Source organism: Hippopotamus amphibius, chromosome 12 (assembly GCF_030028045.1).
Source record: "Hippopotamus amphibius kiboko isolate mHipAmp2 chromosome 12, mHipAmp2.hap2, whole genome shotgun sequence".
Lineage (NCBI taxonomy): Eukaryota > Metazoa > Chordata > Mammalia > Artiodactyla > Hippopotamidae > Hippopotamus > Hippopotamus amphibius.
The window spans coordinates 81,785,164-81,906,004 of NC_080197.1; the positions used below are offsets into that span (position 1 = coordinate 81,785,164).

The window sequence follows — 120,841 nt, forward strand, 5'->3', positions numbered from 1 at the left end:
AAGATACGATGTGAACGAGACATGGCCCCTTCTGAACATGGACTGAGGGGGTGACCAGACCAAGGACTCTGAGTTATGAACATGGACTCTGCAAAGGTCTGGTGGTGAGAAAGAGGAGGTTTCTTTCAACTTTCAAAGTGGAGTTGAGGCTGTTCATGTCAGAAGTGGACAGCTGCTCAGGAGTGGAACTGGTCAAGGGTATGAAGATGTTCTTGGGTGATGTGGCCAGTGAGAGTCACAGAGAACCCCAGGACGCCTTAGGACATGGGCTGAGCCATTTGAGCACCAAAAAATATCTACAAAACATTCTGAGCTGGAGAGTCAACTAGATAAGAATTCAGCATTTTTATAACATGACTATATATGGTGCCTTATTTATTCAAGGTTCCATTTCGTCTCTGTAACTTAGTGAGGTCAGTACAGTGGGCATTTACTCATCCTAATTCCCCCACCCCACCCCACCCCCTTTCCTTGATAAAGGAATTGAGGATCAGAGGGTAACTTGTCTTGCGTTAACCAGAAAAAGAACCTCAACACTCTGACCCAGACTAGGGCTCTGTCCACCACCTCAGGACACCTCTTCAGGTCCAGACTTTCCTCTTACAGAACCTTTTTTAAAAAAATTAATTAATTAATTTATTTATTGGCTGTGTTGGGTCTTCATTGCTGCACAGGGGCTTTCTCCAGTTGCTGTGAGCGGGGGCTACTCAGTTGTGGTCCGCAGGCTCCTCATTGCTGTGGCTTCTCTTGCTGCAGAGCTCAGGCTCTAGGCATGTGGGCTCAATAGTTGTGGCTCATGGGCTCTAAAGTGCATGCTCAATAGTTGTGGCACACGGGCTTAGTTGTCTTGGGGCATGTGGGATCCTCTTAGAGCAGGGATCGAACCCGTTTCCCCTGCATTGGCAGGCAGATTCTTAACCACTGCACCACCTAGGAAGCCCTTACAGAATCTTTGAGTGCTGGCCCTGCTGGGATGACCTGTGGGATTAGAAGAAAGGACACCGCTGGATGCCACACAGCATGACCGTTGGGCGCCGAGAGCTTAGTCCTCGATCCATCCCCCTTGCCCTGGGACTCACTGATTCTATCCCTCTGGGAGGGTCCCCCAGACACGGAGTGGTGTGGTAGTTTTGCTGTCAAGTTTATGGGTTAGAATTTTGGCTCTGGTATTTGCTACCTGGTAACCTCGGGCAAGTTTCTTGACCTTTTTGAGCCTCAGTCAAATGGCATACTTAATAAGCACACAGCCTGGCTCCTGGGCTGACGTCAGGAATGGGAGAAGGAGCTCAAAATCCTCCACCGTTTCATCAGAGGCTCCTCCCTGCCCCCTCTCTGCTGAAGGCCCAGCAGAGATTACCCCCTGAACCCAGGGCATCTCGAACACTGGAGACCCTTGTTCTGGGATACCAGAGGCTCACGGCGTGGCCTCAGGGCATCCTGTCCCAGTGAATTGCCTCCTTTAGTGGTGGTGCTTTCCCAGCCTCCACGGACTGACTAATTTAATGCAGACCAAAAATAGCTCCAACGAATGGAACTCAGGTCCCAGGAAGTCCACAGCCAGCCCCGAGCATGGAATTCCAGGGCAGGAAGGGCTTCCCGGGGTCTCGCACTCACCTCTGACTGTGACCCCAAGCAGACACCCCGGGGTGGAAATCTATCAAAACCTTGAGCACATCAAGTTGGTGCTTGCTGTGGACACCTAACTCCCTTGACCTTCCAGCCCAGCTCCCCAAACTGCCTGCAAGAGCTCTCTGGGACAGGACCAGTCGAGTCCCACCAAGTCTCCGCTCGCCTTAAATGCTGATCATCTCAAGCTCTGTGCTTTGCTTGCACAAATCTTATTATTTTTTTTTAAGAACTTTTATTGAGATACAGTTAACATACAATAAACTGCATATATTTAGAGTGTACAATTTGGTATCCCAATCTCCCAAATCCCCAATTCATTCCCCTCCAACAAATCTTATTTTTTAAACTGAGTTCACTTCTCACCTCTAGACCATCTCTGAGGTCTCACAGCCCCTCCTTGGTTCAGGGGAGAGTTGGGGTGGACAGGGCCAGGGGTCCATCTGACACGGTTTGGGGCAGGTACCAGCAGCCAACACGCTCCTAATCTAGGAGGGGAAAGGAAGGCTGATGTCCATGGACACAGGTGCCCTCTTTTTGGTAACCCAGAAAGACACCAGTATTTTCTTAGCCAAACAAGTCCCGGAGGGGAGCCTCAGTGTAGAGGGTGGCAAGATGTGGGGGTGATGACTTGGTGGGGGTGGGGCGGGGAAGGCAGAGGGAGCCCTGAGAGTGCAGGTGAAGTCAAGTTTCCAGGAGGTGAAGTGTTGGTTGGCCTAGGAAACTGAGATCCTACCTCACTTCCTTATTTGACCTCACTGGAGGAGACCTGGGTATTCATTAGGCCAAGGGATCCTGGCCACTCATTCATTCTACAAACATTCAAGACCACCTCACTGGGTTCAGAGTTGGAAACACAGAAATAAAATACGCAGCTCTCTACACTGAAGGAGTTAATCATTCAGCGGGGGAGTCACTGAAGTGAACACGTGGCTCATCTGCTACAATACAGGCAAGTACAGATGCTACAAGAACACAGGCAGGAAGGCACTGAATCTACCCGAGAGGCGGGGAAGGATCCAGGAAAATATTCCCAGAGGAGGTGATAACTGCACTGAACTCTGGGGGTGAGAAGGGGCCCCCAAGAAGAGGGAATAAGCTGCTCAAAGGCCTAAGTTTGGAGAGAGCAAGGTGGGTCAGGAAACAGCCCTGGAGCTGTGGGTGTGAGAGCCAAGGTTGGGAAGGTAGGTGGGGCGGGATCCCGGAGGTGATGGAGGTGAAGGCAGGCCACTTCCGGCAGAGGGGGTGGGCCCCCCAGTGTGGTCAGAGGCCACAGCTTCCATCAAAGCTGCACCTTGTCCCAGAGCCCGGGTTCAGGAGCAGCTAGGCTGTTGTGTGGCAGAGGGCAGAGCTTCTCAGCTTGGACAGTTTAGAGGATCGAGGCTTCTTCCCACACACCGAGCCCACCATGCTGAAGTCAGGATTTTTTTCACTGTTCTTGACAGTGGGTGCCTGCGGGCTAGGGTGGGGCATGCTGATGTGTTGGCGGCTGGACATGGTCACATTCAGTGCAGGAAGGAAGGGGCAGACCTGTTCCACATGAGGTGACCGTGTGGGCTGGGAGGCAGGTGAGGGGCTTGGGAGGAGACGCTGCTGGAGTCCGGGCTTGGGGCTCACCGTGGGTTCTGCCGGGCCTCCTGCGTCTGTGTGGAACCTCCGTGTGACGGCCCCAGGGAATGTCTTACTGCTGCTTCCTATTGCTGAGAATTTAAAATGACTCCCGCACTGCCCCCTGCCCTTGCCTAGGGAAGCCGCCCCATGCACAATATCCTGCTGCCCCCTGTTCGGGCTAGTTCCCTTCTGTTTGTCTGCTGAGGCTGGGGAAGAAGAGGGCACGACCGGGAGTGTCTTTTGCTTTGGATTTATTCTGCTTTGACCTGTTGGGACAGCACCATAGTTCCCCCAAATTCAGGTAGAAAGGGGACAGTTAGGATGAGATTCCTGGTACAGCTTGTCCTGCTGTCGGGGAACTGGTGGTCAGGCTGACTGTCTGTCTCAGGGGCAGGGTCCTCATGAGAACCCCGGAGTGGAGCATGGCTTGGCAGGGCAGCCAGCTGCCATCCTGAGGCCCACAGACAGGCGGCACCACTACAGGCACGTCTGGAGGAGAGGGAGCCCAGGCCCGGGGCAGCGCTCCTGAGGCCACAGCAACCATCCCCCATCTCCTCTACTCCCCTCTCGGTGCTCCTCCTCATCCTCCTCTTTGAATCCCTCTCTTTTCTATCCTCCCCTCGGCCTCTCTCACCACTCCCCACACCCCATTCCCCTTCCTACTCTGCTGCCAGCTCACGGGGCTGGTCTTAGGGATGAAGGAACCTGATAAGCACTAAGTATCACCTGGTGGCTACTCGGTACTCGGTCCCCCAGAACGAGGACCAGCACCTCCGCTGCGCATGGCCCCGAGCGCACCTTCCGCCTGTGGTTTGTGTCATTTGATGAAGGTGCCTTTCACGATGGAAACGGTGCTCTCACGAGTCACCTCAACTTCAATGTGGGACTCGAAAGCCTTTAAAGGGACAAATCTTTTAGGGGAAGACATCGGCCCCTGGAGGAGACCAGGTCCTTGACTGGACACTGAAGCCTGTGGATAGTGGTGGCATTACTGAGCTCCAGAACCTTCTGATGTGGAGACCCTAAGTCTCCTTCCCTCCATCCTCGCCACCCCGCCACCCCTATAGGACCACACTTGCGGCAGGTTGCTGACCTGAACACGCCAGGTGTCATCCTTGCTCCTGGAGTTCCTCCTGTTTGCCCTGACGCTCAGCTCCCCACTCTGCCCCCTTTCCCCATCCCCCCAGCTCAGGGACACCTCTCCTCTCTGCTCCAAACTCCTTCAGAAGTCTGTGCCCTCGTCTGGCACTTTACATCAGATGACGTCGAACCACTGCTCAAAAGTAATGGCTTCTGTTACAACTGGAATGAAATGTAGGCATCTCATCCTTACACAGTTCTGCAGTTGAGACTGGACCTGTCCTCATTCCCTGACTGGTTTCTTTCCACCCTTGCCCTCTCCTGGGCCCTTTCAGCCCCGCTGTTGCTCTCAAACTCAGCAAGTTCATGTCCACCTCGAGGCCCCGCACCTGCTGTTCCCTCTGCTTGGAGGACTCGTCCCCCAGACATCCAGGGCTACCAGAATGTAAATTTATGAGAGCAAAAGCTTTGCTTTTTCTGTCTTCCCCACTGGATTCCAAGTGCCTGGTGCATGGTGGGTGGTGGGTAACAACACCAGATGAAAAGGGAAATAACACGCCGCCCAGCAGGCATCGTCTCCTTGAGTGCCTGCCCTCTTCTGTCGTAGTGTCCTGAGGAGAGAGATCTGGTCTCACAATGTGTATCCTGCCCAGCGTCCAGCCCCTGTCCTCAAGTGGAGGTGCTTTTAGAATGTTTGCTAGCAGAATGGGGAAGAGTCCTTTCCCACCAGGCGGGCTCAGCAGCCTTCCCAGCAGGAAGAGTAACCCTCATCCTCCTGGCTCACCCTGGGCTCGGCCGCCAGCCCAGCCCCTGGAATGCTGCTCCCACAGCAGCAGAGCTCTCCTCCACTTGGATTCCTTTCCTACCACTGCCAGCAATGCTTTCTGAGCAGCTCAGACTCAGAGAAAGGGTGTCTGCCCTTCTAGGACAGCACACACCTAATCTTGGGAGAAAACGGGGCTCTGCTGAGCTAACTGCCTGATTTCAAGGTGAGATGTTCTAGAAAGATTTACTGAGGCCATGACTGTGGCTGCTGTGTTTCAAAGCCCGTGCGGACGTTTAGGTGACAGAGTTAAATATTCCAAACTTACCTCATCCTCCCCCTCTCTCGCTCTCTCCAGGGGGAACATTTGGTTCCTTTTCCCCAGCCCAGTCCCTCTCCATATTTGGGAATCTGGACCAGGCACCAGTGGCACAGCTGTCTCCTCTCAGTGTCTGCTGGGAGCTGTAGTTCCTGATGAGCACGGGCCCACAAGTGGGCTGTCCTTTCTCAGGAGGACGTCTGGACGCAGTGGAAGTTGCCATTAGGGGGCCGGCCTTCAAGGTTCAGGTCTCGGGAGCTGGTTTTCGCTGTGGCTTCGTCTCCCCATCTGTAAACGGGAGTAATTATCTCTCTTTTCCTACCTGCCAGTCTGTTTGTTGGGGTAATTGGCCAGTGCTCAGTGAATGCTTTGAGCTCGTGCCAGCAAGGAGTGCTTCATAAATAAAAACTGTTATCTTTAAGGAGGAAAATATTAGTCTTATTGCCGAAGTGCCTCCACAAACCAACCCTCTGCCTACACGTCAAAAAGATGCTCTTTAATTTCTCGTAGGTGCTTTCCGCCCACCCTGCATTTAAATGGCTTCCCTGCATCTCATTCCATTTTGTTCCATCATCTCTACTTTCATATCCTCAAGAATAAACGCTCTCTCTCTCCTTCCTCTCTGAATGGAGCAGATGAGACAGCTCTGGCCTATGCTGAAAGCACAAGGAAGTCAAGAAGTGATGGGCGGGGCCTGCTCTGCACTCCAGGGCTCATGCCTGGGTGTGGCAAGGAGCTCTGTTTCTGTGCAAGAGGCTGACCTTTGCTCCCTCTGAAGAAGGGACTGAGGTTTCAATGCAGCATGAAGGATTTTTGAAAGATCTTTCTTTTTTTTTGGCTGCACCACAGGCCTTGCAGGATCTTAGTTTCCTGACTACTGCAGAGTCCTAACCACTGGACCTCCAGGGAATTCCCTGAGAAAACTTAGTAAGAACTCCCTCCTCCGGAGATTTGAGGGAAGAGTTCTGCCACCCAGCACCTTCAGTTAGAAGAAGGGGACTGTTCCCGTGCAGTGGAAGCAGCAGCTTAGAAGCAAGTGGTTCTGGGACCTGAGGCGAGTTGCGCACCTCTGGCCTTGGCTTCCTCCTCTGTGAAGTGGAGGCGACACACAGGTCTGAGTTTTGTCAAGGGCTGCCTGAGGGGATGCTCAGGTCAGCCACGTCTGGAGAGAACGCTGCCAGGGTCCACTGTGGACATGGGATCCATCTACCCCACTTCCCTGACCCTCAAGCACACTCTCTCTAGGGTGGGGATCCCGAGACCACGTGAGGCCCTCGCACACAGCCTGGCGCTGCCGCTTCTCAATAACTCCTCAACTTGCGTACATGGGGTCATGACTCAACGCACTGTCATCGCACTGTGATTACCTGTCTCACTTTTGATCATCTCATCTTGTGCTAATCAATGAACATCATGCAGAGGTGCTCTCTAAGCTGTAAAGTACTACACTTTACAACCTAATGACGAGGAGTGATTAGAACTGAGCACACAGAGAAGGGTGATGGACCCCCCCCGGAGGTCTCCTCCCAGGCCCAGGGTTTCCCGGGATCAAGGAGGTACAATTGCTTTTCACTACCAAGAACTGCAAGCATGTAAACGGTCATCAGTAACAGCAGGATTATTCATTTCTTGGTTTAGATGTGAGCAGTACCAGTGTCCACCTGAGGAGTGAAAAGGACTCCTGTGCACACTGGGCCCAGGACACAGGGCAGCATGATCACGTCTACCCACACGTGCACATTGTGTGAGTTTATGGGTGGCCATCGAAGGGTTAAAGTCGGTGGGATTTCAGGTGATTCCTGTACTTTTGGGTCTTGTTTGGATTATTTTTACTTCAGGTATGTATCCTTTCAACAAAAACAGTTGGAAGAGCAGATACTGAACAATCAGATCAGAGGTTGTAAAATGTGAGGAGGATACTTTCACCCCAGAGAACGTTTTCTTAGGTGTGGAAAATGGAGTCATCTGTGGAAATCATGCCAAAGGCCTGTGAAGAGAAGTCAGAGGGGGAGGGAGTCCCTCCAGGACGGCCCCAGAAAGACAGGCAGGGACGCTTCCTTGTCTGTTTCCTTGCCAGGTGGTACCCATACAGTGGCTTCACCACCGCGGGGTATGCTGAGGCTCCTGTTTTCCACCTCTGCTCTCTGTGGCCCCCAGGACATGGGAACGCCCCCCTCCTTCCTGCGACCCAGGGAACCGCCTTTTGTCACGAGAGGTCAGGGGAAGGGTGGGGTGAGCCTACCTGTAGTCCACCCCCAATGTCCCACCACATTTCAGAACCAGACACACAAGAAACAAACTCACGTCCTAGCGGGACACAAAACAGGAGGCATGGTGACGGCACACCTCCCCAGTCACCACCCTCTTCCCAGAGGACGCCGAAGGTCCGTCCACGCAGGCCCGGGGCAGCCCATCGCCGGGGAGAGCAGGAGGCCGGGGCGGGTGGGGGGCAGGCTCCCCCCATGGCCACAGACACTGAGACCGTCCCCAGAAAGACCTCGCACGCAAGCCCATGTTAACGTGGAGCCAGAGAGAGGGCTGCCACGTTGGGCCCTGTGGTGGTGCAACCTCACAACCCAGACTTGTGGACGGACACCTCCTGGGGCTTCGCCAGGTGACCCCCCCCCGCCCGGAAGGGTGATCTTTCCTGTGTAGACTGACGTGCAGGGAAAGACACGTTTACAAAACCAACAAACTGGAGCTTGGCCAAGTAGTCCTGAACAATTTTTGAAATGAACTGAACTGTCATGGGTTAAAAAATATGCTCAGACACCAGTTTTCCTCACTTTACCAGCTCGTAAGCGTTCCACCTGGTGACGTTCTGAACCTGCCCCAGAACCAGATGCTGGGTGGGGTCAGGTTATCTGTGGAGCAGGGTGCTAGGCTCAGGGTGAGGATATGGAGATGCCCGCGAGGTCACAGTCTGAGAAACGTAATTAAAACAAATGCAAAGGCAAACTGGAATTCCTTTTGTTTATCTTATAGTTTTTATTTCTTTTAGGCCCTGGACCCATGTGACAGTATACGGCACACGTTTGTTTTATCTGCTGAGTAAGAAATCCAATTTTCAGACTGACTGGAGCTGCCAGGGTTGGGAGGCCACCCTTCTGCTTCTTGGAGGTTCTCACCACCCCTCTCCTTTCCACTGCTCTCACCTGGGTCAGGTGTGAAATGAAGATTTCTGAAAATCCTCCCAACATTTCTCCTCCTCCCCCACTGCCCAAATACCTTTGTCAGGGCTTGCTGACCCAAAATTCCATTTAGGGAGATAACCAGGAAATCACTTGGGACATGAAGATTCTGAAAGTGGTTCCTAGGCTTTTAAATACAAACGACCACTTTTAATTGCTCCTACATCGACCCTGTTTTGGAATATTTCTCTAGTAAATAAAATCTGTCGATCAGTAACAATTGTAGCATCACCTCTGGTAAACATACAATTTCATGAAATATTAAAACTATGTTGAGGGCCCCTCCCGAGGGCCCACGGGGGGAAACGACAGGTTTTGGGAACCAGAGCTGCTCTGGGAGGGGGCAGGGAGGGAGCCCTGGGGTTGGGGAGTGCTCTTCTCAGACAGGACCTGGGCAAGAACAGCAGCCCCAGATGCTGCGACCCACCCCAGAGCATGGGGATCTCTGGGCTGGTAAGGACACATTTTAAGCCAAGCTGAGGTCCTCTCTGGGGCCGCATGGGGTGGGGCAGGGATGCTGCATCCTTCAGCGGGCCCCTCCCGGGCCTCAGTTTGGCTGCAGAATAAGGCTCCTTCCAACCCTGAAATTCTATCACTCAGGGTGACAGAGTTTATTCAATTATTTCCTAGGAAACAAGGAAGAGGGCACTAGAAGGAACATTGCAAATCACTCACAGGCAAGAAGGCAGGCTGGGATACCAGTATCTGGAAACACTGCCACATGTCTCTATTTTTTGGGGGGCTGCATTAGGGCATGTATCTCCTCAGCTTCCAACCTTTCACACAGTTCACCAGTGAAGGTACCTGGAAGTCAAGATCAAATGATGCAGAGCAGCTCAGGGGAGGCAGGGTTCTTGGAGTAGTACAAGCCTACCACGTTGCACCACAGTAGTAGATGCACAGGGATCCTGAGGTGAGAGGTCCCTGTTCCCGTCCTCAGGAAGGGCACCGTCAAGGAGGGGAATGACACAAATAACTATAAGAAAATGTGGACATTGGGAAGGACCCACAAGAGAGGCATGAGAACAAGCAAAGCACAGTGGGGAATCTGAAGGGAGGAGTGATTAGCTTGACTTGAGTGGGACCATGAAAGACTCAGGAGGACCCAGCATCTTTCCACCTTCCATGACAGAACAGGGCTGACTAGTTCCCAGCGAGCATCTGTTACTTGCTTCACGTCAGGCCTGGTCTGACATCGTGAAGATTTGTTCAGGTGAACCCCCTGGCTCCTGGGGTGGGTGAGAACACGTGGAAATTGGATGGCAGGTCTGGGTGGGGGCTCCCGGTCACCTTGAGGGCAGATGAGGAGGAACTCTTGCCAGGCCTCTGAAGATTGCCCGTGGCATGGACTTTGGTGAGGATTCTCCAGCAATCGTTGCATCTTTGCCGCTGAAACCATGAGTTCTGAACACAGACAGGTTCTGAGGTTTAGTCTCCAATACAGCAATAGTAATAATATACCTGTGTTGCCTTGCTCACAGTTTTGCTGTCCAGCTCAAACAGGATAAGTGACAGCACCTTGTACAGCTAGGATTATGAATAAGCTGAGAAGAAAGACTCGAGCCAAACTGCCTTACTGAAGTCCCAGCCCTGCTCTGCACTCCTGTGTGACAGCCCTGCTGCCTCGGCTTCTGCACCAACGGCATGGGGGCGACAGCAGGACTCCTGTCCCAGGGTTGCTGGTGATTAAGAGTTGGATGTAGGGACTTCCCTGATGGCACAGTGGTTAAGAATCTGCCTGCCAGTGCAGGGGACATAGGTTCGAGCCCTGGTTTGGGACCCACATGCAGTGGAGCAACTAAGCCCGTGTGCCACAACTAGTGAGACTGCATGCCACAACTACTGAAGCCCAAGCGCCTAAAGCCCATGCTCCGCAACAAGAGAAGCTACAGCAATGAGAAGCCTGTGCACCGCAACGAAGAGTAGCCCCTGCTCACAACTAGAGAAAGCCTGGGTGCAGCAATGAAGACCCAACGCAGCCAATAAATTAAAAAAAAAAAAAAAAAAAAAAGAGTTGGATGTAAAGCACTCAGAGCAGCACCCAGTGCACAGCTGATGCAGAAGCATGTAAACCAAGCCATCGTTACCATGCTGTAAAGTTCTGCACAGGATGGTGATGATGACATGCCTCAGACACCAAAGCAGAGTGAGAGCTCTGCTGTGTCTATATGGAGAGGAGGAGACAGGAAGCAGAGTTCTGCCCTGAACTCCAAGTCCAAGCTTTAAAAAAAAGAGCCATAAAAATGCCATCTAACTGACGAAGGTCTGGAGCCCTTGACCACCCTGGAAAAACATCATCCACCCTGCCAATATTTATCTCTTCAGCTTGCTTCTGGCCAAAGTCCACACCAGGCATGATCCTACTGCTTGCAGGGCTTTACCACTAATGTGCCTGTACTGAGGGGCTCTGGCTAGATGAGACGTGCCCAGGGGGGCAGCTACGGATGCTGCCTATCAACACAAAATGCAGAGCCAGCTTGGAAAGGGCAGACTCTAGGTGTGGGTGTCTGACCTTTGTAAGGTCAAGCATCAGATTCCGGGTCAGAAAGTAAGATCACAGGACTCTGAGGCAGAAGTGGATTCTTTCTTCTCCTTACCCACCCCCGCAGTGTATCACTTTTCCTTATATCAGCCTGAACTATTCCAGTGATTTAAAGCATTCTAGGGACCTCTGTGGTGGTTCAGCAGCTAAGACTCTATGCTCCCAATGCAGGGGGCCTGGATTTGATCCCTGGTCAGGAAACTAGATTTCACATGCCACAATTAAGAGTTCACATGCTGCAACTAAAGATCCCACATGCCGCAAAGAAGATCCTGCATGCTGTAAGACCCGATGCAGCCAAATAAGTAAATATTAAAAAGAAAAAAGAAAAAGAAAAAGCATTCTAGGCGCTGTCACATGACCTCTTCTGATCCTCACAACTATCCCACATGGCAGGTGTTGGTGTCAATGTCCTCAGATGAGAAAACTGAGGCTCAGAGGACTCTCCTGACTTTGCAGAGGCCCCCGGGATTCTAAAGGGCGTAGCCCATCTCTCAGACCAGAGATCTTTCTGCTATGGAAACACGGACTCATCACCTGCTCAAAGCAGGTGAGCAAATTCACATCCTCAGGACCCTGCTCAGGCAAGATAGACTGAGCACTCGACAAACAGAAGGGAGGGTGGCAGGTCCCAGAGCTTGGGTGGGCTGGGGGATGGCTATTGCCTGGGTTTTGTGTCTCATTTACTCTACTAGTTTTCCCAAAATGAAAGGATTCCAACAAAACATATACTGACATGGGTCAGGTGTTACAGATCTGAGAGAACTGCCTTGTTTCCACTCATTTTATCCCAGCGGGAGGCTAGGTGGTTTCAAAGCTCAAGTCATGAGCCTGAGTCGTTAATACACCTGTTCACTCTCCCTCAGGTGGAATAAATTATGATTCCCATTTCTTAGCTTGAGAAGTTCAGGGTATATTCAGACAGGGGACAGCGGAGTGTCACAGCGCTGGCATTCAGGAATCAGTTGGGGGGCATAGCAGTGCTAAGATTATGTGGTGACAGACAGACCACTATGTAGCCCTGCATACTCAAAGATTGGATGAAACACAGAAATAGAACACAATCCTATTTTTACATGACTTTGCAACTTCCCACTTCTTTAAATATCCTGACCTCATTCTGGCAGCCACAACACTACACCTGCAGGTGGGTCAGCTTCTTTTAAGGCTGTGCTGCCATCTCCTGGAAAGGCCCTGGCATTGCAAGAACCTTCTCCGTAAGGCTGAAGGAAGGGGCCTTCTTCAGGCAGGCAGGAGCTTGGAGGTGGCACTCCCTGAGGCCAAGGCAGGGTTGTGCCAGTCTCAACTTGCCCAGGCCTGGCACACCCGTTTTCTGATGCTACTACTGCTTCCCTGATTTTTCAGGGGAGATTTCTAAAACCAGCTCTGAGAAACAGGTTTTTTTGTTGGTTTGCAGTCCAATAACTTTATTATTACTAAGGATCTTCATTATTTGCTGTCATTCTTGAGGCAGAACGGATAAAACAGGTTGGTAACTTCCGCCTTGAACTGATCCACAGTTTCCAGAGGTGTGCTTGCCTCTGGAGTTTGCTGTGTGGGAATGAATACTGCCTGGAGGTGAAGAGGGATTTAGAGCGGGCACTGAATGTATGTTGGTCCCAAGGGCAGTGACCCCACCAACAGAGGCCAGTCCTGAGCACGAGGGCAACATTTTCTCTCTGCTCTGCTCCAACCCTGGATTTACGGTTAGAAAACAAAGTTAGGTGTCCTCACTGTCGTCACTCCCAAGCTCTGTTCATCTTATTTCTCCTTAGCATTTATCACCATCTGACATACTACTGCATGTATTGTACTTGCTTATTTTTAAGCAAGTTATCTTTAAGTTTCCTTTCACTGTATGGAAGCTCCACAGAGGCAGGTATCTTTGTCTCCTTTGTTCAGGTGGGATCCTCAGTGTTCAGAACGAGGCCCGGCACTTAGGAGGTGTCAGGTATTTGCGGAATAAGTAAGATCCTGCCTTTATCACCTTCTGTGGTTCTGGCTCCACGCTTTTCATTCGCAGAGTCTGATGGACTGAAGGCTTCTGCTTCGGCTTTCTGGGAGGACTTTCTGCAGAGAGCTGAGGGCCGAGGCTGGTGACCAGGGAAGGGGACGCTGAGGCGGGCGGGTGCTGACCCTGCGCCTGGCCTGTCTCACCTGATCACAAGGGGAGCCGCTTGGAGAGACTTCAAAGGTAGGAACCGGGAGGAACCGAGCTGAGGGCTGAGTACAAACGTGGGAGGCCCCGAAGAGCTCGAGTGAAGCGCGGAATGTAACAATAAGGGTAACCTATGGGTCTGTGTAAAACCACTGAATAATTACTACCACAGCCCTAACGCATACAATACTTACTCTGTATTAACTGCAGGCGGCATTACACACCGTACGGCTGTCTTTCACGCGCTCTCTGTTTGGCATGAGGCACGGAGACTCAGTGAGGACTGACCGGGAGCTGGGAGAGGGCCCGGCGGCAGGCGGCACAGAGGCGCCTTTTCCTGCCCTCCGTCCGTGCTGCATCCCCCCCCCCCACCCCCACCCCCACCCCCGAAGCTTGGGGCCACAGGTGCTAGAGCCCCGCGACTCCTCCCGCACCCGGTTGGGCCTCGCCTCCGACAACCCGCAGCTTCTGTCGGCAGGCTTCCTCCGGCTGCGACGGCTCCAGGGGCGCGGCATGCCGGGGCTTGTAGTTAGAAGTTCCTAGCTCCGCCGGGAGGGCGGCCGCGCCAGGAGCGGGACTACAACTCCCAGAGTGCCCCGCGCCGCCGAGCGTCGGCCAGGGCTGCGCGCGCAGCAAAGATGTCAGCGCCCTCGTCCCCGCGCCCCTGCAGCTAGAGAGGCCCACGGGCAGCCCTCCCCGGGCCAGGTGTCCAGGGACGCAGTGCTCCGCAAATCCGAGGGCTCCAGGCTGTCCCCCGCCGGAACTGTAGGAGAGCCCAGGCGCGTCCTCCTTTCCTTCTCGGGGTGCGACCTCGGGGAGGGTCGTGGGCCAGGCTGTGGGGACCCTCCTTCCTCCCCAGGCCGCACGGGATACCCCGCAGCCCCCAGAGGGCGGCGGCCTGGCGCCCGCCTATGAGGAGTGACCCCGCGACTTCCGCAGCCCCCCTGAGGGGGCTCGGGGGGCCCCTGCGGAGCAGCGAGCCCGTGTGCGCCACCCCGGCCCCGTCGGCGGCCGTGCTTCTGCTGGAGGAGGCGGCCGACCTGTTGGTGGTGCACCTGGACTTCCGCGCCGCGCTGCGCACCTGCGAACGCGCCTGGCAGGGCTTGGCCGCGGAGCCGGTGGGCGCGTACGTGCTGGGCTCGGTTCGCCTCGGGGGATGGCGGGAGGGGCTCCAGACCCCAGCACTCCTGCAGTCCCGTTGCTCACGCGAGCTTTATTCGTTGCTTTCCTCGCGGTGCCTCTGCGGGAGGCAGGGACTCACCTTGTGCCTGTTCTCCGAGGAGGAAACGGAGCCCTCTTTCCACCCACACATCTGTGCTGCAAGTTTACCTTTTCTCCTTGGGGGTAAATGCACCCTTCCTGTTTGCTAACCCTGAGGTTATCTGAATACAGAGATCTGTGTTGGGCAGCAGCTGATTTGCCTCTAGGTTTACAGGAACTTTTAGCTCCTGGGAAAAGGGCAGTTTTCTCTTGTGATGGGGCCCATGAGAGCAATCATAATTGCGAGGCTTACTGGAATATCAGTGGGGAGGACAGAGGTGATGGCTGATGAGGTGGGAGCTGGCGAAGAACAGTCCCAGGGTGGAGGTGGGAATGGCAGTGCAGGGGAACCACTTCTGGACTTGAATTGGCTTCTCTGCTGACAGCTCCTCGGAGGTGAAATGCTCGCTGTGTGTTGTGGGGATCCAGGCCCTGGCAGAAATGGACCGGTGGCGGGAAGTCCTGTCGTGGGTCCTTCAGTATTACCAGGTTCCTGAGAAGCTGCCCCCCAAAGTCCTGGAACTGTGGTAGGTCCTTAGGTTCTTACTGCTTCCCCATTGGGTCAGTGCAGGAGCAAGAGGGTTTTCCTGTCCTCTACTGATTCAGTCCTGATAGCTCCTCTTTTCCCTTCTATACCATTTCCCTTTGAATCTAATTCTGTCCCTGTCCTCCCCCCACCCCCCACTCCTCCCCTCTTGCTTTGAAACATAGCAATAAAAAATGAGGAAGGAGGAATTTGGGAATGGGGTAAGGAAAAGAGGAATAGGAGATGTGAAGTGGGGTATGTCAGAGCTGAGACAGCTTCTTGCTTCTCCTAAGAACTCCTGATTCTTGTCAGCATCCCATGGGGAAGGGCTGGAGTGCACGGGGGAGGGGCTGGGTAGGAGGAGTGTAGATGGTCTGAGAAATTAAACTGTGAAGAACTGACTGCTCTTTTTTCGGGGTTGGATTGTTTGGGGCTACAGTGTTCTTTTATACAGCAAGATGCGGGAGCCTGGAGCTGTGCTGGACACGGTCAGTGCTTGGCTCCAAGACCCTGACAACCAGGGCCTTCCAGAGTACAGAGCCTTAGCAGAACTTCACTTGCAGCGAGTGCTGCTTCCTCTGGGCTGCTTGTCGGAGGCTGAAGAGCTAGTGGTGGGCTCTGCAGCCTTCAGTGAGGAGCAGCGGCTGGACGCACTTCAGGCCATTAGCACGGCACGGCAACAGCAGAAACATGGACAGTTCGGCCCTGAGGAGAACCAGACGCTAAACCAGGAAGGTGGGACGTTATCCTCCTGTGGCCTCTGTACAGTGGAGTTGTGGGCTTTCTCCTGGACCTTGGAGCAGTTCTTTGTATGAATAACTTCCAGATCACAGAATAAAAAAACCTACTGAGGTGCTTAGAAAACCCAGCCCAGACCCTCTGAAGTTGGCCGTGGAAGGTGGTAGTACAGGTCTTAGACAGAACTTTGGCTTTTGTCTCCTGAAAGTCACCTTCTCCTTGGGGTCCTGTCATTGAATCTGCCTCCACGGTGCTGGCCTGGGTGGCATGTTACTCCTTTAAATGCTGGCCCAAATGCAGACACAGCTGAGGTATGGTTGGGATAGCCAAAGGAGACTGAACAGCTGACCTGGTAACTTGTTAGCTCAACGTACGGAATTCAGTTTGGGCCCCCCTGCCCAGCCTCCTGTTTGCCTTCACTTACCCAACCTCTCACTCAGGGTCTTCTTCAGGGATTGATGGCTACCCTCTTTCAGGGCCAGCCCACCTCTGTCCAGCAGGGTACAGTTTTATAAATGGTAGAAACTGCTTCAAGACCCAACACTGCACCTAGCTAGCAACTACAGGGGCACCTACGTGGGGAGGGGTGCAGGGGGTGGGGGTTGTTTTTTTACAGAGGGACTTTAAAGATCCTCTACTCTGGACTCTTCTCTTGGTCCCTGCAAGGGACCTTGAGCAATCGTCTCGCCTGTACATGAACACTTTCAGAGACAGAAAAGTCACTGTCTCCTGAGGCAGCACATTTCAGCTGTGGACAGTTCTGTAAGGAAGCTCTTCCTGATGCCGTGTTTAAGTTTTCCTTCTGGTAGTTTTTAACCCACTGATTCTTGCTTTTTCTGTTGGTAGCATGTAGAATAGGCCTAATCCTTTTTACATGAAAAGACTTCAGCCATTATGAGACTGGAATCCCTTTTCCAAAGTATTTTTCTTTTTTTTTTTAAAGTTCATAATTGCTTCCCTTTTTTTTTAAATTGATTGATTGAGTTGGGTCTTCATTGTGTGCAGGCTTTCTCTAATTGTGGTGGGTGGGGCTACTCTTGATTGCAATGCATGGGCTTCTCGTTGTGGTAGCTTCTCTTGTGGAGCACAGGCTCTAGGCTCACGGGCTTCAGTAGTTGTGGCACATGGGCTCAATAGTTGTGGCTTGCATGCTCTAGAGTGCAGGCTCAGTAGTTGTGGCACAGGGGCTTAGTTGCTCTGAGGCATGTGCGATCTTCCTGGACCAGGGCTCTAACCCGTGTCTCCTGCATTGGCAGGCAGATTCTTAACCACTGTACCATCAGGGAAACCCCAAAGTATTTTTCTTTGTGTGCTTTCTTTGTGAGCTGAGTTAGGATAACTTCTTTGCAAACAGGTTGTTGGCTTCAGGGACCACATGTGACTCCCCAGACCCTCTGCCTGTCCACTGCCTGGGGAGGAGGGGCTTTGATGGCGAGTCCAGGGTGTTCTGGCAGGGCTGGGAGGGGAGTGTTCTTGTTTGTACTTGGTCCAAGACTGGAATTCTTCACTGTACTTATTAGGTGCCCTTTATTTTCTGCATTCACTGATCATCAGGAACTATTGCTCTGCTTAACTCTGTGCATACGGCTTAGGCCAAAATATAGAGAATGCTGTAAGGTAGTGAGGCTAGTAAAGAAGCACCAGGTGTGCAAGGTTTTCCCAGCTGAGCAGACGTTTCTGTCAAAGTCCTCTCGTAAGGAGGTGGTATTCTGGTGATGTAGTCTGTCCTTAAAGTATCCTTGGAGCTTTTGGAACTTCCTTTAGAACCACTTTATGAACTGCATGAGAAAACCAGTCTTGTTACCCTTTTGCTTGACTTTTATAATCAAGCTCAAAGCTCAGGGTCAGGGCAGCTGGTTCTTACCCTGAAGTTATGCTCCGTCTCCCCTGCCAGGCTCCTCCTCACACAAGTTCCTGTCACTGCTGATGTTGCTTCGCCAGCTTTGGGATTCTGCAGTCAGCCACTTCTTTTCCCTGCCCTTCAGAAAGAGCCTGCTGGCTGCCCTGCTCCTCTGCCTCTTGGTGGTGAGGTTTGATCTGGGTGAGTGAAGATGCCTGCCTCCCCTCCCACCCTCCTAGGTATGGGGCAGTTGACAGGGGCTCATTGGGAGCCCTCCTGGGGGTGGAGGTTTTCCCTGGTCTCTTCTGCAAGGAGGAGTTGGTGGACCTGAGCCTCGCCCACTAGAAGAAGAGACCAGTCTTGGAGAAAGTCCACTCTGCCCTGTTGACCCTGAATGTTCAGGCATGAACTCTGAGGAGAGCCTCAGCGTAAAAAAAGAAAAACTTCATCATAATGTGTAAGAAAGTTATGTTAATTTAAAACATTTTAAGTTGTAGAAGTACAATTACAATAGAAGAAATACATATTTTAGAGAATATGGAAAATAGAGAAAAGTATAAAGGAGAAAACAGAAATCACCCATAAGTCTGCTACTGTAATCGTTTTACTTAGTCTTTCTCTAGATGCAAATTTGCATGTTGTTAAGTATTCTTTTGTTTTCTTTCTAGTTTGTTATAACTGACATAGAGCACTGTATAAGTTTAAGCTGTACAGCATAATGATTTGACTTACATACATCATGAAATGATCGCCACAATATGTGTAGTAAACATTTGTCATTTCATATAGATAAAAAATTTTAAAAACAGAAAAAAATTTTTTCCTTGTGATGAGAACTCTTAGGACTTACTCTCTTAACTTTTGTGTATGACATATGGCAGTGTTAATGTTTATCATGTTGTACATTACATTCCTAATACTTATTTATCTTATAACTAGAAATACCGTTTGACTGCCTTCTTCCAATTCCCCATTCCCCATAAGTATTCTTTAAAACCTGGCTTTAGGGACTTCCCTGGTGGTCCAGTGGTTAGGACTCTGCACTTTCACTGCTGAGGGCCTGGATTCCACCCCTAGTCAGGGAACTAAGTTGCCACAGTGTGGCCAAAAAAAAAAAAGGTCTTAAAAGCTTTATGTGGCTAAATAATATTCCAACCTGTAGGAACTTCCATAATTGATTTTACAATACCCTATTGTCGAACATTTTGATGATTTCTTACTATGTTTTCTACTGTGCTCTTTCCTAAGGGCTAATTCCTCAGACCTGTGGGCACTGGGCCAAAGGTTAGGTGCTCACTGTGGACTTTTCTGCATGTTACTCTGTGTGAGTTTTGAGCTAATCTCTACTTACGAATTTAGACTTAGGATCGTATAACTTTCAAAACTGAAAGGAAAACTGGAAACCCTTGTTTCAGTCCCTTCATTTTCTTTTTCTTTTGTTTTTGGTTGAAAAACCTATGAACCAGAGAGAAGAGCGACTGCCCCAGGATCACACAGACGGCTTGTCTGTTGCTTTCGATTTAGCCTGAGATATTGCCTGGGTCCCACTGCCCTTTTTCTGCTTCTAGAGCCGTTTCCGCACAGCTGAACCCCAAGTAGGAGTTTCCTCTGAACAGTTCTGTTAGCCTCAGGAAAGCTGAGGGGAGTTTGTGCACATTCCTGTCCACCCTCTGACCTTTTACTTTGTTTAATTTTGACTCAGTAAAAATTGTAAAATTTTTTGTGGTTCTTGTGAGTCTTTCAGTCTCGTATTAAACCCTGGTCTTCTGAGTGGTGATGGCAAGGGGCCGCTTGAGCTTCTTCCATCAGGGAGCCCTGGCTGTGGTCCCACCCTTGGGACAGCCTTGACTCAGTGCAGAGGTGGTGAGAACCCAGCAGTGGGCTGCAGTTAGAACTTGGCAGAGAGGATATAAAGAGGGTGGATTGTAAAAGCTCTCTCAAGAGTAACATATTTCTTCTTTTTTTTGGCCATGGCTTGCGGCATGTGGGATCTTAGTTCCCCAACCAGGAATCACCAGGGATTGAACTGTGCCCCCTGCATTGGAAGGCAGAGTCTTAACCACTGGACTGTCAGGGAAGTCCCAGTAACATATTTCTTCTTAAGAAAGAAAAAAAAATCAATTAAAAATCAGTAATTCAAATAAGGAAAAACAAACAAACCAAAACAAACAGCCAACTCAGCTCTCATGGATTTTACTTTAATTTTCAATGTAATTAACTTATGATAAAAATAGGTAATACTGTTGCTTGACTCCAAGTTTAAAAGGTACAAAACGGAACGTGGTGAAAAGTCTCTTCCCAAATTCATCTCCCGAGAGGCAGCCACCATTACCAGTTTTTTGTGTATTAAAAAGTTAGATTAAAACATAATAAATTTGAATCTTTTTCTCAGCAAACTTAAGGTCACTGTAATCCAAGTGAAGAAAATACATCCCAGAGTCTATATCCTGGAAGAAGGGAAATTCTTTACTGTTGGGAGAGGAGGAAGGGAAGCAGCATGGGTTGCTCCCCAGGTGGGGTCTGGGGAGGAGGGGTGGGGCTGAGCAGGCTGGGGGGTGGGGGGGGGGGCGGCGCACTGACTTGCCTCTTCCTGCAGCATCCCCCACTTCCCTGCCCTTCCTCTACAAGCTGGCTCAGATCTTCCATCGGATCCGTGAGGCCGTGGCTTCTCCTCTCTGCCGGCTTCCTGTCCACGACTGAGGGGACTTCCCACTCACCTCGACCCCCTGCTTCCCAAGGCTGCCGGACGTGCAGTGTCACTCGTCCACAGCAGCCGTTTCCTGCAGCTGGATGGGCCCTGCCAGTGCGGCCAGCCTAGTTCCAGGAGGAGCTGACCCAGCCGGGCACTATGTCTTGCTGCCTGAGTGCCCTCCCCTTTGTGTCCCACTTTAGCTGGCCGGGCAGGTGGTGTGGAAATAAGATGCACAGCCCTGCAGAAGCCCCTCGTACAGGAGAGGTTTGGGAAAGGAGAGTGCTTCATCCTTGAAATGTTCCATCTTCCTGCAGAGGCAGGGGGTTGATGTTTCAGGCCGGGGTGTTCGTGAGTCTGAAGGTTCAGAACAAGGTCCTTGGCCTCTCATTTGCTTGGAACACTTACCTCTGCAGGTTGCCCCCAGCCCAGGGCTTCCCCGGGCAGGGTGAGGGCGCCACAGTCTGGTCTGGTTTATCACTGCCTGTCCCCGAGGTGTGCAGTGGGCTCCCTCTCTGCTCAGACCAGACATGGCTTCCTGAGCCCCTGGTGCTCTTCTCACTGGGTAAGGGGAGCTGGCCTGGTGCCTCCTGGGCTTCAGCTCAATTTTCCAGGTTGTCGGTGGCCAAGCTGGGCTCTGTTACACCCGTGTCTCTGCCCTCTCTCCCTCCTCTCAGCCCCTCCCTCTGCCCTGCGGTAGTTGCACTTTGTCCAAGGGCAGTTTCACCAGGTTCTGCCTGCATCCTTGCTTTTGTGGTACACACAGTCGCTGCTTCCCCCCGCCTGTGCCCTGTTATTCTAGTTATGTTTTACCATTTGTATAAGGCAGAAGTGTTTCTGTTCCTGTGACCTTGAAAAGTAGGCCAGCCCCAAAGGCTGACGAGCTGAAAATGGAGTGGGATAATTAGGTGAGCTGGAGGGATGCATGGAGGGGATTGGGTGGAGGGGAGGCTTTGAAGGCAGTGAACGATTTTATTTCTTGTCAGGGGGAGGAGACATTGGGCCCTAGTGGTTGAGCTGCTGAAATGTTTCAGTGCTTTTTGTCAGTGGCCACAAGAATCCTAGGTGTTTCTGTGCAAGGACACGTAGGCCACGTCTGTGCTGGCGGGTGCTGGAAGGCTCCTAGAAGGCCAGGAACATGGAAGGGCTTATCAGCTTTGCACTGAGACTCTCAGGAGCTGCTGGTCAACAGCTTCTCTTTCATAAAATGGGTGGAGTAAGTAAACTTCAGGCCTGGGAAGTTAAGTGCTAGGGTGTGGTCCACCAAAGCTAAGAGTTAGGAGCCCTGCAGAGAGGAAGAGAGGCGGCTGCACTTTGAGATCTCTCTTTCAGAATAATTTTTAAAATCTGGTCCTGTACACACCCTGAATAAAACTCTTTAATGGCTTCCCCTGGCCCAAGGGTAGCCAGGTTCTTGTGGAACTGCGCCACTCACACCTCTTTGCCCTTTGCACCTGCTGATCCCTCTGGAGGCCCAGCTCTCCCTTTGCCTGGTAAACCCTGTCAAACTTCCAGACTTACTCAAGGGTTACCTCTGGGAATCCTTTCCTGGTATCCCCTGCTCCAGGCCTCTATTTCATGTCCTTTCTGTGGTGGTGGCCACACAGCCTTGTGATTGTGGAATTTTGTGGCCTCTCTGAAGCTGGGGAGTATGGCTTGTTGCAGTGTCAAGTCAAGGGTAGATCCATGGCCTCCCACTCGCTGGGTTTGTGACTGTTGGAAAGTGATTTAACTTCCTCTGTAAGTTTGTTCTTCTCTCACAGGGACTTTCAGAGGAGTAAATGAGCCTCTAGTGCAGTGTTAGCACATTCCTGCTCCGGTAAGAGCTCCCAGGAGAGGTAGCTGTGTCCACATCGCCTTGCAGAGGGCTGGAGGTTAGAATGTGTCCAGAGGCATTTAAAAGAATGAGCGGATGTAACCGACATGACAGGAGGCCTCTGCTTTGGTGTGTGTGTGGGTTTGTCTTGTGGAAGCCTTGACTTTCCAGCCTTTTCTCTTGCCCCTGAAGCCCCTGTGTGGCCCTGCGCTAGGCCTCGAGGGTCTCTGCTTCCTGTCCGTCTTGAGCTCTGCAGTCTTGTCTGGCATCCAGCCCCAGCTGCCCTCTTAGTCAGACAAGGAGTGCGGACCCGCTGTTTGGGTGGCTCGGGCCTTTGCTGAGGATGCAGCTGCTTCTCGGGCCAGTCCTCAGCTCTGGGCTTGACAAGGTCTGAAGCGAAGGGAGAGCCACCTTGTCACAGTACACCTGTGCTGACCAGTGAGGTCACCACTGGCCATAGGTGGCCTTTGAGCCCTTGAAGTGTGGCTGGTCCATATGCAGATGTTCTGTAAATGTAAAATACACACTGATTTCAAACACAAAACTAAGAAGGTGGAAACTTGTTAATTTTTATATTGATTGCATGTTAACATAATCTTTTGGATATATTGGATTAAATAAAATCTATTACTAAAGTTAATTTCACCTGTTTCACTTTTTTGTGGGACTTCCAGAATGTTTAAACTTGCATAGGGGCTCGTGTTCCGTTTCTGTGGTCAGGTGCTCGCCCCCACCCAGGGCACATCTAGTCCAGAGAAGCAGTGTATGGTGGGGCCTGCAGATGTGAAATCTGGAAAGACCACCCATTATAGCCCCTTCTTTATGAGCTAAGGAAATTGAGACCCCAGGGTGAACTGATCCCCCGCCCCCAGGCGATGGCCTGCGTGAGACCAAGGTCTCCTATGCACCCAGTGTCTTGTCACTGCACGTGATGCCCTCATGTGCCCAAAAATCAGCAGCTGAAACTCTCTGTCAGTGTGCAGGTGTATCTGGGAGGTAACCTTAGCCCGAGCCAGTGGTCTGGTTCTGCTGGTTCTGCTGGTTCTGAGGGAACACAACGTGGGTTCTGTGGGCCGAGGGGCAGCTGGGGAGATGGGGTGAGGTGGGGAGGGATTGAGCTGCAGTGGGTGGTCACAGGTGGGGGTGGGTGGGCTCCGGAGGGGAGGACGCAGGGTTCTGTTTCTAGAAAGGGGGTCTGAGGGGCTGAGGGTGTATTTCGTGCCTTTGTGCAAGTGACGCCGCAGGTGTGTTTGCACATGTGTGTGTCTAGATTGTTAAAAAACTATATTACAGAATTCAGAACCCACAAAAGGGTGTTTGTGAAAAAGAGTGTCTTTCCCTCCCCTCCGCATCCCCCGGCCTCCTGCCCCAGCCCGCCACTGCTGCCATCTGTCTCCGTCCTCGGCTAACCTCTAATCCGAAGCTTTCTCCTCTACACAGAGGATGGCGTGCGACACACACGTGCCACACTTTTTTAAAACTTAATCTTGGCTGTTTGTTCCGTGTGAGCGCATGTCGCCTCATCCTCACCAGCCGCTCTGTGTTCCATTGTGTGTCGGGCTGCCGGTGGAAACCCCGTACCCTTTCCGCTTAACACAGGGAAGCCTTTCCACCCTCTCCTAAGCCCAAGTCTGAGATTAACGGGGGTGGGGGTGGGCTGGGGTGTCACACCTCTGCCGTCACTCCCGGGCAAACACAGCAGTCTGTCCAGCCTGCCTGGTAACTGCCACAGCCACGGGGAGCTAAGAGCAGGCCTCACACTCCGGACACTCCACTTCTAAATCCGGACTGGCACTGCCTCCGCCATCCACTAAGTCAGCCAGAGGAAACGGCAGAGAGAGGCCTGACATGAACTGCTAAGAAGGTGTCTGTCTACGCCTCCCCTCTGCTCCCCTGGCACAGAGAAGTCCTGGGGGCAGATGGACCTCTGGCTCTACACCCCTGGGGGCCTGTTGTAATTCTCTCACTTTGCTCTGCTTAACCCTTGCCCCCTGCGGTAGCACCTCTTTGGAACTTAATACAGGGAGTGTTTACGAGAAAAATGCTTCTCCCTCTGGAAACCTTAGTCTTTGGACTGGCAAGGAGCTGAGTTTAAAGCAATGGATACGCTGCTTGCTTTGGCAGCACGTATACTAAAACTGGAAGGATGCAGAGGAGATTGGCATGGCCCCTGTGCAAGGATGACACGCGAATTTGTGAAGCGTTCCTTTTTTTTTTATAATAGATAACTAATAAGCACCTGCTGTGTAGCACAGGGAACCCTACTCAGTACTCTGTAAAGGCCTATAAGGGAAAAGAATCTAAAAAAGAGTGGTTATGTGTGTATGTATAACTGATTGACTTTGCTGTACACTTGAAACTAACACAATATTGTAAATCAACTGTACTCCAATAAAAATTATACAAACAGAAGAAGCAGTGCACACGGGGCCTTTATCAGCCTACGAAACCCTCCAGGGATGAGGTAGTCTCCAGGTATTTTTTTGCCAGCCTCTAGGCTTCTTGGTAAAACAGCAGATCTTTTTCTTATCTTAAAGCCGTGCATATGTATTTTAGAAATTTTAAAAAGTATACACATTATTAAAATGTGTATACAGGACTTCCCTGGTGCCCAGTGGTTAAGAATCCACCTGCCAATGCAGGAGACATGGGTTCAAGCCCTGGTCTGGGAAGATCCCACGTGCCACACAGCAACTAAGCCTGTGCCCCACAACTGCTAGGCCTGTGCTCTAGAGCTCTCCAGCCACAACGACTGAGCCTGTGCGCCTAGAGTCAGTGCTCGGCAGCAAGAGAAGCCACCACACGGAGAAGCCTGCACACCACAACAAAGACCCAACACAGCCAAAATAAAATAAAATAAAAAGTAAAATAAACTCTAAAAAAAAATCACATTAAAAACATAAAATGTGTAGAAAAGCAAGTGTGGGACTCATGATCCTGTGGCTTCTAGGTAACCACTGTGATATGGGTTGATTTTCGGTTTTATATTTCAAACATCCAAGCCTCCTGGTAGCCCCCGTACTTGAAACCCTGTGAAAAAGTGGCCGTTTGCAGACAGGTGTGTGCAGGAAGAGGACAACCTGGCTGAGCTGGAGGTGGGGAGAAGGGCCTTGCAGCCGGCAGGTGGATGGGCAGGCAGGCAGAAGGGCTGAGGTAGAAGAGGGGTGGGGGCCACCACAGCCCACTGTCGCCTTTGGGTGACCTGAATAGGTAGGACTGGGATATGACGCCACTTCTAATTTTAATACTGACCTAAGCTCATACGTCACACTATTCCCCAGCTCCTCTTTGAAACTTTTCACATCCCCTCGTCACTTTTTCTGCCATCGAGATGGGGACTGACAAGCATCAGCTAATGTTTGGAGACTTGGTTGAAAGACAGAAGGATTTTTGCAGAACCGTGTCAGCACAGAGAAAAGTCACTTTAACAGCGTCAACATTATTTATGCAGAGAGATACCTTAGGCAGAAAACCAAATTGTATAGTCCTTAGAAGGTAACCAGCAGCCTCACCCTCAGAGCTACATTAAGTTCTAGAGAAAAGCACTGATACTTTCATGTAAGAGGCTTCTTTTCTGGGCTTCCTAGGTGGTGCAGTGGTTGAGAATCCGCCTGCCAATGCAGAGGACATGGGTTTGATCCCTGCTCCAGGAAGATCCCACATGGCACGGAGCAACTAAGCCCGTGAGCCAAAAAAAAAAAAAAAAAAAAAGATCCCATGTGTGCAGCCAAAATAAATAAATATTAAAAAAAAAAAGAGGCTTCTTTTCCAGATGTGACAGTGTCCCTTCCTTGGCTCCTTGCTGCCCCTAAGGCTCTGGCTCCTCCCTTTCTGTTTCTTTGGCTAGGTTCCCTCTGCCCTTGGCCTTTGTGCTTGGAGGGAGCACACCCTCAGGGCTCTGCCCGAAGCTCAGCTCTTTCTGGTCTCCACCTCTGCTCTTTCACCTCCATCTGTGACCTCTCAGGCTCATCTAATCACACTCCCCCTACAGACTTGCTTCTCTCCTCCTGGAGTTCCCCATCCAGACTCTTGGCCTTTGTCTTGTTGCTGGTCAGCTTCACGCCCAAGCCCCTCAGGCCCCGAGCTCTTCCTCTGCTTCATCTTTCCGTCAGATTGTGACTCACTACCCAGCCAGGTTCCTCCTGTGATGGCTGTCACTATGGTGGCGGTGGGGGCGGGGAGGGCGGGGGCAGGGGCCATGTCTTTGAATACTAAAAATAGCTGCTAAAAACTTTTTGCATCTATTAGCTGATGGTGATCTCGGCGAGGCAGCAGTAAGCAGTAGTGTGCAGCGAGATCTTAATTCCCTGCCCAGGAATTGAACCTGGCTGGCCTGGATGAAAACCAGGAGTCCTAGCCACCAGACCAGCAAGGGCTAGAGGCTAGAAGCTATTTTTCCCTGGCTCTCGCCCCCAGTGAAAAATGCATTTCTCACGGAGACTAAACTGTAAAAGCAGGTACAACGTTTATTATGAGAGACGCAGCATAACAACGAGTGGGAGAGCACACAGAGAAGCAGTTTGTTTAGTTAAGACAGAAGCAAGGCAGAGATGCACACCCAGAGAGAAACAGTGTGGGCGTGCCCCCCATAATGAGGACCTGCAGTAAAGAGGCGGTTAAGTCATTTATACAGGGCACTTCCTCCGGGTCTTTGTTTACCTTTGGCCAATTATCTGGTTTCTTTTTCCACACCTGACCTGTCCTAGGACCCTCCCCATCATGCGTGCGTAACTCTTTTCCAAGATAGATTTCAGCCCAGAGGCCTCTGGGAAAGGCTTAGCATGCCATATTATGGGGTGGTGCCCCCTCCTTTTTGACCTCCAAGGAGCCTTTCTGTGCATGTGTAATGTCTCCCTTGTCCCAAGGATGGGGAGTGTATGACCTCTTGATCCCTTAACAGGGTTTATTCCCTTTCTGTTGCTGTCATAAAAGTGTCCAACGTCTGGTTATTTACCCTATTCCTGTTGCTCTTTCTTATATTGAAGTACAGATACTGAAATATAGACAGGAGCCCAGTCATAAATATGTAGTCCTGGAGCCCATTTGTCTCTTGCCTCGGGAAATGTAAACAGGGGGCCGGTAATGAATGTCCAGCCTGGAGCTCATCTTCTTCTCCGCCTCATGAGATGTAAACAGGAAGCCAGTTGTAAATGCCTATCCTGAAGCCCATCTATCTCCTATCTCAATGCAATCTCATGACAAGCCAATGAGGTGGGTTAGCATTAGGGGTACAGAGGGTAAGAAAATTTTCCAGTTGTCCCACAGCTATTAAGTGATGGAGCTGGGATCTGAACCTGGCAGGCTGGCTCCTGCGTTGACATTCTCACATCCCCTGTGACACCAAGAATGAGGCCATGTGTACATGCACGTAAGAAGCCATGTAGTAAAGACTTGTTGGATGGACTTGGATTTGATCTTGGAAATTGGAAGGAGGAAGAAATAGCAGCAGCAAAGCTGGTGAGCACACAGGCGAGCGTCAGGGCTGAAGAGAGGTGGTGGTGGTGGTGGTGGTTGTGGGAGGACAGCGCTTTGGCACCTGTTCGGCAGTCTCACTGCCCAGCTCACTGTGCAGGGGTGTGTGGCCTGAGCAGTTACTCTCAGAGGCAGCGAGAGTGCATGACAGGGAAACAGGTGCAGGCGGGCACTTGGATTTTAAAGATGGATCTGTGAGGTGGTACAGCTGGGGTCAAGACTCCGATATCAAATTGACCAGAGTGAAAAATAGCTGGGGTCCTAGCCTGGCTCTGCTGCCACATGGGATGACCAGACTCTATTTTCAGGTCTGTGAACAGGCCACGTTACTCATTATATTTATAAGACATGAAATGTGTTCATTCAAACAACCTTACTGAAAAACCCATAAAACAACATTATCTCTATCTTCGCTTTGATACATGTGCATATTGTTTGTCATAAACATATATCTAGTACTTTCAGTTCTGCATTTTTCATTTAATATCATCATCTATTCAGTTTCCAACGTTACTGCTTCCTTTCTATATGTATCTGTTTCCTGGGGTTGCGGAAACAAATTACCACAAACAAGGGCCTTCAAACAACAGAAACTTATTCTCTCACAGCTCTGGAGGCTGGGGTCCACAGTCAAGGAGTCTCTCTCCAGAGGCCCTGGGGAGAATCCTTCCTGCATCTTCCAGCTTCTGGGGGCTCCGGGAAGTCCCTGGCTCATGGCCACATCTCTCTCATCTCTGCCTCTGTCTTTACCTGGTCGCCTTCTCTGTTTCTATGTCTTCTCCTTTCTGTCTCTTTTAATGTCGCTGAATTTGGGAAACACCCTAATCCAGGTGATCTCACCTTGAGATTTTTTTTTTTGACTGCGTTGGGTCTTCATTGCTGCACGTGGCTAGCTGTGGCGAGCAGGCATTACTCATCATTGCAGTGCGCAGGCTTCTCAGTGCAGAGGCTTCTCTTGTTTTAGAGCACTTCTCTTGTTTTAGGGCCCTAGAGTGAGTGGGCTTCAGTAGTTGTGGCATGTGGGCTTGGTTGCTCTGCTGCATGTGGGGTCTTCCCGGACCAGGGATCCAACCCATGTCCCCTGCTTTGGCAGGCAAATTCTTAACCATTGCACCACCAGGGAAGTCCTCATCTTGAGATCTTAATTACATCTGCAAATGAGGTGACGGTCGAGGTTCCAAGTGGATGAATCTTTGGGGTCTCAGTTCTCCATTTTCGCAGCCACATAACCCTTCCTACTGATGTGCTGGCCATTCTAGTTCTTTCCGACTTTTTGCTAATCTAAACACAACAGCTCTGAACAGACTGCATATACAAAGGCCATGAAACAGCACTATTATTTTCCTTGTGGGTTATTTTCTTGGGGTAGTTTTCTGCAGTGGATTCATGACATCAATGGTGAGAGCTATTTTTCAGCTTTTCACATGCTGCCAGGGTGTGGTCCAGAAAGGCTGGGTGTCTGCGATACCCACAGCATTATGTGAGAGATCTGGAGAACATATAGAGAACCCAGCAATCGTTTCAGCGTCCGACAGGAGGCAGATACCCAATACGTGAAGAATCAACTGTATACAGAGCACCACAGCCTCAGAGAAGATACTGACCTGACCGACGTATCTTTCCTGTTGTGCCGCTTTATCCCACGCAGCTCATTGGTGCTTTTTAAAGGGCTGGCAGCTGAAGAAGGTGGTCCCTGGATAGGTAACAGAGCCCTAGGTGAGGGCGAGGGCGGGGGCTTCTGCTGACCTCTGACCAGCTTGCCCCTGTTTGTGAAGGAGACGAGTTTTTCTCAGTTCCCTAAGCTCAGTGTTTTCTGCACTTGGCTGGTCCATGCTTGAACCCTAACCCTAAATGCCCACTGCCTCCTTGCCTTGTATGGCTGCCTTGTCCATCTGCTGAGTTCTCTGTGCCTGATGGGTGATGGCCTAAAGGGCTGCCCCTGCACCCCCCCCCGCCCCCACCCTGGGGAGGTGAGCTTGGCAGGGATTAAAGGCAATGCCATGGAGTTAATGCTCTGAAAGCTCCCACTTCTGACATCAGCTGGTTGGCAGGAGGCGAGCAGGGGACGAATCAGAGCTGTTAGGAAAACGCTGCCGTCCCCAGCTTAAAACAAGGCCACCCAGACCCCCCATGGTTGGTTTTGGAAGGGCACTCACCTGGAAGAAGGGCTGGCTAGACTGTGTGGCTGCACATTTATGCCTCTTGATTTTGGTGCCGCAACCGTCAGGCCTCAGAGGGGAACCACAGTACCCTTGATTCTGTGGCCATCAATGCCCCCTGCCCTTCCAGTGCCCTGCAGTGCCTGAGGCACAAGCGGGGAGTCCAGTGGTCTGAAGGTAGGCAATCACCGGAGTTAAATCTGTGGCAAATACCTAAATCTAGATAATCTGATTATAAACTATAATTTCCTCCTGGAATTCAAGCCTTCCCTCAGCAGGTGCCTGGGATGTCCCAGGTCTTCCTCCTCCAGGCTCCGGTCTCCCTCTGCAAGATAAACCCCATCTTTAACACCCACACCCTGAAGCACCTAGACATTTGGTCTCAAAGTTTCGCTGAGTATGAGGACACCGAGGTTCAGTTTGGAGGTGATGAGTGAACCTGGAGTCTGACTCCCTGAGTGCAAAGCCCAGCTCTCTCTCTTACCAGCGTGTGATCAGGAATGAGAGTTAACACTTCTAAGTTTCAGATTCTTCATCTGTAAAATGGGGATAATAAAAATGTTAATTTCAGAGGCTTGTTGAGAGGAGTAAAAGAGATAAGCACTTAGCACAGTGTTTGACACACAGAGTGCCCAAAGTCAGGAAATGTGTAAGCAAGAAATGTATACATATCATGAGGACCGACTCTTGGGACTTCCCTGGTGGCCCAGTGGTTAAGCTCCCAATGCAGGGGGCCCGGGTTCGATCCCCGGTCAGGGAACTAGATCCCACATGCATGCCACAACTAAGGAGCCCGCCTGCTGCAACTAAGACCCAGCGCAACCAAATAAATAAATAAATAAAAGATTTTTTTTTTAAAAAGACTGTTCTTCTGGGGGATTGCTAGGAATGATCTTAACTCCTACTCAGATGGGTGTGGCTCAACTCTTTAGGCATCACTGTAATTACTGTATCGGAGAATATGATCCCTAATGACCCCATAGCACAAAATCTACACAAGAAGAAATAATACACACATGGTATTGAGAGTCTGATGGATGTGGAGTAATGTCTTTACAAGGCCCAAATCATACTGGGAGGTTGCTTTCTCATAGGTAGCCCAGATTTTTTTTTTTTAATCATTGCAAAAGCTAATTTATTTCACTCTTTTTATAAGAACTGAAGAAACTTTGGATCCCAGTTGGGTCCAAATCACCTATTTTCGAGGTTGAGTTTTAAAAATCTCTACAGGGAGCAGGGAAATTTAAAGCTAACAGAGCAATGCTGCTCTTCTCTGTGAATAGCCTGGATTTGACTTCAGTTTTTCCACCTGCAAAAAAGGGGACTGTGTTAGGGTTCTCCAGAGAGAGAGCACCCATAGGATATATGGAGATACACACACACACACACACACACACACACACACACACACAAAGAGAGAGAAAATAAGGAATTGGCTCACATGATCATGGAGCCCAAGATCTGGAGTCTGCAAGCTGACCCAGGGGAGCTGCTGGTGTGAGTTCCAGTCCAAGGGCAGGAGAAGACCAGTGTTCTCAGCTCAATGGTCGGGCAGGCAGCTGGTCCCTCTTACTCAGCCCTTTTGTTTAATTCAAGTCTTCAACTGATTGGATGAGGCCCACCCACACTGGGGAGGACAATCTGCTTTCCTCAGTCTACTGATTCAAATGTTCATCTCATTCAGAAACACCTTCCCAGACATACCCAGAATAACGTGTGACCGAATGTCTGGGTGTTCCGTGGCCCCGTCAAGTTGACACATAAAATTAACCACCATGAGGGCTGAAGACACATGTCCTCCTTCTTTCCAAACCTCTACTTAGGGAGAAAGGCACTGGATGGAGGTGGGATCCAGGTTGCCACAGATCAAATAATTGTGAGACAGAGGACTTAACAACCAAAAAGAAGTAGATGCTTTTTACTCTTAGGACTCTCAGGCCACTATCACAGTCTGTTTGGGCTGCCATAACAAAATACCACACACCAGGTGGCTTAAACAACAGAAACATCATCTCACGGTTCTGGAGACTGGGAGTCCAAAATCAAGGTCCAGCAGGCTCAGTTTCTGGTGAGGCCTTTCTTCCTGGCTATAGATGGCCAGCTTCTTGCTGTGTCCTCACCTGGCCTCCCCCTGTGCATACATTCCTGGTGTGTCTTCCTCTTATAAGGATGTGAGTCCTATTGGATCAGGGCACCACTCTTATGACCTCATTTAATCTTTTTTTTTTCTTTAAGAGCTTTTATTGAGGTACAATTGATATACAATAAACTGCATATATTTAAAGTGTACAATTTGATGTTTTTTTTCTTATTAGTGACCTCATTTAATCTTGATTACCTCTCTAAAGGCTCCATCTCCAAATACAGTCCCATTGAGGGTTAATGCTTCAACATATAAATTGGTGGGGGGGTGGGAACACAATTCAGTCTATGTCAGCTACCCTTCTTTTTATCTCCCTGGAACCAGAAGAGGCCACATTCAGCATTTATGGTGTAGACATGGCTCCTTCCAACCCTTAACCCTGTAAAGGGGACAGATGATGAGGTTCAGTGAAGCATCATAGTGAAGGCTGCTGAATGCCATCACAATCACCAGTGTTGTCGTCATCGTTTTTATCCCAAGACGTTAAGAACCTGTGCATAACACATCTGGTGATTGACAAAGAGAGCTGGAAAAGTCAATTTATTCAGCAATGTTTATTGAGCATCTTTGATACACTTGACTAGCTACTTTATTTATTTGTTTGTTTATTTATTTAGTTGGCTGCACCGTGTCTTAGTTGCAGCATGTGGGATCTAGTTCCCTGACCAGGGATGGAACCCTGGCCCCCTGCATTGGGAGTGCGGAGTCTTAACCGCTGCACCAGCAGGGAAGTCCCTTGACTAGCTACTTTCGAGGGGGAGGGAGGGCACCAAGATGAATAACAACCCCTGCCTTCAAGGTGTTCCAGTTTTGCAGGAATATTTAAGCACATGTGCACGTACACATACCAAGAATCCAAAGTGGAAAGTGATCAATGTAATGGAAGTGATAAAACAACAAACGTATGCTATGGGAGTCTGGAATAGAAATAAATAGATCATTAATAATAGTCATCCTCCTTTAGTGAGCATTCATCATGCACTTGGCAGTTAGCTTAATCATGATTCTCAATTTTTAGGATCTTACATCATAAGACAGGCAAAATTCAACTCATAATTTACTAAGCACTGTATATATCGATGGGTAAAGCATTGTGTCTGACAGTCTCTCAAATGCAAAGATGATTAAGACATGTGTCCCATCCTCTAGAAACTCATCGTATAAATAGGAAAACATAGGAATAGGTGCTCAGCAGAACAAATTCCTACAAAGTAAAATAAAGTGTTCTCACTCCCTACTGGACAGAGACAGGCACCTGTCAGGAAGAGAAGTGAAGGTGAATCTGTGTTTGTGCGTGGACACTTGGCGAGTTGCCATGCCTGGCCAGCGTAGCTCTGTGTGGTAGTACCTTGCAGAAAAGCCACGGATTTGCCTGGAGTGACGTGGGGCTTGGTGGTCGGGGCCTGAGGAGAGCAGGAGAGGAGACTCTGCACAGATTGGACTCTGGTGGGAAAGTTTGCAGTGAGACCAAGGATCAATAAGGGCCCTGCCCTCCACTATACTGGGGAGGGGAGGGGAGAGTGAGGGAAGTTTAACAACGTGGACAAAATCTGAAGTGTGAAGAGAGGGCCAGACCCATTGTCCCCACCCCCTCCAACCACGGGAAGTAGGGCAAGCCCCTGGCCCTTCAACATCACTTGTGGCCACCAAGAGGATGTCCTATTAGTGAGCAAAGAGGCAGCCGGAATCCGGATATCATTATGCACGTTCTGGGCTTGAAAGTAGGAAGAGGGAGTGATGTGATAAATGGATCAAGAAAAACTTGAAAATAATGGTGGAGGGGTGATGTCCACGGACGGAGGAGTAGAAGCAGGAACAGAGGAGGCACTGACCACCTGCTCGTTCTAATTGTTTCCTTTAATCCCCCAATACCCAGGCCGGCCTTGGTGGCGGTGCAGCGAGCTTCAGAGCAGAGGCTCCACCACCCGCTCAGCACTGGCCGAGGGGCAGCGGCAGAGCTGAGCTTGGAGCCTGTCCCTCTCGCTGGGAGCCCTGCCCCCACCACTCCCGCACTCTCCCTGGTTGGGGGTGACTGCGCGAACTGAACCCCGACCAGGTGCCTTTCCTGCCTGGGCCGGTCCTTCCTGGCGCAGCTAGTGTTTGTAGCAGGAAGAGGATGAAAGGTTGGGGTGGGGGGGAGGGGGGGAGCATTTATTCTAACAGCACTTTACATTTCTTTCTTAAGCGGCTGGAATTACAAAGGCTGAGCCTACACTACGTAGTGTGGGAACCGGGAGCCCAGCCGCGCAACCGCTAGCGTGCGGCTCCCGGGCCCAGACCCGAGCCGCGGGTGGGCGGGGAGGAGCGATTGTGACCTGCCGGGTCCCTCCCTCCTCGGCACTGTGATGCTGCGGGGCAGCTGCCGGCCCAGCATGTCTGTCCCCGGCCCCCTCCCGCCTGGTGTCACAACAGCGGAGGCGGCAGTATCTGGAGCAGTTGGGGTGGGCAGGCCCAGCCGGGAGCGAGCAGGCTACGAGAGCGGCCGCGATGGTGAGCCTGCGGGGTCCGGGGGCGCGGGGCACGCGGGGTTGAGGGCACGCGGCGCCCAGCCCAGGGCCGCGTCTACGCGGGGGCTGACAGCCATCACCTTGGATCTGCGGAGCTCGAAGTCTCCTGGGGGCATCAGTTCGGGGTCGAGGAGTTCGTACCCTTGGGCGGAGGACACCCGGTTCCAGTGCCCTTTCTCGTAGAGGGAAAGTAGCGACGGGGGCGAGTCGCCCCTCAAAGGGACCCAAGGGAGGTTTGAGCCCGCAGGTGAGGGGAAGGGGGACATGGGGGGGCCTGCGCAGAAGAGGTGAGGCTCCGAGGCATCAGCGTGGGGCAACTCAGGGACCCGAGTGGGGAAGGGGGGTCCGGCACTCCAGGGATTCCCGGCGTGGGTGGGCTGGGCCGGGAGGCTGGGGGCGTGGGCACAGTCAGGTCCCCAAGCCCAGCCAAATGTGACAGAGCCCCGAATGTGTCAGGGGACTTAGGGGCCTCGTTCTCCTTTCCCACCCCCGGCCATCTGGCTTGGGTTTGGGGCACTTCCAGCTCGAGCGCTCAGCTTCCCAGGCCCCTGGCACCCGCTCCAACTCCCCAGTTTTTCTAGCAGTCAAAGCCAGAGGACTTTGGCACACAGAGATCTCCCTTTGGAAGGCCGGGTTTGGGGGGTGGGCTTCAAACCTCTCGCTTCGTTTCCTACCCTGGCCTAGGGACGTGCCTCCCCCCCCCCCCCTGCCCCCCAATCTCCTTTGGGGACTCAGTCTATCTCCTTCTTCGAGGACTTTGATCTTACTTGTGGGGAAAGGACCTCTTCCACCTCTCCCTTCACCCCCTGCCCCCTGGAGTGGGTAAAACCTGCCTCCAATCCACTCCCCGCGCCCCCCCAACCCCCGGAAACCCAGAAATCTCCTCCTTCAGAGCCCGGAGGTCTGGGCCACAGGGAGGGGGTGGAAAGGTTGGGTGGGGAAGGGGGCGGAGTGAGCAGCTTCACAGGCCAAGGTCAGGCTCTCCCGGGCACTATTGCTCTGGTGTCAGTGACCAGCAGGACAGGTGAGAACCTCCCTTCTCCCGGCCTCTGCTCATTCTGGAAGGTGCCCAGGGCCCCTGGCTCTGGCCCCAGCGCTGCTGATTCTAGCTCTAGGTCTGTCCCGCAGCCTCCTTCCCCAGAGCAGGCTCCTAGGGGGTGTTGAGATAGCAGCCAGCGGAATCCACTCCTGCCTGAGGCCCTTGGTGTGGGGCCATAGAAGAAGCCCAGAGCTGGGAGTTCAGAATTTTGGCTACTGGCTAGCTGTGTGACTTCAAGAAAGTCACTTAACCTCTCTGAAGTGGTTTTTCTCATCTACAAAATGAAGAGGGGGTTATGGTTCAAATTATCAAGGCTCCACCTAGCTTTACTATTTTAACCTTTTTATTATAGAGAATTCCAAACATACAGAAAAGGAGAGAGTTATAATGAACTCCTGTATATGCCTCATGCAGTTTCAACAATTATCTACCTATGACGAGTCTTGCTTCACTTACTCCCTTTCCCTTCTCTCCCTGTTATTTTGAAGCAAATCCTAGGCAGCATACTCAAGATTTGCTATTTAATTATATTATCTAGCATGTAGCTAGTGCTTTGTAATTTTCAAAGTGATGTCTCTTGCCTGGTTTAATTCTGATCTGAGAGTCGTAGTGAGCCTTAGAGGGGAGCCCAGGATCCTAGTCCAGCCCTCTGAGCAAATTCAACGTGCATTCAATAGGCCAGTTTCTGAAAATCAAAAAATGCAAAGTAAAACTTTATTTTAAATGTGCTAAAGAATTTGAAAGATGTTTAACTGAAAACTTATGGCTGAATATTTTGGAAAGAATATCTTTATTTTGAAACACTGCATTTTGTATAGCAGGTTTTCTTTGGAACATTTATGTACATGGGCAGCACTGTCTTGATGGGAAAACATTTTTTATTGACCATTTCACACTTACAGACCTCTTTTTTAAAACCCTTTGACTCCTTCCTAAAAGGCTAGGGTGACACATCTGCACCTGTGGACCGAGTCCCATCTGTGCAGAAAGGACTTGCCTTCCGCCAATGGCTGGGCTTCCCTCCTGAGGGTTGGGAAAGGCTGCCTGTGTGGAGGATGGATTCAGCATTTCTGTAGGTTCTAGATGAGAATTTTAGAACTAACCCTGTAACTGAGCATTCCCATCTGCTCCCAGGGCTCCTCTGGTAAGCAGTTCTCCTGGGAACTGAGACCGTGACAGCTTTTTTGGTGTCAGTGATTCCAGGCGTCAGAGAACGTGTCTGTGGTTCACGGGGAGGCGAGAGCACAGCCTCCTCACTGCACTCCTCCTGGGGCTGGGGGGATGGGGTGGGTGGGGGTGGTGCCTATGAGTTCGGGTGGGCACTGGCATCAGATGGCAACAAAGAGCCTGTCTTCCTGCAGAAATGAGCAGCTAGAGGGGAGAGTGTTCTGAGGGCGAAGTGGATGCTGTTTCCATGTCCGCAGGCCTACGGACGCCCTGTGCGAGTGGCGTGGCTGAGCCCTGCAGGGCCCAGGCTTATCTACTGACTCAGAGCCCCGCCGGGGGCTTCCGTCACTAAGGTCCCTGGGCACGTGCTAACTCAGCAGCGGTAGAGCCCCCTCCCAGGTGGTGTGTCCACAGCGAGTGTCCGGCTCTGGTCGGGCCCCTGCAGAGCCCGGGGATGTTGCTGGGGCTGTGTCCTTTCTGAGAGGCCTCAGTGACCTTGAGAGGAAGAGGGAAAGTTAAAATAACTTTTGAGGAGGAAGGAGCTGGTGCGTACAGGGCTCAGGGTGGGGTGGGTGGGAGGATGTGGCGCTTTTGGGGGTGGAGTTCACCCGCTACTCCTTCCCTTTGGGCATCAAGGGACTGACAGGACTATCTGTGGCCTTTGAGGCTGACGTCCCCCGTCAGCGTCTTCCCGTTAGAATTTCTCCCAGATGATGAGCTGCTTGCAGAAGGGACCGGGAAGACACCACGTGCGGCCGATTAAAACGCGCTCACATTCTCCCGCGCCTGACCCCAGTGTCAGCGGAAGCTCAAGGGCCTTTTGGCCTCGAAGGGTCTCGAGAGTCTGGGAGTCTACCACCAGCCCCGGCCACTCCTGCGGGCCATCTGTGCCACTGCTGTTGCTGCCCTGCTGCAATGCCTGCAGCCTGATGTTAACTTAGGTCGACCCTGTTCCCACCGTTTCTGGCTTGCTACCTATTCTTTGAGTCCAGATACGCTCTAATTGAAGGATTTTGAGCAGACAAAGTGCAATCTTTCATGAATCACATTGTTCTTACTTTATCATCCCTCTGGAGCACCGGCTCTACTTTTTACCTGATATCTCTGACCTAGATCCTGGGTGACATTATCCCAGCCTGACAGCTGGAAGTCATTGGGTCTAATAATATGCTTCCTGAAGGCAACTGGCAACTGTGTGGTGTTTGACACACCGGTGGTCGCGGTATGTGGCCTGGTCCCAGGTTTTCGTTGGCCTACACTGCTGGCCTGTGCCCGTTCCCTCCCAAGATGATATACCAGTTTTACTGTTTTGTGATACTTCAAAACCATTTTTAAAGCTGCAAAGCCTCCATTTGCAGAGGATTGCAATTAGCTTACCGGAGTCCTCTGAGAGCAAAAGAAAAGGAAACGGTTAATATCAAAATAAGCATAATATAAGGTTGACATAAAGAAAGATTTCTTGCCGTGGGATTATAAGAGGACTGTCAAGTTCTGGAGCATCTTTTTCCCACTGTTCTGTAGAACTGGGCGCCCTCCCTGTGGAGGATGGTCGTGGGTGGCACAGATGCCTTGTCTGTTCTGCCTTTTTGAGCCTATGCTTCGGACAAACTAAGCAGTTTGTGAGACCTGCCCTAAATTCTCCTGCCTCTCATTCACACTGCTCCAAAATCCAGCGGAAACGGCCCCAGATCTTGCTAGCACGTCTGCAAATATTCCTGCTCCAGGAAACCAAGCGGGAAGCGATTTTTTCTCCTTTGCGCTCCCATTGCCTCTCAGGCCCTGGCCACTCCCCTCCTTGTCAGATAGACTGTAAGCCCCCAGCAGGATTTTCATTCCAATCAGCCCTGTGTGTGTTGAGCACCTGCTGCATTCAAGCCTTGTACTCAATGCTGGGAATCCGGTGAGAAAACAGGGGCTCCTTGCCCTGCACCGTGAAAATCAGGAAAGTGAACGAGCAGCTGGGAGCCATGGGGTAGAGTGGTGATAGGGAGGCAGGGGCTGAGGGAGCTTGTTGTGGGGCCCCAGGCTGGTGTGGGGGTTTCCAGACCTTCTGCAGGAGGGGACGATTAATGTGCGACCTGAAGGGTGAGTAGGAGTCGGCCCAGCCCCTCTCCATGCCTTCCTGCACACAAGACAGTAGCTCCATGCTGTAGGAACAACAGAGCAGGTCACTTTTGCAGTTACTGGCACTAGTTCTGGGGGGGGGGGGTGCTGTTGTGCTTTCCTTGAGGAAGGGTGCTCCTGCTCCCTCACCTTCAGCTCCTGGATTGCTGGACCCCCTCATCTCACAGGGTCCCAGGAGCAGAAAGCTGGTCTGAGCCCCACAAGCCCAGAGTCAAAATAGAACTGAGAGAGGAACAGTGTGAGAGAGAACGCATGAGCTCTGCCCGGCCAGAGAGGGAATCTGAAACATGAGTTGGGAGCAAACACATGAGGTAAATACCCTCTGCTGGGTCAGCTCACCCCCTGCCCCCACCTAGGCACGCAGCACCCCGAGAAGCAGTCCTGGTTCTTCCAGGGACGGTGGCCCATTTTCAGAGGCTCCCACACTGAGCCGTTCTGTTTCTCTCTGTGATGGAGCTTTTGCTGGCTTGGAGTTTCGCTGTACAGTCTTTCCTTGCTCTCCGTCATCAGGCTTGCGCTGATGTCGATGCGGCCCCCCCAGGGCCTGGGGGTTCGGATTGCAAACAAGGCAGGGGGAGTGGCTGGTGTCAAGGAGAGGACGTGGGCTGAGGTCAGAAAACCCGGATTTTAGACCAGGCTCTTTCCCTACAGAGCTGTGAAATTTCAAATCTTTCCTTTACCTTTCTTAGCCTCAGCTTTTTTACCTGTGAAATAATGGGGTGGGAATTGTATTTGGTGATCTGTGAGGCCAGCCCAGCTCTAGAATCCTGAAGGTTCTGAGCTCACATAACATCCCTGGTTATGGCAGGTGGGTGACCTGGCTTGGGCACGAGGGCTGGGCCCCAGGCCATCAGCACTGGGTATGCTTTTCTGTGTAGAAACTCTGGGCAGGAAGGAGGGATGGTGACGAGACAGAGTGGCTGGAGGAGCAGTGGGGTCCTTGTCCCCTTGAAGCAGGTGCAAATGGTACACAGGCCTTAGCACCACTGGTTAAATGAGGGGCTCACCTAACTTCTCACTTCTCACTTCACCAGTGATTTCCTCGTGTAACTATTTTATTTATTTATTTAATTAATTAATTTACTTATTTATGCCACACTGTGCGGTTTCTGGGATCTTCATTCCCTGACCAGGGATTGAACCCATGACCCTGGCAGTGAAAGCGCCTAGTCCTAACTACTGGACTACCAGGGAACTTCCCTCTTCGTGTAACTTTAAACTTCTCATGTGCCCTGACAAATTGGGCTTTTGGTCATTGTTAGTTGAATCAATGACTAAGTGAAAAGGGACAGGAAGAGCCTGGCCCTTCGCGATGGGTCATTACTGTGAGCGGAGTCCTGACTTGGCTCTTACTCTGTTTCCTTTTCTTGATTTTTGTCATTTTAGTGTGAAAGCCATCAAACCTTCAGAAAAGTATGACAGTGTATCACCACCCATATATCCATCACCTAGATTTAATAATTATTATTTTTCTTCCATGTCTACTTTACCTACTGTGTTTGTTGAAGTTTTATATTTTAGAGTAAAATACAGACATCATGACATTTTGTCCTACATGCTTCAGAAGTGACTAAAAAAAAAGGACGTTTTAATACTTAGCTACACTTTCATTATCATGCTAAACAAAATTAATCAGTTTCTCTATTTGTCCCCCCCAATATTTTGATTTGTTCAAACCAGAAATCAGTTAAAATTCATGTACTCCATGTGGTCCTTTTGATATGGGTATGTTCCCTCCTTCACCTTGTTTTTCATGAGTTAAAAAGATTGGGTCAATTGCCCTGTAGAATGTCTCACCTTCGGATTCATGTTCATCTCTGGCAATACCCCTTATCCCTTGGACCGTTGTGTTTTCTATAAAGAGGGAGCCACATATAAAAGGTTTAATACATTAAGGGTGAGTATTTTTGACAAGAAACCTTCATGGGAGGTGTTGTGTGCGTCCCACTGCAGCATGTCGGGTTTTCTCACTGTCGTGGGTTACAATCCGCTCCCCAGTATCAGAGGCTGGCGACTGTTGCTGTTACTTTCCCCTTGTGACCCGTAAGTAGCAGTGATCCTTCGGCGCATGTGAATGTGCGGTTCCCCATCAATCGGTGTCCAAAGCAATTATGTAATTAGAAACTATAATATGCAATATTTCTTAATATATCATTCCTTCTACACTGACTAGCTGATAGTCTTCTGTTTAAAAAAAAGGAGCTTTCCCTCATCAACAGGGTTGTTTGGATGGGGACAAATGAGTATCTTTCCTGGGGGTTTTCTTTCTTAATAACACAAAGGACGTGTGGATTTTTATGTGTCCATCCTCTTTCAGCTGACTACCACTGTTCCTCTTTTTGATGCTCAGATTGTCTCACCTGTGGCCGTGGGAGCCTCTTCTGGTTGGTTTCTGAGACCTTGCAGTGTCTGTGCTCTCAGGCCCCCGGTGACGTTCCAGGTCATCTTATGCATTCCTTGCCCCAGACCTGGAACCCTGCACCCTCCAGGGAGCCCTGGTTGCTGCTGGTGCAGAATGGCGCTGAGCGGCCACTTCCAGAGGCATCTGTGGACCTATCAGTTATTTCTGAGTCCATCTTATATCTCTGGTTACTCTGTGAATTAGTGTAACAGGGAAAACAGCTCCTCCTAAGGGGTGTGTGTGTGTGTGTGTGTGTGTGTGTGTGTGTGTGTGGACACTGCCATATGGACTAGAGTGAGGTTGAAGGTGGGTGAAAACCTCCATATCACCACATTGGTGGTTCTCAGGACCCTGAGATCCTTTACTCTTCTTCCTCTGACCTCTGATCTTCCTGAAATACCCCTGCAACCTTCCAGAAAGGCCCAGAGCGCCTGGGCTGCCTGGAGGATGGTTGTGGGGAGTTGGCCACAGGACAACACGTGGCACCAGCTCCTTTCAGGTCTCTCTAGAGTCCCCTCAGCTCCCGCAGCCCCGAGGAAGCCACACCTGCATGTGACGTGTGGTCTGCTTGGCAGCTGCTGGTTATGGGGGGTTCCTGGGGGAAGGACCCTGCTTCCTTAGGCCTGAATTGAGTCCTAAGGTGAAGTCCATTCGCTGCCAAGGAAGGGCAGCCTGAGGTCTCTGGCTTTCCACATGTGCCTCTTCCAGGTGGAGAGTAAAGCTCCCATAATGAAAATGCATAACGATGAGGAGAAAGATAAGGACAACCACAGCAGAAGTGATCACGGTAACATGCTGTTCAGATGAAGGGAGGTTACGTAACTCAGCCCAGGTCACACAGCACAACATGTAACTTGAGAGGCAGGATTCGTGCCCTGGGGTGTGGGTGACTTTGTGAGCAAAGCCTTTTCCTGGTCACCAGGCTCACGGAAACACAGCCGGTTGTATTCCCAGCCAGGCTGCTGTGACACCCAGAGGCCAGGGTACAGAGATAGGCGTGGAGCAGTGCCACGTTGTACAGCAGCATGAGGGCACCGGCTCCTGACACCTCTGGCTGCCCTGTGCCCACACCCAGAGAGCCCCAGGGTCCCGGGAGTCCCATACCCCACGCCCAGCCATGGTCTCCGGAGGCTGTGCTCCTGGCTTGGGTTCCCTGGAGCTGGAAGATGCCAGGTCCGGTCACGGATAAGAATAGAAGCCCACACAGCAGGCACATGCTTCCCTGCTGGGCACAGGGCCTCCTTGCGGGGCCACTGCTTCCCCAGTGGGGCGTGGGGGGTGATGAGTACACCGTCCCAGCCAAACCATAACACACACTCACATCCACACACTCACATCCACACACTCACATATACACACACTCACATCCACACACTCACATCCACACACTCACATCCACACACTCACATATACACACACTCACATCTACAGACACTCACATATCCACGTACACTCATACTCACACACTCATATGCACACACACTCATGTCCACACATTAACACGCTCACACCCACACATACTCACACACTGGCCCTCTTGCACAGCTCACAATCACGCTCTTACAAACATACACACCCACTCATTTGTCATCTCTCACACATGCACATTCATACACACAAACATACACACACCCCTCCCCAACCTAAGCTGTTAGTACCAGGACCAATCAGGTAACTGGTTTCACACAGAGTAACATGGAGAAAGGGACACTCTAAAGGTCAACTTTATTTAGCACTTGGCCTGACATGGGCGAGGGAGCAGGTTACAGTGGCCACAGAGGAACTCTCCAGTCTCTCAGAGTTCAGCAGGAGCCGACTTTGTCCCTTCCCAACCCTCCCTTGTGGTGTACATCCTTTCTTGTTCCTGCATTTGTAACCGGAACACTGATGACACCCATGATGCAGACTCCAAAGTACATCCCTCCCGTGTTTCTCTGCTAAGTGATGTGGAGATGTGGAGCGTGTGTGCGTGCGTGTGTGTGTGTGTGTGTGTGTGACGGCGTCTGGGAGAGTCGGGCTGAGGCGGGAATGTGAGCACTGTGCCGGGCATGGTGGTGGATTTTGGGGTGGTTTCTGCTGTTCTCACTGGTTCTTCCTTTGACCGGCTTCATCCATGCAGGAGTCTCGTGGTCTGGAATTAGCCCCATTTCGTGTGCATAGCTGCCCTCTTTTGCCTTTTCTTGACACAAAGGATTAACCCTGGAAAGCAACCTTTATAGCAAACCACAAAGCTGCAGTGCTTCTTTGGAACTGAATTGTGATCCAGATGCTGTGGTGCCCAGGGCCCACCTGGCTGGGGGATGGCATGGTGGGAGGGATGCGTGTCCTGTCCATCAAGTGCCAGGGAGGGACAAGTCCTCAGAGGTGGGGGCCTGGGGGCCTGGGGATCTGGGGCAGAGGCGTGGCCAGGCTGGGGCTCTGACCGGCTGCTCTCTCCCTGCAGCGGGAATGCATATCTGTCCATGTGGGCCAAGCCGGGGTCCAGATCGGCAACGCCTGCTGGGAACTCTTCTGCCTGGAGCATGGCATCCTGGCAGATGGCACCTTCGGTGCGCAGGCCAGCAAGGTCCAGGATGATGACTCCTTCACCACTTTCTTCAGCGAGGCCGGCAATGGGAAGCACGTGCCCCGGGCCGTCATGGTCGATCTGGAGCCCACTGTGGTGGGTGAGTGTGGGCCAGGGTCCCCACACAGGGACAGCACCAGACTGCAGAGGCTGTGGTGGCTGGAGAAGCAGATCTCCACGTGGAAGGGGTGGCTCATCTGGAGGGCCCGCCCCACCACGTGACTCTTGGCCCCTGAAGTTCTCCACAGTCTCGGAATCTCAAGTAGGGATCACAGATCTCTGCTCCCTTATTAAAGCTCCAACCTAGTGCTCTCCTCTGAAAGCTGCTGAGACAGACCAACATTGCCAAGACTGTCACTAAATACTAAGGGTCAAAAATACAAATAATTTCAGAAATGATCAGAAGCCCTCAGTCAGTTTCCCAAACTGTATGTTTCTGATTCTGCGGTAATTGCCTCCTGACCCGGCGGCCTGGTACAGCCTTGCGGCTTCTTGCATACGAGATGAAGTAGCAGCAGGCACTTTCTCTTACAGCCAGAGGTTGCTGTAGGTTAGAATGAATAGGAATTCTGGATCTTAGGGAACAGGAATTCTGACTTGTGTTGGGACAGGATTCTTGCTCTCCCCCAATCCCCACCCCCAGCACCCCCAGGCTCAGTCCTCACTCTTCATCAGGATTTTCTCAGCTTCAAAGCCTGCTCACCAGCAATGGTGGACAAGTTCCCCAGGGATGTCTGGGCACTGCCTGTGGTGCCTGAACACTGTTTCTAGGGCCACAGACCCAAGGCCCTCCCATCCTGTGGACAGTAGTACAAATACAGAAAGGGCAGATGAACATCCCTGCCCACTGCACAGATGGGTCCTTTCCCTGGGGGATAAGAGGGACCCTGTAGAGGAGAGGGGATGTAGGTGGGGCCTGAGGCACCTTCACCTGCCGTGTGTGCACTTTGTGTGGACCTCGGAAGTGAGCAGAATGCCCCCTGACCCCAGCCCCTCCGGCCTCTCTTGGGCTCCGCTCTTCTTGAGGGTCCAGGGGGGAAGAGGCAGTCAACTTTGGTATTTGGCCAGCTTTGTAAAGGCAAGGCTTTTTAATTTCAGGTCCAGCCAGTAGAGCAGCTGTCTTCTCATTGCTGCTTAAGTTCCGGGCTTCTGGTTCTGTTAGTGCCTGTGTTGCCCTGGAATTCTCGTAGCCTCGCAGACGTATTATAGGGTTGTCTGGTTCCACCTCAGTGGCGTTCAGGAGGTAGGGGTGTCATGTATTCTGGAGGGGAGGGAGGCGTCTCCTCTGGGAACCGGGTAGTGAGACCGATGTTCCCCTCTCTTGGTAGATGAGGTTCGGGCAGGAACCTACCGCCAGCTCTTCCATCCAGAGCAGCTGATCACAGGAAAAGAGGATGCAGCTAACAACTACGCCCGGGGTCATTATACGGTGGGCAAGGAGAGCATAGACCTGGTGCTGGACCGCATTCGCAAGCTGGTACGTGTTTATAAGGGCAGGGAGCTGGCGAGCCAACCGAAGTGGACATGCTTGGGTTGGTTTGACTAGAAAGTTCAGGGTGGGTTGCTTGTCTACTTGAGCCCCGCTTTCCTAATTTGTACTATGGAAAGGGTTGTGCTTGATCAGGGATTCTTTACTTGGGAACTAAGGATGCCGAATTTTCTGTTTAGAGGAGGGCCCATAGGGGTGTCAGTCTCAGAGCTGTCTGTGACCCCCCCCTCCAAAGTTCAGAACCACTGGACTGAGCATAATCACAGATCACGTCCAGTGGGGAAGTTCTGTGACCTACGAATTCTCGTAGTTCTGGTGAGAGCTAACTGTCAGGTCCTAACTTAGCACACTGGGACATCTCATTTAATTATCACAATAACCTCATGAGATGAATATTTTTTTATTGTCCTCACTTACACCAAGAAGAAATATGAGTCTGGAGGGTTCAATAACTTGCTCGAAGTTTTACAACTGGGAAATGGCAAAGTTGATGTTAAATCTCAGGTTCTCTGACCCATTTATCTTTCTGAAGTTGGTACCCTGAGCCACCTTCGAAGGTTGGACTAGGATGTGTAGGTCTGCAGTTCTCACAAAATCAAATGATAAGGGCCAGGGAAGCGGGCAAGGAGCTGGTGCCCTTACGGGGCAAAGTCATTTACCACTGTGGTTCTGGAACCTCAGTCCGGGTCCAACCAGGCTGCTGGGCTGGAAGCTTCATGGGCCTGGAGGTGCATGCAGGTTTGCTGCCCTGTATTTTAGCTGTTCCTCTTAAGACCACCGTGGCTCCTTTGTGTTTCCCTACTCCTTCAAGGCTGTTTTGATTTTACTTGCTTGAAAATGTAGAGGGATGGAGTGGGGCGGACAGAGAGGGCTGCCTGCAGCTGCCTCGTGAGTGTGTTATCAGAGCCTTGTCTTGTGTCCTCTGCTCCCAGACAGATGCCTGCTCTGGCCTGCAGGGCTTCCTCATCTTCCACAGCTTTGGGGGTGGCACTGGCTCCGGCTTCACGTCTCTGCTGATGGAACGCCTCTCCCTGGACTATGGCAAGAAGTCCAAGCTGGAGTTTGCCATCTATCCGGCCCCCCAGGTGTCCACGGCCGTGGTGGAGCCCTACAACTCCATCCTGACTACGCACACGACCCTGGAGCACTCGGACTGTGCCTTCATGGTGGACAACGAGGCCATCTACGACATCTGTCGGCGCAACCTGGACATCGAGCGGCCCACGTACACCAACCTCAACCGCCTCATCAGCCAGATCGTGTCCTCCATCACGGCCTCCCTGCGCTTTGATGGCGCCCTCAATGTGGACCTCACCGAGTTCCAGACCAACCTGGTGCCCTACCCCCGCATCCACTTTCCCCTGGTCACCTATGCGCCCATCATCTCGGCCGAGAAGGCCTACCACGAGCAGCTGTCTGTGGCCGAGATCACCAGCTCCTGCTTTGAGCCCAACAGCCAGATGGTCAAGTGTGACCCCCGTCATGGCAAGTACATGGCCTGCTGCATGCTCTACCGGGGGGACGTGGTGCCCAAGGATGTGAACGTCGCCATTGCCGCCATCAAGACCAAGAGGACCATCCAGTTTGTAGACTGGTGTCCCACCGGCTTCAAGGTGAGAGTTGGTGACTCGGTGGAGACAGACAAGCTTCTCTGCTTCTAGAGAAACAGACAGAGAGCCAAGGATGGGGAGAAAGAGGTGGAAACTCAGGGTCTTGGGCTGATACACATTCCATGGGAGCTTCAGGTTGATATGAGAAGAAGGGCTTAAGCCAAATGTAACATTAATTGCATTCATTAATTTGTTCATTTGCTTATTTTAGGTCAGGAGAGGCTTTGAGAGGATTATTGGAAGGGGGGGGCACTATTGCAACATGGAGAAGGGCCCCACTGCTCCTACCCTAAGATCTGCAAGCGTCCCAAAAGTCAGGCAGAAAAGGGCTTTTCTCTTCCAGGCAGGCGTGAGCTAGGCTGGAAAGAACTTGTGTGCAAGTAGGATGAACAGGACGAGTGGGTAGAGGTAGCTCTGATCTGACAGTAGATCAGAGAATTTGGTAACCAGATTATTTAAGCTGCCAGTAGGTGTAATTCCCTCCACTAACAAAAGATGTGTTCTTCTCCCCAGCTTATTTTAAAAAATCATTCACCGTGTAAGTTTTCATCAGTTTAGAGTAAGGATAAGAAACTTTATTATTATACGGTTGTGATTCATTCACATTACGAAGCCGTGACATTTCCGCTGACGGGGAGTGAGCTGGGAGCCTGTTGCAGGTGTGCAGTGTGGGGAACGCCAGACTCTGAGTGTCGGTGGGGGTATAGGATAGCCAGGGAAGACTCCCAGCTCCCAGGACCAGAGGATGTTGAATGTTGGAAGCCACCATTCTGAGTCGTCCTGGCTGGGCAGGCAGCTGCCCCTGTAGACGTGTCTGCTTGACCACTATGTCCTGTGTCCCACGGTCTTATCAGAGTCCACCATCAAAGAGGCTGCCACCATTCATGTTTATTAGCCCCCCCAGGCAGGCCTTTAATAATTCAGAGGTTCACCGAACACCAGAGGTGGTTGTGCCAGTTGCTGGAGTCAGAGATGAACACGTCTCAGTTTCCCTGGTGGGACTTAACCAAGACAAGACACCACATGCTGGCCTCTCAGTTGAGCTGCTGACAGAAGGTGGGGGGAGCGTTCTCCCCACTGTCTGCTCCCAGCCACGTCCAGAATCCTTTCCCCCTAGACTGTGCCTATTTTTATGTGGCATTTCTGGTCACTCTTGTGAAAACATTCAAGATCTTCCCCCAAGTGGTGGTGGTTTTCTTTTTCTCTTCCAAATGGAAACAAACAACAAAACAAGCTAGTAGTAAGATGAATAGGCAAAAAAGAAAAAAGCAAAAAAACGGGCTGGTGGAGGGATGAATTGGGAAGTTGGGGTTGACATATATACACTGATATGTATAAAATAGATATCTAATTAAAAAATATAACGGGGGAAATAGGACTATAGGCTGCATGTTGGGGAATTAATAGTAACTTTCTTAGTCTTGATAACGTAGGGAAAATGTTTGTTATTCTTAGGACATATATATTGAGGTATTAGAGGTGAAGCTTCATAACTGTCTTACTCTGAAATGATTTAGTAAAATAAAGTCAAATTGCATAAACAGCTAGAGATAGATAAACGAAGCAAAATGTTAGCAGTTAATTGTTGTGTCTAGATGGTGGGTGTTCATTGCATCACTTTCCATATATTTAAAACTTTTCATAATAAAAAGTTGAAAAATAGCAAAAAAAAAAAAAAAAAAAAAAAAGAAAGAAAAAAGAATGAGATGTGAGGATGGTGGAGAAATCAACAAAAAAGGAGAGAGATGCCCCTGTCTTCTCATCCCTTTATTTTAAGCTGAAGCTCTGGGGTTGTGACCAGATAAGGCAGTGCTAGAACCTTTAGCTGCTTCTCAGAAAAGCAGTGGGGGTGTATGGTGTTGAACTTCACCCTGTAACATTCTCCCCTGGGTTAAGGGATGATGCTATTGAATGTTGCTAATTGGCTTGTCTAGTGAAATATGTCATGTGGCATTGCCCTTCTCACTTTGGTCCTTGGCCCCTGTCTCAGCATCACTTCCACCACCAAAATGCCACTTTTGTCTAAGAGGAATGACAGACCATTGTGAATTCATTTAGTGGGCTACCCACCTTGGCTGCACAGCCTGCTGCCACTCCCATCTCCACCTCTCAGAGGACATGCATTTTAAAGCTATGAATTTAAGCGATTGGCAGTTAAGACCTGGTGGCCTAGGCAGGAGAGGCATTTTGGGGCCAGCTCTGTGGTTCTCAGTGTCCCATGAGTATCATCACAGTCATCACCTGATGCCCCATCCAGGCCCCTAGAATTCCTGGGGTCGGCTCTGGTTGGAGTATGTGTGTGGGGAGAGGGAGTTTTCCGGGATAGTAGCCCCCCAAGCCACCATCAGGTTGGGCTGGATCAGCTTGGAGGACCCCCCATGCTGCCAGAACTTGGGGGGTTGCCTCGTCCAGTAAGAGTTTTCACTGACTTTCTCTGATTTCCATGCCTTTCTTCCAAGAAGCCCCACTCTCCAGAGACAGAGGACCTGGTAGATGCTGACACCATCCCCAGAATCGTTTGCATCTTTATTTATTGCTTGAGAACAGCTCTCTGATCTTTTAAACAGCCTTTCACCCTTGGCAGAGAAACTGCCCTAAATGTATTGACAGCTAAGAGGAACCTGAGATACCATTGGAAGGAGTGAATTTATAATAACTTCCACTTGCCGGCACTGCACACTGCCTGACCCTCTGTTCCCTATCCTCCTTTGTCTGCTTGAGTCTCCCACTAGCGTTTCTATCAGCACTTGCCTTCCCCTTGAATTTCCCGGCCCAATCCCACTTGCTTTTGTGTTCTCTCCCACATGCACCTCACTATCCACCCGCCTCCCCACCTCCTGATCCCCCCTCTTCACATCTAGGCCTGCTGCCCTGTTCCCCATCCACCTTGGGGGGGTGACCAAGGTGCCCCCTGCAAGGTGCCCCCTGACTGCCGCCTCTTTGTCCTCTGTTCCCCAGGTGGGCATCAACTACCAGCCCCCCACCGTGGTCCCTGGGGGAGACCTGGCCAAGGTGCAGCGGGCCGTGTGCATGCTGAGCAACACCACGGCCGTCGCCGAGGCCTGGGCCCGCCTGGACCACAAGTTTGACCTCATGTACGCCAAGCGTGCCTTTGTGCACTGGTACGTCGGAGAGGGGATGGAAGAAGGAGAATTTTCCGAGGCCCGGGAGGACCTGGCTGCCCTGGAGAAGGATTATGAGGAAGTGGGGACCGATTCGTTTGAAGAAGAAAATGAAGGGGAGGAGTTTTAAATACAAACGTTCCTCGTGGCTGCGTCTCTGTATTCCTGGTGCCCCTCCGCGCACGTGTAACTTCCGAGAGCCCCAGACCCCACCCTGGGTCCTGACGCCCGTGCCTGTGGGTGACGGGGCCAACTGGATGCCGAGCTCCTCCAGACCCTCCCGTGGGGGAGGGCAGCTCTGTGTCACCAAAGGAAACTAGAGTAACTGTTTCTGGGTTCGGGTGCAGGCCGGTCGCACCTGTGAGGAGGCCTAAGCAGGATTTAAAATTCTAGATCAGCCTGGGCTCCCCCCAAACCCAGCCTACTGGCTGGGGAGCCGAAAGGTGAGGTCTGGGCCTGGGGACGATTCCGCCAAGGGAGTGGCACTGTTCACAGAGCTAAAGTTAGACGCCAGAGGCCGTTTCCTGCCCTTGTAAATACACAGATAGGGCATGGGCTCATTCCAAACAGTGTTCAGTGCGGTGACGTGAAAAAGCAGCGACGGGAAAAGTGTGTCGGGGCGTCAGAATAGGCCCCGCGGAGACCGGGGTGCAGCTCGGAGCTGCCTGGGAGGTTCTGGAGTCAGAGGACGCCGGGCGGGTGTGTGACGAGCAGGAAGGAGGCCAGGGTACCCGGAGGATGGAGGGGAGGGATGTGACTGGGACCCCAGAGGGATCCAGGGCACTCGGGCTAATCCTACAGAGGGAGGGAGTTTAGGTTTTCCCCGAGGGAAATAGCATTTCTGTTGGAATTTGGAAGGCTTTCAGCAGAATATCTACTGTGCTTTATATACACACATACCTTATCTCTAACCCCAACAATCTCAAATGGACATTCTTCTCATTCTATGGCTGAAGAAGCTGAGGTGTAGGGAGATGCCTGAGGGCAGGGACCACAAAGTCTGTTCTCTCGGCTGCCCTGCACGCTTTCCACCCTTGTGTTTGTGTCCGGTTCCAACCGCGGCCTCACAAAGTGAAGGGTGGGGAGGAGCAAAGTCCATTTATTACCAAGGAGAGGACAAATTAATGCTTCTCTTCTCTGAAGTTGGCAGCTCCGGTAGGATTTTGGGAAAAATCAAAAGGCTGCTCTGATGAAACTACTGATAAGACACCCAGGGTTGGGCTCCTATCAGGTCCCTGTGCATTAAATGTACAGCTTGTCAACGGTGGACTTTCCCTACATGTTTCTATTCTGTATTCCTTGGAAGCCCCAAGAAAAACAGAACAAAATGTTCCAAGGAAAGGGATACCAGGCAGGAAGGGATGCTAACCGTTTGCCAAGGACTGTTTTCAGAGAGAATACACTTTCTTGCTCTTCTGTGAAGGAGATGGCGGGGCTGAGGAGGAGTCCAGGTCTTCTGCCCGTCGGGACCCCCTTTGCCCGAGGTCACCCCTCACCAAGTCCCACAGGGGCTGCAGGGACAGACTCAGCCTTGCAGAGAATTGGGGTTAGGAGCTGCGGCCCATCTCAGGAAGGGGCATTTCCCCTCTGACAGACATGAGAGACCTACCCGTGGGTTTCAGATAAGCCTTGAAGGACTTTCTGAGTGTGTAACTATGACCTGATTAGGGAGAGAGTAACAGATCCCCGAGGCCAGGGTTTAGGGGAAATTAGCTACCCTGTCTTCCTTCCCTCTAGATGTATGTGAATCCGGTTAAAATAAACACGAATAGCGAAGTCACAGAGGTGACGTCTGAGAGGTATGGGGAAGGAGGGGTGTGAGGGATGATATTTCAGGGTCTCGGATGTATTTTCCCCCAGTTTCTCCTCTTGCATTTTCCCTCGTTTGGTTGAGTCCCTGTCTGATCATGGGGTTGGGCCCCGCTCACCCTGCTGGCTTTCATCTCTGTTCACAAAGCAGGAGCAGTGAATTGTAGGACTGGAGAAGGAAGAGGGTGCGTAGGAGAGTGGTCACTTCTTGGTTGTCCCCCAAGAAAAGGCCACGTCACAATCCTCTAAGGCGGGCTTGGCTAGAGTCTTCTTAAGATGGTAAAGTAAGTGTGGCAGATGCCAGAACTGGACCACAGCCCATGGCGGGTGGCTCGTTTGGCTCACTGGACTTTAGCCTGGATGATCTGGTTTCTTGAATCCTGATGCCAACTCGGAAGGACTCCTTAGTAATTTCTACAGATAAAAAAAGTCACTTTTGCTTTTTACTATTTTACCCCAGGAGTTAGGAGAGGCCACAGTTAACATAATATCTGGTGAAATCCACACACATATTCACATGTATTCCTCACCCCAGTGTTTGCAGTCCAGGTCCTTCTCAGCAAGATGGATAGATCTCCAGCTTTTGACTGCACTCAGCTCAGGTTCCAAAAAACAACCTAGGGAGGAAGAAGATACTATGTATTTATTTTCTCCGAACTGCTGATTCTATCAGGGATTTGATCAGCATTTAACTTTAACAAAAATTGCTACTAGCTCCACTATTCTGAGTTTTTAAGGGTCACTGGGTCAACACCATGGAATTGTCTTTCCTGTTACTATGCAAATCTACTAAAGGGATCAAAAAGTTCCTTTTATTTTGTATGAGAGATCTTAGTTTCCTGACCAGGGATGGAACCCAAGCTCCCTGCAGTGGAAGTGCAGAGTCCTAACCAGTGGGCTGCTGGGGAAGTTCCCAAAACTTTCCTTTTCATGTTCTCAGTCTAAACTGTCTACATTAAAAAAACAAAAACAAAAACAAGTGCTATAGTTTTTTATTTTTTATGTATTGTGACAAATTTATGATGTCGACCATTTTAAGGATGAAGATGAGAGAGTGAGTGGGGCAAGAGGGTAAGATAAAAGTACGGATACTGATTAAATTTTGTAGAGTTTCATCCCTCCTTCCTGTAGCACAGAACCCCCAAGAGCTAAGGTGAGTCCTCACTTATCCACATTTTTTTCATGAATATGCGGAATGAAACTCCTTATGTGACCTTTAACATGTTGTATTTGGGGCTTAGACACTGGAGTCTAGAATGTAAGGCTGTTTGCTGGGCTCATAGTTAATGAGACAAGACATTGTCTCTCCAAGCAGGCTCCATTATCTTGCAGTGGGGAGAAATAAAAACACATGAAATAATCTTTTGTACTAATGCCAGGGACTTCCCTGGTGGTCTAGTGGGGACCGCCAGGGGAGTCCCTTTGCACTGCAGGGGGCACGGGTTGGATCTCTGGCTGGGGAGCTAAGATTCCACACGCCACATGGTGTGGCCAAAAAAAAAAAACACCCTAAAAAACAAAACAATAAACCCCCCAAGATTTGTACTAATCTCAATGCAAAACTCATTAGTAAAATATCAGCAGAGTCCATACCACATTAAAAAAATATAGCACAGGGCTTCCTAGGTGGCACAGTGGTTGAGAATCCGCTTTCCAATGCAGGGGACACGGGTTTGATCCCTGCTCCAGGAAGATCCCACATGCCGCGGAGCAACTAAGCCCGTGCGCCACAACTATTGAGCCCATGTGCCACAACTACTGAAGCCTATGCGCCTAGAGCCCTTGCTCCGCAACAAGAGAGGCCACAGCAGTGAGGAGCCCGCGCACCACAACAAAGAGTAGCCCCCACTCACCACAACTAAAAAGAAAGCCCGCGCATAACAATAAAGACCCAACACAGCCAATAAAATAAATAAATAAATTTATTAAAAAAAATATAGCACAACCAAAAGGGATTTATTCCAGGAATTCAACTGTGATTCAGTATTAGGAATTTCACCAGTATTAAAGCCTGTCTCTTAACAGGGAAACACCAGAGGCTTTCTGCTAAGGTCAAGAGGAGGCACAATGCCAAGTCTTTCCATGACTATTTTATTTTTATTTTTTTAATATTTACTTTATTTGGTTACATTATTTATTTATTTATTTGGTCGCTCCGAGTCTTAGTTGTGGCATGTGTGCTCCTTAGTGGAGGCTTGCTGGCTCCTTAGTTGTGGCATGCAAACTCTTAGTTGTGGCATGCATGTGGGATCTAGTTCCCTGACCAGAGATCGAACCCAGGACCCTTGCATTGGCAGCACAGAATCCTAACCACTGCGCCACCAGAGAAGTCCCTCTCCATGACTGTTTAAGTGGTACTGGAAGTGTTAGCTACTGGAATTAGATCAGGGACAATAATTAGAAGAATTGTAAAGAAGAAGTAAAACTATCTCTATTTGTAGCTAATTTGATGGTAATTTGGAATATCCTGTGCAAGAAGACTAAGATATCAGTAAGGGAGTGGGATATTGAGTTAACATCCAAGAATTAACAGCCTTCATTTTACTAATGTGACAACCAGTTAGGATATAGTGAAAGAGAAAACCTCCATTTACAACAGCAACAAAAATAGAAATTCTTAGAAATAACAACAAGAAATGTTTAGAAGTCTTCATGAGAAAAACTTTAAACTCAGACATCAGTGGACTTGAGCAAATGCAAACTCATTTCTTATTATTGGGTAGTATCTCTCAATAAAATGGACATATTACTCTCCCTAAGTTAACTGATAAATTTAAGGCAACCCAATAAAAATGTCCATGACTTCAAACCAAACCAAACCAAACCAAACCAAACCAAACCAAACCAAACCCTTTATTGTGAAATAGTTGTAGATTCTAGGGAGCTGCAAACTTAATACAGAGAGGTTGAGTGCACCCTTAACACAGTTTCCTCCAATGGCCACATTTTACATAACATTCACAACCAGGAAGGTGACATTGGCACAATGTGTGTGCATCTCTGTGCCACTTCATAATGTGTAGATTTGTGAAACTGCACACCAATCAAGACAAGAAACGGTTCCATTGCTACAACAATCTCTCTCCCCCTCCCCTAAGCACCCTTAATCACTGGCAACCAGTAATCTGCTCGTCTCCATAATTTTGTCGTGTTGAAATGTTATGTAAATGAAATCATATAGTATGTAAGTTCCCCTCTGTTCCTACTTTCTAAGAGTTTTAAATCATGTTGAATTTTGTTAAATGTTTCTTCTGCATCAGTTAATATGCTCACGTCATTTTCTTTATTTTTAAAAATTAAAAAATTTTTTTGGCTCTGTTGGATCTTAGTTGCTGCATGTGGGCTTCCTCTAGTTGTGGTGATCAGGGGCTACTCTTCGTTGCAGAGCATGGGCTCTAGGTGCTTGGGCTCCAGTAGTTGCAGCATGTGGGCTCAGTAGTTGTGGCACACAGGCTTAGTTGCTCCGTGGCAAGTGGGATCTTCCCTGACCAGGGATTGAACCTGTGTCCCTTGCATTGGCAGGCAGATTCTTAACCACTGTATGACCAGGGAAGTCCCCTGATTTTCTTCTTTAGCCTGCCAACATGGTGGCTTATATTGATTTTTGAATACTGAATCAGCTTTGCATCCCTGGAATAAAATCCTACTTGGTCAAGATTTAGATTTCTTCTTATATATTGTTGAATCCTATTTGCTAATATTTTGTGAAGAATTTTCCTCTCTGTATTCATGAGGGATATTGGTCTGCAGTTTTCTCTTTTTTTGTAATGTCTTTGATTTTGGTATCAGAGTAAAACTGATCTCATAAAATGAGTTGGGAATTTTTTCCACCTCTTCTATTTTCTGGAAGTGTACAATTGATGTTAATTATTGAAAGAATTGGTGTAATTCTACTGTGAAACCACCTGAGTCTGGATATTTCTTTTTTGGGAGTTTTAAAAATGACAAGTTCAATTTCTTTAAAATTTAAGGATTATTCAGTTATCTTTTTCATATTGGTGAATTGCAGTATTTTGTGCTGTTCAAGGAATTGGTCCAGTTCAAATAGTCAAATTTATGTGTATAGAGTTGTTCATATTCTCTTATGCTTTTATATTTGCAGTGTCTGCAGTTGCATCCCCTAATTCGTGATACTGGTAATTTGTGTCTTCTTTTTCTCGTCAGTCTTGCTAGAGGTTTGTCAATTTTATTGAATAAGCCTTCTGTTTCATTGATTTTTCTTCATTATGCACCTGTTTTCAATCTCATGGATTTATGCCCTTTACTTTTTTATTTCCTTCCTTCTGCTTGCTTTGAGGTATTTTTTTTTTTTAATTTCCTCTTTTTTTTCTTCCTGTAGTTTCTTGTAGTGAGAGCTTAGATTACTGATCTGAGACTTCTTTTCTAATGCGGGCATTTAGTACTATCAGTACTGCTGGTATGTCCAACAAGTCTGATATGTTGTGCCAGTGGCCTGATGTGGTCTGTCTTGTGCACCTGATAAAGCATTCTGCTGTTGTCCGATAAAGTGTTCTCTGAATATTGATTAGATCCTGTTTGTTGGTGTCGTTTTTGATTTCATCTGCTATCCTTGCTGATTTCCTGGTTAGCTGTTCCATCAATTACTGAGAGAAGGGTATTGAAGTTCCAAATTATAAATGTGGATTTGTCTATTTATCTTTTTAGTTCTATCAGTTTTTGCTTTACATATTTGGCATCTGTACTTTTGGGTGCATATACATTTAGTATTTCTATGTCTTCTTGGTGGAGGTGTCATCCTTTTATCATTATATAATATTCCTTTCTCTCATAATTTTCTTTGCTCTAAAATCTATTCTCTGATATTAATATAGCCTCTGCTGCTTGTTTTTTTTTTAAATTTATTTTTATTTAGTTTATTGGCTACTTTGGGTCTTCGTTGCTACTCGTGGGCTTTCTCTAGTTGCAGCGAGTGGGGGCTACTCTTCATTGCGGTGCACAGGCTTCTCATTGCAGTGGCTTCTCTTGTTGCGGAGCACGGGCTCTAGGCGCGTGGGCTTCAGTAGTTGTGGCACATGGGCTCAATAGATGCGGCTCGTGGGCTCCAGAGTGTAGGCTCAGTAGTTGTGGTGCACGGGTTTAGTTGCTCCATGGCATGTGGGATCTTCCCGGACCAGGGCTAGAACCAGTGTCCCCTGTGTTGGCAGAGTGGATTCTTAACCACTGTGCCACCAGGGAAGTCCCTGCTGCTTGTTTTTGATTATTGTTTTCATGGCACATATTTTTCCATTTTTACTATCAACCTACCTACATCATTATATTTGAAATGAGTTTCCTTTTTCTTTTTTGGCCTTGCTACATGGCTTGCAGTACTTTAGTTCCATGACCAGGGATTGAACCTGGGCCCCAGGAGTGAAAGCATTGAGTCCCAAGCACTGGATGGCCAGGGAATTCCCAGAAGTGAGTTTTTTAAAGGCAACGTGTTGTTGGTTCATTTTTCTAACTCACTCTGCCAATCTGTCTTTTAATAAGTGTATTTAGATTATTTACATTTAACGTAATTACTAGTATGTTAGGGCTTATATCTACCATTTAATTTTTTTGTTACCCCTTTTTCTTTATGGTATTTTTGTTTTCTTTTTTCTTGCCTTCCTATGGATTATTTGTACCTTTTTTAGAATTCCATTTTGATTTATCTGTAGTGATTTAGAGTGTATCTCTTTGTGTAAATTCTGTAGCAGTGGCTCTAGGTGTTATACTGGTATCACAGTCTACTGGTGTTGACATTTTACCAGTTTAAGTGAAATGTAGAAATCTTACATTCCTTTAAGTCTCTTTTAACTGCCCTCATCTATAATGTAATTATCTTAAATATTTCTTCTAGATACTTTGAGAACCACTAATTAGACAATGTCATAATTTTTGCTTCAACTATCAAAAATACTCCAGGAAACTCAAGAGGAGAAGGAAAGTCCAATATATTTATCTATATTTAACTCTTTCTGTTGTTTCGTATTCCTCCCTGATGTTCTAAGATTCCCTCTTTTATCATTTCTTCTTCATTTCAAGAATGTCCTTTTCTCATTCTTTTAGAAGTAGGTCTGATGGAGACAAATTCTCCTAGTTTTCTTTCATCTGAGAATATCTTGATACCCCTTTCATTCTTGAAGGATATTTCACTGGGTAATGTAATTCTGGGTTTAGAGTCCCCTCTTTCTTTTCCATCACTTGAAAATGTTGTGCCACTTCTTTTTGGCCTCCAGTCTCAGGAGAAATCTGCTTTTATTTTTTGAATTGCTTTTCCCTTGTAGATATTTCTGTCTTGCTGCTTCCAAGATTTTTGCTTTGCCATTAGTTTTTAGGAATTTTTTATTTATTTTTTATTTTTTTATTTTTTAGTTTTTAGGAATTTGATTATAAAGTATACTGACGTGGATTTCTTTGCCCTTATCTTGGGAGTCCACCCAGAGTCTTGAATCTGCAGTTTACGTCTTTTGCCAAATTTGGGAAATTTTCAGCTTGTTATATCTTTGAATATTTTTCAGCCTCAGACTTTCTTCTCTTTTTTATAGCCCAATGACATGAATGTTAGATCTGTCATTATAGTACTACAGGCCACTGAGGCTTTGTTAATATTTTTCAGTCTATTTTCTCTCTGCTGTTAATATTAGATTATTTCTAATGTTTAATCCTCAAATTCACCAATTCTTTCTTCTGCCCTCTCTCTTCTGCTGAGCTCACCCAGCGATTTTTTTCCTTCTGAAACTCTGACATGACCAAACAGTTTTTTCTTTTTTAAGCTTTTTTGGGCACTGATTTTAAATACAGATTTCATTTAATACGTTGCATTTTACAACACAACTTTAATAAAGTGCAATGTTATTTCCTTTCCCTGTGCACATATTCCCTAAGTAATGAGAAAGCCAGTAATTCAGTATAGGAGCTCAACCTTAAGACTATCACAGAGAGACTTCCCTGGTTGCACAATGGTTAAGGTTCCATTCTATCAATGCAGGAGGCCCAGGTTCGATCCCTGGTCAGGAAACTAGATCCCACATGCCACAACTAAAAGTTCACATGCTACAACTAAGGAGCTGGTAAGCTGTAACTAAGGAGGCCATGTGCTGAAACTAAGACCCAGTGCAACCAAATAAATAAATAAATACTTAAAAAAAAAAAAAAAGACTGTCACTGAATTTTCTGTAAATTTGGCTCCTTCAAATTTTTTTTTTTAAACTGTGGAACAATGCTAAGGTATCTATGCTCAGGTTGGCTTAACTTACATCTTCAAAAGGTGGGCCCGGAAGAGGAGCTTCATCACCAGGGAAGATCCAGACATTCCTCTTGCACTCTGGTACAGCTTGATAATGATGAGGTTGCAAATTTTCTCCAGTTCTTTTTGCCAATGTTCAAATTCTTCCTTTTCTGCAGTCAGATTCTTATTGAGCCTGTTGATGATTTCATACTTGTCAAGAGTCTTCTATTTGTCCTCATCCTTGATCTTGCCTTCAGATCTCTTATCTTCAACCTTTGCTTTCATGTTGAATGCACAGAATTCAAATGGGTTTCTGGGACACATGTTGTTCCTCTGCTTCTCATATTTAGCTTTGTACTTCTCAGCTTCTTGGACTGTATGCTCAATGTCTTCTTTGCTCAAATGGCCCTTGTCATTTTTGATGGTAATCTTGTTCTATTTTCCTGCACTCTTATCCATAGCAGAGACACCTAGGATAACATTGGCATCCTGAAACTGCATCACCAGAAACAAATACATTAAACTGCATATCAAATGGATACCATAACCACGTAGAAGAAAAAAACATAATCCACAGTATTGAACACAGTATTTTGACTATTTATCTTCTGTGTAAAGATATAAAGCATGGAAAAAATATCTTGAACTTAGTATGTTTTCTGTTGGTAGGTAGTGTAGCTATTCTGAAACTACCATGTATGTGTTCTCAGACTGAGCAAAGAAATAAATAGATTGGTACTAAAAAAAAATAGATTGGTACTAAAGGGGGGCAGAGTTCTCACTGTGGAAGTAGGAATATACAATTATGGAATGGGACAGAGCAAGGAACGACCCTGTAATAGTGGATCATATTGTAAAATTGGAGTCTTCAGTATGAACTCATGTTTGCTTCTTTTTTTTTTCTTTAAGAACTTTTATTGAGATACAATAACATACAATAAACTGCATATACTTAAAGTGTACAATTTGATATTTTTTCTTATTAGTAATGTATATATGGCAATCCTAATCCCTCAATTCATCCCACCCCAATCCCCCTCCCCCCCCACTTTCCATGTTTGCTTCTTTGTTTTTGTTTTAGCTCTGCCATTGAAAGGACCTAGAAGCAATGACAGCCCATGGCAATGAGATCATCTAGTGCTTGTATCTTGGTTTCTAAACACCATTCCCCTCTAAAAGGAATTATGACTCATTAGAGAACTGGCTGATTTCAAGGCTGAGTCAGGAAAAGTACAAGATGAACCTGGAACATCTTGTGCCAGAAGGTAAGGAAGTGCTCAAAAAATGATGGAAACGTCATAAAGACACAGGAGCCAGTTTGACAGAGATCCTACTGGCCAATTGAGCACCACAATTAACAAAGACAGTACACATGGAATATAGATGAGTTTTTGCATCCATGTGATATGGAGAAACAAGAAGCAAAGAGGAGAGGGAGAAGGGAAAACTCTTCTTTTTAGTAGCATGCCAACTAATACACAGAAGGACCATGACAGAATCACTAGGGGAAGCTAAAACTGTTAGGTGAAAGGTTCTTGGGTATCAAAGATAAACAAAGCCAGCTATTACTTTAAGTAGTGAAAACAGATTTTATTCAGGAACTACTGGCAGTGAGGGAAAGAGCTGAACTTCATTCTGATTGGCACAGAGGTGATTGGGTATTTCCAGGGGAGGATGAGGGTGTAGGGAGGGGGAGGGGGCTCACATGAAAAGTCACAGAGGGTTGGTCACTGTAAATGTGACCAGGTCAGCTGTGTCTGCTGCTGGCAGTGCTCCAAGGGAGAGCTCTGTCCCCACAGAGACTGGGGACAGAGGCCCACATCTCAAAGGAATGCCTTTCAGGTCCTTGAGAAAGACGCTTCTGACTTGAAGGAGATATAAATACATCTTGGAGGAACAGAGAAAGGATTCATAATCGTGAGCCTTTTTGAGTAAATGCTCTGAGAAATGGAGGTTGGGGCCTACCATCCGGCATCAGTTAGAACAAACAGTAAATTATTTTGACAGCCTTGAGGCTTTTCTAGATAGGAACTCAAAAGAGGGCTGGGTGTCCCAAGGATGTGGCTTTGCTGCCAGAAGCTATGTTAAAGTTTGGTGAAGTCTCTCCCTTTTTTAACCCCTTATCTCTACTTTTTTTTTTTTTAACAAGTCTCTTTGTTCAGGCATTTGGATGGAGCATTTGTGAGCAAAGCTTTTATAGTTCTCATGAGTTAAAGAATATTTACACATTCTCGAAGTATCTGTCCTCAGATTACTCATTAATTCAAGGGGGAGTTACCTTTGTAGTGGAGAAGTTTGGTGGACACCATCTTAACCACGTGATGGAAGTTATCATCACCAAAAACAAGACAAATGGCCATTGGGTGGTTCCTGACTTAAAGCACAGAGGATACATCATGTACACAGCACTGCTGTCAATTATGTGGAAGCTGAATTATATCAGCAGGAAACAAGCCAACAAATGCAAATTAAGGAACATTCTGGGAAACAAGAGGCCTGCACTTTTAAAAAAATGCCCTCATCATATAGGACAATAGAAGGTCAACCCCAGAGGAAATGAAACTAAAGGGACATTAAAACTAGATGAAAAACCACAATGAGATATAAACCTATAAACCTATAAGAATGGCTAAAATTAAAAACAGTGATAACACTAAATGCTGTTAGAGATGTAGGGAAATTGGATCACTGATGCACTGCTGATGGGGATGTAAAATGGAATAGTCACTCTGGAAAAGAATTTGACAATTTCTTAAAAAATTAAGCATGCACCATTATACCACCTAGAAATTGCTCTCCTGGGCATGTATTCCAGAAAAATAAAAATTTAAATCCACACAAAGAACTCGCATACAATTGTTAATAGCAGCTTTATTTGTAATAGACAAAAACTGGAAATAACCCAGATATTCTTCAACAGAGGAATGGATAATCAAACTGCAGTCCATTAAAATAAAAAGGAGCAAACTACTTGATACATTCAACAACCTGGATGGATTGCTTTCTTTCTTTTTCCTTTTTTTAAATTTTTGGCTGCATTGGGTCTTTGTTGCTGCGCATGGGCTTTCTCTAGTTGCAGCCAGTGGGGGCTACTCTTGGTTGTGCTGCAAGCCACTGCAGTGGCTTCTCTTGTTGTGGAGCATGGGTACTATGTGCATGGGCTTCAGTAGCTGCAGCACGCAGGCTCAGTAGTTGTGGTGCACAGGATTGGTTGCTCCCTGGCATGTGGGATCTTCTCAGACCAGGGATTGAGCCCATGTCCCCTGCATTGACAGGAGAATTCTTAACCACTGCACCACCAGGGAAATCCCCTTTCAGCATCTTCTTACTTTCTGGCAGAACAAGACATCCTAGGCTCATCTTGTACTTAACCCTGAAAAAAACCATTTCTCTAAGCAACTCTGGCTCCTGTTACTAGAGAACAGGAATTAGAAGCCAAGATCTGGATGCCGCATATGCACACAGCTATTGGGGTGTCACTGGTTCAGGCCCTCTCAGTGGACAGAGTTGGGGAACACAGGTATGCATACACACAGTTATCTCTGTATTTGTTTCTTTGCCTATCTCTCTAAACGTTCTGAAATCATGAGTCCACACTAACTCCAGTTCCAGCTCGGCACTGTAGGGTTCATTCTCCCTTTCCTTATTTGCAGCTGCCTCTCTGATGGTGACAAACTGGTTCTAATTATCTGTCTCACCCTACCTAGGGGCCAGCACCCTTGCTAAGGCCTCATAATAACTGCTATGGCTCCTTACCTTGTTAGTCCAGTCTCCGGCCCTGACACTGATCCTTGACCATTCTACACTGGGGTAGCAATGCCAATTCCTTTGCTCCACTGCATTACCAGGATTCAAATAGAATGAAGTGATTGACTACAAGTAGCCTCTGCTAAGAATCACCGAAGGCAGATACAACTGTTCCCTAGAATTCTACTGACTTAAAGTACTTAGAAACTGTACTGAATTTACAACACCCTCTCCCCACGCCCTCACCTCGGGGGCATAAGGCTCCTGTTTACTGATGTGTGATGTTGGTTATACTGATGGCTCTGCATTCACTGTGCTGGTGTAAGCTCGGGCTGCATACACTCAACCCCAGTCTGGAGAGGATGTGCCGCGTGGCTCACTCTCCTGCTTTCCATTCCGACAGCAGGGAAGGGGAGCTGTGGCTTATGTGTGGGGTATACATGCATTCACGCATACGGACGGATATATACAGCACCGATGCATGTGTCTGTGCTCAAGCTTCTAACACACACCCTCACATATTATGAAACATATATCTTCACACCAGGACAGTGTGAACACAATACTTCACTGCAGACCCACCAGAGCCTCAGTGAGGCCCTTGGCAGCTTTGGGTTTCTGGAGCCTCTCACCCTCACATTTGGCCATTGGATGGCTTTCCAAAAGGCTGAGCACTTGTGAGGAGATTCCATTCTGCTTCCCTGCACATATCTGTGGTGTGCTCTAAGGACAAAGAACAAGATAGACTCAAAGGGCCAATGTTGCCGGAAGAAAGTTACAGGACTCCTATCACTCTGTACTATGTAACAATTGCAATGTCCCAAACTTTCTCAAGCAGCATGCCATGTCCCTTGCCCATCCCATATAAGGAAAGACATTTGCCCCATTTTTCTCCAGCTCAGCACACTAAAAGTATACATTCTCTGCCCAGTGAGCAGATAGCTGCAGGTTTCCTGGCTATAAAAACAGGCAAGCAACCCATGCCCAGGGTCAGCTTTCCCTGGCTACCAGGAAGTCAGCCCGCTGTTCTAAACAGTGAACTTCTCTCTAATAAACTCTGTCTTCCCTGCATTCTGCCTTGTGTCTGGAAATTCTCTTCCAGCCCAAGCTCGGACTACAGCAATATCTACCACCGTCCAGCAGGGTATCCGAGGGCCCTGGCAGATAACCCTTCTGCCACCACCCCATGGGTCTACATCCGTGAAATGCCCCCGGCCCCTGGGTCTACACACGTGAAGTGCATTCTAAAGAGGGAACAAAAGTTTCATGGGTGCAAGTTGCCCATCTGTCCTTGAACCTTAACTTATCTGCAAGCCCCCTGGTGAGCCCCTAGTTTCACGGATCTGGCATTTCATATGAAGGGGTGAAATTAAAGTCAAAGCGATGGCAGTGGGGGTTAAGATGGACGGTTAAGACCCCTCTTGAATCCTGGCTCCACCATTTGTATTCTCGTGACCTTGGGTACATCACTTAACCTCTCTGAAATTTAATATTCCCTCCTATAAAATTGGGATAAAAATAGGGCCTACATAAGGAGACTGTTGCATAGATTGGATTCGGTTGAGAGGTTACAAGCGAGCCTAGCATTTCTCAGGCATCCAGTGTATGTTAGGTTCTAAACAGGGATAGGGAGTTCACTTTCTTTTCCGCAACTGCTGTGCGTCACCGCGGGTCCTCCCCTCTGAGCAGAACCGTAGGATAATGGCTTGGTACCCTTGTGCCGTATTTCATCGAATCTACAAGCCATTGATTTTACGATATGGAATTTACGGCTTGAAGTAAGAAAAAAAAGCTGCCCCACGTACTAAGAACTGCCAAACGATGATAAGATGCCTCCTAATTACTAGGGGATCTTAAAATATCCAGAGAAGTGCTCATGCTAGGAACCGCCGGCAAACCAGCGCGTATTGCAAGCGGCGCGCACGTTTACACGCGAAACCAGCTGCGGCTGCACAGGCTCCGCCCGCGGGGGCGGGACGCACGGCACCTGCGGTGCCTCCTCCGCTGAGTTTCGCTTTCCGTTCGCAGGAAACGAAAGCCCGGCGGCGGGGCGGGGACGGAGGCGGGGACGGGGGCGGGGACAGAGGCTTTGGCACAGAGGTGCCCGGCGCGCGGGCACAGAGGCGCGGGGACCGAGGCGCGGGAACGACGCCGGGACCGAGACTTGGGGACCGAGGTGGGGACAGACTGGTCCCCACGGGACCCTCCCGCTGCGCCCGCCTCGCCACCGCTGCCGCCGCCGCTGCCTGGAGGACCCGACGCGGTGGCTGAGTTTCCCCCGCATCTCACTTAGCAGCGCGAGTCTGACGCTTCGCTGCACTTGATGCAAGGTTGGTGCTGCTTTTGCGAGCTTTCTTTCCAGAGAAGACACAATGGGGCTCTGCTCAAATGCCAGGTGGATAACTATGGGATTTATTTGGGCTCAGCGAATTATAATGGTCTGTATTAGTTAATACGTAATTAGATCAATGAAATTTTCCCACGCTCGTATGTTTATTTGGAGTTTTTTTTTTTGCGAGACTTTTTAATTAAAGAAGAAATTGCAAAACTGTTGGAAGCTTGTAAAAAAAAATTCCCCCCAAATGCAGACAAATCTGTGAGGTAGAAACAAAGTTTCTTTTAATCCTCAACTCAGTATCATTTTTTGGGGTACCTTACCAGAACTTTTCATATGTACAAATTTAAAATTGTTCTGTAATTTGCTTTTTTCCACCGAACAGTATATTATGGACTTTTTTTCATGGCAAGACATATATGTCAACCTCATTTAACAAAATTGGTGAATAGTATGAAAGCTACATCATTTTATTAAAACGATTCGTGGACATTTAGGTTCTTTCCAGTTTTTACTGGTATGGATGATACAGCAGTATCATTTATACTCACAATCGTGTGAATATATGAGCATATTTGTGGAAAAGTCCTAGAAGTGGAATTGCTGGGTCAGTGGGCATACAAATTGAGAAGTTTGAAAGATTTTGTTAAATTGTGCAAATAAAGCTGCCTTAGTGTGAATCCCCCTCCTACTGCCTCCCTTTTTTCATGAAAGAAAGCTAAATTTAGACCTTTAAACCTAAAATTCTATGGTATGACCCCTGAAAATCTGAGTTCAAAGTGTTTTGAAAACTAAAGCAGAGCCTTTACCTTCCTGCTTAACAGCATTGAGGTAATTATACTTTGAAATTGTTCAAAAAAGGGGCAGATATTTAAAACATTTTTTTTTGGTGTTATATTGTGAGAGTGAGGTGGAGGGTTCAGACCTAGACATCTAGGTGGTCTAATGTGCTCATATGAATCGATGGGTCCTTGACTAGCACAGGTGAACAGCTCCATCTTGGTTTTTGGATCACTATCAAAGAACTAAAAAAAAAAAGCTTTTTATTTTTTCACTAATAAAAAATGTGTTGCACAGTTTGGGCACTTTTACACAATGATGGGCTTGCAAAGGGGAAAATGGGTTTCAGCTGGAGTGCTCTAATCTGTGTGCCAGCTTATTACCATTACTGGAGAAATACCCAACAAATGATTGAGGATGAGGTCTGAATCTGTTGCCATGATGGGCTGGATTTGGAAGACTGTGAGGTTTGTGTCACATTCCAGGCATGTTGATTTTGTTCCTCTTTGGGCATTTAAGGACGCAGTCAGTTTTCCTTGCAGAGAGTCTAGTGGTGTTTCCTACATCACGTCTTACGCTGTTTCTCTGAAGACTCTGGCTATAATGATGACCAGTCTAAGCCAGCTGTTTTCTGTCATTCATGTCGCCCATTTATTTTAAGGGTAAAAATTTTGGGAACGATGGGAGCTAAGTTAGTTTAGTTCCTTGGAATCAAAAATTTTGTTTAAATAATAGACTTTACTTTTCAGAGCAATTTTAGGTTCACGGCAAAATTGAGACAGTACAGAGAATTCCTATATGCCTCCAGCTCTCTGCCCACCCCCACAGCCTCCTCCACTATCAACAGTTTGTTATAATTTGTTGCAGTTGGTGAACCTACATCATTATCATCCAGAGTCTGTGCTTTATATTAGGGTTCATTGTTCTCTGCATTCTATGAGTTTTGACAAATGTTTAATGACATGTATCCACTCCTATAGTATCAGACAGAATAGTTTCACTGCCTTAAGAATCCTGTGTTGGAGCTCATTTTGGGGTCAGGGGTTGAGTTTGAAAATTCAGCTTCCTTGGAAAATATCCATTCTCTTTTCCCCATCACCATTGGCTTAGGTCGCTCTGTCTTTCCCCATCCTTCTCAGGTCTTTAAGTTTCACTTTCCTTCCTTTTTTGCCCCAGCCACGTGTCTCTCCTCTGTGATCAGCTATGAAGTTTCCTGCCTTTTTCTGTTGCCCTTTGGAATCTGGCCTGCCAGCCTGCCCAAATGATACCTCCACTGGGTTTTACTGTCGTATTTTCGAGGTCTTGGCAGAGAGCAGAATAATGTCTCTGGAAAATAGGTTGGTCCCTTTCTACGGTTTCATCAGATTTCCCTGATGTGGTCTCACAGTCCGATTTTTCCATTCACGGAATTGTCAACTGCCATCGTCTCTCTCTGTTTAACTTTCCTAGGCTGAGCCTTATAAGAGGAATGGCTGTTTATGACTATTTTATGAAAATATGAAAAGATTTATTTTTTACTTATGAAAAGAAATATTTACTAAGAAAAGAGATTATCTGAGCCATTTAACATCTGTTAATTATGCCACTTATATTTAGTTATTTCCCAACTTCAGATGTTCTCCTTTTAAGACTTCTCGTCCCTAATTCGTTACTGTTTTGGATATTGGAATAGGAACACCATTGCCAACAAAGGCTCCCTTAAAAGATATTAAATCTATGCCTTAAATGAATGATTGCTTATTTAAAATTACACATTAATTACAGGAAATTTGGAAATTGAGAGAAATAATCCAGAAAAAGGCAAAAATGATTTGTAATCCCACCAACTAGAGTTACCCTTAATGACACTTTTGATATATTTTGTCCCAGTCTTTTTTCTGTATGTGTATGTAGTTATGTGTTTCATAAAATTGTGTTCATACTATATAATTTGTAAAGCAAATAAAGAAAATAGGCTGTAAAAATGAATTTTGGTAGACAGTCTTTTACGTAGATGTTTGTATGTGTCTCTAATGATTTCTTGAAAGTAGAGGCCTAGGGTAGAATCAGTGTTAATCAGTAGTCTTTCAGCTGCAAATGACAGGAACCCATTTCAGACTCATTTTAAGAACAGCAGAGGGGACTGGGAGTGGCTGACAGTTGGAGGCTGGGTTGGATCCAGGGCTTCAGCTGGTGGCCTCAGAGTTCTGTCTCTTTCTCCATCTCTAGTTTCTGTTTCCTGTCGTTGGCTCTTTTCCTCCGCCGGTGGTTTTTCTTCCTGTGGTGGAAAGATGGTCTGATTTATGTTCTTCTGGCTTAAAACCGCTTCTAAGAGGCTGATTATGATCAGCCCTGATTGGGTTGCGTGACCATTGCTGAAACAGTGGGCCCTGCGTGGCCAGGCCTTTGAGCCAGGCAGTGGGTGCGGGCTCCACCCAGTCCTCATAGTCTGAAAGTGGAGATAGTTTTTGTAAAGAAAAGGTGAACCTGCTACCAAAAGGTGGGGCATTGGGCTGGCAGAAATGACACCATCCATTTGGGTCATTTTTGAGTTTGTGGTACATGTGGCCAAGTGGGCATCCAGGCTGGCAGTGGCAGTGTCCGCTCCCAGTGGCAGTGTGTGGATGAGAAGCTGGCAACTGCCGAGAAGCTGGCAGCTGCCTTGCAGCTGGACCAAAAGATCTCGCTCATCTACACTTGCACAAAAGACACCAAGAGATCTTCACTGGCGACTCCTTAGATAGAAATAAAGCAGCCAGAAATCATGCAGCTTTAGGGAGAGCAACACTGGAACTGAACGGAAAACAGTCTTCATGAAAAGACCTGAAGGTAGCTGGTCTGCAGTAAAACCTCTATGCCGGTGGTCAGCCCCCTGCAGCCTGAGCTTGGTCAGTGCTTGTCTAGAACAGCTTCTCAACCTTAATGTGTGTGTAGGTCACCTAGGAATCTTGTCAAAATGCAGATTCCAATCGTACCTTTTAAACAAACTTCAGGTGACGCTACTGCTGCTGGTCCAGAGACCTGCCTTTCTAGTGACAAGATGTTAGACTAGTGGTTGCCAATATTTTAGCAAAACAAACAAACAAAATTGAGGACCCAACCCCCTTCAGATAAGAATGATACTCTTAGTATCCATTAACTGAGAAAACACACTGAAAATTACTATGCATTCAGAGAAGCTTTTACACCTTTGGCAGGACACTGAAGGACTGAGTGTTAAACTCCATTATTTGGTTACAGTTGAAGCCGTCTGCCTCTCACCATTGCTTAAATGCACACCACTTACATCACTCACTGGGATTGAAGAACAGGAGGATCTTACAGCAGGTATTACATGAGACATATCTGGATTCTCAAGAAGACTTTTAGTGTGGTTACTTCCTTAGTAGTTTCCAGTGAACAAACTGCAGGTGCTAAGTTCTGCAAGCTACAGCATTAGGGCTGCTTTTCTCCTTTTTTTTTTTTTTTGGTGGCTGTTATTGTTTGAGTAGCCTTTTAAGCTCATAGTGTCTGCTATCCCATAGAGTTTGAACATCTCACATAAGTACGTGATGAGACTATTCCAAAATTTCTGATGAAGGATAATAAAACTGTCTCCCCATCTTTCTCCTCTGACCAAGATTTCTTGTTACATTCTTCTGTGCTGTAATCACCTCCTGAACACATACTGAAGGACGTGAACAAAAACACTGTATGCAGGACAGGCTACATAATTCGCAGGTCCCTTAGTAAAGTAAAAACGTGGGGCTCCTTGTTAAATAATTGTGAAGAGTTTCAAGACTGCAACAGGAAAACATGAAACCAAGCTCGGCTCTTCTGAGTGCAGGTCTGTGCAGCTATACAGGTTGTTACCCACCAAGCCAGCCCTGACTGTGTCTGTGATTCCCAGACCATTCACAGCCTTCATCTTGTTCATTCCACTGTTGATGACAACTGTATGGCATTGACATTTAAAAAAAAACCAACTGATTTTCCAATCTGTAAATATTTCTTCAATTCAGTTTGCAAGGAGAGAATCTGACCGAACTCACCATTAACCTACTGTGCTGTTTAAAAGAGGGTCTGGTTGTTTCTGCCTGTTCAGATGCCTGATGTACAAGTATTTGTCTTTTCTAAAAGTTAATTAAAATAAATTCTACAGCCGGAGTGCGGATAATTTTTGACTCACTCTCGTATCATTTAGACAACAGTTTTTAGCCTCCATAAGTAGACCAAACATCACAAAGAGCAGTGTGCTTGATCCATGTGTGTAGTCTGTGGTTTTTGAAGTTTGATTAGTGAGAACACACTGTGCTTTGGGTGTTTTGTGTCTTTTCAGATTTTTATTTTTTTATTTTATTTTATTTTTTAATTTTTTTGGGGGTACACCAAGTTCAATCATCTGTTTTTATACACATATCTCCGCATTCCCTCCCTTCCTTGACTCCCCCCTCCTCGAGTCCCCCCCACCCTCCCCGCCCCAGTCCTCTAAGGCATCTTCCATCCTCGAGTTGGACTCCCTTTGTTATACAACAACTTCCCACTGACTATCTATTTTACAGTTGGTAGTATATATATGTCTGTGCTACTCTCTCGTTTCCTCTCAGATTTTTTAAAAATATTCTTTATCACACCTGGATTGAATGATAGTTCATTATTGATTTTTTATAGATATGTGGAGTTTTTCCTCATGATACATGGTAAAGTTGACGTTTTGGTTTGAATCGATCTTCACAAGATGTGATGAATTCGCAAATAGGATTTTGTCTTGAAAGACTCATGGCTTAATTGGGATTAAGTATTAAAATTTAAATACAATTCTTAAAGATTATTTTGTTTAATATTATGAGAGGGCTGGCCTACCAAATAACTTTTCAAAGTGTGGAACTGCTACGGTCTAACTCTGTTATTCTAAATTACTTTTAAAATTTAATAAAGTTGTAAGTCAAGAAAGATATAATATTCTCTATAAACTATTAGCAAACATTCTCTCTTTACTATATGTAGTAATTTTCAATTTCTTTTTAAAAAGGTTTTAAAATAGTGCTGTGCATATAATTAATGGCCCAAACCATTCACTGTTGCAGCATCTTTCTTTTGCAGTGAAAATTATGCTTTTGTATCTCAGCATATAGTCCTTTGCACAATCTTCTCCACACGCTCCTCCCCTCATCACTGGGCTTTTTTGTGCAACACCTGCCCTGCCTCAAGGTGCCCCTTATTTTAAACCATACCCTTTCCTCTTTAATAAACTCAGATCCAGAGTCACTTTTTCCACAAAACCTGCCCTCGTGAACATCAGTGAACTTAGGTTACTTTATTTAACCACTGGGTCCTGAGAGGCCTCTCAGCCACTGGCTAGAGTACAAATGGGTGCATGATATTTAGCTACATATATTAAGAACCTTAATTAAACTTTGTACTCTGTGACCTTGTAATTATATTTCTAAGAATATCTCCTAGATATTTAAAGATTTTTTTTTTGATGTGGGCCATTTTTAAAGTCTTTATTGAATTTGTTACAGTATTGCTTCTGTTTTATATTTTGGTTTTTATGCCCCGAGGCATGTGGGATCTTAGCTCCCCTACCAGGGACTGGACCCACACCCCATGCATTGGAAGGTGAAGTCTTAACCACTGGACCACCAGGGAGGTCCCTCTCCTAAATTTTGATTTAGCATCTGGTTGTGTCTGAAGGCCACAGGTTTATTTGCCTGGGGACAGGGGAGCGAAGGGGGAAACAGCACAGGTTGTGCCCCAGCTTAGACCCAGGGTGGGTGGGGGCAGGCCTTAGCCCTGGGGAGAGACGGCTGCCAGCAAAGCTGAAGAACTCAGTGAGTGAAAAGGCACAAGGCAGGGGGAGGATGGAAGTGGATCCTGCTTCTACGTGAAGCTCCGCTTGTAGATACGAGGGAACCTTTGTGCGTGGATTGCTGTGTTGGGTAGTGCCCTGCAGACACCAGAGGGCACTCTGGGTCACTGGGTTAGGGTACGATGCTTGTGACCTTGTTCAAAGACACGAGAGACTCCTCCTGAGAGTCCAAAACATACCTGGGGATAATGTACAGGTGGCTTCAGTCTGTGTTGCCAGGAAGACATGGGTTCTGGTTAACATGACCTCATTTAACAGCTGCAGTTTTATTGTTTCCATGACCTTTGGTTTGCCTGAGGGAAAATCAAATAGGTAGAGAAAGGTTTTATACCTAAAAATGTTTACTGTAGTTTTTTTTTTTTTTTTTTTTTTTTTTTAGTAATTGTAAAAAACTGAAAACAACCAGAATTTTCCACAGTGTTTTGTTGCTATATCAGGCATCATTGTGAAATAGTTGATAATATTTCCCTTTCACATTATAACATTTTTCCATTTCACATTATAACAAGAATTTTCCCAAGTCATTCTATGCTCTTTATAAAATTTTTTGGATGCCTGATATAGCAACAAAATGTTGTGGAATATTTTATTACAGGCCTCCCTCAATTGCCTGTGCCCATGGAAGGCAAAAAGGAGAAAGCCCAGGTCAGAAAAGAACGTGTGATAAAGTCTATATAAATGAATATATATATGGACGTGGTGTTTGGGTTCCCAAGGACATTTTCCAGTCAGTCCTGGCTGAGCCTCAGCATTTCTTGGTGGAGCCCGTTGCGAAGAAGGGTGTATACTCTGTGTGTGTGTGTGTGTGTGTGTGTGTGTGTGTGTTTTGTTTGAGAAAACTCAGTAGACTCGAGGACCTGCTCTTGATCTGCTCCTCCGCTGACCGGGCAGTCCTGGCTGAGCTGTGCATGGGGAAGATTTGCTGGGGAGCACCCGTGGGAAGGACACCCCGGGGAGGGTGAACACAGCAGGGTGGGCAAAGGGAGGACTTATTTGTGGCAGAGGCCTCAGCTGATGCTAAGGGGAGCACAGGGGCTGGGTGACCCTTCAGAGCTACTGCACCTTCAGGCAGGGGGTAAGGCCCTTAGGCCCTCTCATTGTCCAGACTCTGGATAGGGACTGGGCCAGCGTCCTTCACTGGGGTGAATTCTGGAGGGGGCCTCACCTGGGGGCTGTTGGCCACCACCGCCCATCAGCCTGGGGAAGGACTTCTGTCTTGCCAGTCTGAGTGCGCACCACCTTCCGCTGCAGGCAGACACAGCTGTTCCCCACACCAGTTATTTGAACGGCCCTGTGCACAACACGCAGGGGGCATCGAGAGCAACTGCCCCCACCCCCAACCGAGGAGCCAGACAGGCTTCCTTGGGTCCAGCGTGGGGACAGCAAGGAGAGGGCTTTGAGCTGCCTTCAGGTGGTGGAGCTGACACCCCCAGGGATGGTTGGGCCTGGCAGTGAGGAGCAGGGAGGCTCAGGTGTCTGATCCGGACCCCTTGGTGAACGTCGAGCCATTTGCCAGAAAAGAGAGCCTGGGGGAGAGGCTGGGGCCATGGGTCCCCATGAGGGGATAGTGGGAACAAGGGACTGAGAGGATGGTGTCTCGCCCTAGAGCTTTGTGGGCAAGTCTCTCCAGACATCGATCTCCCCCCAAGACGGGCTCTTGGGAATCAGAACGGGTCACGTGGATGTGCCTCCCCTTCTCTCATCCTTTCCTCCTCCGCGTGTTTTCACAGAGGTCCGGCCAAGGCTGGCTTATGAGAGCTCTTCGCGGAAGTGAGGTCGTGCTGTCCTGAAGACGCCCTGCCGCTGCCGCCAGGGATCTCGGAGTGACCGCTGATGGGTACGGTGCCGGGTCCCCAGGCTGGTCTTGTCCGTCCCAGCATCTCTCAGCATTAGGGCAGTGTTTCTGCCTGTTTGCAGGAGGATGAGGGCAGCAATGGGAAGAGGCAGAGGGAACCCCGAGCCCGGGCTGCCCACGGGGCTGAGGCGCCCCAGGCTTCTCTCTTGACTGTGGCAACGCTTTGCTCGTCCGCTGGACCCTGAAGCCGTGGAGCTTTGCGGTTGACGATTCCTGCTCTCTCGTCCCTCCACTTCTGCATCTGAAACGGGGGCGACCGTGCTCCTGAGCACACAGGGTCATTGGGAAGACGAGTGAGATTGCTGTGGAAGCTGCTTTAGTCCTGCGCTTGGCATGTCCTGGCCCCCAGCCCCCCCCCCCCACCCCCGGCTGTTAGTGTGTCTGGTGACAGGGAGGGAAACCTGTGGTTCCTGCTGACCCCGGATTCTTGTGTTCTGGCTGCCCCAGCTGGAACACCAGAGCCCTTTCCCCAGGAATGCTGAGATGAGTGGACTCCCTCCGCCTTAAATTACGCACCTTGTGGGGTCTGCTGGGCCTAAGGTTGGGTGGGAAGGGTGGTTGGTTGCTGGTGGGTCAGGGAAATGCTACCTTTTGGTTTTCTCACATCCTCATAAATCCCTGGTGGCTTCCAGCCTCTCAGGGTGAGTTTAGATGAGGTGGCTCTCCCCCAGAGCTTTCTTCTGATTTCCTCCCACCACGTGGTAGGGCCTGGGCAGGAGCCTTTCCCCCCGGGGCCCAGAGTAGATTGCCTGGGAGATTACTCTTGCCCCTGACCCCGTAGATGCCCTTTGGGGACAGCTTAGGTGGGTGGGGCTCCTAGTTCTCCCTGATGTGCTGTCTGTAAGGTTTCTCTTCCTTTGCTCTCACTGTTGCTTGTGTTACCAGTATTACAGGTAATACACCCCCTGAGGTCTCTCTTTTCCTAACGGACTGTTAAAACTTCTGCTATTTCACTTTGCAGAAGCTCGTGTGTCTCTCTCCTTTCCAATTTGTTTCCAAGTTCCTCAGTGAATTCTTCGTGCCTCTGGGGGTACTTTATAGGATTTCACATCCTTAGCAGAGTCCAGAGAAACGTTTGGCGTTTGTTGAATCCCACGGCAGGCCTTCCCTCAGCATCTTCCCTCTGCATCTTGTAGGCCCAGTCGGTTTACACAACATTGGACAGACCTGCTGCCTTAACACCCTGATCCAGGTGTTTGTTATGAATGTGGAATTCACCAAGATATTGAAGAGGTAGGACTATTTTCAGGCAGATAAATGTGTGTATCATTTTATGTTTTCAATTATTCAGTTATTCACCGTGGTTTGGACTTTTAGAAGTCTTCTTCCAAAAGCTGCCAGAGAAAGGATCTTGTTTTGCACAGTCTGGACTGTACATTGTAATCATCTAAGACGTTTTTTAAAAAATGTAAATGCTGATCCCACCCCCAGATATTTGGTTTCATTTGGGGCCTAAGTGGGTGTCTAGGATGGGGCCCAAGCATTGGTACTTTTCAAAAGACTCTCCAGGTGATTCTAATGTATAGGTAGAGTGACAGCCACCAATTTGGTTAAAAGGAAGTTGGGACCATACCAGTGTCTAGTCAATGGGCAGGTCTATGAGTCTATTGATTTTTCTCAAAGGAAACCCCCCTCGCTGCCCCCTGCCCATATACACACTGTGAGAACCCTTCTTTCTTCTCAGCCGGTTCTGCAGAGAAATGCTGAGACTCGGCCAGGACTGACTGCAAATGTCCTCGGGAACCCAAACACCATGCCCATGTCTATATACTCATATACAGAAACTCTGTCACTCGTTCCTTTCTGCCCCGTGCTTGCTTCTTTTCCCTTTTCATGGGCATGGGCAGTTGAGAGATGCCTGTAAGGAAACAAATCATTCCCAGGATAGACTGACATGCCTTCATATGTCCTTCCCAGGACCTAGGTCGTATTTGCCTTTTGCCTTTGGAGAGCTTCAGGCTGGCCATTTTTCAGTGGACCCAGGATCTACTGCACCTGCCCTTCGTTTTGGTGTGACTGTCATGCAGGGTGGGGAGGGGTGGGGCGGCAGTTGTGCTGATCCCCCCTCTCGAGAGGATACTCCCCTGTAGCTGATTTGCTAACATGGTAGTTCTCTACCTTGTCTGTACATTTAAATCATCTGGGAAACTTAAAAATTCTGATAACTGGGCTGCACCCCCAGCAGTTCTGGTGTCGTCAGTCTGCGGAGTGACCTGGGTGTGGAGATCTTTGAAAGTCTCCCCCGGGTGATTCTAGAGTGCACCTGGCATCGAGAGCCGTGGGGATAGGGAGGTCCACGGTTGTTCTCACTTGGCAGGATAATGGTACCAAGAGGAGCTGAGGAGCAGAGGAGAAGCGTCCCCTTCCAGCTACTCTTGCTGCTGGAGAAGATGCAGAACAGCCGGCAGAGAGCGGTGCAACCCACGGAGCTGGCCTGCTGCCTTCAGAAGCACAACATACCCTGTAAGGTGGTCTTCCTGCTCTGGCTCCTGGCCTGGTGCTCCAAGGGAGTGGGGAAGAGGGAAGGGGCAGGAGAGGAGAGGAGAGGAGGGGGACTGATGGTCAGTGAGTGGACAGGAGGGAAGCCCTGTATCGGAGGCATGAGTGTGGATCTGAAAGAAAGAGCCCCTGTCTTTCACATGCAGCATTGGTGTTATTTATGCACGTATTACTTTCATACACACTCTATTTCTGCCTCTCAGTGGAGTAAGTAAGCCTAAGAGTCTCCTCAAAGCTGATTCAGCTGCAGGTAAAGGATCCTAGGGAAACAGAATAAAGGATTCATAAGGAGAAACCATGCTCTACAAAGGAAACTCTCAAATAGCTTAGTTTTTTTTTTAAACAGCCTTAATGAGATATACGTCACACACTGTAAAATTCAATCATTTAAAAACATGCAATTCAGAGGTTTTTAGTATTTCACAGCATTGTGCAATTATCATCACAATCTAAATTTAGCAAATTTTCATCATCTCTCCCCCCCAAAGAAACCCCAGACCCATTATCAGTCACTTACCATTCCCCTTTGTTTTTTTCTAGGTTTTATACTTTTAGCTCTTACATTAGATCCATGTTTCATTTAGAGTTAAATTTTGTGAATGGTGTGAGATAGGAGTCCAACTTCATTCTTTTGCGTGTGGGCATCCAGCTGTTCCAGCACCATTTGCTGACAATCCCACTCTTTTCCCACTGAACTTATTCCATCTCTTCCCTTGTTACAGTGAGCATCCTTTCATTTCAGCTTGATGCACTCCGCTCAGCCGTCCTTGTAAAGCAGGTCTAGTGGTGATGCACACTCAGCGTTTCTTTGTCTGGGAAAGCCTTTGTCTCTCCTTCATTTCTGAAGGACAACGTTGCTGGATAAGGTTTTCTTTTTTTTTTAAAATAAATAAATAAATGAATTAATTTATTGGCTGTGTTGGGTCTTCGTTGCTGCACACGGGCTTTCTCTAGTTGCAGCGAGCAGGGGCTACTCTTTGTTGTGGTGGCTTCTGTTGTGGAGCACAGGCTCTACGTACGCAGGCTTCAGTAGTTGTGGCACCTGGGCTCAATATTTGTGACTCTCGGGCTTAGTTGCTTCACAGCATGTGGGATCCTCCTGGACCAGGGATTGAACCCGTGTCCCCTGCGTTGGCAGGTGGATTCTTAACCATTGCCACCAGGGAAGCCCTGGATAAAGTTTTCTTTATCAGCAGTTTTTCGTCTCATCACTTTGAATATATCACCCCACTTTCCCATGGCCTGTAAAATTTGTGCTGAGAAATGTGCTGATAGCCTTATGGGGGTTCCCTTGTAGGTGATAAGCTTCCTTTCTCTTACTGCTTTTAAGATTTCTCTTTGTCTTTGACCTTTGACAGTATTATGATGTGTCTTGGAGAATATCTATTTGAGTGGAATATATTTGAGGACCAGTTTGCTTCATGAACTTCAGTGTCTAAATCCCTCCCCAGATGTGGGAAGTCCCAGCCACGATTTCTTCAGATGAGTTTTCGGCCCCCTTTCCCCTCTCTTCTTCTGGGACTCTGTTGAAGTGGAGGTTGTTTCTCTTAATGACGTCCCATAGACTTTCTTCAGTTCTTCTCAATCTTTTTGCTCATGTGACTGGATAATTTCCAGTGACCTGCCTTCTAGTTCACTGATTTCTTCTGCTTAGTCCAATCTGCTCTTTAAGCTCTCTGTTGAATTCTTTAGTTCAGTATACTTTAGATCCAAAATTACTGTTTGTCTCTTTTTTATGTTTTCTTTTTTAATATTTATTTGGCTGCATCTGGTCTTAGTTGTGGCATGCGGGATCTTTCTTTGCGGCATGTGGGCTTCTTTCTCTAGTTGTGGCATGTGGGCTTAGCTGCCCTGCAGCATGTGGGATCTTAGTTCCATGACCAGGGATGGAACCTGACTCCCCTGCATTGGAAGGTGAATTCTTAACCACTGGACCACCAAGGAGGTCCCCTGTTTTATGTTTTCTGTCTCTGTCAAATTTCTGTTTTTCTTGTATTGTTTTCCTGGTTTATTTAAGTTGTTTATCTGTGTTTTCTGGTAGCTGTCTGAGCATCTGTAGAACAATTATTTAGAATTATTTTTCAGGCATTGGGTATCTCTGTTTCTTTGGCATCAGTTACTGGAAATTTACTGTTTCCCTTTGGTGGTATCATGTTTCCCCAAATGTTCCTGATCCCTGTAGATTTGTGCAGGGAACTTTGTGCACTGACTCTGCTAAGAAGGCCCTTCACCTGCACGGGGGTGTGCTGTGTTCCAGGTCTGGTGGTGTGGGCTTGTGATGGCTCTGGGTCTGGAGGGTGTGATATCTCATTGGCTCAGACTGCTGGGGTCCACGACCCTGATAACTGTGTGATCCTTGGAGAGAGCTGCTGGGGGTCTGAAGTAGCTGCAAGGGCTGTGAGGTGGTATATTATTGTGGTTTTGATTTGTATTTTCCCTGATGATTAGTGATACTGAGCATCTTTTCATGTGCTTATTGCCATTTGTATGTCTTCTTTGGAAAAAATATCTATTCCAGTTCTTTGCTCATTTTTGAATTGGGTTATTTTTGTTGAGTGTAAAAGTTCTATATATTCTGAATGTTAATCCCTTATCAGATGTATTATTTGCAAATATATTCTCTCATTCTGTGTGCTTCTTACTTTGTGAATAGTGTCTTTTGATGCATAAATTTTTAAAATTTTCATGAAGTCTAATTTTTCTATTTTTTTCTTTTGTTATCTGTGCCTTTGCTATCACATCCAAGGAGTCATTGCCAAATCCAAGGTCATGTACTTTTCTCCTGTGTGTTCTTCTAAGCATTTTAGTGTTTAAGGTCTTACATTTAGGTCCTTGATTTGTTTTGAATTAATTTTTGTATATGGAGTTAAAAGGGTTCAACTTCATTTCTTTGCATGTGGATGTCCAGTTTTCCCAGCATCATTTGTTGAAGACACTCTCCTTTCCCCACTGTATACCCTTGGCTCCCTTGTCAAAAATTATTGGACCGTACATGTGAGAATTCATTTCTGGACTCTTTGTTCTATTGCATTAATCTGTATGTCTGTCCTTATGCCAGTACCACACTGTTTTGGTTACTGTAGCTGTGTAGTAAGTTTAGAAATGAGGAAGTGTGAGTACTCCAGTTTGCTATTTTTTTTCAGAATTGTTTTGACAGTTTTGGGTCCCTTGAGATTCTCTATGAATTTTGGAATGAGTTTTTCTGTTTCAGCAAATATCTTATTGGGATTTTGTTAGGGGTTGCATTGAATGTGTAGACTGCTTTGAATAGCATTGACTTTTAAATAATATTGTCTTCTAGTCCATGAACATGGAATGTGTTTCCATTTATTTATGTCTTATTTAATTTCTTTCAGCAGTGTTTTGTAGTTTTCATAATACAAGTCTTTTACCAATTTGGTTAATTCCTAAGTATTTTATTGTTTTTGAAGCTGTTATAGTTGGATTTGTTTATGTGATTTCATTTTCACAGTGTTTATTGTTCAAGTATGTATCCAAATACAATTGACTTTTGTGTGTTGACTTTATATCATATTTTTTATTTCATTTATTAGATCTAAAAGCTTTTTTTTTTTTTTGTGGAGTCTTTTAACATATGAGATTGTATCATCTGCAAACAGATGATTTTACTTCTCTCTTTCCAGTTTGGATGCCTTTTATTTCTTTTCTTATCTAATTGCTCTGACTAGAACGTCCAGCATATGTTGAATAGAAGTGGTGAATGCAGGCATCCTGCTTTTACAGAGACCCTGAGACATTGTCCCAGTTGTATGTCACCTTTCTTTAGCTTTCCATAGCAGTTTGTACACCTGGGGAATTTTTCTTATTCTTCTTTGAGTTGTGAGTACATGGATACTGGTCTTCCACTGGACTGTAGGTATCTTGGGGACAGGAGCTTTCTCTGGCCTGTGCGATGCCTTGCATGTAGCAGGTGTGAAGGAAATTAAGGGTTGAGCAAGTGTCCCTTTATTTCTTAGATGAATCGGGACTCTTGGTTCTGGGATGGGCAGCTGAAGCAAGATGTCTCTACTTGGCAAGCCGATTTGACCCCCTTTATGTCCTGTGTTGGCTCTGTGGCAGGCAGCCTTCTGAAAATAATTCCTTTGGAGACTGCATCAGTGCAACCTGGTAGCAGCCTGCTTGTCTAAGTTTTGGGATGATTAGCTTGGAATTTGGATTAATTAACCATTCAACTAATACGTAAAGTTCAACTATTATGTGCCAGTTATTGAGCTGGTAAGGGAATTAGACTGACATTTGTATTTGCCTCCATGGAGCTGACAGTTTAGAGGAGAGACAGGCCAAAACAAAATAAAACCCCAAAGCATTAAGTACAACTTGTGATAGGTATCACGAAGGAAATGGTGTTGAGATAGCAGATATGAATATTGTGTACGTTTTAGTACACCCTCCTTTTCTCGCAATGTCTTTGTGTCTTGGTAACGTGGATTCATTCACCCCTGTGCACCGCTTGTAGCCTGCCATTTACGTACATAACGTGTGTCGAATTCATGGCTTGTTCCTGCCTCCTCTCAGCCAGAACCCTCTAACACTGAGAAGGTTCTTTCCCTTCTTGTTCTCCTGGACACCTCTGGGGAAGACCTAGGTCAGGTATTAGTGTTGGGAAACTGCTGAATTTTTAGGGGAGTGAATAAAGAAAATACAGAGAGGCGTAGAGAAGTGAGTGGCCATAGGAGTCCAGTTGAAGGCCTGTCAGGGACGTAGGAGGGAATCCACCGCTGACTATTGGTTTTATCTGGCTGGGTACTCCAGTGGAGGCCTGTAGGGGTGGGTGGCAAATCAGAGGAGAGAAAACTTGTGTGATGCAGTGGGACTGGACTTTCAGTTTTAAGAGTTCTCACAATCAACACCAAGCTTATCTTTCATTTTTATCACCTGACATCCCATGGAAACTTAGCCTGAAAGCGGGGAAAGACAACGTGCATCTAGGTAGCCAGGGCGGGAGGGCGTGACGAGGGCAGGAGGGCTTGAGGAGTGTCCCCGGGTCCCCACCCTAGACTTTGCTTTCCTCTTTGGCCAGTGTTTGTCCAGCACGATGCTGCGCAGCTCTACCTCACAGTCTGGAACCTGATTAAGGACCAGATCACAGATGTGGACTTGGTAAGTCCCGGAACGAGAGAGTGCAGAGGGTGAGGGTGCTGTCCGTGTGATGTGTAGAGAGGAGACGCACGTAAAATGCTTGTCGCGACTCCACCGTGTGGTTGCTGTGATTTCTCTGCGCCTTTGTGAGCAGAGCGGAGAGCAGTTTCTGTGTTTGGAGCTCCTTGTGGTGGCTCCAACTTCTGGAAATTGTCCGGACCTGCTCATTCACGGCTTTCTGAGCATCCCCCCCGCACTGCCCCCCGCCCTTGCAGGTAGCGAGGCTGCAGGCCCTCTACACCATCGGCGTGAAGGAGTCCTTCGTTTGCCTTGGATGTACTGTGGAGACAGAAAGAACCAGCAGCATGCTGACCCTCCCCCTCTCTCTTTTTGACATGGACTCAAAGCCCCTGAAAACACTGGTGAGGGGTCCTCGTGGGGAGTTTGCTGTTCCCGCGCAGCCGAGCGAGGCTGGTGCCCCCTCGCTTCTTTAATCTACCCTTGGCTTTTAAAAAATCATTTCTGTTTCCTTTGCATGGCTCTGCCTAAGTTCTCCTTTGATTCGCAAAAAAAAAGTTTCCTCTCCTACTTCCCTTTCTCCTCACTGCTTCCTCCAACAAGTAGGTCCTTTCTGAGACCCTGGCACATTCTGGGTGGGATGTTAAGGGGACCTGGGAAAACTCAGAAGAAAAGCTTCATTAACCCTGTCTGCAGGGTGAGGCGTTGCACCCCAGTTGGAAATAACCCTGCCCCCCTTGTTCTCCTGGGACAGGAGGACGCCCTCCGCTGTTTCTTCCAGCCCACGGAGCTATCCAGAGAGGACAGGTGCTTCTGTGGGAACTGCGGGAGGAAGACCTGCTGGAAGCAGGTACTCACTCCCAAACTGGGTGCTCCCCCAGACCGTCTGGGGTTCCCCTTGGGGGCCTCCCGCTGCAGGGGAGAGTCCTATCAGGCGGGGATCTGGGATCCTGGGGCTTCTGACTTCCAGAGCTGTGGGGGCACTCTTCCCCGGACCCCATCCCTGATGGGGAGGCACAAGAGCGGGGGCTGTTTTCCCGTCAGGCCAGACTCACCTGGGAGTGGAGCAGACCCCGCAGGTCCCCTGGGTTCCTGGCGGAGCCCTGGGCTGCTCCAGCCTTCTGTGGGGGACCCAGCGGATTCAGCAGGAGGGGCCCTTACTGTGTGATTCCATCCCACTCCCTTCTTTTTGGGAAGAAGAGCATGCCGTTGGTCCCGGTGTGCCTCAGCATCGACCTGTTCCGAGTGCCTGGGACTCGTCTCCATGGTGCCTTTGCTTTTTCCAGGTCTTGATGCTGACCCACCTGCCCCGGACGCTGACCATCCATCTCATGCGTTTCTCCATCAAAAATCTGCGAACAGAAAAAATCTGCCACTCGCTGTATTTCCCCCAGAACTTGGATCTATATAAGCTCCTCGAGGTGGAGGGGGAGCCCTACGCTGCTGAGGCGCAGGTGAGAGCCCCTCACGCCCCTTCCACCCCCATCGGAACCACCGCCTTTTTTTTGTCTCCCTCCCCTGAGCTGATTGGCGGCAAGCTCACCAGAGATGCATTTTGGGCATCATTCTGTCCTCTAGTGGCCGAGCTCAGGACAAGAGGGAGAAGCACGTGCCAACGGCTGGTGTGATTCATAGAAACGCATTCATACATTCAAGAAACACTTTTCAAGCAAGGAGTTTAATGATGGGAACCCGAGTCTTCTAGAAGAACAGCGATGGGCTGTTCGCCTCATGTCACCACCAATGTTCGCTGTTGGCAGTTGCATTTCTTTTAAGATTTAAAAGACTTTATTTCTTTTTTAAAAATATTTACTTATTTATTATTTATTTACTTGGCTGCTCCAGGTCTTAGTTGAGGCATGTAGGATCTTCGTTGCAGCATATGGGCTCTTAGTTGTGGCATGCTGGCTCTTAGTTGCGGCATGCATGTGGGATCTAGTTCCCTGACCAGGGATTGAACCCGGGCCCCCTGCATGGGGAGTGTGGAGTCTTAGCCATTGGACCACCAGGGAAGTCCCCAAAATACTTTTATTTCTAATGATTGGAATTGTACTCATCTACCCCACAGCACTGAGGAAAGGGACGCATAAGTCAGAGCCTCCCTCTTAAATAGGATGTGCCGTGCTTACGTAGCCACAGGTAACCACTGCATCCTGGGCTCTAAATAGAGCCCCAGCCTCACTTTCTTCTTCAGACAGCTTGTGCTCACCTTGCGGATAACAAGAAGATAGCCAGCACATTGGGCCAAATTGATTCAGAGTGAAGTTGGATTCAGTTGTCTTCAGCTAATAAATTGTGGGGCGATTCTGAGAAAAAAGTGACATAAGTGCCTTCCTCCGTAGGTTTAAAATGCTACATTTATTCCCGTATATACACGGGTCCTTTTTCAGACTGTCTGTTTTGTTCCCCTGGAATGTTTACTATTCATGGTCTTGAACCATTGTTATTTTATTTTATCTTAATCTATTTTTTGTTTTTAAAATATTTATTTATTTATTTGGCCGCACTGAGTCTTAGTTGCAGCACAGGGGATCTTCAGTTGTGGCATGCAAGCTCTTAGTTGCGGCATGTGTGTGGGATCTAGTTCCCTGATCAGGGATCGAACCCGGGCCCGCTGCATTCGGAGCATGGGAGTCTTAACCACTGCGCCACCAGGCAAGCCCCAGAACCACGGTTTTTTAAAACTTGAGGGGTGACAGCCTGTCATAGTGGCTCCTATTATGGCATGGCTTCCTTCCCTGTTTGGGGCACGTCTGTTTCATAGGATTCTCAATTTCTTTCCTTCTAGTTGCCTTGTTTCCACTTGCACAGCCTACCTAACGAAATATATCTTAAATTTCTTGAAAAGACTTGTGAGGAATTATGTAACGAGTCCCCACAGCCACCAACAGCTTAAACAGTTGTTCAAACTCATGGCGAGTCTTGCTTTACCTGCACCCCACCCTCTTATTTCTCCAAGCCTCTACTGGATTATTTTGAAGCAAATCCCAGACACCATACGTGGTGTCTTTGTAAGTATTTCATTATGTCTCTCGGAAAAATAAGCACTCTTTTTCTAAACTTGACCAGTTCTGTCTCATGATTCCTTAATATCCTCTAATAACCAGTCAATATTTAGATTTCCCTGACTGTCCTATAAGTTGATTGCTTTGTTTGAATCTAGAGCCAAAGAAAGTCTACACTCGCTATATTTGCTTGTTTGTTTCTTCCTTCCCTCCCTCTGCTCCTCCCTCCTTCCCCCTTGCCTTTCTTTCTTCTTCCTTTTTTTTTTGGCTGTGTTGGTTCTTTGTTGTTGCGTGCAGTCCTTCTTTAGTTGCAGCGGGGGCTACTCTTTGTTGCAGTGCACGGGCTTCTCATTGCGGTGGCTTCTCTTATTGTGGAGCACAGGCTTTAGGCACTTGGGCTTCAATAGTTGTGGTGCATGGGCTCAGTAGCTGTGGCTCGAGGGCTCTAAGCGCAGGCTTATTAGTTGTGGCACACGGGCTTAGTTGCTCCGCAGCATGTGGGATCTTCCTGGACCAGGGATCGAACCCACGTCCCCTGCATTGGCAGGTGGATTCTTAACCACTGCACCACCAGGGAAGTCCCTCTTTCTTCTTAAGGTTAAGTGTCTTTGATGTTTCCCTTCCTTTTCTTTTCCTTGAAGTTTATTTGGTTGAAGGTTTTTTTTTGTATGTGTATCCAGAATTGGCTGGCAGGTCTTATTTGACATATTCCTCTCTCCCTTGTATTTCTTGTAAACTGACAGTTAGATCCAGAGACTGCCCTAAATTTAAAAATTCAGCGTAACATCCCCATGTGAGAATAGAGAATGATTTGAGCCCTCCGTTTTGGGGGACTGAGCTCCGTTTGTACTACTTTCATCCTCTTCCCTTCCCCATCCTGTTTCAGTGTCTCAGGTGAGGGACGTTATTTGACTGTGTTGAGAAGAAAAAAAAAAAGTATACTTTTCCTGCCTCTTGCTCACAACCAGTGGAAACACTCTCTCTTGCCACTATTCCCTTTTCACAGAGAACTCTCTCTTATCTTGAATTTCTGAGATTTGAGGGAGTACAGTGACTGACTGCCAAACCTAGTGAATACTTCCTGCTGTTTCCCTCACTTGATCTTTTTGTGATAGTCTGTTATTGAGCCTATTCTTCAAAACCTCCTGCCCTACTCTAGGCCTCTCTCCTGGCTTTCCTTCTCCATTGCTGGATCCTCTCCTGCCCATTTTTATTGGTATTTAGTTTTAATTACATTCCTTTTTCTTCCCATTTGAAAAAAGTGTTTTATTTATTTATTTGGCCGTCAGGGGTCTTTGTTGCGGCGGCGTGGGGATCTTTCGTGGCGGCACGTGGATCTATTCCCTGACCGGGGGTGGAGCCTGGGCCGCCTCCGTTGGGAGCGGAGTCTCAACCACTGTGCCACCCGGGAAGCCCCATTCCTCCCATTTTTTTGAAGGTCATCTCATTAATTCTCATGGTTTCAGTCCCCTCAAACGGAAGACTTCCAATCCCTGTCTCCTGCTCAGGTCTCACTCTTGGTCTCCAAACTGGTGTGTCCACCTCCTACCTCGTGTTGTCCCACGGTCCCCGAATTCACTGTCTTCATCCGCAGACGCCTCTGTTCTGTGTGTAACTGTATAGCAACATCTTGCTAATTTCCAAGCCCCAAACCTGGGGTTCATCCCCATGGTGCGCCCTACCTGCTCCCCCACCACATATCCATCCGCTGCAAAGTAACTTATTATTTTTTCTTAACTTTGCGCACATCTGTCCGCTCATCTCTCCGTTCGCCCTCACTTCCTCAGTACAGGGGCGGAGAGCTTGGACTCAGGACCTAGGGCAGGCCCGGGTTGAGGTCCCGCCTCTGCTCTTTATAAGCTCCCACGCTTGTGTAAATGACTCTACTCCCTGAGCTCAGATTCCTGTCTGCGGAATAGGCTTTACGCCCCATTTACAGGTTTACTGTGGACATGAAATGTAATAATGCATGTGAAGACGTAGCCACATGCTGACATTTAGCTGGTGATTGTTATGTTAACAACGCTTATTATCATGTGGTGGCTGCTCCTGGCCGTGACGGCCCAGCTCTCACCGCTTCTTCCTCCCGCCCTTGTGGTTCCCTAACGTGTCCCCTTGGCTCTGCCTCCCTTGAACTCGCAGCCCATTTTCCAAACCACATTATTTCAGTGTTTCTCAAACACAGGTCTGAAGATGTTGCTTCCCTGTGTAAAGCTCGGGATAAAGTTCTGATTCCTCACTTGGCCTTTGTGGACTCGAATCCCATGGCTCCCGGCACCCCCGACCCCGTTTCTGGGGTGCGCTGTTCTGTTCCTGCCCGACCTCCGTGGTTCCCAGGCCACACCCCATCACGCCTGTGCCAGTGATGCCCGTTCAGAAGCAGTTCAAGCACGTCTTCTCTGGGGAGCTTTCCTCAGCGGGTCGTTCCTGCTCTTTTTTGGGGCAAGAGTGGTTCTTCCCAGATTTACCTGTAAATACATCTGGTGTAAAACATGGCATTACAGCTCTGGCATGATCAGCTGTGGGAGTCTTACCGTCAAAGATGGTTTCCTAGTGCCCTGGAAGCACCAGTGCCTGGCAGAGAAAGGCACTGAATAAGCAAAGGCGTGATGAAATACTGTTTCCTTCTCGACGAGGGTCAGAAGAGGAGGGATGACGGGGGTCCCTTTGTTCTTCTGTCCTTCAGCGTGGGGGACTCTATGAACTCTTTGCTGTGATTGCCCACGTGGGGATGGCTGACTTCGGTCACTACTGTGCCTACATCCGGAATTCTGTGGATGGAAAATGGTTCTGCTGCAACGACTCCAATGTTTGTTGGGTGAGAAACATCCTCCAATGTTGCCCCTTTTCCTGGGTTCCTCACCTCTAACAAGTTCTGAGCCAGGACTAGATGGGCCCTCAAGGCCCAGACACACTGTGGTCCTGTGCTCTGTGAGTGCGGCCTTTGGTGGGGTTTGAAGCCCTTTTCTGCATGGAGATCCTGTCTGGTTTACAGCTCTGCTACGGTCCACTTAGCTCAGTGTCTGGGTTTCTGGGACTCTAGGTCCCATGCCCTGTAGCCTCATGCTCTGGGGGAAACTCCTGGAAAGCAGGAAGAGTTAGAAACCTTGGCTCGGCGTTTAAACAGAGGGCCAGTGTACTAAAGAGACTTCATACGTATGTGTGGCGCTGGCCACTAGGTGATCCACGTCATGGGAGTAACTGGGGTGGGTGTGTCTGGGTGAGTGAGGGAGGGCAGCTGGCAGCACCCTCCCTCTCTGGCCACTTCACTTTGTCTGTCTGTGTCCTTCCAGGTGTCCTGGGAAGATGTCCAGTGTACCTATGGCAATCACAGCTACCGCTGGTGAGAGACATGCTGGGGTGGTGGGGTCCCGGCAAGCTCGCCCAGGGTGCTTGACGCTCTGGGCAGCTCTCACGGACTCCGCTGCCGCTCGCCTTTGGCTGGCCGCCCCCATGAACACTGCTCAGCCTCATCTTTTAGTACCACCTGCTGCACTGCCCTGCCCGCAGCTTAGACTCCAACAGGACTGAAGTATGAGTGGCTCCCAAACGCCATACTGTCCGTGGCTTTGCGTGTGTGTTCCCGGCCTGTACTGCCTTCTCCTAATTTATCGCTGAGGCAAACCCCGTCTCGTGCTTCTGCTCGTGCCTGCCTGCTCTGTAAAGCCTTCCCGGCACCATCCAGGCAGGTTTGTAGGAGCTTCTCAGATGCTTTCCCTGCATCTGGAGCTCACCTCCTTTACAGCGAGGACCCCACTGCTCTGTAGTTGTCCGCTCACGTAACATTCTTTTGTGTTAACCGTGAACTCTTTGGAGACGAGGGTCACGCTTTTCCTCCTCCTCTGTCTGGTACAGTGGCTTGCATTTAGTAAATACCAATAAATACACTGTTCACAATCAGTAGGTACAGAGGAGAAGCTGGAGAGAAAAAAACTGGGTGAAGTTAGAGCAGAGACTTTGTCCGCTTTTCCTGCTGAGCTTCTGGGTTAGAGGTGACACAGCACACTAAGTGTGATGTGTGAGATGCCCCAGCTGCACAAGTAGGTCTTCACTGGGAAGCCCATGAATTTGGTGAAATTCGTGCTTGAAATCCTCCACCCCACCTTGTACTTTTCACCTTCTCTTCCTTTCCTTCTAAGCATCTCCCTTAGATGCCCGCTCTTTGTCACCTTTTGGTTGTCAGTGATCCCCCATTATTTAGATCAGGGTTTGGCAGACTTTCTCTGTAAAAGGCCAGAGAGTGACTGATTCAGCTTCTTTGACATAGTCTCTGTAGCGACTCCTCAGCTCTTCCTCTGCAGCACAAAAGCAGCCACAGATGATACGTGAGTGAGTAAGCGTGGCTTTGTTCCAGTTACACTTATTTGCAAAAACAGGGTTGGATCTGGCTTATGGGCTCATAGTTTGTCAACCCTATTGAGATGTTAACTAATAGCTTAATAGTAGTTATTTTCCCAGATTACGAGTTTTGTCCCCTCTGAAATGATGGATATGAAGACTTCATCCAATAACTTGGAAAGTTTTCTGACGGGTGTCCTATGATGTATTAATTAACTATGAATGTTTCATTTCTGTGATGCTGTTACAATTATTTTCTTTCTAGGAGGGAAACTGCATATCTCCTGGTCTACATGAAGATTGAATCCTAATGGATGTACCGTAAACCTTTAGATACCTACAGAGTATCATTTTCCTTTTCTGTTCCTGGATCTGCAGACTCTTTTAAGAGATTCTGTGGAACTTCCCTGGTGGTGCAGTGGTTAAGAATCTGCCTGCCAATGCAGGAGACACAGGTTCGAGCCCTGGTCCAGGAAGATTCCCGCATGCCGCGGAGCAATAAGCCCGTGCGCCATAACTACTGAGCCTGCTGCGCTCTAGGGCCTGAGAGTCACAACTAGAGAAAGCCCGTGTGCAGCAATGCAGCCAATAAATAAATAAATACAATAAATAAATTTATATATATATAAAAGATTCTACAATGAGGAGGGGCACCGTTTTCAAACTGTTTAATTAAACTTTATTTATAATCGGTGATTATCACAATATGTAACAGTGACCCTCCTCAGGTCTGGATCTGTCAGAATGGATACTTCCACTAGTGGACCCTGGCCCCGTGGCTGGGTCAGGTCCAGAGGCCTCCTGCTGTCCAAGGCAGTGACCCTTGAGTTGGGAGATTGCGGCATCCAGGTGCTCCCAGGGGAGTAGGGACAGGCCAGCACTGGTAGTGGGAGGCTGTCGAGTGGCAAGGGGCCGTGATAGGGAACTATTTCAATATTTTACATCCAATGTGACTGTACTGGTAGGTACTGGCTGTGTATCATTTCTGTTCATAATTTAAAAAAATTTTAGAACCTGTGTCAATTATAGAAAACTCAAGTACTCTGTGTTATTCACTTATTTGACAAATATGTATCGATCACCTACTGTCCGTGAGATGGTGTACCAGACAGAATGATGGATAAAGTTCTTTCTCTCGAAAGCAGTTTTTAGTTTAATAGGGGTTAATTAACATACATAAGATACTGAGGGTTCATGCTATAGGAATTCAAAGGAAAGTGGAATTGCTCCTGTTGTGGGGCCATGGGAGGAGCCTGAAGGCTGCAGAGGGCCTTAGAGTGAGGACAGTCAGTTCCCAGGCAGAAGCATACCCAGTGGTGTGGTTGAAAGGGCAAGGCTCAAGGTTCAAAGATCATCCACACACCTGGATGGGAGCGAGGTGGGGCTCAGAAGGTAGATGGTCTTATCTGGGCTCAGAAGTGTGGGTTTAACTTAATAAGCAATGAGGACCTTTTTTTTTTTTTTTGGAAAGAGTTCAAAAAGGAAAGGCACAATTAGTGGTGTTTTCATAAAATGGATTTGGTGACTTGGGTTAGAAACAGGAACGTTCCTGTTCTCGATGTCCGTGATGCAGAAGTCGCAGAAGTTTCTCGTGGAGAAGTTGTGTGCTGGGTCTGGGTCCCGTTTCTGTGGAGCTCCACCTCACAACTGGCGTGAGAATGATACCACCATCAAGAGCAACAGAAATGCCTCAGAACAAGGGGGCTCTTCTCTGCCACATTCTGGCCCTGTAGCCCCAGTCCTGTGTGGACACGCCTCCCTCCCCGGAGCAGGGGACCACCGAATGGCCATAGTCACCAGTCACTGAGCGTGAGACTGGTCCCACCTCATCCTGCTGCTTGCAGGTTATAATAACAAGACCCTATCCAGAGACATTATATCCAGTACATGGTGTTTTTGGTGATTCCTCTCACTTACATTTTATTCCTCTTCGCAAACGTTATATGACAGTTGGGGCTGGGTGCTCAGGAAGCCTTGATTTACTAGAAAAAACTGGCAGTTCTTAGAAAACAAGGACAGGAATTAAGGCATCCAGACAGACGTCTTCAATGAGCAGAGTGGAGACAGCGTTGTCTCCTGCTGCTTCATCCCAGAGCAAAGCCACCCACACATCCACAAGGGACCCACCTGATCCCCAGACCAGAGTGCCATGACACCCATTGTGCGGAAGGGCCTGGAATCTGCTGTTCTCATCACTGTCCATCAGCTTCATGAAGCAAACACCACGAGCTGCCTTTCACTTGCACAGGCACCTGAACAAGAACACTTGTGCTCACAGGAACACAGATGCCAGATGCCCACTTCTGGTCCCAACTGCTCCTGAGCTGATGTGTTTTCAAGGCTTGGAAACCCTGGGTACACTGCTTTTTGCCCTATAATCCCCCCACTACATCCCTCAGCAAGCTCCCCACCTGGACAACTCCAACTCCTCCTCCACAACAGGTTGTGATACCCTCTCCTCCAGGCAGCCTCCCTTGCCTTCCCTTCACCCTCTTTTATATTCATTTCCTGCTAAAATGATCACAATGGGTTCAGGTGCTGCTGCTGCTGTGTTTGTCTCCCCTGCCATGAGGTGGGTTTGTGGAAGCAGGGTTCATGGCGGATTCACACCCAGTACCTCTGGCCCCTCAGCATGGGCCCTGGCACATAGAGGGCTTAGAGCAGGGTGTCCAAAATACATGCGGTAACTACCTGGTCTCTGTCTTCACGAGCCTCATAGTTTAGTGAAAGAGACCTAATGACAAGGTGAATTCAAAGTATTTTGAACACGGATCAGGCAGTTCTTTCCTGAGTACCTCACATTTAAGCTGAGATCTCTGGTGAGTAAACATTAACTAGGGGGGGAAAGGTGTAAAGAACATTCCCAGGAGAGAGAATAACAGAAATGTTCTAAGGTGGGAGGGAACAATTTGTGTAACTATGAAAGGCCAGTGGGGCTTTAGCAAAGAGATGGGGCGAAAGGAAGAGCCCATGGGTCATGCGCATCAGTTAGGATAGGATGGGTTATACTGAGTAACAAATGATTCCCCAAATCTCAGTGGCCTTCTGTAAGGCTTATTTACCTCTCATGCTGCATGTTCACATGGCTCTGCTCATGTCATCTTCCCTCTGGACTCGGGCTGGTGGAGCAGTCTCTATCTGGATATCACCAATGCTGTGGAAGAAGGAAAAGAAGTGGTAAATCACCTACTGGTTCTTAAGTGTGTGCTCACATCTCTTTCCCTGTTCACCAGCCCCTTTGCCATGACTGAGAGAAACCAAGGGCAGGGCTGTATAATCCTCCAGTGATGGGGGGTGGGGCATAGCAAAGGGCACTGAATGTGCGCAAATCATAACCTGGTTCCACACCAGACTTAAGATTTTGCTGTTTATCTTAGGAGTGGTGGAAAACCACTGAATACATTTTCCATTTTTAGTAAATCACTCTGGCAGTAGTGAGGAGAACAGCAGAGTGGAGGTGAGGAGAAACATTAGAAGGCCATTTCAGTTTTCAGAGATGAAAAGATAGTACTTTAGACCAGGGCCCTGGCAGTGGAACTGGAGAGAAACCAATAGATGTCAAGACGGGAGGACCTAGTGCTGTGCAAAAAGAAGCAGAGGTGAGTGACCTTGGGCCCAGGAGGGAGGAAAAAACACAGCAGATATGGTGTCTCATGTCTTACCAGCTGCTGCTCCAGTCTTTTAAGAAGACCAGGTAATCTATTCTGTTTTTAGGTTCTCTGTGTTTTCCTAATAAATCTCCCTTCTTGCTTAAAAAAAAGCATGAGCTAAATAAAGGAGGGAACAGCAAATGGATTAGTAAGGTGATGAGCCGCTGAGTGAAGTGACAATAAATTACAGGATGACCAGGGGGATTAATTCATGTGCCCAAATGTTCAAAGAGTGAAGAGAAACTAGACTCATCCAGAAGAAAACAGTGTCTCCACTGGGTCTGCCTCCCTTCCCCACTGACACACAAGGGTCTCTATCCTTCCAGGGAGCCACAGCCAATTTCATCTGTGACTGAGAAAGGGGAGGAGGGAAGAAGAAGGAGGTGGGTGATGGACCAGCTCCACGGAATCTCCACCTCATCCTCCCTCCCCTCCATGTGGCCTCCCTCTACTTCCCTTTCAGAGCCCAAACTTGACTTTCAGTGGTGGCAGGGCTTGGGAATCACAGATGTCCCCAGAGAGATTTTCTGGAGCAGCAGTTAGTGGCATCAGTCAACCTCCTAGAGACCCAGAGCCTGGGGTCTTCACAGGCATGTCTGCCCTGGGTGCCGCCAGCAGCCATGCAGGGGAAGGGTTTAGATGCACAGCTGTGTGATTGTGGACGCCTCTCAGCCTGGCCCTGCCGCGAGAGCATTGTGGTCACTGTCTATGGTGCTCACGGGCTGACTCAGCGGAAGAGACATGTTCTAAGACCCAACCAGCATGTCAGAGCTGAGGGGCTCCAGGACCTCATTTCCCCAGTGCCTCGTTTTGCAGATGAGAAAGCAGAAGCCCAGAGAGGGGGAGGAATTCCTCAGGGCCACACAGTGGGTGGCAGAGTGGGACAGGAAGTTCACCTCCTGCTGCTTGCTCAGGCAAAACTCCTTCCCTTTGGGAAGCTCCTGGATGATGCCTACTACTTGCAACAGCTAACAGTCCTGAGAACCCACAGCAGCATGTAGTAGGTGCTCAGTGGATGTTTGCTGACTGAATAAATAATCGTGTAATGGGAGACAAAAAACAAGCCTTAAGGTTGCGAGTGAATCCCCAATCCTGTCCTCAAACAGGAGGGCTTGGTCCTTTTTGGTGTGGGTGGGTGAAACGGGGCTTGGGAAGGGAAGAGGTGTGTCCTGAATTCTTTTGTAAACAGAGGACGACGGGCTGTGGGAAGTGGATGTGAGCAGGCAAATCCCAGGAAACTGAGCACAGAGGACGCAGCCACTGGACCCTCACCCCTACTCTCTGGGCATCACACTGTCTCTCACTCACGGAAGGGGGTGAACAGCTCATTGTTCTCCTGGAGAGGATGGTCACATGACCTTGACCTGGCCAATCAGCCTGTTCCATCCTCCCTGGCCACCATCATTGGCTTAGGGCTGGGCGAGTGGCCAGTCAGGGCCAGGGTGGGGCCTCCTGCCAGACTCCTGGGGAAGAGAAGCCCTATTTTTGTTTGGGAGTGGAGGGGACATGAGGTCAGCCTGTGGCAATTGGAGGTGAGGTTTGTAATAGAGCTGGCGGTGTGCAGCCCTTAGCATGGGACTGTTACCTGCTCCTGCACCCCATTAGCAAGCATTGGTCCCCAGGAGACCACTAAGGCGGGTGGGTTAGAGTGGTGTTAGAGGTCCTGCTCAGCCATTGGTCCATGCCACAGGGGGCCCCATCCGGACATTGGTGGGCACGGCAGTGGGCCCCTCCCCCAAGTGAGCAACTGTCAATGAGCCGCTGTTGGAGGGACACTGAGCTAATAGTCAGTGGTGAGTGGAGTGGTGGTTGTCAGGCAGAGAGAGAGGTGAGAGGCAGATCCTGGCCTTCTTCCCTGGAGCCCTCCAGCTCACCCAGTGTCGGGCTGGCGGGTGAGCTGGGGGCCCAGGGAACAGGCTGGGGGTGTGTCCTTCAGGCCTCCAGAGCCTTGGCCAAGGCTGCCCACTGGCTGGGCCCAGGCCCTGAGGCGGTGGTGACCCTCTCCCCAGTCCCGGCCTCTGTGACCTAATGGCAGTGGCCGTCTGAGTGGGACACAGTCTGGAGGACCCGGCCCTCGCCGTTTGGGTGGCCTCAGGAGCTGAGGGCCAGTTGGGTCCTGGGCGCCTGGCTCCCTCAGTGATGACAGGTGGACAGAGTCTGGGGACCTGGGCCTGAGGGAGCTGCCCGCTGAGGGCTGCCTCCTCAGTTGGGCCTGGGCACTGGTGGGGAGGACCCAGACTCGGTTCTGGATGAATGCTCCAGGGCAGGATAACTGGCCCCTTCCCCACCGCAGGGACCCCCTCCTCTCAGCCAGGTCTGGACCTCGGCGGGTGAGAGTTGTGCCTTGGGATCTTGCCTTTTCTTGTCAGAACAGAGAGTAACATTTGTTTGGTGGAGATTTACAGGAATATCCTTATCTGACCATGACCTGACCTCAAGAACAAAGGATCTGATACCAAGAAGTTTGTAACAACTAACCATGCCCCTCCCTCACCACTCCTGTAAGAGGGTTTTGCTGAAAGCATCTGGGGAGTTTGGGGTTTTTAAGACACGAGCCACCCATCTCCTTGCATGGCCCTGCAGTAAACCTCTCTCTGTTCCAGACTCCACTGTTTTAGCATTGTTTGGCCTCACTGTGCATCCCACACATGGACTTGTGTTTCAGTAAGACGCTTGCGGGGGTTGGAGGGGACGTGATATTCCTTATATGCAGAATCTAAGAAGAAATGATAAAACAAACCTGTTTACAAAACAGAAACACACTCATGTAAACAGGGTGAATAAAACATCTCTCTTGAAATTGGCTTCTTGAACGTCCACTCTCTTTTGAATTCTTTTTCGATGACCAACCCCGGACATTTCTTGAGGGCAGGTGTTTCTTCCTTGCAGTCCTGCAGGCCTTGTGAATGTTAAGTGCACATCCGCACAGGTTTTAAAGTTGTTGTTATAGAAGATGGCCACAAGGTGGCAGCATTCTTCATGTCCCCCACTTTTTGCCTTTTATTTAAACTTTTTTGTTATAATGGAGTATAGCTGATTAACAATGTTGTGATAGTTTCAGATGCACAGCAACGGGACTCAGCCATACATATACAGGTATCCATTCTCCCCCAAACTCTCCTCCCATCCAGGCTGCCACATGATATTGAGCAGAGTTCCCTGTGCTGTACAATCAGTCCTTGTTGGTTATCCAATTTAAATGTAGCAGTGTGTACATGTCATTTCAAACTCCCTAACTATCCCTTCACCCCATCCTTCCCCCCGGTACCATAAGCTCTTTCTCTAAGTCTGTGAGGGGTTTCTGTTTTGTAAATAGGTTTCATTTTATCATTTTTTTTAGATTCTGCATATAAGGATATCATACAATATTTCCCTTTCTCTGTCTGACTTACTTCACTCAGTGTGACAATCTCTAGGTCCATCCATGTTGCTGCAAATGGCATTATTTCATTCATTTTAATGGCTGAGGAATATTCCACTGTATATATATACCACGTCTTCTTTATCTAACCTTCTGTCAATGGATATTTAGGTTGTTTCCATGTCTTGGCTATAGTAAATAGCACTGCAGTGAACATTAGGGTGCATGTATGCTTTTGGGCCATGTTTTTCTCTGGGTATATGCCCAGGAGTGGGATTGCCATTCAAATGGTAGCTCTATTTTTAGTTTTTAAAGGAACCTCCATACTGTTCTACATAGTGGCTGAACCAACTTACATTCCCACCAATAATGTAAGAGGGTTCTCTCTTCTCCACACCCTCTCCAGGATTTCTTATTTGTAGACTTTTTGACAATGCCCATTCTGACAGGTGTGAGGTGATACCTCCTTGTAGTTTAGATTTGTATTTCTCTAACATTTAGCAATGTTGGCGTTTTTCAGGTGGTTTTTGTAAACAGGGTGAGGAAAATGTCCCTCTTGAAATTGGCTTCTTGAATGTCTACTCTCTTTTGAATTTTTTCCCATGATCTAACCCTAGATATTTCTTTAGGACAGGTGTTTTTTTCTTTACAGCCTTGCAGGCCTTGTAACTATTAAGTGCTCATCAGCACAGGTTTTAAAGTTGTTTTGGGAAAGAGGCACAAGGCAGCAGCATTTCTTCCTGCTCCACCGTTTTTTTTCTTTTCCTTTTAATTTATATTTTATATTGGAGTAGAGTTGATTTCCAATGTTGTGTTTGTTTTAGGTGTACAGGAACTTGATTCAGTTATACATAGATGTATATCTCTTCTTGGGGTTCTTGTCCCATATAAGTTATCACATTGTGTTCAGTAGAGTTCCCTGTGCTACTCAGTAGGTCCTTTTTGATTATGTCTTTGACATATTTTAGTGTGTATCTGTTAATCCCAACCTCCTAATTTATGCCCCCCAAACTTTCCCTGTTGATAATCGTGTGTTTTCTGTGAGTCTGTTTCTGTTTTGTAAATTAGTTCATTTGTGTGGATTTATAGATTCCACCTGTAGGTGATATCTTATGATATTTATCTTTCTCTCTCTGACTTACTTCACTTAGTAGGATAATCTCTTGGTCCATTCTTGTTGCAGCAAATGGCATTAGTTTGTTCTTCTTTTATGGCTGAGTAGTATTCCATTGAATAGATATACCATGTATTCTTCATTTTCCTGTCGATGGACATTTTGGTTGATTCTATGTCTTGGCTATTGTAAATAGCATTGCCCTGAAAACAGGGGTGCACGTGCCATTTCGAATTAGGATCATCGGCAGTTCTAAGACCAGAAGTGGGGTTGCCGCATCATATGGTAACACTATGTTTAGTTTTTTAAGGAACCTCCGCACTGTTCTCCAAAGTGGCTGCACCCATTTATGTGCCCACCAACGGTGTAGGAGGATTCCCTTTTCCCCACGCCCTCTCCAGCATTTATTCTTTATAGATTTTTTTTGACAGTGGTCACCCTGAGCAGTGTAAAGTGATACTTCATTGTAGTTTTGATTTGCCTTCCTTCAAGAATTAGTGATGTTGAGTATCTTTCCATGTGCTTTTTTTTTTTACACAGTGTGAGTAAAATTTACCTCTTGAAGTTGGCTTCTTGAAAGTCAGCCCTATTCTGAATCCTTTTCCGATATTTTACCCCAGAGCATTTCTTGAGGGCAGTGTCATTTACAGCCCGGTAAGTCTTGGGAAGTTTAAGTGCCACTCAGTACCGGTTTGAAAGTTGTTGTTCCAGGAAACGGCCACAAGGCGGCAGCAGGTCTTCACGCCGAATTCTGGTTACTCTGGCAACCAGAGCCTGTGGGAAAGTCCTGTTCCTGGCTTGTCAGTTAGAGTGGAATGTATTTATTTTATTTTATATATAGTAGTGTGTATCTGTTAATCCCAAATTCCTAATTTACTCCCCCTCCACCCGGCCCCTTCCCCTTTGGTAACCATAAATTTTCCATGTCTGTGAGTCTGTTTCTGTTTTTAAAATAAGGTCATTTGTATCATATTTTAGATTTCACATATCAGTGACATCATATGGTATTTGTCCTTCTCTGTCTGACTTACTTCACTTAGTCTGATAATCTCTAGTTCCATCCATGTTGCTGCAAATGGCATTATTTCGTTCTTTTTTATGGCTGAATAATGTTCCAATATCACTTCTTAAGGGAAGACTTCTCGAATCAACCCACTTCCATCCTCTCCAGTGTCTCTCACTTCCTCCACTGGGATCTTCATAGCAATTTGCCTTGTGGTAATCTGGCCATTTATCTACGCAGCCCATCTCTCCTCCATCCCCCTCACACAGCCTTCACCCCCTGCACTGCATCTTTGACCTCAGGATCTGGCTTTCTTCTCTACCTTCTTCCAGTCCAGGTTACCTCTGATAGGAAACCCCCTCCCCTGCAAGATCAAGGCAAGCATGACTGCTAGCTGAGCACTTTGGTCCAGCCAGCCTGACCGACCAAGAAAGGGGGACTGGACATTTCCCTTTAAATTACTGGAAGGAACCCTTCCACATATTCTTGGCAACAGGGATAAGTTTGTTGTGATGTACCAATCCCTGGCCTTGGGAAGGATGGCACAGAGAAAAGAATACAAATTCCTAATATCTGGAGGCCAATCCCCAAGCAGAGAACGTAGATCTTCACAGGGAGGACACTCAGGGCTCTTCCGAAGGAAAAAGAAAGACACCCTTTATGGTACGGGGAGTGGGCCAGGGTGGAGAGCAGTGAGGACCAAGGGGCAGGGCTACCACAGTGGGGACAGTGCTGTAACAGTTTGGGGCTCAGGCTCTGTGTTGGTTTGTAAGAAGTGGCCCGGATTCTTCCCAATGTTGTTTCCATTAAAAACTAAATTCTTCTCCAGAAACTGACTTTCAATATCAACCACTGAAAAGACACTGTTCTTGCTGGAGCCTGAGATGCTGTCTCCCAGTGAGTGCACAGAGAAGGTGCGAGGTACCCGAGGGAGCTTAGGGCAGCTCACTTTGGCTGCCTTGGAAGGAGGGAGCCCCTTTCCTGGGCACCAGACATGTGGTCCGAGGAGGAGACAGCAGTATTCGGGGAGCTACAGGGTCAGCTCTGAACACTCAGAACCACAGGCACAGGTTCATGTCCAGTTCCAGGGATGCCCTGGGTTTGATGGCATGAGCCCCAGGGCTATTCCCCACAGCTGGCTAAGGGGACACCCCACCCAATGGCAGTGTGAACAAGGCTTTCTGGAGAATCATCTGAGTCTGAGGGAGTTGGGCCCTCAGCAGAGGGAACAGAGTGGGCAGAGGCGGGGACCCCAGCTTGCAGGGAGGTCATCTCAGCAGGTGCAGCTAAGGGTTATCCAGTCCTTACCTGGGTCTCTTTTCCAGAGATGTATCATCTCATTGAATCTCAACTCCAGTAAGAAGGTAGAAACACTGTCCCTGTTTGACTGATGAGGAAATGGAGCTGAAAGAAACTACCCCATTTTCTGCCTCACAGACTGGAAGAGGTAGTGTTCAGTAGATGCCTGCCGGCCCACCTGACAAGCAGGCTGCGACCAGATGCCGCAGGGGGACCGCTCAGCTCCGAGGACACAGGAACCTTTACTCTTGGTGCCCATAGAGAAACATCCTTCTGCCCAGTTATTGGCTGATCCTGGGAGTGGGAGCGCCCCCAGTGGCCAGGGTGGGCCATTCCTGGCCAAGAAATCCAGCCCCAGGCATAGATGGCGACCCTGCCCCAGAGCTCAGTGAGTTCTCAAGGCCTGGAGATCCAGTACGGAAGGAATCCAGGGAGGACCTGTGTGGAAGGAGCACAGGGTTCAAAGGCAGAGACTGCAGTCTGGTCCCCACTCAGCCTCTTAGCAGGGTGATCCCAGCAGGGCTGTGAGCCTCAGTGGCCCAGTCTCTAAAGTGGAGAAAATAACTGGCATTGCTAATTTGTCTTAATGAGAATTCCTCTGAAAAACTAAAATTCTTATGAGAAGTAAGTTATTTGCTGTCCTTGTTCCTTTTACCTGGTATGCCTTATTATCATTTTTTCATTTAACTAATTTTTCACTGAGACAACATTTTAAATTTGGATTTTAAGAATGTCAAGAAGGACACTGATGTATAGAGAGGCAAAAAATCCTCCACAAAATATTAGCAAACCAAATTCAAGAATACGTTAAAAGAATCATATATCATGATCAAGTGGAATTTATAATAGGGATACAAGGATAATTTAATATATGCAAATCAGCCAATGTGCTATACTATATTAATAAAATAAAGGATAAAAAATCATATGATCATCTCCATAGATGCAGAAAAACTTTTGACAAAATGCAATATCTATTTATGATGTCAACTCTCAACAAAGTGGTTATACGTGGAATATACTAAAAGCCATATAAGACAAGCCCACAGCTAACATTATATACAATTGTGGAAAGCTGAACATTTTTCCTGAACGATCAGGAATAAGACTAGGATGCCTACTCTTACCACTTTTATTCAACATAGAATTGGAAGCTCTAGTCAGAGGAATTAGGCAAGAAAAGGAAATAAAAGGCATCTGAATTGGTACAGAAGAAGTAAAACTGTCACTATTTGCATATGACATGATATTATATGAAACCTTAAAAACTCCAGCAAAAATAAAATGAACTGTTAGAACTAATAAATTTAGCAAGGTTGCACGATATGAACTTAGTACACAAAAATCTGTTGCATTTCCCTACATCTAATCCAATTTACAACTGCATCAAGAAGAAAAAAATACTTTGAAATAAATGTAACCGAGGAGGTGAGAGACTGTACACTGAGTCATGGAGTCTGAGACATGGAGCCTGGGGCCACACAGCCTGGGTTCAAATCCCAGCTCACTTACTGACCAGTTGGGTGACCATGGGCAAATCACATGATGGCTCTGGGCCTCATCTTTCTCAACTGTAAAATGGGCACAAAAACAGTGTCTCCTCACAGGCTTGTGAGGCTCCAAGGAAATGCTTATGTAGAACCCGGGGGGTTGGAGGGCCTCCAACAGCCTCTCCTTGTGTGAAACTGTCCTGGAATTGGGCCCTCCAGACTCTGTGGGTTGGGGTCAAGGGTGGAGCCTGGGAGCCAGACGGCGCTGGACGAGGTCTAGGGCAGAAAAACTGGGGGCTGGACCAAGTGCTCACTACAGGTTGCGGGTCAGGGAGGAGAGGCCACCTCCTTTCCAGACCTCGGAGTGAGGCCCACACCAAGGGCCGGGGGATGGGGTGCACGATCAGAAAACATACCTCCGAACCCCCCACAGCAGGGGCGGAGCCTCCCTGGTGAGAACACGTCCCTCTGGTCCAGGCTCAAGTGTGATGGGGGGTTGCTCCATCTCCCCACGAGGCAAGGAGCAGGCGGAAGTGAGGCGGGAGCCTGTGAATCTGCAGGTGCCTGGTTGTCAAAGCGACACAAGGAGGGATGAGGCAGGGAGAAGCAGCGAGCGCCTCTCAGGCCTTTAGGGGAAATGTGTCCGAGAAACGTCTTCACACCAGCTCAGCGGAGCCCACAGGAGGGAAAATGACCGGAAAAGCAGGCTGGCGGGTCTAATCTCTCCACTGCCGGCCCCAGAGCCCCAGGTCCCAATCCACCAGCCCTATTTCGCACAGCCAGACACTAAGAGGAAGAAACACAGACCTGCCTTCGGCGGTCCCAGCCAGACCCCATGTTGGCGTCACTCGGCATGGTCACATGGCCACGATGGACTCAGCCCCTCCCTCAAGCTCACATCCCCTGTCCTCACAAAAACATCCATGGGTCACTGCACAGGGCTTTCTGGGGGCACTTTGTGTACTAGAAATTGCAAGCGTAAAAAGAGGGGAGAAGACAGACAGGAGGCATGACTTTGGGGTGCTCTGCAAATTACCAAAGACCTGAAGTCCTTAATACTTAGGATTTTTAAAAAGGCTTCTTAATATGTAAATAGAGTTCCATTCAGTAAATGGTGCTGAGACAATTTGGTATCCATAGGGGAAAACAAGTTTGATCCCTACCTCACAAAACACCATTGAACTAATTACAGACACATTAAGAACCTACATTTGAAAGGGAAAACTTTACAACTTTTAGAACAATTTTCAATGAGGGAATATCTTTTATTTTTTTAATTGGGTATAGTCGATTTACAATGTTGTGTTAGTTTCAGGCGTACAACAAAGTGATTCAGTGTCTGAGGTGCTTCCTCAGGCAAAACTCATTCCTTTTGGGAGGCCCCTGGGAGAGTCCCACTGCTGGAAACAACTAACAGTCCTGAGAACCTGTAGCAGCATGTGGTAGTGGTCAGTGGATGTTTGCTGACTGAATAAACCACTGTAATCAGACACTAAAAACAAACCTCGAGGCTGGGAGGATCCCCATTCCTGTCCTCAAACAGGAGGGCTTGCTGCTTTTTCGGTGTGGGCAGGTGAAACAGGGCTTGGAAGGGAAGAGGTGTATCCTGAATTCTTTTGTAAACTGAGGACAATAGGGTGTGGGAAGAAGATGTGAACAGGTACATCTCAGGAAGCTAAGCACAGAGGATGCAGTGACTGGACTTTCACCCCTGCTCTATAGGAATCACACTATCTCTCACCACCTATTCCCCGCCCCCCCCCCCCCCCCCCCCCAGGGTGAACAACTCAGAGGTTTCGCAGAGGGGATGGTCACATGATACTGACCTGGCCAATCAGCCTGTTTCATCCTCCCTGGCCACTGTGATTGGCTCAAGGCTGAGTGAATGACCAGTTAGGGCCCAGGGTGGGGTCTTGTGCTGGAATCCTGGAGAAGAGAAGTCATATTTCTGTTGGGAGGGGAGGAGATGTGAGGTCAGCCTGCTGGCAGTTGGAGGGGATGTGAGGTCACCTGTGGCAACTGGTGGCCATCTTGCTCCCATAAAGGCAGGGCCACCTGAATGAGGATAACACCGGTAAGCTGAGCTGAGAGGTTGTGTCAAGTAAGAAAATATTCATAACCTAGAAGTTGAGAGCTGTGTTTTATTCAGCGGGAGTTTTTAAGACATCAGGCCTGGGAGGCAGTGTCTCAAGTAACCCTGAGAGAACTGCTCCGAGAAGGCGAGTAGGGAGAGCCAGGATATATAGGAGTTTTTGCAACAAACAGCAGGTAGTCTGAACATCAAAAGATTATGGTTAATTAAAGAAAAGCAGATATCCCAAGTTAAGGAATTTGGCGCCTTTCTATGTTTGGGAAGATGGAAGAGTCTGGGCTCTGAAATCATTTCTTTGATAAGTGCCTCCTCTATCTGGGGACAGTACCTAGTGTTTTCACGTCTGGAGTTTCCTCAAGGTTTTCACATCCTGAGTCTTCTCACTTGGAGGGCTGTGATCACTGATGACTGTGACATCCTGTGACATCCTTTGTTTACTGATATGGCAGGAAAAATTCCATTTCTCAGTCGGGAGAGACCATTCCTGCCAAGGTCACTGAGCTCCAGGTATAGCCCTGCTGGATGCGGTCTGCCTGTGGACTTAGTTACATAAGTCATTCTCTCCTGCCTTGTTTGTTAGCCTGTTTGAGCCACTTTGGGTTTTCTGTCCAGCTGGCTAAGTGCAGACCCTGGAACTGCAACTGTGTGGGTTTAGGCTAGCTTCAGGGAAGAACTTCCAGATAACCCTGGAGACTCCAGTCTAATCTGGAGATCTGAATGGATTCAAGCAGTATCTCTTAGGGCCAGCTATACATTTTTTGGGTTAATTATCCAAATTAATCCTCACAGGATTAATCCTGCTAAGGTAGCAATCCATGTCCCCAATTTAGAGGACAAGCCTGAGGCTCAGAGAAGGGCGGTAACTGGGCTACAGTGAGGAAGTGTGGAGCCAGACAGAACCCCCAGATCCTGCTGCTTGAACTCTGGGAAGCCACAAGGTGTGGCTCATTTGTGTGATGGGGCTAAGGCACACAGCCCCATGCCAGCTACTGTGGGGGCCTGAGTCTTGGTAACTGGCACATGGCCTCGCTCAGACTCACAAAAGCAATTCGCACTGAAGAGTGAAAGGCACCTTCCTTCACCACCGCCCCCCCCCCCCCCCCCACCGCCCCGGCTCCCTCACGCCCTGCCTCCCTTTCTCTTGCTTTGCATGGCAATTACAGAGTCACGTTCATGGGACCACACAGGCAGTCCTCTGTTCATGGGCTGCCATCTGGAGCTGCTACAGGGGTGGCCAAGAGCCTTTGCCCCAGACCTACCTGGGACATCTTCCTTTGGCTCTTGGGGGCCCTACTCCCCCCCTGCAGCTGCCACAGGAGGGACTGAGCTGACAGTGAATTGACAACTCAGCACAGGACGGCACCTGTGAGGCGAGATCTGATAGCTGGGAGGCTCTGTTTACAAGGGACCCCGCTTTTCTTGATGTAGAGGCTGTAGAAGCCCCCTGGGTCCGGAGGCAGTGCCTGGGCAAAAGTGACTCCACAGGTGTTTTGATGGCTGGAGACCTCTGGCCATGGTGGGGGTAGGATGAGGTCCCTGAGGTTCTGAAGGCGCACTGTGTGCGAGCTCAGGATGCACAGAGGAGAGAAGGCAGAGGCTTGCCCCAGAGGTGTTCACAGACGAAATATGGACGGGTCAGACAGACCGATAGGGCACCATAGAGCCTGTGCTGCTTTCACGGGTAGCAATTGTGGGGACAGAGGCAGAGACCCAAGTCTGCTGGGGAACTGGTTAAGGACAGGGAATTTTCACTGAGATTTGAAGGCTGTATCAGTTGTGTGTTTGGCTGAAGTGATAGAAATCCCTGCTGAGAGTGGCTTAAACTATATAGGCATCTAACATTTAATATTTATTGAGGATGACTTTTTTTTTTTGACTGTGCCATGTGGCTTGCAGGATCTTACTTCCCTGACCAGGGATCGAATCCAGGCTTCCTGCAATGGAAATGCAGTCTTAACCACTGGACTGCCAGGGAAGTCCCTAACATTTAATATTTAAAGACAATGTGTGAGAGATGGGAGGTCCAGAGGTGGTCTGGTGGCCCAACAATATCATCAGTGACTCAGATGCCACCCACCCCTCTACTCCACCAGCGCTAGAGTGTTGGAATCATCCCTCATGGATGTAGGGTGGCTGCCTCTGTTCCAGCCATCACCTCTGCATAGTTAACCCTCCATCCAGAAGCAAGGGGACACCTTCTTCCCTGCCCATCTCTTTCTCTTCCAGAAGGAAGATCTCTCACCAAAGCCCCTGTAGACTTCCTCTAATATTTCAATGGCCAGAAGTGGATCACACAAGTCCTTGTCCTGACCAGTCACTAGTGGGGGAAGCAGTTGCCATAACGGGCTTGGACCAACTATGATTCAACATTGAGCATCCACAGGAAGCAAGGCTAGGGGAGCTGGGCAAAGGCCCCTGTGTGAACAACGAACACCATCCTGCCATAAAGGAGAAAAGGACATGGGAGCTGAGGGGTCAAAGACAAGGGCACAGGAGAGCAGGAGGAGCAGCACAGGCAGAGGTGCAGGGGACAACCTGGGTGCTCAGATCACCGGTGGTTCATTGCTACAGGAACACAGCACAGGTGGGGAAGGTGGGCAGGGCCTCATATGATGTTTTACGCCTGGAGCAGGACAGGCCCTGGGCAACGGGGAGCTGCTGAGGGGCACTGAGCAGGAACGTGAGGGCAGGAGTAGATGGGAAATCACAGTGTGAGGAGGCCCTTGTGCTTAGGAGCTGAGCGGAGCCATCCTGTGATGGGCAGTAATGTTGCTAATAGACTCCAGAGGCCTCTGTTCAAACAGATGATTGTAACTGATAAGAGAGTGAACGTGGCCTTAATTAATGGGTTTTGCTAGTGGCAGCTGCCTGTTTTTGGATATTACACTGCACACAATCAGCCAGTTCTTAGCTTTGATGTCACACCTGCTGCACCCACACCTCCCTTCTCCCACCTGCCCGGCCTCGGGCCCGAACACCCCAGGGTGCTTGAAACAACCCAGTGCTTTGTGTTGTAATTTACACAGGGTGCCCCCATGTCTGAGGACGAGGGTGATTGGGTTCTGGTTTACAGAGGAGAAAATCAAGGCTAGATGTGGGTGAGGGTCTCGCTGGTTGGGGGCGGGGTGAGGGATCCCCACCCATCATCCCTTTTACGACTTCAGAGTGGGGCAGCCTCTCCACCCCCAGCCAGGATGCTTGCTATGCCTGAGGGACTCAGAGCTCCTGCTCACTTCAGCACTGGACCTGGGGGTGGGGGTTGGAGGAGAAGGAGGGCTCTTCTCTACACATCGCTCATCCTTGCAGAAGGCACACAGGTGACCCCACAGATGTGTCATTCCTTCTTTTTGACCTGAGCCTCCAGGGCCTGCATCAGGAGTGCCATGACCAATGGGGGACCACAGTCCCTGGGTGTACAGGTGGGCAGGTGTGCTCATGACTGAGAGGACAGCACCCCCACTTAAGGCCCCCAATGCCCAGGCAATCACATCCCAGAATCGACGGGGGCCCAGGGGTCAGGTGGCCATTTCTGACCTTCAAGGGCAACCTGTTGTCATCCAGGGCGCTGATTTGTTAAAATTAAATTACACATTTGCAATTCAATATTCAAGCTTCTTTCTCAGCAGCCTCGTAGGCCTCAGCCTCTCAGCGCATAATAAAGAAGTTTGTCAGTGGCTCTGGAATGCTTCTGCATTCTAGGCTTCTGATCCTCTCGACCCCATCTTTTGTGTGTCTGTCTTTCTTTCTTTCTAAGCTGCGTCGTGTTTGCCTAAGGACCTGATCGATTTTGCTGGCAGGCTCTGGCAGAGCCCATGCTCCGTGACAAGAGAAGCTACAGCAATGAGGAGCCTGCGCAGCACAACGAAGAGTAGTCCACACTCATCGCAACTAAAAAGAAAGCCTGCGCACAGCAAAAAAGACCCAACACAGCCAATAAAATAAATAAATAAATAAATTTATTAAAAAAAAATGAGGCTTTGAAATCAGAACACTGGGATTCAAGGCTGGCTGCACCACTTGGTTAGTCATTAAAAGCAAAATGGGCCTCTGTTTTCTTATCTGTAAAATGGGAATATTGAAGTCTCTCCCTCTCAGGGTGGGGAGGGGGTTAAATGGGGTGACAGGTAGAGCACGGGAGCTGGCTGGGCTGAGTGTGGACCCAGGCACACTGCTGTGGCTGCTATGACGACTGTCTTATGGGGCAGGGTTGGCACACTTTTCCCATAAAGGGCCAGAGGGTAAACCATTTTAGGCTTTGAGGGACTACGGTCTCTGTCACAACTACCACCCACTGCTGTTGTAGAGCAAAGGCAGCTTCGGCAGTAAGGCGTCCTATTGCCACTCTCATGACTGCTTACTGAGATGTAGATTACTAGATATAATTGTCATATAACACTGTTAGTTTTAGGTGTCCAGCATAGTGATTTGATGTATGTACATGTTGTGAAACGATCAGAACAAATTTAGTTAACACCCATCACTGCACATAGTTACAAATTATTTTTCTTGTGATAAGAACTTTGAAGATCTCCTCTCTTAGCAGCTTTCAAATACACAACACAGTGGTGTTAACTACAGTCACCTTGCTGTACATACATCCCCAGGCCTGTGTATCTTATAGCTAGAAGTTTGTACCTTTTGACCCTCTTCACCCATTTCACCCACTCTCCCCAACCCCCCACCTTTGGCAACCATCAGCCTGTTCTCCATTTCTATGAGTTTGGTTTATTTTTTAGATTCCAAATACAAGTGAGATCGTAAGTATTTGTCTTCCTCTGCCTGACTTACTTCAGTTAGCATAATGCCCCCAAGGTCCATCCATGTTGTTGCAAGTGGCAATATATTCTTTTTTATGGCTGAATAAGATTCCATTACATATCTACCTCACATTTTCTTTACCCATTCATCTGTCGACAGACATTTAGGTTGTTTCCATGTTACCAAAAGCAAGTTTGTGTGCCAGTGAGGCCAGACAAACTGAAACGTCAGAGTTTGGAGCAGGGCCAGGCAAGGAGAATGAGGGGCTCATGCCCCCCAAATCCCGAGCTCCCTGAAAAGTTTCAGCAAAGCATTTTTAAAGGCCAGGTGAGGGAGGGGGCCGCAGGATATGTGATCGGCTCGTGCACAACTCTCTGATTGGTTGGTGGTGAGCTGGCACAGGGGTTAACATTTTCAGTCCTTAGGCGCCCTTAGGTCTGGGGGCTCATAATCATCAAGTAAGCTGATTTCTTCCAATCGGTGGAGATTTTTAGCATCTGGAAAACTCAGGAAATATGCATGAGATGCTATGATCTGAGTACTTCCGAGAGGAGTTACGGCAGAGGATGTGGGGAGGGGTCTGTCCCAGGAAGGCCCCATAGGGTCCTGCTCAGTTACATCCATATCTTGGTTATTGTAAATGATGCTACAGTGAATGCGGCCATGCAGATATCTCTTTGACACAGTGATTTAATTTCCTTTGGGCACATTCCCAGGAGTGGAATTGCTGGGTTGTATGTTAGTTCTATTTTTCATTTTTTGAGGAAATATCCCGTTTTCCAGCTACTGGGCCAATTTACATTCCCACCAACAGTGCCCAAGTTTCCCTTTCCTTCACATCCTCGCCAACACTTGTTATCTCATGTCTTTTTTGATAATAGCCATCCTGAAAGGTACGAGGTGATATCTCATTGTGGTTTTAATTTCTCTGATGATGAGTGTTGTTGAGCATCTTTTTAATGTGTCTGTTGGCCACCTGTGTGTTTTCCTTGGAAAAATGTCTATTCAGTTCCTTTGCCTATTTTTAAATTGGATTGGTTGTTTTTTTTTGCTGTTGATTTTTAGGGGTTCTTTGTATGTTTTGCATGTTAACCTCTTGTGAGACATATGATCTAAAAGTACTTTCTCCCCTTCTGTTTGCTGCCCTGACCTCTGCTTTCTGGATGATGGGGGTCCAGGCGCTCAGGATCCTCTGCTTCTCAAACATGTGTTTCATTAGCGGCTGGGGCTGTGTTCTTATAAAAGTGTACGTGGCTGGGGACCACTAACCTGTCTTCTAGGAGGCTGGCTATGAGGAGTGTGGTGGTGGGTGGGCATGATTCCTCTGAAGGCATCAGTTGGACGGTCACGTGCTCTGAAATTCACATCTCCTGTCTTCCAGTGATGGGGCAATTTGTAAAGGGAGAACCTTGCAGCTAAAATACTGAGCAGGTGTTCATGTTCCTTGCTGGAACAACCTGGAAACCAAGTTGTGGGGAACATGGAGTTCCCCCAAGTCACGGAAGCTCAGTTCAGACTTCCTGGGAGGCTGTGACCTGCTCAGAGCCACTGTCCCTGAGGAGGGAAAGGCAGGGACTGGAGGAGGTGCTGGATCACACTTGTCCTGCTTGTCAAGGAGCAGCTCTGGTGACTTGTGGCACAGGTGCTTTGCTTTGGGCATGTAAGAGGTGCAGTTCTTCAGGGAAGACTGGCTTTTTCCTCTGGTTGAGGGCCTACTGTGTTCCAAGCACAGCAAGCCTGAGTCAGGGTTGGATAGTCAGGCATGGAGAGGTCAGGGAATGTTTCCAGGTCCCACAGCTGGTAGGGGCAGCACTGGGGTCTGATGCAGACCTGACACCCAGCCCACACTCTCTCTCCTTTCCCCATCATGATCCCATGTGTCAGCGTCCCTTAGAGAGGCCCGGGGAGCCTCTGTAAGAGGGATGCCGCTGTAAGAGGTAAGACAGGGTGTTCCCTGGGTCCGTGATGCCCAGAGGCTGCTCTCAGTGAGGGGCCCAGCACACACATTCTGGCCTGAGTCCTGTCTCTGTCCTTGGGGCATTACTGTGTCCTCTATGCCTCAGTTCTCCTGTCCACACGAGGCTGGAATTAGCAGGCACTTCGCAAGGTTCTGAGGAGCCTACAGAATCCTTGAAGTAGTGCCCAGCGTGCAGGGAGCGCTCTGGGGTCAGCTGTACTGGTCTTCTTATCTTTGCCTCTTCCCTTTGCTGGAAGAGTGGGAGACCCAGGGGTGGGGGGCCCAAGTTCAACCCGATTCTCATCCCCACTCAGTGTCCAGCAGGGGGCGTTGTCAGGGTGGACTCTGTCCTCTGCCTCTCCTGGGCATCCTCATCCTTTGCACCTTGGTTGCCTGGAAACTGTCTTTCAGAGGCCTCTCTCTGCCTCTCCCCCTGCCTGTTGGGCATACCTACCCCCACTCCTCCCCCACCCCTGCCCAGGGGTTATTTCAGTGCTGTCTGGCCCTTGGTCTCCACATCTTTTCCGTGTTGGGTGTGAGTGAGGTGATGGACACATTGTGGCTCCTGGACAGTTGGGGGGGCCCGAAGCCCCAGTCCAGCCCATGGCCCCGAGAGCCCAAGGTGGGGAGCAGGGCTTGTCTTCATTCATGTATTAATTTGCTCAGAGATTCTTAGCACCGAATTTGCTGGGTGGTTACATGAGACAGAGAGATGAGGTGAACGCAGGACAGCTGGACAGAGAGGGGACATCAGCACAGCATGAGGAGGGGGTGAGCCCAAGCTGGTCTCATAACTCCTCTCAGCCTTGGTTTTCTCATCTTTAAAATGGGAATGGACTGTTGCTGAGGTGAGCAGCAGGCTGACCACTGCCAGGCACTGTCCTACGTGCCTTAGAAGCAGGAACCCACTTAATCCTCATGGAAATCTGTGGGGGAGGTACCAGTATCATCATCCCTTTCTGCATATATATATATAAAATGTTGAAAAATTAAGTTAATATGTAAAGTACTTATAAAAGTGCCTGGATGATAATGAGTAATAAGTATGTTTTAACTATTTCAATGACCTTGTCCACAATGATTTTCCTTTTAGTTACCATACATTCAATCGTCACTCTATTATAATCACATTTTGTCCCCATAAGTCTAATGAAAGAATTTACGCCAAAGTTCATCAAACACCTTCTTTTTGCTGTTGAAGTTTAGCAAAATTCTAAGTAAATGTCTACTTTTAACCATACAATATTCATAGCATTCTCTTGTAACTTATTTTAATACTGCATATATTTTACCTGTCATCTTTTTGTGTTTTGCTTTCTAATTTCTAGACAGTTCTTTTTTCTTTTGCTGAACTCTGTGATGATAGTTCTTAGAATGTCTTTACTCCTTTTTTTTTTGAAATTTTTATTTAATAAATTTGACACGTAACGTGTAAATTTAAGGTGTACAGGGTGTTTTTTGATACATTTATAATTATAATAGGATTGCTGATGTAGTGATATTTTATTATCACATTACACAGTTGTAATACAATATTACTGTTTCTATGTGCATTAGATCTCTTTGACTTATTTACTACTCGTTACAAGTTTTTACCCTTCAACTTTACTTCTTAACATATATACTCTCTTTGGGTATTTTCTTGAACAACTAATCTCCAAAATGATTGATCTTTAGTCATATGCCCGAATCCACTATGAACATAAAAAAGTCCAAAATGAAACTCTTGATTTTTTACACTCTCATCCTATTTCTCCCCTATTTATTTTACAATCAAACTAGTATTTTATATTTATTGGGTCTATACTACATGCTAGATATTGATCTGGATTAGTCTTCCTTCTAGTGCTCAGTGTTTCCCCATCACATCTCTGTCCCCAGTCTTGAATTTTGCTGGAAAGCATATACTCAAGCCACTGATTTTTAGTTTTTAGTTCCCAGGTGTACTAACTTATCCTGGCATACAAATTATGTTACTTTTATTTATTTTTTAAACACTATTCAAGATTAAAGCACTCTAAAAATGATGTCTAATTAATACCCACATTAGAAATTCCATTGCTAAATTTTGTATAATCAGGAAAGATTAATTTATTGGAGGCAAATATGATGCAGATCTCAAAAAAATGTAACTGAAATGACAGAATTTATAATACATTCTGGCAGTTAATCATAGCCTCCCTCTATTAGTTGTTTAACTATAACTATTCTTATAGTTACAACCTACAAATGAATATAATGCAATGGTAGCATGAGAATTTCTGGTCACTACTAATTGAATCTGGTCACTCCTACAGTAACAGCAGCTTGGTAACGCATAATTTCCTTAAGATTTTTTATCTTCAGTCAAATACATCAACTTCCTCACAACAGATGCAGTGCTAAGGAAATAGCTTAAAAAAGAAAAAAAAAAAAAAAAAACCAAGAAGAAAAGCAGGCTCAAAGGAACTCCCAGTAGTTTTTGATGGGTTGATGTTCTGAACTATCATGCTTAAAGAGAGGGCTTTCCCATTCCAATGTTGATATTTATTTCATTTGCTAAATCTGCAAGAAAATTAATAAACAAGGGAGTCCTTGGTGACCCCGGTTCAAAAACTGCTAATGAAGCATCTGTGTAATCATCTTGTATCATCTGACCTTTGGGTAAAGGGAAGAAAACAAACCTAACATATTAACAGTGGGAAAATGACCTTTAGAGACAGGAAAAGCAACAGAATCATTTCAGAGACTGGGAGGACAACAAAACATAGTCCAGTTTCTTTAACTAAATCTTATGTACAATAGTTAATAGATCTGTCTCCCTCTGTTTTTTCTATTTGTTATAAAATGAATATATTATATATTAAGACATTTGATGACACACAACAACAAAAAATTAAAGTGAAAAAGAATAAAGAAGAAGACTTAAAACAGAGGTAATGAGAGGTAATATTTTGGAGCATATCCTTCCATACTTTTCCTCCTGCAAATATATCCGTGTATATCACATGAAATAATTACAAATGCATGAATATTAATTAAAAAATACTTCCATACTGGGGTACCCAGATGGTCACAGCTACTTATATCTCAATAATTATTTGTATGCATCATTTTAAATCTATTTAATTTCAGTTCACTGTAACAACACATTTACTGTAAGAACAGCATTTAAATCCAGATTTATCATTGTTGTAAATATATGCTGTTTCCAAAGTTTCACCATTGTAAAATATCACTCTATGGATAATTATGTTGTTTCTAATTACCTTAAATCATTTTAACTTCTTTTATATATTTTTACAATTATAAAAAAATTATAAGAAGAATCTTTTTGAAAATATGTTTGTACATTGTCAAAAAATGGATCAAGGTGAAATTTCTTTGAGATATTGATATTCATCTTTAGAACTATAATCTACTAGTACTAATATTAATAATTAACACGGTCCTTCAAATCATGTGTATAAGTGTCTTTGGGCCTACACTCAGGAATGCACATCTTCTTTTCCTTTAATTATTAACTTCATTCATTCATGGACTAATATGGGTCAAGGCTGGGTTGCAGATTGAACTAAAATTTATATAGAATAAGGGGAACTTTTTAATGTTTTAGTTAATGAATTTTTAAAATACATATCTCCCTAATCATTACCTTCACTGTAAAGACAATGAACATTCCCATATTCCCACAAAATTCTTTTGTGTCCTTTTATAGTAAAACTTTTATTTCTAGGCAACCAATGATCTTCTTTCTGTCATTTAAAATCAGATTTTTAAAAAAATAAATTTATTTATTTAATTGGCTGTGTTGGGTCGTTTTTGCTGTGCGCGGGCTTTCTTTTTAGTTATGGTGAGTGGGGGCTACTCTTCGTTGTTGTGCGAGGGCTCGTCATTGCCATGGCTTCTCTTGTTGTGGAGCACGGGCTCTAGGTGCATGGGCTTCAGTAGTTGCAGCACATGGGCTCAACAGTTGTGGCTCATGGGCTCTAAAGCGCAGGCTCAATAGTTGTGGTGCACGGGCTTAGTTGCTCTGTGGTTGCTATGTGGGATCTTCCTGGAGCAGGGATCGAACCTGTGTCCCCTGCATTGGCAGGCAGATTCTCAACCACTGCACCACCTAGGAAGCCCCTAAAATCAGATTTGACTTGTCTTTTTCTTGTGTTTCATATGAATGGAATAATCATGGCATTCTTCCCTTGTAAGTTCTTAATATTGATTTTTACTATTCCATATATAAGTAGTTCATTTACATTACTGAGAAATAGTCCATGATTTAGACATATCACAATTTGCTTGTTAATTCAATGATAGATAGGTATTTTGAATAACTCTGGGTTGTGGTTATTGTGAATAAAGTTGTCATGACCATTCGTCTGCAAGTTTTTGCATAGGCATGGGTTTTCATTTCTCTCAGGTATATACCCAGGTCTCAACTGTTGGATCAAGTGCGAATTTATGTTGGATAGGCAAACAGTTTCCAGGTGGTTGTAACGTATTACATTCTCAGAAATAATGTGATTTTCAGTTACTCTAAAGCATCACTAATATTTGGCATTCTCAGTCTATTATCTAAATTAAAAAATTTATTGAGATACAACTGATATATATATATTATTATACTAGTTTCCAGTATACAACATAATGATTTGAAATTTGAATATATTATGAAATGATCACCACAATAAGTCTAGTTAATATCCATCACCAACAGTTACAAGTTTCTTTTTCCTTGTGATGAGGATTTTTAAGATCTACTCTCTCAACAACTTTCAAATATACAATACAGTATTATTAACTATAATTAGCATGCTGTACATTATAGCCCCATAATTGATTTATTTTATAACTTGAAATTTGTACCTTTTGACTTCACTCATCACCCACCCCCAACTCCCTGCTTCTAGAAATCACCAATATGTTTTCTGTATCTATGAATTTTTTATTTTTATTTTTTTTAGAGTCCATGTATAATTGAGATCATACAGTGTTTATCTTTGTCTGCCTTATTTCACTTAGCATAATGCCCTCAAGGTCTATCCATGTTGTTGTAAATGGCAAGATTTCATCCTTTTTTATGGCTAGGTAATATTCCATTGCATATATATCATGTTTTCTTTACCCATTTACCCATCAATAGATACTTAGGTTGTTTCCATGTCTGCAGTGAACATGTGCGTGCGTATATCTTTTTGAGTTAGTGTTTCATTTCCTTTGGATAAATATGCAGAGATGGAATAGTTGGTTCATATGGTAATTCTATTTTTAATTTTTTGAGGACCCTCCCTACTGTTTTCCCCAGTGGCTGCACCAATTTACATTTCCACCCACAGTGCACAAGGGTTGCCTTTTATCCACATTCTCACCAACACTTGTTATCTCTTGTCTTTTAAAAAATAGCCCTTGTAACAGGTGAGGTGATATCTCAATGTGGTTTTGATTTGCATTTTTCTGATGATTAGTGATGTGGAGCACCTTTTCATATACCTGTTGACCAGCTGTGTGTCTTCTTTGGAAAAATGTTTATTTAGGTCCTCTGCCCCTTTCAAAATCAGATTGAGTTTTTTTTTTGTTTATTTGTTTTGATTTTGCTTTCTTTTTGTTGTTGTTCTTGCCATTGAGTTGTATGAATTCTTTACTTATTTTAGATATTAGCCCCTTATCAGATATATGATTGGCAAATATTTTCTTCCATTTGGTAGGTTACCTTTTTATCTTGTTGGTGGCTTCCTTTGCTGTGCATAAGGTTTTCAGTTTGATGTAGTCCCACTTGCTTATTTTTGCTTTTTAAAAAATTTTAAATGTAGTTTATTTATTTTTTATTTTAAAATTTATCTTTATTTTTACTTTTTATTTTATTAAAAAAAATTTTGCCTTTGATGCCTTTGCTTTTGGTGTCAAAAGTAAAAAACAAACAAACAAAAAAACCACAAAAAAACATTGCCAAGACCAATGTCAATGAAAGCTATGTTTTCAAGGCTTTAACCCATTATGAATTGATTTTTGTCCATGGTATAAGACAGGGGTCCACTTTAATTCTTTTGCAGTTGGCAATCTAGTTTTACCAACCTAGTTGTATCAAAGAGAATAGCCTTTGCCCATTGTATATTATTGGATCCTTTGTGAAATTTAATTAACCATATCTGAGTGGGTTTATTTCTGGATTCTTTATTCTGTCCCATTGATCTATGTGTCTGTTTCCATGACGATGCCATACTGTCTTGATTACTATATCTTTGTAATATAGTTTACAATCAGAAAATATGATGTCTCCAGTTTGTTCTTCTTTCTCAAGATTGCTTTGGCTACTCAGGGTCTTTTGTGATGCTATACAAATTTTAGGATTGTTTGTTCTATTTCTGTGAAAAATTCCTCTGGAAGTTTTATAGGGATTAGGTTGAAAATGTCAATTGCTTTGGATAATACAAACACTTTAACAATAGTAATTCTTCCAGTCTGTGAACATGATATGTCTTTCCATTCATTTGTGTCTTCTTCAGTTTCTTCCATCATGGTCTGATGGTTTTCAGTGTATAGATCTTCAATTCCTTGGTTAAATTTATTGCTAAGTATTGAAGTCTTTTTGATACCATTGAAAATAGGATTGTTTTCTTAATTTCTTTTTCAGATAGTTTATTATTAATGGATAGAAGTGCAACTGATTTTTGCATATTGATTTTGTATCCTGCAAATTTGCAGAATTTATTATTTCTAACAAATTTTTGCTGGAGTTTTTAGGGTTTTCTATATGTGATACCCTGTCATATGCAAATATAAACCATTTTTCCTTCTTCATTTCTGATTTTGATGCCTTTTCTTTTTCTTGCCTACTTGCTCTGGCTAGGACTTCCAAAAATATGTTGAATAGGAGGGGTGAGAGTGGGTATCCTTGTCTTATTTCTGATCTTAGAGGAAAAGTTTTCAGCTTTTCACCATTGAGGATAATGTTAGCTATGGACTTGTTATACATGGCCTCTATTGTGTTGAGATAATGCTTCCTCTATATTCAGTTTGTTGAGAGTTTTTATCATGAAAAAGTGCTGAATTATGTCCAGTGCTTTTTCTGCATCGAGATGATCATATAAATTTCCTCTCTCATTTTATTAAGGTCTTGTATCCCATTGATTGATTTATGGATGTTGAGTCATCTTTGCATCTCTGGAATAAATTTCACTTGATACTGGTGTATGATCCTTTTTGTGTACTGTTGAATTCAGTTCGCTAACATTATTTGCAGAGTTTTTACATCTATGTTCATCAAGTTTGTTAGGCTGTAATTTTCTTTACTTGTAGTGTTCTTGTCTAGATTAGATATCAGGTTAACACTGACTTTGTAAAATGAGTTTGGAAGTGTCCCTCCTCTTCTATTTTTTTGGAAGAATTTGAGAAGCATTGGTATTAATTTTTTTTAAATGTTTGGTAGAATTCACTAGTGAACACATCTGGTCCTAAACTTTTCTTTCTTGGGAGGTTTTTGATTATTAATTTAATCTCTTTACTAGTAATCAATCTGCTCTAATTTTGTATTTCTTCATGATTCAGTCTTGGTAGGTTATATGTCTGTAGGAATATATCAATTTTCACTAGGTTGACCAATTTGTTGGCATTTAATTGATTTATAATACAGTCTTATGATCCTTTATATTTGTGTGATATCAGTTGTAATGTCTCCTCTTTTCCTCTTTCATTTATAGTTTTATTTATTTTAGTTTTTTTTTCTTGGTAAGTATAACTAAAGTTTTTCTATTTGTTTTTATTAAAAAACTCCTAGTTTCACTAATATTTTCTATTATATTTTTAGTGTCTACTTCATTTATTTCTGTTCTGATCTTTATTATTTCCTTCCTTCTACTAACTTTGGGCTTTGTTTATTCTTTTTATGGTCCATTGAGGTATACAGTTAAGTAGTTTATGTGAGATCTTCCATTTTTCTTAATGTTGGCACTTTTCTTCATGTTTATCATTATAAACGTCACTCTTAGAACTGTTTTTGCTAATCCCATACATTTGATGTGGTGTATTTCCAATTTATTTTTCCCAAAATGTTTTTTATTTCACTTTTGATTTCTCCTTTGACCCATTTGATGTTCAGTAGCATGTTGTTTAATCTCCACATATTTGTGAATTTTTGAGTTTTCTTCTTGTAATTGATTTCTAGTTTCATGCCATTGTGGTTGGAAAAGCTGCTTGATATAATTTCAATCTTATAAAGTTTATTAAGACTTGTTCTGTCTAATCTGGAGAATATTCCAGGTGTGCTTGAGAAGAATGTGTATTCTATTACTGTTGGGATGGAACGTCTGTTAAGTACATTTTATCTACTGAGTAGTTGAAGTCTAATGTTTTCACATTGATTTTCTGTCTGGATTATCTGTCCATTGTTAGAAGTGGGGTATTGAATCCCCTACTATAATTACTGTGTCTATTTCTCCCTTTTCACCTGTTAATATATACCATATATGTTTATGTTCTATGTTGAGTGCATAACTATTTGTGACATATCTTTTTGATGATTTGATCCCTTTAATATTATATAATGACCTTCTTTATCTCTTGTTACAGTTTTTGGCTTAAAGTCTGCTGTTTTCTGATATAAGTGTAGCTATTCCTGCTTTCTTTAGGTTTCTATTTGCATACAATATCTTTTTCAGTCCCTTCACTTTCAGTCTATTTTGTCCCTAAAGTTAGTCTTTTGTAGGCAGTATAGAGTTGCCATATTTCTATCTCTAACTCTATCTATCTATCTAATCTATCTGTTTGTTTATCATCTATCTATCTATATTGCCATTCAGCCTAAGTCTTTTGGTTGGAGAATTTAGTCCATTTTCATTTAAAGTAATCATTGGTAGGTATAGACTTACTATTGCCATTTTGTTAATTGTTTTCTGGCTGTTCTGTAATTCCTTTTTCCCTCTTCTTTTGTCATTTGATGACTTTCTGCAGTGGAATGCTTTTTTTTGCTGTTGTTTTCACTGTGTATAGTATGCTTACTTTTATGTTGAAAAAGTATATGCTTATAAATGCATTGAAATTAAACAAGACCTAGTGGGGTTTATCCCTGGAATGCAAGGATTCTTCAATATACACAAATCAATCAATGTGATACACCATATTAACAAACTGAAGGATAAAAACCACATGATCATCTCAATAAGATGCAGAAAAAGCTTTTGACAAAATTCAACATCCATTTATGATAAAAACTCTCCAGAAGGTGGGCATAGAGGGAACCTACCTCAACATAATAAAGGCCATATACGACAAACCCACAGTAAACATCATTCTCAATGATGAAAAACTGAAAGCATTCCCTCTAAGATCAGGAACAAGACAGGGATGTCCACTCTCGCCACTACTATTCAACATAGTTTTGGAAGTCCTTGCCACAGCAATCAGAGAAGAAAAAGAGATAAAATGAATCCAAATTGGAAAAGAAGAAGTAAAACTGTCACTGTTCGCAGATGACATGATACTACACATAGAAAATCCTAAAGATGCCACCAGAAAACTACTCGAGCTAAACAATGAATTTGGTAAAGTTGCAGGATACAAAATTAACACACAGAAATCTCTTGCATTTCTATACACTAACAATGAAAGACCAGAAAGAGAAATTAAGGAAACAATCCCATTCACCATTGCAACAAAAAGAATAAAATACCTAGGAATAAACCTAACCAAGGAGGTAAAAGACCTGTACTCAGAAAACTGTAAGACACTAATGAAAGAAATCAAAGATGACACAAACAGATGGAGAGATATAACATATTCTTGGATGGGAAGAATCAACATTGTGAAAATGACTATACTACCAAAAGCAATTTACAGATTCAATGCAATCCCTATCAAATTACCAATGGCATTTTTCACAGGACTAGAACAAGAAATGTTACAATTTGTATGGAAACGCAAAAGACCCCGAATAGCCAAAGCAATCTTGAGAAGGAAAGACGGAGTTGGTGGAATCGGGCTTCTAACTTCAGGCTAGACTACAAGGCTACAGTGATCAAGACGGTATGGTACTGACACAAAAACAGAAATATAGATCAATGGAACAGGATAGAAAGCCTGGAGATAAACTATGGTCAACTCATCTATGACAAAGGAAGCAAGGATATACAACAGAGAAAAGGCAGCTTCTTCAATAAGTGGTGCTGGGAAAACTGGACAGCTACATGTAAAAGAATGAAGTTAGAACACTTCCTAACACCATACACAAAAATAAACTCAAAATGGATTAAAGACCTACATGTAAGGCCAGACACTATAAAACTTCTAGAGGAAAACATAGGAAGAGCACTCTTTGACATAAACAACAGCAAGATCTTTTTTGATCCACCCCTTAGAGTAATGGAAATAAAAACAAAAATAAATAAGTGGGACCTAATGAAACTTCAAAGCTTCTGCACAGCAAAGGAAACTATAAGCAAGACGAAAGACAACCCTCAGAATGGAAGAAAATATTTGCAAACAAATCAACAGACAAAGGATTAATCTCCAAAATATATAAACAGTTTATCCAGCTCAATATCAAAAAAACAAACAACCCAATCAAAAAATGGGCAGAAGACCTAAATAGGCATTTCTCCAAAGAAGACATATGGATGGCCAAGAGGCACATGAAAAGCTGCTCAACATCACTCATTATTAGAGAAATGCAAATCAAAACGACAATGAGGTATCACCTCACACTGGCTAGAATGGGCATCATCAGAAAATCGACAAACAGTGAATGCTGGAGAGGGTGTGGAGAAAAGGGAATGCTCTTGCACTGTTGGTGGGAATGTAAATTGATACAGCCACTATGGAGAACAGTATGGAGGTTCCTTGCAAAACTAAAAATAGAGTTACCATATGACCCGGCAATCCCACTACTGGGCATATACCCAGAGAACACCATAATTCAAAAAGACACATGCACTCCAATGTTCACTGCAGCACTACTTACAATAGCCCGGACATGGAAGCAACCTAAATGTCCATCAGCAGATGAATGGATAAAAAAGATGTGGTACATATATACAATGGAATATTACTCAGTTGTATAAAGGAATGAAACTGGAACATTCCAGACATGGATGGACCTAGAGATTGTCATAGAGAGTGAAGTGAGTCAGAAAGAGAAAAACAAATATTGTATATTAACACATATATGCGGACTATAGAAAAATGGTACAAATCAACCGGTTTGCAAGGCAGAAATAGAGACACAGATGTAGAGAACAAACATATGGACACCAAGTGGGGAGGGTTGGGGGGGAATGAATTGGGATTGGGATTGCCATATATACATTACTAATAAGAAAAAAAAAACATTTTACACTTTAAATATATGAAGTTTATTGTCTGTTAACTTATCTCAATAAAAGTTCTTTAAAAAAAAAAAAGAAATTAAAGAAGACCTGACACCAAAACAAGACAGGATTTACAAGAGTGGAAAATCACAGACCAATCTTTCTCACGAGCATAGATGTAAAAATGAAACAAAATATTGAATCCAGCACTATATGAAAAGAATAATACATCATAATCAAGCAGAGTTTGTACCAGAAATGCAAGGTTAGTTTAACATTAAAGTATCCAATCAATGTACCAGACCACATTAACAAAATAAAGGAGAAAAATCATGATCATCTCAGTACAAACAGAAA

At 47.1% G+C, this 120,841-nt stretch overlaps 3 protein-coding genes, 1 long non-coding RNA gene and 1 other non-coding gene across 11 annotated transcripts; 4 read left to right on the forward strand and 1 right to left on the reverse strand.

The window, feature by feature from the left end:
* Positions 1-1,981: 1,981 nt before the first annotated feature.
* LOC130833170 (uncharacterized) lies at positions 1,982-13,652 on the reverse strand. Its single transcript, XR_009048432.1, has 3 exons — positions 13,485-13,652; positions 5,409-5,687; positions 1,982-4,928 (listed from the first exon to the last, which is right to left on the reverse strand). It is a non-coding gene; the product is annotated as an uncharacterized LOC130833170 (long non-coding RNA).
* A 259-nt stretch (positions 13,653-13,911) lies between these two features.
* Positions 13,912-22,799, forward strand: PEX26 (peroxisomal biogenesis factor 26). Of its 7 annotated transcripts, none has more exons than XR_009048471.1 (7): positions 13,912-14,416; positions 14,937-15,077; positions 15,516-15,811; positions 17,709-17,855; positions 17,967-18,111; positions 18,903-20,167; positions 20,251-22,799. XR_009048471.1 is itself a non-coding variant. In XM_057703061.1 (6 exons), the coding sequence occupies exons 1-6, from the start codon at positions 14,202-14,204 to the stop codon at positions 20,309-20,311; spliced, it is 1,005 nt and encodes a 334-aa protein (XP_057559044.1). In that variant the 5' UTR covers positions 13,912-14,201; the 3' UTR covers positions 20,312-22,799. The 7 variants fall into 7 exon arrangements, 2 of the variants coding, with proteins under 2 accessions (XP_057559044.1, XP_057559045.1); XR_009048472.1 differs by having other exon boundaries at positions 17,970-18,111; XR_009048474.1 differs by having other exon boundaries at positions 18,000-18,111.
* A 1,472-nt stretch (positions 22,800-24,271) lies between these two features.
* Positions 24,272-24,374, forward strand: LOC130834275 (U6 spliceosomal RNA). The gene has a single exon (XR_009048657.1). It is a non-coding gene; the product is annotated as a U6 spliceosomal RNA (small nuclear RNA).
* Positions 24,375-34,281: 9,907 nt separating this feature from the next.
* TUBA8 (tubulin alpha 8) lies at positions 34,282-50,106 on the forward strand. Its single transcript, XM_057702177.1, has 5 exons — positions 34,282-34,423; positions 43,615-43,837; positions 45,066-45,214; positions 46,159-46,839; positions 49,795-50,106. Exons 1-5 carry the CDS (start codon positions 34,421-34,423, stop codon positions 50,086-50,088), a joined length of 1,350 nt encoding a protein of 449 aa, XP_057558160.1. The 5' UTR covers positions 34,282-34,420; the 3' UTR covers positions 50,089-50,106.
* A 14,812-nt stretch (positions 50,107-64,918) lies between these two features.
* On the forward strand, positions 64,919-89,066 carry USP18 (ubiquitin specific peptidase 18). Its single transcript, XM_057702949.1, has 11 exons — positions 64,919-65,057; positions 73,403-73,509; positions 74,664-74,760; positions 75,845-75,990; positions 81,068-81,147; positions 81,402-81,548; positions 81,899-81,994; positions 82,431-82,598; positions 86,836-86,967; positions 87,443-87,492; positions 88,753-89,066. Exons 2-11 carry the CDS (start codon positions 73,506-73,508, stop codon positions 88,796-88,798), a joined length of 966 nt encoding a protein of 321 aa, XP_057558932.1. The 5' UTR covers positions 64,919-65,057; positions 73,403-73,505; the 3' UTR covers positions 88,799-89,066.
* Positions 89,067-120,841: the final 31,775 nt, after the last annotated feature.

Excerpts from the sequence above, each read along its gene's own strand:
- TUBA8 (XM_057702177.1), top strand. Across the intron at positions 43,838-45,065 it reads TCTGGAGCCCACTGTGGTGG|ATGAGGTTCGGGCAGGAACC; the intron begins GTGAGTGTGGGC and ends CTCTCTTGGTAG. Across the intron at positions 45,215-46,158 it reads TGGACCGCATTCGCAAGCTG|ACAGATGCCTGCTCTGGCCT; the intron begins GTACGTGTTTAT and ends CTCTGCTCCCAG.
- PEX26 (XM_057703061.1), top strand. The coding sequence starts at position 14,202 with ATGAGGAGTGACCCCGCGACTTCCGCAGCCCCCCTGAGGGGGCTCGGG. Across the intron at positions 15,812-17,708 it reads CCAGACGCTAAACCAGGAAG|GCTCCTCCTCACACAAGTTC; the intron begins GTGGGACGTTAT and ends CTCCCCTGCCAG. Across the intron at positions 18,112-20,250 it reads GAAAAACTTCATCATAATGT|CATCCCCCACTTCCCTGCCC; the intron begins GTAAGAAAGTTA and ends CTCTTCCTGCAG.
- USP18 (XM_057702949.1), top strand. Across the intron at positions 75,991-81,067 it reads TCAGAAGCACAACATACCCT|TGTTTGTCCAGCACGATGCT; the intron begins GTAAGGTGGTCT and ends CTCTTTGGCCAG. Across the intron at positions 87,493-88,752 it reads GGCAATCACAGCTACCGCTG|GAGGGAAACTGCATATCTCC; the intron begins GTGAGAGACATG and ends TTTTCTTTCTAG.